The following is a 144179-nucleotide window of genomic DNA, read 5'->3' on the forward strand; positions in this document are numbered from 1 at the left end:
TTGTTTAAAGCAACAGTAAGGTATTAATACCAACAGCAGCAGCCAAATGAGTTAAAGCTACTCGTAAGTTCATAAGTTCATAAGTGATAGGAGCAGAATTAGGCCACTCGGCCCATCAAGTCTATTCCATCATTCAATCAATCATGGCTGATCTATCTTTCCCTCAACCCCATTCTCCTGCCATCTCCCCATAACCCCTGACACCCGTACTGATCAAATATCAAATATATCAACAATATATTCCTACAATATCCTTTGCCTTCATTCTGTCATTGAGTGTACATGTCTACCCCTTTGTCCCTGTCACTGTTTGTGTATGTGTGCATGCTCACACACACGTCTGCCCATCTGCTCCAATGTATGATGTTTGTGCCTATGTGCCTATCTCTCTGCCCCTTCCATTGTGAGCCTGCTTGTCTGGTGCCCTTAATAATTGTAAGCGTGCATGTATCGGCCTACCTGCCGGTGTCACTGTGAGTTTGTTAGCTGTAGGCCCTGACAGGAGATGTACATCTATCCATCTTTGTCATTGATTCATGTGTTCCTTGCCAATCAGTGCCTGTCCCTCTTCACAGATTATGGTCAATGCCAACATTTTCAGACTCCCCCCCGCCCTAATTTGCCCTAAAGTCACATTAATCATTAGTGAGTCTGGAGTTATGTGTGGGTTAGATTGGGAAAGGAAGGCAGATTTCCTGTGCTGATGAAAATGTTTAAAATATGGATTTTCTTTTAATAACAATCTAATTGTTTCATGTTTTTCAGTAACCAGCTATGTTTTTAAAATTTCAGTTTTAGTTTCCTTGAATTTACTTTCTACAGCTGCCAGGAGATGTATGTCAAAAAGTGCTGGAGGAGCTCAGCGCATCTGTGGATGGAATGGACAGACGACATTGGGGCCTGGTCTGTAAAAGGCTCCCGGTCCAAAACATCACATCCATTCTGCCACAGTTGCTGTCTGACCCACTGATTTCCTGCAGCACTCTGCGTTTTGCCCAAGATTCCAGGATCTGCAGTTCCTTGTGTCTCCAGGGTACGTATGTCTATGTGTATACATGTTTCTATCTTTTTGTCCTTGTCATTGATTTTGTGTCCTGTCCTGGCAATGTGCTTATCCGCTTGTCTGCCTTGTCATCTGGTCATTCTTTGTTCTTGTGTACGTGTGTGTTTACCTTCTTTCCAGTGTCTAACTGTATGTGTGCCTGTCTAATCCTCCATAGCGAATAGTGTGCCTGTGTCTCTGTCACTGATGGTTTGTGCCTCTCGATCCCTTGTGTACACTGTTGTGTGTCTTTCATTGTGTGTCTGCCTATCAAAACCTCCCTATATATGGACAATGTTGCCGCTTTCTGCTTAAATTCATGTTCGGTCTGACCAGTTTGAGTTGACCTCCTGGGACAGCGCCAACTTCAAGAGATCTGAGGCCATGTTGTGTTTGGCATTTGGCCTGATTCATCCACCATCTCTGTCAACAACTCTCACCAACTTCTACTGATGCGCCGTAGAAAGCATTTTATCAGGATGCATTGGGTTGATTTGGGATCAGCTCCATCCAAGACCGCAAGAAATTGCAGAGAGTTGTGGACGTAGCCCAGACCTTCACACTAACCAACCTCCCTTCCATTAACTCTATTTATACCTCACGCTGCCTCGGCAAGGCCAGCAACATAATCAAGGATGAGTCGCACCCTGGCCACTTCCTCTTCTCCCCTCTCCCATCGGGCAGGAGGTACAGAAGTGTGTAAAAGCACGCCTCCAGATTCAGGGACAGATTCTTCCCAGCTGTTATCAGGCAACTGAACCATCCTATCACAACTAGAGAGCAGTGCTGAACTACTATCTACCTCATTGGAGACCCTCGGACTATCTTTGATTGGACTTCACTGGCTTTATCTTGCACTAAATACTATTCATGTTATTCCCTTTATTATGTATCTGTGAATGGTTCGATTGTAATCATGTATGGTCTTTCCGCTGGCTGGTAGGCATGCAACAAAAGCTTTTCACTGTACCTCGGTACACATGACAATAAACTAAACTCAAACACACTGTCAAGGCTGACCACCTGACGTTGCTCTGAATCTGGCTTGGAGGGGCCAAGGCCTGTTACAAAATTCGGCTGGAGTGGAGTGGGTAGGAAGGGGTTAACAAAATTCGCCACAGTGGGAGTGGACTTCCCTCTCGGTTATTGTTAGGAATTTGGTCATCAGGTGTGAGGTGGTCTTGGGGCTGCTGTCCTAGCATGTATATCTGTGACTGCGCATTTGCATACCTGTATGTATGGTTCATTATTATGTCCACCTGTGTCTGTTCATTGTTTAGTGCTTGTATGTCTTTATTGGCTATTCTCCGATTGTCTCGTCATTGTTAATTGCATGCCTGCCTGTCCCTGCCATTGAAAGTGTAAGTCATAGAGTCATAGAGTGATCCAGTGTGGAAACAGGCCCTTCGGCCCAACTTGCCTACACCCGTCAACATGTCCCAGCTATACCAGTCCCACCTGCCTGCGCTTGGTCCATATCCCTCCAAACTTGTCCTATCCATGCACCGAACTGTTTCTTAAAGGTTGGGATGGTCCCAGCCTCAACTACCTCCTCTGGCGGCTTGTTCCACACACCCACCACCCTTTATGTGAAAAGGTTACCCCTCAGATTCCTATTAAATATTTTCCCCTTCACCTTGAACCCACCGCAGCACGGTGGTGCAGCGGTAGAGTTGCTGCCTTACAGCGAATGCAGCGCCGGAGACTCAGGTTCGATCCCGACTATGGGCGCTGTCTGTATGAAGTTTGTACGTTCTCCCCTTGACCTGCGTGGGTTTTCTCCGAGATCTTTGGTTTCCTCCCACACTCCAAAGACGTACAGGTACGTAGGTTAATTGGCTTGGTAAATGTAAAAATTGTCCGTAGTGGGTATAGGATAGTGTTAATATGCGGGGATCGCTGGGCGGCATGGACCCGGTGTGCCGAAGGGCCTGTTTCTGCGCTGTATCTCTAAATCTAAAAAATCTAAAATCATGCCCTCTGGTCCTCGATTCCCCTACTCTGGACAAGAGATTCTGTGCATCTACCCGATCTATTCCTCTCATGATTTTCTACACAAGTGTGTATAAAGTAAGTGTGAATGCTCACTTGTTATTTGCTCTGTGTGTGTGTGTGTGTGTGTGTGTGTGTGTATGTGTACAGTTGTGTGTATGAGCCTGTCTTTCAGCCCATGTACCTGTTGTTAATCAGTGTCTGCCCGTTCTTATCGGCCTTTTAGTTGGCAACCCATGCACCAGCGCCTCTGAATTAGCAAGTGCTTTCAATAGAGCAAGGGAAGCAGTTGAGGGTGATTTAAAAAACCCTGGACCACAATTGACACTCAAGGGATTGTGTTTCTCTCTTCCTCAACTGAAATGTAAGGAGCACATGGAAACATTTCCACCAGTGCCATTTGCAGTCTGATATCCCCCTGAATGGTCATCCATCATCCAGGAGTTTAGGGAGTGAGGGCTGGTAGTTAATTAGATCAATGGCAAGGTCAAACATCAATGAGCCAAATAAAGGTTTCACCTGCCTTCCTTAAATATGTGCTTTCCAGCAGCGGTCAAAGAACGTGCTCAAAGGTAAAAAATCTTTTTATTCTACTCCCCCCCCCTACCCCGAATGTGGAGATCAACAGCAGCAGAGCATAGAAACATAGAAAATAGATGCAGGAGTAGGCCATTCAGCCCTTCGAGCCAGCACCACCATTCAATATGATCATGGCTGATCATCCAAAATCGGTACCCCGTTCCTGCTTTCTCCCCATATCCCTTGATTCCGTTAGCCCTTAGAGCTATATCTAACTCTCCCTTGAATACAGTAGCCGAGCAGTGATTTTGCAAAGATCCTTTCATTTAATTATACATATTATGTTTAGATCTCATATAAGGAAATAACTGCAGATGCTGGTACAAATCGATTTATTCACAAAATGCTGGAGTAACTCAGCAGGTCAGGCAGCATCTCGGGAGAGAAGGAATGGGTGACGTTTCGGTGCACCTCATATTTCATATATGAGGTGCACCTCATATTTCGCCTGGGCAGTTTGCAGCCCAGCGGTATGAACATCGACTTCTCCAACTTTAGATAGTTCCTCTGTCCCTCCCTTCCCCTCCTCCTTCCCAGATCTCCCTCTATCTTCCTGTCTCCACCTATATCCTTCCTTTCCACCTATATCGCCCCCCTGACATCAGTCTGAAGAAGGGTCTCGACCCGAAACGTCACCCATTCCTTCTCTCCCGAGATGCTGCCTGACCTGCTGAGTTACTCCAGAATTTTGTGAATAAATGTTTAGATCTCAGCTGCTTAATACAATTACAGCCGCAAAACGTAGATCAACATAGTCAATGAAAACCAAACATCATACATATTTTATAATACCCCATTGTCCATAGCTCAGTGATAACACCATAGCTCCATGATAAACGTAATCAGCTATTAACATTAAAACACCATACGCACGTGCGAATATTAAACTAATTTGTACAAAATTTTGCATAACAGGTTTTGTCTGGAATATTTACATGACATTTTGTTATGCATTTCAAATTATGAGATCTGTGGAAATGCCAAACTGCTTGTGATAAGTGAATTATCTACATTTTGGACAGGTTGGTTCGGTAACGTTTATAGTTATAGTACAAACTGACTTAATGGATAGGACTTTGGCCTTCGAGGTAAACACACAGCACTTGCTGTTCATTGCTCTCTCATTTGCTCATAGATTTTCCAAGGAGTTTTGTACTGAAAATTACTGTGATTAAAAAACCATTCTGGAGCAGCACCAGTTAAGAAAAGCGATGGAATTGAGAGATTTGAGAGACAGAGAGGAATTAAACTCCACATCCATAAAAGTTAATGTTCTGTCCCAAAGAAGTTGTATGGCAGCAATGAAGACCATTATAAACAGGGGGATGAGCCCGGACCTCTTTCAGTGAGTTTACTGTGTTTCTATCACTTTGTACAGCAGCTTTGTGGACTTGAATGCTGCCACTTTATAGGACATTACAATGCCAGTCCTTCTGGAAGAGTATTTTGGATAACATTTTTTTTTTTTTGCTTCTGTGTCGAACCCTGATGGTTTCCGTTCAATTTAAACTCTGGTATCAGTGAGCGTGATGATCATCACACAGCAAAATCCAGCCCAATGAAATTTTGCAATTAATTTGGGCAATCAAAAATATTTTACATTCACTGTGTATGAGATTCACCTCTTAAAAGTCAAAAAGCCTGTAATGTGATCAGCATAATTATCTTGCCTTCCTCTGCACAACTCATATGGGAAATATTGTTTGGGCCCCATAGCTAGAGACGATACAATGATTCCACCCACTTTCCCTTGCGATTGTACCGTCTGTGATGTGAGATTTATAGAATTATGCCAAAGCACGTAGTAGTTATGAATAAACTGATCATGGCAACCCTGGGTTACAGGCCGATTATTTCAGAAATAATCTGTAATAGTGTGTGACACATGTTTCTGGTTTATAGGCCTATCCACTGGTCCTAACTAAATCCAGAGAGGGTGTCAGGCAGCATCTAGGAGAGAGGGAATGGGTGACGTTTCGGGTCGAGACCCTTCTTCAGACGTCTCGACCCGAAACGTCACCAATTCCCTCTCTCCAGAGATGCTGCCTGTCCTGCTGAATTACTCCAGCATTTTGTGTAAGAAAATAACTGCAGGTGCTGGTACAAATCGAAGGTATTTGTTCACAAAATGCTGGAGTAACTCAGCAGGTCAGGCAGCATCTCGGGAGAGAAGGTCTGAAGAAGGGTCTCAACCCGAAACGTCGCCCATTCCTTCTCTCCCGAGATGCTGCCTGACCTGCTGAGTTACTCCAGCATTTTGTGAATAAATACCTTCGATTTGTACCAGCATCTGCAGTTATTTTCCTACAAATCCAGAGAGGGAACGCTTATTTATAGAGTCAGAATCTTACAGCATGGAAACAGGCCCTTCGGCCCAACTTGCCCACACCAGCCAGTATGTCCCATCTACACCAGTCCCACCTGCCTGCATTTGACTCATATCCCCTCTGAACTTGTCCTATCCATGCACCTGTCTAAACGTTTCTTAAATGTTGCACAAGCTAGTTCAGGACGTAGATGGACTAGAACCTGGATTTCACCCACTTTTGGGGAGGTAACTATTTGTGGACACATGAAACAACTGCAATTATTAATGGAATTGGACAGAAGTGCTAGGTCATAAATGGTTGCTTAGCATTTTGCTGCACCCTGAAGCAAGCAGTAAAGTGGAATCTGACGCATCCCCGTCATGCTGATTACTGGGGAGTACATCACAGCTGACACCATCCTTCCCACGATAAGCCACCATCCCACAGAGCAGCTGCAGAAAGGGCTGCCATGGAAGCAAGGGAAATATGCGGGAGGGGAAAAACACAGTGGCGCAGTAGTATAGTTGCCTTACAGTGCCAGAGACCCGGGTTTGATCCCGACTACAGGTGCTGTCTGTATGGAGTTTGTACGCTCCCCATGTGAGGGTGTGGGCTTTCTAGGGGCTTCCGTAACTTGTCCCTAGTGTGTAGGATGTCTGAAGAAGGGTCTCGACCCGAAACATCACCTATTCCTTTTCTCTGGAGATGTCTGACCTGCTGAGTTACTCCAGCTTTTTGTGTCTATTAATATCACAGGAAATTTTTCCTGAGTTTTTCCTGGCTTGAGATTCCCTTGTGCTACCATCTCATAGTCAAATGTGCAGGATGCTGTTAATCTGCTTGCAATGTATCTTACAGAGAAACATAGAAAATAGGTGCAGGAGGAGGCCATTTGGCCCTTCGAGCCAGCACCGCCATTCATTGTGATCATGGCTGATCATCTACAATCAGTAACCTGTGCCTGCCTTCTCCCCATATCCGATTCCACCAGCCCCTAGAGCTCGATCTAACTCTCTTTTAAATTCATCCAATGAATTGGCCTCCACTGCCTTCTGCTGCAGAGAATTCCACAAGTTCACAACTCTCTGGGTGAAAAAGTTTCTTCTCACCTGTTTTAAATAGCCTCCCCTTTATTCTTAGACTGTGGCCCCTGGTTCTGGACGCCCCCAACATTAGGTACATTTTTCCTGCATCTAGCTTGTCTAGTCCTTTTATGGTTTTATACGTCTCGATAAGATCCCCTCTCATCCTTCTAAACTCCAGTGAGTACAAGCCCAGTCCTTCCAACCTTTCCTCATATCACAGTCCCTCCATCCCAGGGATTAACCTCGTGAACCTACGCTGCACTGCCTCTTTGCAGCATTGCAAAAGAACCCAAGCCATCTTGTGGTAGGGAAACCTGAATTTGTTCATTTCTGGGTCAATGTGGTCTAACTCAAACATGTGTAGGATGCAAAACTGCGATAACATAGAATTAGTGTACAGATGATCATTGGTCCGCACGGACTCGATGGGCTGAAGGGTCTGTTTCGACACTGGATCTCTAAACTAAACAAAGGGAGAAACAAGGCAGCCTCCATGTGATGGGGTCTGCCTCGAATCCCCCCCTGTGGTGTAACTATCCACAAGCTACTGTGAAGTTCAGAATGATCAAGGGATCAGTGATGGCAGCACAAAGATCAGATTTGATTTGTATGGAAGGGCTATGAATGGAAGGAATCGCTAATATATTTTCTACAATGCTGACCATCTTAAAGAGAGGCAGGCAGATTGCTGTGTGCAAGAGAGCAGGGACCCTTCCAGTGATATTTCAATGTTGCTCCTTATTTATGGGAGTGATCAATAATGGTTAAAACGCGCACCCAGAAGCGTCATTTCACGTCACAGCACTGTAGGCCTGCAACTGAAGCTGGGAAAATGTCAGCCATAACAAAGTGAATCGGACATAACAGATATTCAGGCCAACCACTCAAATCTGTGACTTGTGAATGAAATTTACGTACAAGTGGATCCAAATTTCTAGACTAGAATGGTGGCAAACAGAGAGCAAGAAAACAATTCAGAACTACCTATTGCTGCTGTAATATTTTTATTTTTGTCATCTTATTATGAAACGTTAGCACTGGAAATGTAAATTTCAAATGAGGATCCTTAACAGAGCAAAACAACGCTCTAATTATCCTGTGCATTATCAAAAAGTATGTGTGTCTAATTTCTACCACTTTGGTCAATGCATCACATTTAAACCATTGTTTTTTTACTAACCAGGCTAGGTGATCTCTAACCAAGTGATAAAAGTTGTCCATAATGAATGCTCTTGTATTCATGTAAAAGGTACATTGATTTATGTAAGTGCATAAGCACACACACAATATAAAATAGGATACTTCACTAATGACACATGGAGGTTATCCGTTTAAACAAAGGGAGCCGTGTTGACAGTTTTTTTATGCTGTATTATACTGGTATGTATACATTACTACTGAATCCAAATAAACAGCACTGCCATTATAGTATAATGGAGGTTTCAAAGCTCAATGGCCTTCATAACAAGCGAGTAAAAAATTAAGGTCGAACCTCTGCTCTTTAACTCATAGCTTCCCTAATTTTCAATGAACAACTTCATAGATCCTCATTTTCTCTAGTTAACAAAGGCAAAACCTGACCGGACAATACAAATTGCTTGCTTTTTAAAAAAAAATCAATAGCACATTTCATCTTTAAAAAATTAAGAAACATCACCGAAGTATTTATTTTTCATTAGTCCAGCTTTATAGTACTTCATGTGCAAACTAAATCAAGTGATATAAATTGTTAACCATTTATTTATTTATTACAGAAAAAACACATCAAGACATTATATACTATTTGAAATATATCCAGACATAATCAAATATAACTGTAGTATATGTATTCATTGGTGTAGTATAACACAAATGCAAGGCAACATGTGTTGTTCCATTTTGTATGATAATCAATAGTCCGAGCTTTGTGTAATTACTTTTGCAGCTGTACAATCATGCTTGCTTTAAATTAATCTCGTTGATGCTCTTGTCGTGTTGTCAGAACTGTAGTGTGTCGCATTTTGCTTCTGTCTTTGAATTCTGTTGCCCCGAGGACATTTTCTGCAGATAAAAATAAAAAATATCACTAATTCATGGGGCAGGAGAATTATCTTTAACTTCGCAGCGGTTTGTACATTTTCATAACATTTCCAATTGAGAATAAATGACAAAGAGACATTGTACATTGTCGAGACAACTTGAGCATTTTTAACCCACACCTTATGCTCAGTGCTTTTTGGCCTCTAATCTTTCATCCAAAGTGCGTGATATGAACAATCCAAGGGACATATCAAGGGATATGGGGGAAAAAGCCAGAACGAGGTACTGATTTTAGATGATCAGATTGAAAGGTGGTGCTGGCTTGAAGGGCCGAATGGCCTACTCCTACACCAATTTTTTCTATGTTTCTATCTGTTTAGATAAATCCATAAATTGAATAATTGAAATCTAAGTGAAGAATCGATAGCCATATCAAGCTCTGCGGATATCTGTAATCCTCTGGGATAGCATACAAATGTTGATCCTTTACACGTGAGCATCTATGACGGGTGTTAGACATGCTAATCAACACCTCCAACGCCAATTCTTTTATTATTGTCTGTAACAAAAAGGAGATTTTTCAGCAGGACATCACAGAATGATGATCATAGCTACAAATCTCGTGAAACTCTTTTTATCTTGTTGAGAGTGTTATAAAAAAACTGGCAAGTACATATCCACGTTAAACAATGGCTCTTTTCAGTGCAAGACAGAAGCAGAAGATAGAAAAGCCCGTTCCTGTCACTTGCTTGTTGGACTGGATCAGCAACAGTGGAGACACAAAAGACTGCGGGTGCTGGAATCTTCAACGACAAACAAATTGCTGGAGGTACTCAATGGGCCAGGTGGGAAGTGCAGAAGGAAACAGACCGATGATATTTAAGACTGAAGTGCCCTGACTTAAAACATCGTCTGTCCATTTCCTTCCACAGATTCTGCCTTACCCAATGAGTTTCTTTGGGTAGTATTGTTTTTCAAGATTCCACCAACTGCAGTCTCTTGTGACTCTTCAATTAAGGAACCAACATGCCAAACCCATCTCTCTCAAATGAAGTAGGAAAATAACTGCAGATGCTGGTACAAATCGAAGGTATCACAAAATGCTGGAGTAACTCAGCAGGTCATGCAGCATCTAGGAGAGAGGGAATGGGTGACGTTTCGGGTCGAGACACTTCTTCAGACTGAAGAAATGGGTGATGTTTCGGGCCGAGACCCTTCTTCAGTCTATAGAAGGGTCTCGACCCGAAACGTCACCCATTCCCTCTCTCCTAGATGCTGCCTGACCTGCTGAGTTACTCCAGCATTTTGTGATACCCTCTCTCAAATTAAGATCATCACTGCAGAGTAGTTACTCTCCCTGCAGCCCAGGGCTGTGAGAGTGTTGTTCCCAGTTGCCTAAAGTGTGGCAGTTTCATTCAAAGACTGATATTTCCCACTTAGTTAGTCCAAGATGGCGCAATGGAAGTCAAAGAAATGCCTATCGTTGCTTGATTAACGTTACCTTGTTATGCAAAGAACTACAATCAAAATGATGGCCACCTGCACAGCTCCAATGATGGATGCTATTAAGACATACTGAAGTTTCCCAGCTCCAGGTACAACATACAAAACATTAAACTCCTTTTGTTCACAGCGTGGTCCTTTAAAACCTGCATCGCAACTGTAGAGAGAAATTGGACAGAGAAATTAATTGATACACTGGGTGTTTACGACGAGATTGAAATTTTTTTCTTAATAATAATAATACATTTAATTTATATCGCGCTTTTCTGGAAACTCAAAGACGCTTTACAGAGCAAACAAACAAACAACAAACAAACAAACAAAAGATTTATCCAGACGGAGAAGCGGCGAACAAACAGCGCCAGCGTCCTCTCACGTCAGGGTCCGGCGTAAATGGTTGACAATAAACAATAAATGGTTGACAGTAAACAATAAAGAACACAAGACACACAATTACAATTTAACACAGACAACCATCACAGTGATTGCTCCAGCCACACCCTCACTGTGATGGAAGGCAAAGAAAAGTCTGATCTCCTCCTCATTCTTCTCCTGCGGTCAGGCAGTCAAACTGCCGCCTCGAGGCGATCGAGGCTCCCGACTTTAGAAACCCCCGCCGGGCGATGGAAGGTCTCAGGGCCGAGCCGAGCAGGCCGATGAAGGTCCTAAGCCCCCACCGGACGATGGAAAGTGCCGCGGCCAAGCCACGCAGGGCGATGAAGGTCCTGCGAGCGGGTCGATCGAGCCTCGCGATTCGGGGCGGTCGAAGCTACTACGGCTGGAGCTCCTGAACGCCGGTTGCCAGCCAGGGACCTGCGAGCTCCCGAAGTTGCGGTCCACAGGGCCCGCGGTAAGTCCAGGTAAGATGGTGAGTCCAGGCCCTGCGACCGGAGCCTTCAAGGTCGATCCCAGCTGGAGGCCGCCAACTCCACGGTGTTAGGCCGTAGCGCGAACGGAGATACGACATGGAAAAAGGTCACATCTCCGTTGAGGAGAAGATTTAGAAAAAAGGTTTCCCCCACCCCTCCCCACATATACACAGCTAAAAATAGGTCAATACATACATTTAAACGGTAACAATAGACAAAGACAGAAAAAAGACAGACAGACTGCCGGTGAGCCACAGCCGCAAGGCGCAGCCACGCCCCTTTTTCTGTTTCAGGTGTTACCTGCAAGATGGTTCCTGTTTGTTAATCAAGTATTCACATTTTCCATGTAGACAATGGTCATCAAAGAGATTGGGACATGGAACAAATAATCCTTGGGCTGGATTTTCTAATTTATTGGCATTTTCTGAAAAACAAAATTAAAAGAAAAAAGTGAGTCCAATTTAAAAATAAATGTATTTATATCTATATAGACCAGGGATGGATGATTTTGTAAGAGTTCTGACTGTTAAATGGATAGGATCAAGACTAGATTAATCAAGAGCACAAATTGAAAAAAAATGCAGTGAAAGCTGCATAGTAAGACATTATGCTAAAAAAAACAGGATCATAAAGGCAATGCAGTTTTGTTGTTTATACATTTCTGCAGAAGGAATGACTGAATAATTTGTTTAGTTTGTATTGATGTGTGCAGTTGCTATAATATCCACCATGAAAATGTTCTCCTTTCTTCAGATTCCCTTTAGTGCCACTAAACCATCTTCCTTCTTCCTGAACCATAGTGGAGAGAGTCCTCTGATGTGGGGGGGGGGGGGGGGGAGACCTCTGCTCTCACCCCCTTTCCTCCTAGACCGAGCAGGAACAGAGTCCCCCTTCACCTAGTTTCACTTTCCACTCCACGATCCACCACATTTATTGGACCATTCTTCACAACTTCCACCAGCAGGCTCATCTACCATTGCCTTTGAAGGTACTGTTCATTTTGAAGCTCCCTGGTCCCCGCCTATGTCCCCATTACCTTGGCTTTAGAACTTTTCAGTGTAACTACAGAAGATCCAACATCTGCCTTGTCACCGCTTCCCTTTCTATCAGCCGGGGACCAAAGCAATCCTTTCACGTGAAGCATCAATTCACTTGCACTTGTGCCAGTCTATTGTACAGCATGCAATGTTCCCAATGCAGTCTCTTCAATCGTGGAGGAAGCAAATGCAAATTGAAAGACCAGCTTGTGGTGCACCTTGTGGGAAAAGGTGATCTCCTGCATCCTAGTGCCTACTACTTTAAATCCTGGCTACTTTAGTGCCTGCCACTTTAATCCTGAAATAGCTGCTTTATCTTTCAAGTAAACAATACTCGCACTCTGACCTGTCTGCAGTTTGTTGCAGTGTTATAACGAAACCTAATACAGCTTGAGGAACATGGCCACATCTTCCATCTGGGCCTGTCGATAACTCATCTTCTCTGTCTATACAACTTTCACAAAAAGAGTTCTCCACTGTGAAACACATCCTGGTTAATTATGATGCCCCAGTTACCATGTTGATCAAGCAGAGCAACTTAGCATTAAGAAATTCTTAACTTTACTTTTAAAAACTGTCACTTGCAGACTGTAAAGAAAAGAAAAATCACTTGCAAAATGCTGAGCCGTGAAAAATAGCAATAAATATCACAACCTGTAATATCTTTCATGCTCGAGACTATGAGTTGATGAAATGTAGAGGATTTGTTCTTATATATACAGGAATAAAATCTCTCAAACTTAAAACTTTCTTTAAAAAAAATGTGTTGCTGGGAAAAGTATGCAGAGCTCTCAAAGATGTTAAAAATAAATACTATACCTGTATAATCAGTTCTTGCAAAAAGTCCATCTTCTGCTTTTGTACCTACGGTCACATTCTCTGTTCAAAGAAAGTTAGAAATCTGACTTAGCACTGGACATTACTCGTGATGAAGAAATGTCACCTGCATTATGACATATTAAATTTCAGTGCTGCACTTTTCCATTAGTTATTTCTAAAAATAAACTGGAAAACATCTAAATATTTGACCTGTGTAAATCAACAGGGGCTGATCAGCATTTCATTTAGCTCCATATATTAGTTAAATATTCGCGCAAAGGCATTTCATTTAATGCCTTATTCTTAAATTAATTATCCTGACATGCAATGCACTGCCCTCTGGGTGATGTGAGTATCAGTAAGGATAGAGTTGCTAGTTTATGGTCGGTAATTTTCCAGAACATTCTTCCTTGATAATGAGGTGTCATTAACTGCAAATAAAAGATATTGTGGAAGATTGGAGGCTTGCGGTGCTCAATGAGATAAGCTTTTTTTTTTGAAGTGCTGGTTAGTTTGACATTAATCTTTCCCGCTGGATAAAAATATCAGGACTAGGGGCATCCCCATTGACATGGTCAATGACAGACCTGCCAGGCAGCCAGGCTTTCCTCTTTATTTCAAGCAACAACTTCAAGCAAGAGCTGTGAATCTGTGGAATTCTCTGCCACAGATGGCAGTGGAGGCCAATTCACTGGATGTTTTCAAGAGAGTTAGATTTAGCTCTTAGGACTAATGGAATCAAGGGATATGGGAAAAAAACAGGAATGGGGTACTGATTTTAGATGATCAGCCATGATCACATTGAATGGCGGTGCTGACTCGAAGGGCTTACTCCTGCACCTATTTTTCTATGTTTCTAACATCACAAAGATAAATGATGCTAAATGATGCCCCTTGTGTCGATTGCATTTTCTCAGAAATAGATATTTTTGTCTTTTCAGTAAATACAGATAATGTTGGTAGTCTCCACTTGTTTAAAATGCCACACATTGAAATGCATGGTAGTGTGAGTTGAGAAGGCTTCACTGAGCTACAATATGTACATTTTGACTGAATATCTTCTAGGATTCACTCAAGAAAATATATTGTACTGTGAAGAACGTATAATTCTGATATTTTAAATAAAAACGATGAAACAATTAAAACATTGGTTATCATCACCTAATTTCATATAATCAATTTAAATTTTCAATAATTGTAACAATGCTGAATATTGCCAGAATTGATTATTTTGAAACTGTCATGATGATATTGTTTAATTCTTCAGTCAAAATCAGTCTCTGGAATCCTTAGCACCCTTGTTGGTTGGAAGATAACATTGCAAAACATTTTATCAATATTTTCCCCAATTTAGTTATTAGAAAGCTACCTGAAAGAAAAAATATCCTGTAGTCTAAGCAGGGAGTAATTTACAGGCTAAACCCAGTGAGATACATGGAACTTCCAACCAGCAGTGGCAAAGTCATAGCTCCGCAATAACAAAATAATCCTGCTGCATAAATATTTTCCATTTCCTGTGTGCACTTTAACTCAATCAATTATCTCAAAACACCCAGTCTCTGAAATGGGACTTGAACTCATTGCCTTCCAACTCAGAAAAGAGAGTTACTAACTGAGCATGCAGGAAGGAACTGCCGATGCTGGTTTAAACCGAAGATAGACACAAAAAGCTGGAGTAACTCAACGGGACAGGCAGCATCTCTGGAGAGAAGAAATGGGTGACGTTTTGGGTCTCGAAACTGAAGAAGATGTCCCGACCCGAAACGACACCCGTCCCTTCTCTCCAGAGATGTTGCTTGTCCCAATGAGTTACTCCAGCATTTTGTGTCGAACTTCGGTTACTAACTCAGCCATAGCTGACGACATACACATTCAATAATTGTCCTCCCGCTGTGGGACATAGAGGGGCAGAGTCCTGTGGGGACACCCCTCAAACAAGGGAAGGGATACAACCCACGAGAGTGGCAAGTGGTTAAAGGACATTTGCGAATACTACCAAATATGACTCTAATGAATATATAGACATTTAGAATGTCACTGCAGAGTTTTTGCACTGTTCTTTGTTTTGTTTATGTTTTGAATAAAGTTTATTTTTGGAACAAAAATACTGCACATATTTTCCATGTCTGACATTATAGTGTTCACCATTGTTATTTACATTGCGTTAAGCCATTAAACAGTGAGTGAACCCAGAATCTTACACATAAATTGAAGTTACATTTACAAAGATGGTAACTTTTGTTTATGTTAACATGCTACAAGAATGATGAAAAACTGTAACCTTTTCAGTTGTTCCATCATTAAACAAACGGATTGCATTATATCTTCCTGTTATACGAGATGACCACACAGTATATTTTCAGCTTTCGAAAAAACATAAACAGAACTGACTGCCTTACTCATGTCAGTTTATAAACTTCCTATCGCAATGTGGAAAAGCATTGCAGAGCCAAGCAAATGGTGGGGCTGGGCAAGAATGGTATGTAACCAACAATGAAGTTGAACTGATTTATTTAAGCTACTGGGAAATTACAGTAACAAACTCAGAGCTTGTGTAACATAATTTCAGGATACAGATCAATTTTTAAAGCACCCAGTGTCATTGCCGTTTATGAGGTTCATTGATCCTTGCATTTCAGTTTTTTTAATGGATCCATATCCATCTTTTCAGAACAATCTATGACTTCTAAAAAGCCACACAGCTCCTCCAGTTTACGATGGTACAGAGTCCAAGATTTTGTTCTGTTCATTGAATATGCTGCTCATGTTGGAATCACCTGACAGTTAATTACATTACAGAATAACCATGTTATAAGGCTGTGTTACTAGTCTTTGGATGAACTTAGCAGCTGATGTAGAAGAGAAGGCTTGTACTCGATGGAATTTAGAAGATTGAGGGGGGATCTTATAGAAACGTACAAAATTCTTAAGGGGTTGGACAGGCTAGATGCAGGAAGATTTTTCCCGATGTTGGGGAAGTCCAGAACCAGGGGTCACAGTTTAAGGATAAGGGGGAAGTCTTTTAGGACCGAGATGAGAAAGTTTTTTTTCACACAGAGAGTGGTGAATCTGTGGAATTCTCTGCCACAGAGGGTAGTTGAGGCCAGTTCATTGGCTATATTTAAGAGGGAGTTAGATGTGGCCCTTGTGGCTAAAGGGATCAGGGGGTATGGAGAGAAGGCAGGTACGGGATACTGAGTTGGATGATCAGCCATGATCATATTGAATGGCGGTGCAGGCTCGAAGGGCCGAATGGCCTACTCCTGCACCTATTTTCTATGTTTCTAAATCATGGATGGTCAACTTTTTAAAGAGGCAATTAAAATAAATTCTGTTGATAAGGACCTACACCGTTTAAATCGTCTTGATAACTATGTACACCAATGCTGACGTGGAAAAGTGGCATTTGCAGGTATCACACAGTGGGAAATTTGTGCATCTAACCCGTTATTTTTCATCCATTAAGATGAATGAATGGAAAATCACAAGCTGTGCCTTTCCAATTTCACTCCCTTCATTCTCTGTCAGCATCGGCCCCTGCTGGGAGTGTGGAATCAATCCAATCGTGTATGACACTAAGCGTGGTAATATTCTCACTGTCACTAAAGTAAATAACAGAAGATATTGTGACACGTAATCCATCATCGTACTGCTATTGGCGTTGGTCTATTATTGCCACCTGTACCGAGATAGATGAACAACATTGTTTTACGTGCTATGCAGGCAAGTCGTATCTTACGTGAGTACTATAAGTAATGCAAAAGGGAAAATAATGCTACAACTACAGAGAAAGTGCAGATGTAAAAAAGTGCATGGGCTGCAACGAGGCAGAGTGGGAGATCCGGAATGAATTCTTAGCATGTGAGAGTCAGATCAAGAACCAGTTAATAGCGGAGAAGAAGCTGTCTTTGAATCTGTAGGAAAGTGCTTTCAAGTTTTTGTATCATCAGCCCATCAGGAGTGGAGAAGAGTGAATGACTGTCGTGTGAGTGGTCCTTGATTAGTTTAGTTGCTTTCCTGAGGCAGCACCAAGCAAGGATTGACGGGATGGATGGGGGTGGGGGGGAGGGGACGCCTGGAGGAGGGAGGCTCGTTTGCACGACGGACTGGGCTGCATTTACAACTCTCTGCCATTTCTTGTGGCATTGGCCAGTGTAGTTTGGCATTCGATGCTGTGATGCATCCAGATAGGATGCTTTCTACGGTGCATTTGTAGAAATTGGTAAGGCATTGGAGACATGCCAAATTCCCGTAGCTATCTGAGGAAGTAGAGATTTTGGAATGCTTTCTCGGCCGTAGTATTAACATGGCTATTAAAATATGCATAGATAGATATCAACTATTTACTTTGTACAATTTATATTGTGTTTTATTTTACCTCTCCACTCTCATTCCATCGTTTCCCTGATATCCTCTCATTCACTTATTCTGCTCTCCATTTCTGAAGTACTTTGCTCTCAAACTCATCCCTTTCATTACCTCTTTCCTGGTTTCTCACATTCCTTCCTTTTGTTTTTAATATTGCGCATTCTTCTTGCTCATTGTTTCTCATCCTGTTTCCCATCCATTGTCTCCCGAACACTATTCAGCTTCTTTCTCAACTTCCATTTCTTATCTCTTTACACCATGTGCGCTATTTTCCGCTCAACGTATTAGATCCTATTGAATTTTGGATGATTAATTAACTCATTCTCTGGTATCATTGTGGTTCCGTGCGGCAGAAGAGTAATTGCAGGGAAGGGTTTTCACCCTTGCTTGTTAAGAAGAAGCTATGTTGTCTGTTCCTCGGTTTTATCTTTGTCTGTACCTTGTATGTTATTCGCCGTATTCAGGGACCCATCACATTATAACACTTCATTGGTTGCAAGATTCATTTAATCTAAAATCAGCAATGGCAATTTCTCTCTGTTTTATTTGCTGGATCGTTGATAGTGTGCCGAATATCTGTGAGTCGGTGTGATGTCTAAGATAACATGCATGAACACAACACAAATGAATACAGAAAAACCATATGCCAAGTTAACTAGATAGACACAAAAAGCTGGAGTAACTCAGCGGGACAGAACAGCATCTCTGGATAGAAGGAATGGGTGACGTTTTGGGTCAAGACCCTTCAGACAGGAATGGGTGACGTTTCTTCATACAAGTTACCTACTTCTGATTTAGGTGGTCTCGCATTGATTAATTTTGATTTGGAAAGATCTATGAATAAAAAATCAAAGTACTTCTTGACTGCTGAGTAGATACATATTTTAGATACAGATGAAAAAATGATTATGGAGCAACACCACAAGGATTAAACGCCAGGTTCACTGGAAATAAACTGAAGTGTTGCATAGGCAAATGTCAACCAATTAGCATGTAAATGTACTGAACTTACAATTTAAGTAAGCGCGAATTATAGATAAAATATGACACTGCAACCCCAATCCTTCAACACACATGCTGCTCACATAATTTAGTGTAGGATCAGTAAATATGCCCTCATGAGCCATTAAAACAACATAAATTTTGACAAGAATATTTATAGTGCCGTAGAAAAAAAAATCATGACCAAAATTACACATTTTCAATTCATGGAGGAGTAGTGAATCTGTTCAAGTTACCTGGACATCTCCCCAAATGTTTTACTTCTATGAAATTTTGATCCTGGCAGGAAGCCTCCTTAACTTGGCAAGGGTTATCATAGGATTTACCATCAGAAGCACAGACAGGGTTGAAACTGATGCCAGAACAGTCAATGTTGCATACACACCTGGACAAGACAAAAATGGGTATTATTCAACATCAAGTCAAGTTCAAGTTCAAGTTAAGTTTATTTGTCACATACACATACACGATGTGCAGTGAAATGAAAGTGGCAATGCCTGCACATATCATCATCCTCAGTTAATTGAACAGGGAAGACCCATAGAAGAATGGACATTAAGCTGGTTTGGGCCACATTCTGGCCTACATTGTTTACGAGCATGATTGCACAATGGAGTTCAGAATCAGAAAATTATCCTTTACCAATGAAGCCAAGTACAAAGCACCCAACAGTAAATTAACACACACAAAAAAAAACAATGATGGCAAATGCAGCTATCTTGCACTGAAAGTATTCTGGTAAGAAAATCACAAGAAGTTTTCACGAAATACGAAAGCTTTTATTTGGAATAGTATGTTTTTAGTGGTGTTATCTGCACAATCAACCTCACAGTAGTTTGTGGCTAGTTACACCATTCCAGCAGACCCCATCACATGGAGGCTGCCTTGTTTCCCTCTTTGTTTAGTTTAGAAATGCAATGCCGAAACAGGCCCTTCAGCCCACCGAGTCCATGCTGACCAATGATCACCTGTACACTAGTTCTATGTTATCCCAGTTTTGCATCCGACATAGTTAAGGGCCTGTCTCACTTAGGCGATTTTAAGGTGACTGCCAGCGACTAGGCTGTCGCCGACAGTTCGCCGGGTGTCGCGGGCATGATCGTGAGGAGCCTTCCAAAAATTGTAGTGGATCTTGGCGCGTCGCTGAGAAATCATCCGGAGTGAAATTTCTCGGCGACAGCTGGCTTGTCGCCAGGTATCGTTGCTTATTGCAGGCGCTGTCGCATGCTGTCCCCAGGTTTGATAGGTTCTCTTAGATGCATTTAGAAGCACATAATATTAAAATAAGTAAAGTCATTTCAAAATACCATAAAATGCTTGTGTTTAACCAATTTATTTACCGTCAGGCCATTTGACAGGTAGATTGGAGGCGACAGTTTGACGGTCAGGTAAGCGTGGGAATTTTCGCGATGTTTATGGCCATCAGCCATTACATTTAAAGTGGGCTCCCAATCCAGATATGCAACCCAGAAATCAGATATGCATCTCCCTTACATTTTCAAAGAATGCCCACACACTTTTCACAAAAATCCACTTAACCACTTAAAATTAAAAAAATATATATATAGCTATTAGTAAACTGGAAGTAAATCCAGTTTATGCCTTGTTACCGTGAAGTTTGGTTTTCAAGTAACCTGGACAAGATGTTATATTTCAAAACTCTCAAGTACTTACCGACTTGTCAGTGATTTCAGCGAAAATCAGGACGCCAGAGAAGCATTGACAGCGTGGGAATTTTCGCGATGTTTCAGAAGACGGTGTAATCTCGACCTGACTTGGCATTGTCGTGGTCATTGTCGTCAGGTAAAAGAAAATGTTGGCTATCTGCTACTGCTTTGACAGTCGCCGGCAGTCGCCAAAACAATCGCCTAAGTGGGACAGGTCCTTTAGACACAAAAAGCTGGAGTAACTCAGCGGGTCAGACAGCAAATGTGGAGAAAAGGAATAAGTGATGTTTTGGGTCGAGACCCTTCGTCAGACTGACCTTTCTTCCTTCCTACTCAATTATCATAGGACTGACAATAGACAATAGGTGCAAGAGTCAGCCATTCGGCCCTTCAAGCCAGCACCGCCATTCAGTGTGATCATGGCTGATCATCCACAATCAGTACCCCGTTCCTGCCTTCTCCCCGTACCCCTTGACTCCACTATCATTAAGAGCTCTATCTAACTCTCTCTTGAAAGCATCCAGAGAATTTGCCTCCACTGCGTTCTGAGGCAGTGAATTCCACAAATTTACAACTCTCTGAGTGAAAAACGTTTTCCTCATCTCCGTTCTAAATGGCCTACCCTTTATTCTTAAACTGTGGCCTCCCCCAACATTGGGAACATATTTCCTGTCTCTAGCGTGTCCAATCCCTTAATAATCTTATATGTTTCAATAAGATCCCCTCTCATCCTTCTGAATTCTGGTGTATACAAGCCCAGTCGCTCCAGCCTTTCAACATTTTGACTGATTTTAAATTCGGATGAAACTCCCATGCAGGTTCCTGATAGACTTTAATGATGAACTTCAGTTGATTCTCACCGGCAAGCATTTTCTAAAGGCTACTAGCAGCAGGGCAAGCCTGGAAATCAGGGATATTTGCCAAGTCTTAAGAAGGCAGAGGGGGTAATGGTAGGGAATTGAAGTTACAGCTCTCCTAGTCATGGAGAGCAGAATATGTTTTGCACTGATTACATTACTCCCGGGCTAATAACTCATTTCCCTTTCTGTATGGAACCCAAAAGCAATGTGTAGGAAGGAACTGCAGATTTTGGTTTAAACCGAAGATAGACACGAAATGCTGGAGTAACTCGTCAGGACACGCAGCATCCCTGGAGAGAAGGAATGGGTGACTCTTCTTCGTCAGTCTGAAGAAGGGTCCCGGCCCGAAACGTCACCCAAAAGCAATGGCTTGATATTCTGTTGCCTTCCTCTTCTTTAGAACAAAACAGTACAGGATTGCAGGATCAAAATCTGAAAGGCAGGTAGGCTTCTGATAGAAACCGTAAAACATGAAGATCACAAATATATACTGACCCTGCAGGTGAAGAAGAAGCAGTAAAGCCCACGTCACACAATTGCTGGAGTGCAAAACCTGCAGAGAGCAACACCTTGGAAATTGGACTGCACTGCGCGACACATTTGTGTGCTATGTGAATCAATTTCAATAAGTAAAGATCAATCAAGGAAAGAAATTTGTGGTCTTAATGCATGTTCCACAAAGTGTGGGTCGCCCATTTGTCTGGCATGTTAACTCAGGGAGAAGTGGTGTCCAAAGGCTTGCAGAACATGCCTGGATGCTAACTCAATGATTTTGATCCACTCATGAACAGGTCTTTACAGTGCTTGTGAAGCACGCTTCTGCGACTGAAACGTGACTCACTGAGCTCACAGGTCATGGAATTTGCTGCTGGGAACAAGTCTTTGGTCGGAGTTATGCAAAATCAACTTAGCCACTACAGAGGCGGATACTGACCCTCTATCCTGTTCCTAGACTGACCTTTATCTGATAGGAAGAAGGGTCTCGACCCGAAACGTCATCCATTCCTTCTCTCCAGAGGTGCTGCCTGTCCCGCTGAGATACTCCAGCATTTTGTGCCTATCTTTTCTCTGACCCACTACTCCTTCAGGCCAATCCCATCCATGAACTCCAGCTACTGGCTCACCTGATTCCCCCGCATCAATCTGTAGGCTAATCTCCTCTGGTCTGTAGACTGCACACCCCTTGTACAATACCCTCACTATTCTCTAGGATGGCACACACTAATCTGCAAGCTGTCCCCTGTGTACGAGTTGTCAGCCTGACTCATCCACTCTTGAGCAATCGATTGCAACCTCCCAGCCTGATGCTTAGCACTGGACATCCCAGCCACTCAAACCCGCTGCTACTCAGCTTGTCTCTTTCTTCATCTTGGCTTACCAGGCACTACATGTCTTTGCTGTTACCATGCAACGTCTAACCAAAGAGTTTATGTATTTCAAATCTTCACCTCAACTTACTCAGAGTCACTCGGGCAGGCTGGCTAACAGAATAACTTTCCACTTTCAGCCACATATATCAACGGAAAACAAAAGCAAGGTCACTTTACCATACCTCTGTATATTTATGCAATGAGAGCATGGAATCTTTAAAATGTAGATAACAGCTTGATGACCCTGAACATGGGTTTCAACATACCATGAATAATACCAATGATTCTTGAAGTAAATGTGAATTTAGGAAATTTGCATTACATCAGATTTTAAAGAGCCATGACGTTATTAGTTAGTTTACCTAGGAGAACCACATTTCCACGAGAGATGAGGTAGTCCAAGAACACTCCGGACTGCAGACGTATAAACTGCAGACGTGTAAACATTATATAACAAATTATATAATGCAGGGGTATCAAACTCATTTTAGGTCACGGGCCGGAATGGGTAAAATGCGACTTCATGCGAGCTGGATCTGTTGTGCACGCACGAACACACGCGTGCTGCTCCCACGGCTTTCGTTGCCTTCGTTTAATCAACCTGCTCTCGTGTGTCTCAGTCTCTGCTATAACTACAAAATGTTTCACTTTACGAATTTCGTTTCTTATGAAGAAGACTGCCTAGCGAGCATTACTTTTATGATTGGTATCTAGGCCCTAGATGGAGTGGATATGGAAATAATGTTTCCAGTAATAGGAGAGTCGAGGACCAGAGGTCACAGCATCAGAATAAAAGGGTCATACATTCAAAATGGAGATGAGGAGGAATGGGTGGTGAATCTGTGGAATTCATTGCTACAGACAGCGGTGGAGGCCAAGACATTGGGTATTTTTGAGGCAGAGATTGATAGGTCTTGATTAGGTTATAGGGAGAAAGAAGACAATAAAATGCGGTTGAGAGAGAAAATAGATCAGCCATGCTTGAATGGCAAAGTAGACTTGATGGGCTAAATGGCCTAATTCTGTTCCCCTGTCTTATAGTCTTCCTACAGTGTTTATGTTTTGCCCACAATGGGCTGGCTGGGTGGCGAACAGCCAAACAGCAGCTACCTGGCATGGTGAAAGATGGTCTGTCCATCATCTCACCTAAAGGCCCCGCTCCCCATCCTTCTCCTTATGTCTTTCTTCCTTCCCCTCACATCCTCTACCCTCACCTCTCATGTCTTTCTCTACCCTCACCTTCTCCCTCACCTGCCCTCTCCCTTTCCTTAGCCTATCCCTTCTCTCATCCCTACTTCCTTCCTTCCAACTACTCCCCCACACCCCTCCCTTACTTCATCCTCACTCTTTCCTTTCTTCGTCTGTAAATCCCCTCCCTTCCCTCATCCCTGAACACCATTCCTTCTCTCATCTGCTCCCTTCCTCACCCCCTCCCTCCCTACTTCCTTTCTTTACCACCTACTCCTCCACTCCCCTCCCTCCACACCCTCTCTTCCCTTCCTCATCCCTAAAATCCCTCCCTTCCCTCATCTGCTCCCCCTCCCCTTCCTTTACCACCACCTTCTCCCTTCTCTTCCCTATTCCCGCACAACTACCAGCACGTCTTCACATCCCACCTAACCTTAACCCAACCCAGAGTCCCCACCCTGGAGACCAGCCCAGATTTTGGATCACTGGCTGTGGCCCCATTCACAGTGAGGCGACTTCCCACCAGCCTCTATCCACGCACTCACTGGGTACACTGGGTACATGGTAGGGAAAAAAACTGCAGATGCTGGTCTAAATCGAAGGTAGACACAAAATGCTGGAGTAACTCAGCGGGTCAGGCAGCATCTCTGGAGAAGGAATGGGTGGCATTTCGGGTCGAGACTGAAGAAGGGTCTCGACCCGAGACGTCGCCCATTCCTTCTCTCCAGAGATGCTGCCTGACCCGCTGAGTTACTCCAGCGTTTTGTGTCTACCTCAGGTACATGGTGGTGGTCTCTGTGGCGGCAGCCCAGGCACTTCCCGGTGTCAACAACGCTGAGACTCCCCACCTTCCCCAGCGCCGGCCCCTTCCCGCCAGCGTCACCGCAAGGCCGGGTATGGGCGTAGCTTCCACTCACCCCCTGGGAGCTGGGGAGTGGGGAGGTGACAGCTGCAGATCCGACTTGCATTTTCCTCCTTAAGCGGTCATGCAGGGGGGGGGGGGGGGGGAGAGGGGAAGAGTAGGAAGTTGGAAGAGAGGAGAGGCATGACAAACCCTGGCAAATAATAGTTGGATACAGGAGTGCAAGGTTTCTAATATGCAGACGGTTGGACAAAGGCCAGAGATGAAAAGACACAAGATTTGAGACTAAAGGATTGAATAGTTGCAAATTGTGAAGATAGAGGAAGGAATGTAGATGGAAGGGGAGGAATAGGTATGAGTCCGGGTGGGGTACAGGGGATGAAGGGTGAACTCCCCCACCACTTCATTTCACGCTCCCCTTCCCGTGACCTACTCATACCTATTTCTCCCCTCACCCTATATCTACATTCCTTCCTCTAGCTTCACAATTCTTCAATCCTTTTGTCTCACACCTTCTGTCTTTGCATCTCTGGCTTTTGTCCAACCGTCTGCCTAAAAAAAACACCCTTCACCCGTATCCGCCTATGTCTGAAGAAGGGTCTCGACCAGAAACGTCACCCATTCCTTCTCTCCAGAGATGTTGCCTGACCCGCTGAGTTACTCCAGCTTTTTGTGTCGATCCACCTATTTCTTGGCAGGCTTTGTCCAGCCCCTCCTCTCAACCAACATCCCTCCTCTCCACCACACTCAGTCAGAAGAAGAGTCCCAACCTGAAACGTCACTTATACCATGTTCTCCAGAGACGCTGCCTGACCCACCGAGTTACTCCAGCATTTTGTATCAGATTGATGTACATGGATATGATATTTGTATTATCAAATTATTATTACTGTTAGTAGAGGAAAACTGTTGACTAAAGAAAGGTTTGGTGGGGTCAGTTATTTTAAATATGATTCTGGGAAAGATGAGTCAAATAAATATGCTCAGCTGTATGTTTTCAAATTTGAGGTCTTATTTATAAATGCAGTAAACAATACCAAGCGTATTTTGATGCACTCTACAAATTGTATTATGGAGAATATTTATGTGATTGAGGAGTCATGTGTTGAAATGGAATAATTGATTTGCATTCTTAGAAAAAGAAAATGCTATTAAGTATTGAACTACTTAAACCCAGCTTTGTAGAGAACAGAGTACTTGTACATCTTCCAAAATTAACTTCCAATGGATCCATAGATATTTTTAAAGCAGAGATAGATTCTTGATTAGTACAAGTGTCAGAGGTTATGGGGAGAAGGCAGGAGAATGGGGTTGAGAGGCAGAGATGGATCAGCCATGAGTGAATGGCGGAGGAGACTTGATGGGCCGAATGGCCTAATTCTGCTCCTATCACTTATGACTTTCCATTTCTGATGTCGCCAATCACAAATAACACAAAGGTGTTGACAAAATTATGCATGTTGGTCACTGAAATCCCACATAGTCGGGATGGAAAAGGGGGGGGGGGGAATTCATGGAGGGAAAACACTGAGGCACACAATCTTCCTGCTCTGACCCACAAGCAGTGAAGTGAAGCATTCACTCATCCTTTATCTACCTTCATCTTGTGCCTTTCCCAAGTTCTGGAATCCAAGAACTACAACCTTTAATGAAGTAAATTACTTCAAAATGGAGGAGCCTGCCTCTTTAGTTTTGTGCAACACGGTCGGTCCCTGATACTCGATTAGTCTTTACCTGGAGACCTACATCTGCTGAAACTGGAGTTGGGCGGGAGGGAAGTAAATCCCCCACTATAAAGAATCATTTCATCCTGGTTGCCCTGGAGAATGGACGATTGATGAGTGTGGGGAGGACGGAGTTAAAATTACTCTCACTGATGCTGCTTTGCAGGTTGCATTTACCATCCATTGTGTGAAGCTACATGCTTTGTTAAATGCTGTAATCTTGATCAGTTTTGTAATTGTGTAGAACAGGCAGTGGTGTGTGCGCGATGCACAGTCGTAATTATTTATAGTTACAGACTGGTTGGATCAAGTCAGGGCAGATTAAGATGTTTCCAAATGCACATAATTTTGGTCAGATAGGCTAATCATATTACCCGTTTCAAATGCTTTGAGGGTAAATCCTGAATGAAAATATTGGATGTCAATACTCATGCAGATTATATACGTCTGTGATGTAGTAATTAGTTTTACTGTGTGATTTTGCAGTTACGAAAATTCCTTTGTCCACTGCCTTGAAGGAAATATGTTTTCACATCCTAATGTTTAAATAATTTCCCTTCAGATGGATTTTTAAATGCTGAGATTTAAAACCATTAAGTTTAAAACATTTTACAATATTGGACATCCTGCAACTGTAGTGAGACATATTATTTTCCTCTCACTAACTGCTGCGGTTCACTTTGACCTTACAAGCTATTGCTGTTACAGCTTTGTGTGGTGACCGGGACGTAACATCAAACGAGCAGGAGAAAGCACCCGCCAGCTAGCTTTATGCAAATATTCAATAAGATTAAAGTGCTCACACTAATCAGCTTCCATATTAAACACCACCTTGCATTGGTAAAAACCTGCTATAAGAACACACAAGGATTTAATTCTTGTTCAATGTGTTACTGCTGATCAAGGCAAGAGATGTTGATATTCAGTAGAAAAAAAAAAACTATATTACATTTCTGCAATCAATACGCTTTTGTGCAGGAAGGAACCGCAGATGCTGGTTTACACTGAAGATAAGATACAAAATGCTGGAGTAACTCAGCGGGTCAATCGGCATCTCTGGAGAGAAGGAATGGGCGACATTTTGGGAGGAGACCCTTTTGTCAGGCTAGAAGCAGAAGCAGAGTGCAATCTCCACGATGCCATGCCATGAGTTTGGGGGAGCATTGTTATGTGTCATAACAATATTTTCATTTGTTACAGCTATTCTTTCAAATTACAGTTAAATGTACTATGAAGCAGGATAAGACTCACTGGAAGCTGACGAAAAGCTCCGATTAAGAACCTGCCCAATATGTGCCACAGTGACTCAGCTAATTAATAGAGGCACTACCTCATCATCAGGGACATTTGCCACTTCAAATTGCACCCAGTTTGTAGGTGAGAGCTGAAATCTGGGGGGGGGGATGGGGATGGGGATGATGGGGGGGGGGGGGTGAGGGGGCAGGGGGGATGATGAGAATATTGGAGAATTAAAAAATGGGATTATTGCAAATGGGTGGCTAATGCTAATCAAGGACTCAATGGACAGAAGGTTCTGTTTCTGTGCTGTATGGCTCAATGGTAGGTGTTTTGAGACAAAAAGGATATGTACCCTTTTGACAAATGGGACAACTGGAGCATCCATGTTCCTAGTTGTCATTCAGGTGCCAATCTTGCTATCACCATTAATCTAGTAAATCATTACAACTGTGCCCACCAAACAAAGGAATTTGTGAATTTGGTGGAAGCACACAAGGAGAAAATACCCAATAGATTGGGCTGGATTTAAATTGGCTTAAAGTTACAGGTTTCCATTATTTTTTAATAAATGGCGAGCCAGGATGACAACAGATACATCTAAAAACAAGGTACCAAACTGGTGAAGCATCGCCACAGATTTATATGCACATAGCAATAACATAATGCGATAGCCAAAGCAATGATCTCACAAATGGATCCAATCAAAGATCTGCACTCTTGTCATGTCTAGTCAAGTGTGGGCGATAGCTAACTACAATCGATTATTTATGAGGCAGTAGCTCCACAAATGTCCTCATTCTCAGTGATAACAAAATCCAGCTATCGAATGCCAAAGCCAGATCATGTACAACTGCACTCAGCCAAAAGTGTCCAAAGGTTAATTCATCTCCATTTCCTCCCAAGATCTCTATCATCTCAGAAATTTGATTTCATCCAATTTTATGTCAAGCAACATCTGAGAGCAATCAATAGAGCCAAATCAAAGAGACCAGACACAATTCAAGGTATGGCATGAGTACTCGCACTCCACAAAAAGCTGCAGCTAAGTTGTTCCAGTGCAGTTGCAGCACTGGCATCGACCCAACTAAGAGGAAAATTGCTCCAGTATTATCCCCATGCCAAAAACAGCAGTACAAATCCAATCCAGTTAAAACCAACCCAATCAATCTGCTCTCACTCTTCAGAAAAGCAATGGAGAGCATTGTTGACTTGCCAAATAGAATTGACTCACCAAAAGCATAATCACTGGTGCTTAGTTTAAGTCTCAGCAGGATTATTTGCTTCCAGAGCTCCTAACAATTTCTTTGCAAACATGGACCAAAGAGCTGAATTCCAGGAATGAACTAGGAGCAACGCTCTTGAGGTCACTCAAAGATTCTGGGAAAACTGAAGACGGTGGATATCAACATTGTGGTAGGGGGTGTTATACCTCACACAGGAATGCACGCGGAGATCAATCACCCCAACTCTAGTGTGTTGCTGCAGGATTCCACAGGGCAATGCCCTACACCCAAATATATTCAGCTGGTTCATGAGTGATCTCACTTCCATAATATCAGGATGTTTACTCATGATTGCATAGTGTTCAAATCCATGGGCAATTCTGCAGAAAATGAATCAGGCCATGCATGCATCATGACCTGGACAAGGTTCACTAGGTGTTGATGAGTGCCAAACAACAATTGTGCCATGTAAATGCCAGGCAATGACCATCAACAATGACCACCAACAAGAGAGCTTCATCATCTATGCGATGGTATTATTATTGTTAAGTCCCCTGACATTAACCAGAGATCAGTAAACGAGCCACTTAATTACTGTGGCTACAATATTTGATCAGAGGCTGGGATTTGGTGAGCGACCATCTCCTGACGCCCAAAAGCTTTTCTGCTATCTGTACGATATAAATCAAGTGATTGATTACTCTGCAGTTCCCAGGTAATTGTGGCACCAACAGCTCTCAAGAAACTCAACACCCACCTCCCATTCCCATGCTGACCTTTCTGTCCTGGGTCTCCTCCATTGTCAGAGTGAGGCCCAGCGCAAATTGGAGGAACAGCACCTCATATTTCGCTTGAGCAGCTTACACCCCAGCGGTATGAACATTGACTTCTCTAACTTCAAGTAGCCCTTACTTTCCCTCTCTCTCTCTCCATCCACTCCCCTGTCCCAGTTTTCCTACCAGTCTTACTGTCTCCGGCTACATTTTATCTCTGTACCGCCCACTCCCCTGGAGAAGAGTCTCGACCCGAAACGTCACCCATTCCTTCTCTCCAGAGATACTGCCTGAGTTACTGCAGCATTTTGTGTCTATCGTTCAGCACAAAACTGCCCAACTGACTGACAGCTCATTCCCTATCTTAATTCCCCCCCATCACTGGTAGACCAGCTTCTCAATTCACTGAGGTCATTTATTGAGGCTACCCCTAGAACACCTCACAATGCTGCATCCTCGATCTCCAAGAAGCACAAGGGCCTCAGGAGTGGAGAATATTATGAGAATAAAGTGCAGGTTCCATCTAACAAATACTGATATTTGTTATTAGGGTTAGGGTTGATATTATCTCATGGAAATCACTGTCAAACAATGTTACTGGAGTACCATCACCCGAAGGACCACATTGGTTCAAGATGTGCCAGTATCTTATGAAGAACAATTAAGGAAAGACAATAATCGTGGTGTTTCCAGTGATGCTGAAAAAAATGTGCAAGGGCCTCTAATTTAATGTCTTGTTTCAGCAAAGTTGTATTTATTGGTTCAATAGAAAATAAGGAAAAATAATGTTTGTTATTAATTAACACTGAAATATTTACCATACGTCTTCTGCATCTACATCGCACTCTGCTCCAAACTGGCAGATATCACATGAAGATGTTTTCTTCAGAGTAGTTTCTCCAGAACCTTCATTCCCTGCAGGTTACAGAATCAGAAAGAAAAGTCATGCAAAAGACTGCCAGAGACTTTGTATTTCTATTTCCATACACACATCAGAAGCAATTAACAGGGATTTAAGAAACACAGCCATGTCATTCGAACCAACAAGGAATTCCATCCTTTCATACAATTCCAAAATACGATTTTTTTTTTGCAGCTTGAAATTGGGTTAACACAGAGTACATTAATTTTTGCTCATTGCTCGTGTGTTAGCAGCAGTTATGAACCAGGTCGCTTCATTTTCCCTCCACAGGTATTATATTTTACCTAAGCCTTTCTTTCCAGTGTATAACTGCTCCAAATGATATCAATAGTAGCCCACCATGCAAAATTCATCTCCAGTGAGAATTTCAACCTCACTGGCCTGAAAATGACAAATCTTATTTATTTGCAGAAAGAGCAGGCTTTAGTCCCATCATATCCCCTGAGCCCGTCATTTAAACTCTTGGGCTGTGTGTCCTTTTTCCTCACTGAGATCTCTGACTTCCAATGGTTTGCCCTGGCAAGTTAAAGTGACGTTCACTTGACTTCCTGGCTTCAGGATCATTCCAGACTATTGCTGCTTATTATCCTAGCCATTTCTCATAGTTTGCTCCTCGCTGTTACTTTAGGGAGTTCACCCAAACACTATACTGAGGGATACTTCAGCGACTTCTCCTTCAGCCCAGTAGTTCTGTTTAGTTTATTGTCATGTGTACCGAGGTACAGCGAAAAGCTTTTGTTGCGTGCTAACCAGAGCACTGGCAGCAGAAAGACAATACATGATTACAATCGATCCATTTACAGTGTGTAGACACAGGATACATTAGTGCAGCAGAGTTAGCATTGGCACATATCTGCATTGCACTCTTCCCTTAAGTACAAGCATTGACAGACAGCATTCTAGTCCATTCAGAGGCCTCCCTGTCAATCTGCCGCCAATAGTATATAGCTGTGGCTTTGGATGGTCTCAATGTCCCTTGCCCCCATCCTCACAAAAATAATACATCATTTGTGGGTCGTGAACATCGCTTATTTGTCAAGGATGCATTGGTCATGTCCCCCCCTCCCCCAACGCTGAAAGCCCACCCCCACCCATTCTGTACGGAGTTTGTACGTTCTCCTTGTGACCTGCGTGGGTTTTCTCCGAGATCTTCGGTTTCCTCCCACACTCCAAAGACGTACAGGTATGTAGGTTAATTGACTGGGTAAATGCAAAAATTGTCCCTAGTATGTGTAGGATAGTGTTAATGTGCGGGGATCGCTGGGCGGCGCGGACTCGGTGGGCCGAAGGGCCTGTTTCAGCGCTGTATCTCTAAATTTAAATCTAAAAAAAAAAATCTAAATCTACCATAGCAGCGTTCTTCCACTTAGTGGCAACATCTCCTACCATTGGGACAGTGCATCTCTCTTAAAGGTTTTCACAGAAGATTGCACCTTTGGTGTTGCCTTCAAACAGCTGTGAGAACTCGCAGTACACCAACAGAGAACATGCCAGCTTCAGTACAGCATCACACAAGTACAGTATCACCCAACCATGCTGTTCTGTAACCCTTGTTTTCCCTCTCTCTCCGTCGCTCCCGCAGCCTGGTTCCAGAAACATAGAAAATAGGTGCAGGTGTAAGCCATTCGGCCCTTCAAGCCAGCACCGCCATTCAATATGATCATGGCTGATCATCCAGCTCAGTAACCTGTACCTGCCTTCTCTCCATACCCCCTGATCCCTTTAGCCACAAGGGCCACATCTAACTCCCTCTTAAATATAGCCAATGAACTGGCCTCAACTACCTTCTGTGGCAGAGAATTCCACAGACTCACCACTCTGTGTGAAGAAATGTTTTCTCATCTCGGTCCTAAAAGACTTCCCCCTTATCTTTAAGCTGTGACCCCTGGTTCTGGACTTCCCCAACATCGGGAACAATCTTCCCGCATCTAGCCTCTCCAACCCCTTAAGAATTTTATATGTTTCAATAAGATCCCCCCTCAGTCTTCTAAATTCCAGTGAGTATAAGCCTAGTCTCACTGTCCTCCTGATTAAAATTTACCGATTGTACGCCTCATTGTCACCTTCCCCCCAGCTGACAATAAACCATTCTACATTTTTTATTGTTCAGCTTCTTCTTTCGTCTGTGTTTTCACACCTTACCCTTCCATTTCTCTATGTCTCCCTCTCCCCTGATTCTCAGTGTCTGAAGAAGGGTCTCGACCCGAAACGTCACCCACTCCTTCTCTCCAGAGATGCTGCCTGTCCTGCTGAGTTACTCCAGCATTTTGGGTCAATCTTTAATGCTGTTCTGGGAGCCCAGCTTTTGAAGTTCACTCTATCTACGTAACTTTCAGAAATAGTTTAGAATAACCCACACTGCTGCTTTAACATTAAGAAAATATTATGGAACAATTTCCAAGCCTAAAATTTAATTTTAAACCAATTTGTGTGGAACACTAAACAGAAGGTAAACTTCTGAGGTGAAATGTTAGTCCATTTATCAGCGATAAATGTTTCATAGCCATTCATACCTCATTCCCTGGCCTGAGCAGACTCGTACATCATTGTTCCAATAACTGCACAACATAAACATGTAGTTCAAGGCCTCTTTAAACCACCTCCCTTCTGTACGTTATTTTTCTTAAAATAATGAAGATGATTTCAAACAAAGCAGCTTTTGATAATTGCAAAATGTACTAACCATCCTCTGCAGCAATGGAAACTCCTAAATATGTGAGCAAGGAATATTCTGACAAGAATGAGAATCAGCTGAGTAGCAGTCACAGTAATTACCTGGAGACAGAATGAATACACCGCACTGCAGTATATTACTACAATTGAGGAGCCAGGGAGGAATATGTAATTTAAAACTGTGTGAAAGAGAACTTAAAATGGAAATCTTTTAAAATAAGCGGATTATTCAACTCTGAAATGCTGCTCTTGTCCAAAATATGTGTGGTAGAAAAAAGTTAAAACCATGATTTAAATTTGTGATAATCAAATTTTAAAAGGGCGTTGGAGACTTTAACCGTGTAACTGCACCTTGGATGATCCATCGTTGATCTAATATGTTCCAACACATGCCATGACTGTGTGAGTATACTATGTATCATAACATCACTTGTACTTTATATGTAGCAGGGCCAGGTGCTTCTATTCCATGATATCCAAGGTCATGTTATGAATTAGCTGAAATATGCGGAAAAAGAGAGGCACCTTTGATTACTCTATTGTTTTTTGATTACAATGGAAACGAGCAGTTCAAATCTGGAAGTCCACGGTTACATTTTAGCCGAAGATAGACACCTAATGCTGGAGTAACTCAACGGGCCAGACAGCATCTCTGGAGAGAAGGAATGGGTGACATTCCAGGTCGAGACCCTTCTACGGCTTGCTGGCAAATTTAGTTTGATGTGCAACACACATTTGGGCTCAAAAGCAGACATTTAAACCTTTATTTAAGTCAGTATACAAACCATTTATTCTAATATCAATTTATAATACACTTCCACAGGTTGCCCAAAATTCTTCACAGTCCCTTATATTTTTCCCCTGAAATGTTACTGTTTTTTATACAAGAAAAAATGTGATAACTAATTTTAATCTCAGCAAGTGCCAACACATAGCAATAAGTGGCAAATAAATGTGCTTTTCTTTTAGGTGCTGGATGAGGGACAGGTGTTATATAGGACACCGAGACAAATATATTTGTACTCTGAATAGTACCATGAGTTTCTTCATGCCAATTTCACTGTATAACACAGAATGTCAGCTGATCATACACTTTCAATCTGCTGTGGCTTTCAGCTTATGAATCTCTGACTCAGTCAAAAATAACCTTGGCTTGCAGGGCTGGACGGAATAGTTCCATTTGGGGCCCATTCATGTGGTTAATTGCATCTTTGTTTCAATAAAAGACATGGAACACAATATTAATGGGGAGAAGGCAGGAGAATGGGGTTAGGAGGGAGAGATAGATCAGCCATGATTGAATGGCGGCAGTGGACTTGATGGGCCAAATGGCCTAATTCTACTTTGATCACTTACGACCTTATGACATAAACAATTATTTCTTGAAAGTGATAGTTAAGGTCGAGCCTGTGCTGCAGTTTTACCTGCAGTGATGGGAAAGGTTTTAGAAACATTAATCTGGGATAGGATTAATAATTGCCCAGAGGAGATTTGTTTAACGCAAGCCTGCTCAGATTTAAGGGGAAATCATCTTAACTAATTTAAGGTTTTTTTTAATGAGGTATTGAGCTGAGGAGTGTAATATGGTTGATGTGAAATGAATGAACTTCAAGAAGGCTTTTGATAAGGTGCCACATAACTTGCTTATCAGCTAAGGTGAAGCATAGGGCATGAAAAAAGGTATTGGTTCCATAGAACAGTACAGCATAGGAACAGGGCCATCGGCCAACAATGTCCACACTGATGCCAAGTTAAACATATCTCCCATACCTGCACATGATCCATATCATTCCATGTCCATGTGCATAAGCAAAAATGCCTGAGTCACTCATCCGTGGGGAGAATGGGTGACCTTTTGGGTCGAGATCTTTCTTCAGACTGAGAGTCAGGGGGGAGGGAGACATACGGATATGGAAGGGTAAGCTGCGAAAACGACAGATCAATGGAGACGACAAGCAAGGAAAATGTAGAATGGATCATTGTTAGCTGAGGGAAAGGTGACAACGAGGGTTATAATTGTGGAGATGAGGAGCGCAGAGCCAGATCTGTAATAAACTAACAGTTAAAGTCTGTGCCATCTCTGATTATTGTCATCCAACTGACCGCAAACGCGAACTCGACATAATCAGTAAAATTTAATCAGGACAGTGAAACTAGCCGGAGAACTAGGATGGGGGAGGGACACAGAAAGATGGAAAGCAAGTGTTACTTGAAGTTAGAGAAGTCAATATTCATACCACTGGGTTGTAAGCTGCCCGGAATTGATTTTTGTGATTCTCTACAAAAAAACAAATGTTTTGATTGCAAAACATTGGGGGGAAAAAGTGCACCATCAGCAGAATGACCAGAAGCTTGGGATAACTATAATCATGAAGAGAAATTTACTTTATTGAAGCTATTTCCCATGGAATAAAGGTTAACATGATAAAGGTCTTTTTTTGTAAAGTGATATTTATGAAGGGATTTAACAGTGAATAGAGAAATGCTATTTTTTATTGGTTGGGGAATTAGAAAAAGAACGAGTAAGCGCTTAGGTGAAATTTCTGTTGAAGGCAAGTTGTCAGAGCATCGCATTATTGCCACAGGGAATGGTTGAGACATAAATCCATTGCATCAGTGAATGGATTAACAGTTAGACACATGAAATAGAGGGGATAAATGGAAATTGGTGAATGGGCAATTTGGATTATTTTTGGATTGTTCCAACAGGAGTGGTACTGATGATGAGTCAAATTTCATCTTTTAGTGAAGGAGAGCCCTTTAACTGGACTGGCAGGATAAGAAATAGGAAAAAAAAAGAGTAAAAATATAAAATAGCCACTCTTGATTACTATCCAGGGAAGGATGTTACAGAACTTTCGTCAGAGAACTTCTTCAAAGTAGACATACCTTGAGAAGATTTCGCAGTGGAGCAGACAAAATGTGTAGGTAGGAACTGCAGATGCTGGTTTACACCGGAGATAGACACAAAAAGCTGGAGTAACTCAGCGGGACATGCAGCATCTCTGGAGAAAAGGAATGGGTGACGTTGCGGGTCGAGACCCTACTTCAGACTGATTAGGGATAAGGGAAACGAGAGATATAGACGATAATGTAGAGAGATAAAGAACAATGAATGATATATGCAAAAAAGTGACGATGATAAAGGGAACAGGCCATTGTTTGCTGTGTGTTGGGTGAAAACAAGAAGCTAATGCGACTTGGGTGGGGGAGGGATAGAGAGAGAGGGAATGCCGGGGCTACCTGAAGTGAGAGAAATCAATATTCATACCACTGGGCTGTAAGGATGTGATACAAAATCACTCACTGTCTTGAATTATGCTCAAAAAATTCCTGACTGATGATGGTTGGAATTATTTTCCCTTTCAGGTAGTCCCTTGCTTCCACTCTGAATTTGTGGGTTCTGAGGTGGCAAAAGAGACCAATGTCGGAACTGCAGATTTTATCACAGGTAGGTCAGGTAGTGACTGACGAGGAGAGAAGTGGAAAACTGATGAGATGGTCTGCTTTTCATGCGAGATTTCTGTGTGCTCTTAATGCTTGGCCTCAAGGTTCTCAAAACCATCTATAGACTAAAACCCTCGTTTTTTTGTTTGTTGGTTCCAGAACTACAGCCAAAATGGTACACGATAACCCGACAATGTTAGGCCCACCTGACTCACCGTCGTCCCTTTGGTGCTAATGGAAGGAGTTTCATTGAAATCAGTGTTATATTTTTTAAGTTATTCACATTTTAAAGTTTAAATCTATCTCCTAGGGAGGGAGGTGGGTGGAGGGATGGAGGGAGGGAGGGAGGGAAGGGGGAGGATAAGGGGGGGTTGAGGGGGGATGGAGTGGGGGGGAGGGGAAGGGGAGGGGGAGGGGGGAAAGGGGGGAGAGAAGAGAGTGCTGCACCAATGCAGGAGAGGTTTGGGCCCAACGGGTCCACTTGGTCTAGTCTTGTTTGTTCCTCTCCACTTCAAGCTGTCGAGGGATAAATATTCCCAGGAATATAAATATCCTCAAATCATGCTTCATCTTTTGATCACAACATGTAAACCAGAGAAAACAGAAGTGGAAGCAGGAGTCACACCTGATTTGATATCATGTACTAACTTATATTCCTTGATTCCCTTAATCCAAAAAAATCTATCAATTTGTGCCTTGAATAAATGTCTTAACAGAGCTGCATCGAATTCTCAATCTTCTGGGTGAAGAATCTGTTCTGAGGTGCTTATCCCTGATTTTGTTACTATAACTTTTTGTTGTAGACACTCCAGCCCGGGGAGATATCACCAATGAGTCTGCCCTGTCAACCCACATGAGAACTACATCTTTCAATGTGAGCCTTAAGATACAACTCGAGGAGGATGGAGCACCGGGCTAGAAATTATCCTGTGCTGAGAAGAGATGTGCTGATCAGCTGAAGCACCTTTGGCTCAATGGCAAAATTCTGCACAAAGTCAAAGCCGATAAGGGGAGAAAGGGGTCACAACTGGTTGCTGCAATTTGCTTGGTATCATTATTGAGTAGCACATGTGGGGGATAGGAGAGGTGAAACCAGGCTGTGAATGCAGCGATGCTGAGGTTGGTGTGAGCAGCAGATACTGTGGTGATATGGCAGTGAATCTGAAGAGGAAGGAGGTCCATAGAAAGGTGTAATTTATTTAAAAAGGCTGCAACAGCTCCAAGAGCTGGGTTCCAGGCCCAGGATGTGCTCAAGAAGGTCCTCGGTCTAACACAAAACATATTGAACATTCACTTCAATGCGGGTTGCATTGTTCGTAGGTCAAGCATTGAATTTCCTAATGTAACTGTGAAGAATGCGCCAAAACCCATTGGACATCATTGTATGTGTCTGGTTGCCTTCATAGGTTAGTATAGACAATAGACAATAGGTGCAGGAGTAGGCCATTCAGCCTTTCAAGCCAGCACCGCCATTCAATGTGATCATGGCTGATCATTCTCAATCAGTATCCCGTTCCTGCCATCTCCCCATAACCCCTGACTCCGCTATCCTTAAGAGCTCTATCTAGCTCTCTCTTGAATGCATTCAGAGAATTAGCCTCCACTGCCTTCTGAGGCAGAGAATTCCACAGATTCACAATTCTCTGACTGAAAAAGTTTTTCCTCATCTCCGTTCTAAATGGCCTACCACTTAGTATGGACTATACGTGGAGAACACAGAGAGAATTTTGTACGTTTTGTTAAAGACCGATTTTGTTAAAGACTCGATTACTAAGCTAACAAATGTTTCAATGCTTATTTATCTGGTCATGATTTTTCTATTAGTGCTTGTGTAGGTTGACATGAACTTCTTGAGTTTACCCTTTTCAGTGCTTTAGAAAACATCTTGAATACTGGAAACTGATTGTGAATGTACAACCATCTTGTGCTTAATGCTAAATAAAAATGCTCTATATAGGAATTCAAATTATAATTTGAATTCCTGGAGTATTGTGTGCAGTTTTGGTCCCCAAATTTGAGGTAGGACATTCTTGCTATCGAGGGAGTGCAGCGTAGGTTCACACGTTAATTCCCGGGATGGTGGGACTGTCATATGTTAAAAGAATGGAGCGACTGGGTTTGTACACTGGAATTTAGATGGATGAGAGGGGATCTTATCATATCATATCATATATATATAGCGCGGAAACAGGCCTTTTCGGCCCACCAAGTCCGCGCCGCCCAGCGATCCCCACACACTAACACTATTAACACTATCCTACACACACTAAGGACAATTTTTTTAAAACATTTAACCAGTCAATTAACCTACATACCTCTACGTCTTTGGAGTGTGGGAGGAAACCGAAGATCTCGGAGAAAACCCACGCAGGTCACGGGGAGAACGTACAAACTCCTTACAGTGCAGCACCCATAGTCAGGATCGAACCTGAGTCTCCGGCGTTGCATTCGCTGTAAAGCAGCAACTCTACCGCTGCGCCACCGTGCCGCCCGTTATTGAAACATATAAGATTATTAAGGGATTGGACACGCTAGAGGCAGGAAACATGTTCCCGATGTTGGGGGAGACCAGAAACAGGGGCCACAGTTTAAGAATAAGGAGTAGGCCATTTAGAATGGAGATGAGGAAAAACTTTTTCACTCAGAGAGTTGGGAATCTGTGGAATTCTCTGCCTCAGAAGGCAGTGGAGGCCGATTCTCTGGATGCTTTCAAGAGTTAGATATAGCATCTGGCTATTGATGACAATATACATAGGGTATATAAATGATCACAAATTTAATGTGTATGAAGGAACTGCAGATGCTGGTTTAAACCATAGACACAAAATGCTGGAGTAACTCAGCAGGACAGGCAGCATCTCTGGAGAGAAGGAATGGGTTTTGACACAAAATGCTGGAGTAACTCAGGCAGCATCTCTGGAGAGTTTGGAGAGTCCCAGCTGAGTTACTCCAGCATTTTGTGTCTATCTATCACAAATTTAATGTTGAGTAATATGAATTTGAAGTGCCAGCCCCAACTAACGCTGTAGACCAACAAGGCTAATTGACCAGCGAGGAGGGCTCTTTCAGGACTCAAGATTTCGAAAATGTCAACCAATACATTTTTTCAGATAAGGATTTGTGCTAGGCCAGATTTTGTCATAACACTAAAGTGTCAAGGATTATGAATCCCAGCAATATTGCAAAGTAAGACTGACAGTTATTTCTGACATAAGTGAGCAGATAAACACAAAAACCTGGCGTTATTTGTCGGGATATCTTGCTTTTCCAAAGTGTTCACTGTTACATTTCTTAATAATGGATCTGGACACTGAAATGGCAGCAATGCAGTGATCTTATTACACTTATCACCTTGTTTGAAGCTAAAAACACAAGGCTCTTGCATTCTGGAAAAACACAAGGCTCGCATTCTGGAGTAAGCAAGCTTTTAGTAGGGTGGAATAAATGATAATTACTGAATTACTGATTTCGAAAATGTCAACCAATACATTTTTTCAGATAAGGATTTGTGCTAGGCCAGATTTTGTCATAACACTAAAGTGTCAAGGATTATGAATCCCAGCAATATTGTAAAGTAAGACTGACAGTTATTTCTGACATAAGTGAGCAGATAAACACAAAAATCTTGGCGTTATTTGTAGGGATATCTTGCTTTTCCAAAGTGCAAGACCCATAATTATTCACTTTGAAGATGTGGAGTCTCCTTCATTCCAATTAGAACAATATATTTTAGATTTAATAAAGAAAGTACAATCTTCTAATATAATTCTTCCATTACAATTCATTACAAAAGGAGGCAAAAACAGCATTTGGAGTGGCTCAGCACTTAATAATAATTGTAGTTGTGAACAGTAGTCCACAGACACCAAGAAGTCTGCCAGCTTCAATCTACACCTGTATTAGGTTATACAATATAAGGCACACCAACCAGCCTGAACATGTACAGCTTCAAACTCAAGCAGCTCAACATCATTGAGGACACAGCAGCCCGCTTGATATGCACCTCATCCACAACCACTCTCTCACTCCAATACCGACAGATGCATAGCGGTAGCACTTTGTACCATTTGAAGGATGCACTGCAGCGATTCACCGAGACCTCTTGCAGAGGATCTTCCAAACCCACCACCTTTATCGGCGAGAAAAACAAGTGAATCAAATGCACGGGAACACCACAACCTGGAAATTGCTCCCCAAGTCACACCATCATCCTGACTTGGAATTATATTGCGTAGGAAGAAACTGAGGTTGCTGATTTGAACCGAAGATGGACACAACGAGCTGGAGTAAATCAGGGTCAAGGCTTCGGGTCTGAAGAAGGGTCTCGACCCGAAACGTCACCTATTCCTTTTCACCAGAGATGCTGCCAGACCCGCTGCATTCCTCCAGTTATTTGTGTCTTTCTTTGGAAATATATTGCTGTTACTTCAAGGACACTGGGTCAAAATCCTGGAAACACCTCCCAAACAGTATTGTTGGTTTACACACAATGGGTATACATACCTCGAGAAGGTATCTCACCACCACCTTCTCAAGGGCAAATAGGGAGGGGTAATTAAATGCTGGCCCAAAGTGCAAATTCCACATCCGTTGAATGAATTTTTAAAAATATGTACGTAATTCACTTGAAAAGCTAGAATCAGCGAGGATTCACATTTTATGGCTGGTGATCCATATTTCAAATGCATACATTAAAATCAACCGAGGACAGGTTTGATTTCAGTCACTGACAATCCTCTGATTAAACTGGCCTGTTAACATCTATACTAGGAATCACAGTTGAAAGACAGTTACTTGCATGGCCTACGCCCATGGGACTACCAGGGAATCAAGACTTTCTCAGAAGCAAAGGGTGTGAGGATTGCCAAAAAAGGTTGAATTTTTAAAAAAGCAATATGAAACATGAAGCACTTATCATATCATATATATACAGCGCGGAAACAGGCCTTTTCGGCCCACCAAGTCCGCGCCACCCAGCGATCCCCGCACATTAACACTATTAACACTATCCTACACACACTAGGGACAATTTTTACATTTACCCAGCCAATTAACCTACATACCTGTACGTCTTTGGATACCTGTGTACATACCTGTACACTTATCCGCTTGTAACATTAAACTCCACCACATGTTATACAGTGCCCTCCATAATGTTTGGGACAAAGACCCATCATTTATTTATTTGCCTCTGTACTCCACAATTTGAGATTTGTAATAGAAAAAAATCACATGTGGTTAAAGTGCACATTGTCAGATTTTATTAAAGGCCACTTATATATACTGTTTAACATGAGGACCAAAGTTGTGCCAATGAAAGTCGAAGAAGTCATTATGAGACTGAGAAACAAGAATAAAACTGTTAGAGACATCAGCCAAACCTTAGGCTCACCAAAATCAACTGCTTGGAACATCATTAAGAAGAAAGAGAGGACTGGTGAGCTTACTAATTGCAAAGAGACTGGCAGGTCAAGGAAGACCTCCACAGCTGATGACAGAAGAATTCTCTCTATAATAAAGAAAAATCCCCAAACACCTGTCCGACAGATCAGAAACATTCTTCAGGAGTCAGGTGTGGGTTTGTCAATGACCACTGTCCACAGAAGACTTCATGAACAGAAATACGGAGGCTACACTGCAAGATGCAAACCTCAAAAATAGGATGGCCAGGTTACAGTTTGCCAAGAAGTACTTAAAAGAGCAAACACAGTTCTGGAAAAAGGTCTTGTGGACAGATGAGACGAAGATTAGCTTATATCAGAGTGATGGCAAGAGCAAATTATGGAGGAGAGAAGGAACTGCCCAAGATCCAAAGCCTACCATCTCATCTGTGAAACACAGTGGTGCGAGTGTTATGGCCTGGGCATGTATGGCTGCTGAAGGTACTGGCTCACTTATCTTCATTGATGATACAACTGCTGCTGGTAGTAGCATAATGAATTCTGAAGTGTGTAGACACATCCTATCTGTTCAAGGTCAAACAAATGCCTCAAACCTCAATGGCCAGCGGTTCATTCTACAGCAAGACAATGATCCCAAACCTACTGCTAAAGCACCAAAGGAGATTTTCAAAGCTACAAAATGGTCAATTCAATCACCTGATCTGAACCCAATTGAGCATGACTTTTATATGCTGAAGAGAAAACTGAAGGGGACTAACCATCAAAACAAGCATAAGCTAAAGATAGCTGCAATACAGGCCTGGCAGAGCATCACCACAGAAGACACCCATCAACTGGTGATATCCATGAATCGCAGACTTCAGGCAGTCATTGCATGCAAAGGATATGCAACAAAATACTAAACATGACTACTTTCATTTACATGACATTGCTGTGTCCCAAACATTATGGTGCCCTGAAATGGGGGGACTATGTATAAACTTTGCTGTAATTTCTACATGGTGAAACCAGAATGTATAAAAATTGGCTTTATTAAAATCTGACAATGTGCACTTTAACCACATGTGATTTTTTCTATTACAAATCTCAAATTGTGGAGTACAGAGGCAAATAAATAAATGATGGGTCTTTGTCCCAAACATTATGGAGGGCACTGCAGAGTTACATGTAATGGAGGTCAGGGTCCTACAAGGTGAAGCCAGATACATATGGTAATTGGGTAGTCCATAGAGCTCAGAGGACCATCGGAACACAGCTATCAGCCTTGGAGGGCATCTACAACACACGATGCCTCAGTAAAGCCACCAGCATCCACAAAGACTCTTCACACCCTTGCAACAGTCTGTTCGAACTCCTTCCATCGGGCAGACGATACAAGGCCTTCTACGCCCGCACCTCCAGACTCAGGAACAGCTTCATCCCCAGGGCCATAGCTGCTATGAACCGGTCCTGCTGAGCCGGATGGTCACATCGCACAGTGATCCGGCACAGATCTACTTGCACTTTATTCTGTTTTAAAACTGTTACAATTTGTTTCATTGGGTTGTTTAAATTAATACTGACTAGCTAATTAATTTATTGCATCGTATGGGAGGCGCATTCCCAATCTCGTTGTACCCCTGTACAATGACAATAAAGATATATTGTATTGTATTGTATATGCATCTGGTTACTACCAACTGCCTGACAATTGTCCAACTCTGACTGCAACGGTGTGGTCCAGTGAGTTTCTGAATGCATTTTGTGAAAATCGTAGGATGTTTTTTTGCTTTGCTTGCCTGCATCTCCATTCAACAATAACCCAATTCTACTATCTTTTGGGTGATCCATTCAGAAAACAGATCCCACTCTGCATTTAGCCAAAACTCACACCTCCAATAAGAATACAGACCACCCTCTTGACATAACATATAGCTCCCATATTTATATTAAAAATTAATCAAGTTGAAAAAAAGATGAGAGCAAGGCCCAGGAACAGATGCCGAGTTGGTCCAGTCCATCAAACGTGGCTTGAATTACACTCAAGGCTGTCAAGGATTGAAATATTAATTTTGAGTTAATCACAGTTTTAATCAACTGAATATCTATTAAACAACAGAATGCCAATATTTCTCAATGAATTAATTTCAGGTAAATGATTTTAATTGACTTTTTTTTTTTAGATGCTTTTAATGAACTTGCTTTTTGAGTGTTTCTCAATCTGAGCTGTCAAATCTGGCGGTTTTTGTATTATGACCTCTGAATCTCCAGAGAAATTCCATCACATCATCTTGACATATTTTTTTTAAAAAAACTAAACCTATTTTTAATGATCAGTTATCAAAGAACTTTATACAGATGGCTCACCAATGACCAGAATATCTGGACCATTTAAAAAAAAACCTGCTTTAATTTGACTTTTACATTAGCCATGCACATTGACTGTGGTTAAGTTACAGCTCATGTTGCAACAAAAGGTGACATCCTGAAGGAAAGATAGTGACACACTGAACTGCCTCAACAGATTATGAACTATAATGTAAGGCACAAAATATTGGTGAATAGAAAATAAGAAATGTAGTACCTTAGGTCATCAACTACATGTAATCTCTTCAACATCCCTTTCAGGAGCTTCTTAAGCAATTAGCAGTCTTATGGAATACTTGTCACTGTTTTAATTTAGAAAATGGAGTACCTGATTTGCGCGCAGCGAGATCAAATAAGTAAGAATAAAACAAGGACCAAATCATCTGAATTGGAAAAAATTATAATGACTGACTACTTTTGATTATGTGAGCTGAATATGCTGGACTTGCATTTCAGGGGTTGATGGCATAGTGGTATTATAAAAATGCTTTAAGATTGCTCCAGAGTTGAACCAGTAAGTGAGATTGTGATTTCAACTGGGTAGATTAAATCAGATCATTCACATCTTCAAGTTCAATAACTTATCAAAGCCATGTTATTTGATAAGGACTCATTAAAATGCATCTTGATTTACTTTGATTACTATAAATGTTACTTAAAATATTACGAAATGGAATAGCATTTCCTTATGGATTCTGCCATCCCCTGAATTTGTGCCAGACAGCTTTAGAACCCCTTATAGAAGTTCTAAAGACCATCTGAAAGAAAATAGGCTTTATTTTGCTCTCATAATTCAAGTAGAAAGATAAAAACAGACAAAGGAATTAGAATTTAAATGTTATTCATAACCGTTCATGACAGCTATAGGAAGGAAAACAAATAGGTCTTTGAGGTTTTGGAGTCCGAACCTCAATTTAATTGCACCAAACACCCTACTCACCAACTGTGCTTCTGTGTCCATTGCTATTGCTAACAAAGAGCTAAGTTTTGGTTTGACACTTTCATTTGGCCTTACCTCGACAGATTTTAATGGAGATTAATTCAGCTTTCATCCAACATATGTTTTCTCCAGGGAATAACACTCCAGGAGAGTCCAGCTCTAATTTAAATGTATGCCCTTTGGTTTTATATTCTATATATTCCAATTCCTCTAATTACCTCAGATACCACGTCTTTATTTTGCTACATTCCTGGAAATCCGTCCTAATTACTTACTCCTTTAGTGTCAGCATCTTTTGGTATTGCACTGCCATTGTCCAAGGCCAGTATATCCTTGCTGCCTTGTAGTGCCCAGACCCGAATGCAGCAACTACAGATCATATCTAAATACGATAGGCACAAAAGGCTGGAGTAGCACAGGCAGCATCTCTGGATAGAAGGAATGGGCGACGTTTCGGGTCGAGACTCTTCTGAACTCAGGGTTCTCGACCCGAAATGTCATTCATTCCTTCTCTCCAGAGATGCTGCCTGTCCTGCTGAGTTACCCCAGCATTTTCTATCTATCTTTAGTTTAAACCAGCATCTGCAGTTCCTTCCTACACAGATATCACAATAGATGTACCACAACCTCCACCCCTTTGTAGATCTTGGAACCAAGACCAAGATATCATTAGCATTTTAATTGTTGCATTTCAACTGAAAGATCTCACTTTTAACAACAATAACCTGCCTTTAAAAAACATCTTTATCGGAGCAAAAGATCCATTCTGAGGAGTGTAATCAGCCAAAATAGAATTGATACGGAGCCAAAATGATAATAACATCGATGATCGATAATTTGAAATAGTTCATCATTTAAGGCATTTGCCAGCAATTGGACCTTGTGTGGTGAACAGTGCTGCACCCCATCCGAAACATACAAAAACCATGAGATATAGACGGTCTCACTATATAAAACCTCTGCGGGTTTCTCTTGTGCAGCAGCTTTACATACAGGTAAATAGCGGCTAAATGGTGCAGATCGATCATAAGTGATAGGAGTATAATTAGGCCATTCCGCCCATCAAGGCTACTCCGCCATTCAATCATTGCTGCTTTATCTCTTCCTCCTAACCCCATTCTCCCGCCTTCTCCCCAGAACCCCCGACACCCGTACTAATCAAGAATCTATCTCTGCCTTAAAAATATCTATTGACTTGGCCTCCACAGCCGTCTGTGCAAAGAATTCCACAGATTCACCACCCTCTGACTAAAGAAATTCCTCGTCATCTCCTTCCTAAAGGAACGTCCTTTAATTCTGAGGCTATGACCTCCTCAGATAGATGGTAGAACTGCTGCCTTATAGCACCCAGGTTTGATCCTGACATCAGGTGCTAACTGTGTGCAGTTTGCATGTTCTCTCTGTGACTGCATGGATTTCCTCTAGTTTCCTCCCACATCCCAAAGATGGGTGGGTTTGCAGGTTAATTGGCCTCTGTAAATTGTCACCAATGTATCCGGGATTGGATGCAAAAGTGGGATAACAGAACTAGCGTGAACGGGTGATCAACGTTTGGTGTGGACATGTTTGAAGGGCATGTTTCTATGCTGTATCTTTCAATCAATCGGCTTCAACAGATGTAGATCAAAAAAGGATGAATGTTCCGTATTTTGCAGATTATTAGCTAATTAAATCAGTTATTGCTTTTCTCAATGTGCTACAAAATAGATATCTATTTTGGTTAGAAATTAGGTTAGGTTAGAAATACATAGATCTGTTAGAATACGAAGAGGTATAATGTACATTCAGCAGAGGATTGGACTGAAGGGTGCAATGAACCCTCAACGCACTGAAACAACAAACAATATCAATTGCAAAAACACAGTCTAATGATTTCAATCCTTCTTGCTGATTACAGTTCTAGCCTTTGTTCTAAGTGTCTATGCTGCCTTTGTGTTTCACTGTCCTCGTCAACAATACACAGCTTGCATACACCAGCTGCAAACCACTTATTTCCTTGCAGAGCTGGTAAACAGTATCAACACTGAGATGGGATTCGTGTTCTTCCCATGCCCTAAAGACTTCAAAATGCCTTTAAAAAGGGTCACCCAAAAATAATGATCATTTGCCTTCAAGTGACACATTCTAAAGTCACATTAGATATTAGAATTGGTTCTCTCCCCATCTCTTTCGTTCATGATGAGAAACAAAACATTTTATTTTTCACGAAACAGTGATAATTTATGTGCAAAGATTTGGATGATCACTGACAAGCTCATAACTCTTATGAAATGGTTCTAGTCATTATGATGTTGAAATGCTATAACTGTGTGCAACTTTTCCATCCTGTGCAACAATATTATTATGTCGTTAATTATGACTGGAAATGATCAGTGCAGCTGATGTTTAATTTATTGGGTTTTTTCTACAATGCTACATCTCAACTTGTTTTTTTTGTCTTAGAAGAAAATTTAATGCTCTGTGACATGTGGCATTTCGTGACTGAAAACATCCAGAAAAGCTTGATGGTTTCTCTTTAATCCAGAGTTCTCCATAGAAGAGCGATAGAGCCGCTCTTGTACATGTCTGCAGACCGCCTGGTGGAAAAGGTCACCACGGTGGCGCACCGGTAGAGTTGCTGCCTTACAGAGTCGGAGACTCAGGTTCGATCCCGACTGCGGGTGCCGTCTGTACGGAGGTTGTATGTTCTCCCCGTGACCTGTGTGGGTTTTCTCCGAGATCTTCAGTTTCCTCCCACACTCCAAAGACGTACAGGTATGTAGGTTAATTGGATTGGTATAATTGTAAATTGTCCCTCGTGTGTGTAGGATAGTGTTAATGTGCGGGGTTCACTGATCGGCGTGGACTCGGTGGGCCGAAGAGCCTGTTTCCGCGCTGTATCTCTAAACTAAAATCTAAAAAAAACTAACCAGCCCAGCCGTAGGCAGAGCTTACAGCAACACTTTGCACCGACCGATGAGATTATTTTAATTAAATGTGCAAGCCAGTTCTTTGTTTTTCTATGAAAATCCACCACATCTTAATTCTTTTAATCCATGCCATGGAAAGGGTAGCACTGTTAGCTGAACAGAGTTGTAAGTGTTCCTGTTTTACACTGAATCATCCAAGCACAAATGAGTGAAAATTGTTTGGCTAGCTATTGATAAATGGAATGAGTAGAGGAGAAGAATTCTAGATTATAAATATTTAATATCCTCTGCTACCATGTAAAGTTTCATGACTCCACTGTCACAATAACAATGAGGCTTGTATTTTTTCCTTAAGGCACTTTCCTTACATTCCCTAGATAATGTTGCTCATTAAAATGATATACAACATTGTCTCAATATAGTCAAGTCGTTGAAACTAGTTGCAATATTGTATGCATTTTCAGTGGTCTTTCGTGGTTGTACTATTTGTAATATTTGTACAAAAAAAATTTACAAATATTGATTATAAAATTTTGAAGCTTGTTTGAATTCTGACGCTGGGAATTTGTTGGTCTCATGGATGGTGTGAAGGTAACTATTAAAAATGAAAATACGAGCTCATCAGATATGCTGAAATCAAGCAATCGTATTCTGTTTGGGAAGAAAATGTTCTAGATTTATATGCAGCTTGACAAATTAATATGTTGCAACGTACAAAATATGGTATTTTATACCAATTGACATTTAAAGTTCCACTCTTTATTTTTCCTTCAAGCCTTTCTTCAAACTGTTGTCAGCTGAAACCTGCTTGCCCGATGCCCTCCCTCTGAATACGATTGTGAATCCTGACTAAGAAAAGATGGCGCAGCGGTAGAGTTGCCGCCTTACAGCGCTTGCAGCGCCAGAGACCTGGGTTTGATCCCGTCCACGGGTGCTGTTTTGTACGGAGTTTGTACGTTTTCTCCAGGATCTTCGGTTTCCTCCCACACTCCAAAGACGTACAGTTATGTAGGTTAATTGGCTTGGGGTATGTTTAAATTGTCCCTAATGTGTGTAGGATAGTGTAAATGTGCGGGGATCGCTGGTCACCATGGACTCGGTGGGCCGAAGGGCTTGTTTCCTCGCTGTATCTCTCAACAAAACTAACTAAAACGAAATATATGCAAAATAGGCTCGGCTTATAAGGCAATAATAAGGAGGTGCTGCAAGTGAATGTTTTTTAGATGAGGTAGACTTCATCTGCACTCTTGAAGTGAATGTTAAAAAAAAAATCTCCTTTCAAATGAGGAGCAGGGAAGTTATCTCTGGTTTCTTGCTCATTATTCAACTTTAAGCCAACATTTCTCAAACTATCACACTGTTGCCTATGGGAAGTTGCAAATTGACTGCCATGATTTTACATTACAACAGCTACTGCCTCATTGGCAATAAAGTGCTTTGGGGATATCTGAGAGGAGCTATATAAATGAAAGTGCTTTTCTTTATTTCCGTGGGTGATATTGAGGTATAGTTTCACAGGCAATTTCCCTAAATCAGTATTCTTCCTGAGGTTTGACAGTTGGCAAGTTATTTAATCACAGAATACCTCACATTGGCGGAAGTGGCGGCGCCTAACGGCTGCGGCTCGCAAGCAGTCTGTTCGTCTTTTTTCCTTTTTTTTGTTGTTGTGTGTCGGTGTTGGGATGGTTTTTGTATTTTTTTGGTTGTGTATGTGTGGGGGGTGGTGGTGGGTGTGGGTGGGGAGGTGGTGGTGTGGGTGGTGTGGGTGGGGGGGGGTGGGGGAAACTTTTCTCTTCCTCACGGTGCGGGGTGCGGCTCAGCCGCGGGGCCTAACATCGCCCGGTGCGGCTCGGCCGCTGGACTTTACATCGCCCGGTGCGGCTTGGCCGCGGGACTTAACAGTGCCCGGTGCGGCTCGGCCGCGGGACTTTTCATCGCCCGGTGCGGCTTGGCCGTGGGACTTTACATCGCTGGTGCGGCTCGGCCGCTGGACTTAACAGTGCCCGGTGAAGCTCGGCTGCGGGGCCTAACATCGCCCGGTGCGGCTCGGCCGTGGGACTTTACATCGCCCGGTGCAGCTCGGCCGCGGGACTTTTCATCGCTGGTGCGGCTCGGCCGCGGGACTTAACATCGCCCGGTGCGGCTCGGCCGCGGGGCTTTACATCGCTGGTGCGGCTCGGCCGCGGGACTTTTCATCGCTGGTGCGGCTCGGCCGCGGGACTTAACATCGCCCGGTGCGGCTCGGCCATGGGACTTAGTTGCGCCCGGCTCGGCTGCGAGACGTTTCAGCGCCCGGTGCGACTCGGCCGCGGGGACTTCCATCCCCTTGCGGGGACTGTGCGGGTCGGTCGGGGACGAGCTGTCTGTCCGTGGGCGTGGGGAAGAGAGTGGAAGTTTTGTTGCCTCCATCACAGTGAGGGGGTGTTTGGAGTCACTGTGATGGACGTTTGTGTTGCGGTCATGTGTCTTGTGTTCTTTTTTGTGTGACTGCTATGTAGTTTCGTTCGGTACCTTGGTACCGAATGACAAATAAAGCTCTGTTCTGTTATAGCTAATACTATTTCACTTCATCCTCAACATTGATGGTCTCCCAGTATCCACCTCACCTCACATCCGGAATCTTGGAATCATCCTTGATCAAACCCTCTCCTTCGACAAACACATCACAAAGACAGCCTTCTTCCACCTCAAAAACATTGCCCGTCTCCGTCCATCCCTCTCCTCCACAGCTGCAGAAACCCTCATCCACGCCTTCATCATCTCCCGTCTGGACTACTGCAACAGCCTCCTCTATGGCGCACCCTCAAAAATCATCAATAAACTTCAATACATTCAAAACTCTGCTGCCCGTCTACTCACACACACCTCGATCCGTGACCATATCACCCCCGTCCTTTATAAACTCCACTGGCTCCCCATCCCCCAGAGAATCCAGTACAAAATCCTCCTCATAACCTACAAAGCCCTCCATAACCTGGCCCCATCCTACCTGACCGACCTCCTCCACAGGCACACTCCCACCTGCACCCTCCGCTCTGCCGCTGCCAATCTCCTATCCCCCCACATCCGGACTAAACTCAGATCCTGGGGGGACAGGGCTTTCTCCATCGCTGCTCCCACCCTATGGAACTCACTACCCCAAACCGTTAGAGACTCCCCCACACTCACCACATTCAAAACATCGCTGAAGTCTCACCTGTTCAGTACTGCCTTCAACCACTGAAGGTCACCTCACCTACTGTCTCCTTTCTCTGTTCATTTATTTATTTACTTATTTATCTATTTATTAATTTCCCTATGTTCTCAAAATCTCTGTAAAGCGTCTTTGAGTATATGAAAAGCGCTATATAAATAAAATGTATTATTATTATTATTATTACATGTCATCTAACACGCACAGCAATATTCAATGGTGATCAGTAGATTCCAATCAGGAATAGAACTATCCTTGATTTTTTTCACTCGTTACCAATTCTGCTGAGTTACTGAGTAACTCAGTTAGTAAGTCACTGGTTAACCTCTCTTTTCAATTACTAATCTTCCTGGTAATCTCCTCGATGAGTTGAGGTTGTTCAATGCTGACAGCAAATCAAACGAAGAACTTTCTTACCCTCAATATCTCATTTTTCAATGTGCAACAAGCCTTTGACATCTGCTATATTAGGTTTTCCGAAACAAATAAGGAAAGGGTAATCATTTTGCTGGTTGTAAACATGATGCATTGGTTAAAGCTGGGCTGCCCAAATGGTACAAAGAGCAGGAATATTGCTCTGGTCAATCAGGTGAACCTAATAGAATCTACAAATTCCACGTTGCAATCTTCAGACATTTCAAAACCTTTCGGACAGGAGGGGACACAAGTCATCCTTGATCCCACTTGACAGCTCCTAGGTTCCTCTCTGGTGGAGGAGTCCAACAGCCAGGCAAGTTTGGAGCAAAGCCAGAAAATCGCTTTATGGAGATCTAGAGCTATTGAAGATCTAGAGCTATTCTCTGAAAAGCCCGATCTCGTCCTAAAGGGTCTGAGAGATGACTAATCTACTTTTGTCCTCAGTAGAATGCTCAAAACTAAGTTCTCTTTTGACTCTGTGAAGAGAAAAGATGAATAGGTCCAGTTACTAAATCTGTCCAATCCACAATGCTATCAAGCAATTTTCCTCCACAATTATGAACTCATCATTCATCTACTGAATGAGGGCTTGTGAGAAAGGCCACCACTTCTATCCATTCCCATGTCTCGACTAGAGACATCGCCAGTTCTGGAACACAAGTCTTCTGCATTACAGCTGCAAAGTTGTCTAATCCGTTAGCCTTTGCTTGGTTCAGTGCTGTCAGCCTTTCTTGGAGTTGCATGGAGTGAATTGACTTGGCTGCAAACTGGTGTTTATGATCCCTGGAGGAAGCAGAGATGGACTGTCCATTTGGCACGTCTGGCTGAAGATGATTGCAAATGATTTGACGTAGTCTTCATTGGAAGGATAAGTGTGCCATCATTCCCAGTACCATGGCCCTCTTTACTTTCAATTAGGTTGCATGCCTAACACCAGATTCCTGAAAAATACATTATATTCTGAGCTCTGCCCAGAGGGCAGATCACCAAGTGGACAGAGAAAAGGATTGAAACATGCGGCGTACGAGAAATCAGGATGGAATTAAGAATTTTGTGGTCCCGAATAATTGACAGTAGGAGCTCACAATCTACACATCTGCCGGCCCGTCAGCCATCTCCTGCCCCATCTCTCGGGTGTTTGCAATTCTGACATGATTTCATTAACCACCTCAGAATCCACAAATCCCCAGTAGAAACAAGTCATCCTCAATCTAGAGGGACTGCAAAAGAAATAATTTTGACTTTAGCCCTCATCTGCTGCATCCCAGCATCGTAGAGGGCGGCACGGTGGCGCAGCAGTAGAGTTGCTGCCTTACAGCGAATGCAGCGCCGGAGACTCGGGTTCGATCCTGACTACGGGCGCTGTCTGTACTGAGTTTGTACGTTCTTCCCGTGACCTGCGTGGGTTTTCTCCGAGATCTTCGGTTTCCTCCCACACTCCAAAGACGTGCAGTTATGTAGGTTAATTGACTGGGTAAATGTAAAAATTGTCCCTAGTGTGTGTAGGATGGTGTTAATGTGCGGGGATCGCTGGGCGGCGCGGACTCGGTGGGCCGAAGGGCCTGTTTCCGCGCTGTATCTCTAAAAAAAAATCTAAATATCCTTGCATCAACTTTCTCGTAATAGTTGTTTAATTTCCTCCAAAATCACGAATCGGTGTGGTGGAACTTTGGTCAAGGGCTGTTTTGTAATCCTGTCTATTTTTTGCACTTCAACATGCAGGGTGCCCTGTGTTGCAAACTTGCCAGGTTGGTATCTCCTTTTGAGTTATGCCTGGTGCTGCTCCTGTCATGCTTTTCTGTACTCGTTGAACCAGGATTAATGACTTTGCTTGAGAGTAATGATATGCTGGGCCATTATGTTGCAGATTACGATGGTGTATATTTCTGCTGCTGATGGTCCCCCACAGCGTGTCACTTTTGAGTTGCCAGATCAGTTCTGTGTCTTTCACATTTTGCATGATTGTAGAGCCACGCACAGAGGAGGGTATTCTCAATATGAAGTCAAGGTTTAACCTCCACAAGGACAATATTCTGGCTTCTTCTACCAACGATAATGCGTATATATGCATCTCTGACAATTATATTCTTATGGACAAGGTCAAGTTGGTTTATCCCTTGCATTTGCTCAATACCACTAACTAAACCAATCTGGTAGCTGTAACTTTCAGGGTAATGTACATTGGTCCTCCATTCAGGATATATTCTGCCGTCTTGTAACGTCCACAGCTTCATCCAAGTGCTATTCAACATGAACGAACATTGGTTTAACAGCCGATGGTGGATGAATGAACCTTCTGTCATTTGTGCTTTTTCCATCTACTTGTAAAATTCCAAACTGTTATTACAGGAGTTGTAGTAATGTTCAGAGTCACAGGTTGACATGAGACAGAAGGAAATCGTCAGCCCACCATGCCTGTTGGATCTCCTTGGTAGATCTATATAATGTATCCCTGCTTTCCCCTCCCAAAGACATTGGTACTGTATTTCCTTATTGCTAAGAGGAAGCATTCATTTCATAATTGTTTTATATTTTTCACATTGAAAATATCATTTTGGATATAAAATAACTTTCTCTATGATGCCATATTCATTGTACTTCTGCAAAATGTTTGTGTCAATATTTGTAAAATGCAAATATAGTCATCCAACCAAACAGAATTTATCAATTCCCCCCCTCCCCCTCCCCACCCAAATGATTGTTTCTCAAATATCCCCAGTGATTTTTTAATCTCCACCGATCAAGCTATAATTGGATCACACTTTCTGGAAAGAATTTCCTCCAATCTATATACTAAAACTCTTGTTTGTTGTTCCTGAACTACAGACAAAACAGTACATGATAGCACGACAAATTTTAGGCCCACCTTACTCACCATTGTCCTTTTGGTGCAAATGGAAGAAGTTTCATTAAAATCGGTGTTATATTTTTAAAGTTATTCACATTTTAAAGTTTAAATTTATCTCCTAGGGAGGGAGGGAGAGGATAAGGGGGGTTGAGGGGGATGGAGTGGGGGGGAGGCGAAGGGAGAGGGGAGGAGGAGGGTGAGGGGAAGGGGGTAAAGGGGGGAGGGATGGGGAGGGGGAGGGGGTGGTGGGAGGGGAGGAGGGAGGGGGGAGGGGTAGGGGGGGAGGGGGAGGCGAGGGTGCTGCACCAATGCAGGAGAGGTTTGAGTCCGCGTGGTCCAGTATATTTTACATATTTCATCTCCCAAGATGTATGTGACCCAAACCTGACTTCCAGCCAAAATCAACGGAAGTAGTGTCTCAGAGAATCAGTAGTAGCATCTTAACGAATAAAAAATTGACTCAATTTAAATTTTTTATCAATTTTAAATGGAGTAAAAATGTCCTCTTTTTTTTTTACTGCAGTAGTTACTAAGGACCAAGTTGGGTGGTCAGCAAATTCAGAGGCCAGAAGTAGAGACAAAGCTGGAAATTATTCATCCTAAAGATATAAAAGAAAACCACCTTACATATTTATTCAATTTTGCAGATTCTCACAAGTAGGTTGGAGAACATTCAGGTTTCAGTCGTTCACTGTTGGATGATGTGAGAAATTATCACAATATGACTTTCCCATTGAAATTAGGTCTCAGCTCCTCTGGGGTAGCAGCCTGTGCAAGCTCCAATTTGGGCAAGTTAAAATAGTGGGTCAGGATTGCAGTGGGATTAGCATTCTGTCCTATGTTTCGCTCTCTGGAAGCACATCTAACCTGGAGCTAAATTACTTTGTTTATCCCTCCCAAAGATGATATTTCACTCTTTTTAAAAAAATGTTCTGCTTGTGGCATAATCCAAGGTTTTGCTTGTTTATTTCTGTATGATTACAAATTTGCTCATATATTACTCATTTGCTATAATACCTCGAAGGTATTTATTTCACAAAATGCTGGAGTAACTCAGCAGGTCAGGCAGCATCTCAGGAGAGAAGGAATGGGTGACGTTTCGGGCCGAGACCCTTCTTCGGACTGTAATACCTCATGAGTTCTGATAAACGTTCCTCAAGCTGAAACATTAACCATGTCCAGTCCTGTTTTGAGAAATGTCAGGAGTTTTGTAATGGAATTGACTTCCTCTCCCTCTGGAAGAATAAGATTTGAGCAGAAATGTGCCCATTGAGGGGCATGTACTGGTAATTTCCTAGAAGACCACAAACTACCTGCAATCCCCCACCAATTACACTGAGAAATTGACTGCTGAATTGACACTGGCTAAGGATGAGCATCTGCATTCTTATCAATGGGAAAGAATCGTCACAAGCAAGTTAGTCAAGTTCCATATAGTTTACATTTTAAAAATTAATTGAAGTAACTTAAAATGTCATTAAAAATTTTAATTGTTTAACTTTTAATTTTGTGATGAAATACAATAAATTCACCATTATCGGCATTCAATTAATTGTTATTGACTCTTCTGTTAATGACAATAGACAATACGTGCAGGAGGAGGCCATTTGGCCCTTTGAGCCAGCACCGCCATTCAATGTGATCATGGCTGATCATTCTCAATCAGTACCCCGTTCCTGCCTTCTCCCCATACTCCCTGACTCCGCTATCCTTAAGAGCTCTATCTAGCTCTCTCTTGAATGCATTCAGAGAATTGGCCTCCACTGCCTTCTGAGGCAGAGAATTCCACAGATTCACAACTCTCTGACTGAAAAAGTTTTTCCTCATCTCAGTTCTAAATGGCCTACCCCTTATTCTTAGGCAGAGGCATTCAAATGTACAAATTATTAGGGAGTTATGAGAACTGATCATTTCGAGGGCAATGGCTTAGCTGAACATCAATTCAATTCTATGCCGAACTTGATAAGATGGATGCTGCTTATTTTGGAGGGTCCTGCACTACAGTGGGTTTTGTCAAAGATGGAGGCAGGAAATAAAAACAGAGAATGCTGGACACACTCAGCAGGTCAGTTAGCATCAGTGGAAAGGGAAATAGAGTTAATGTATAAGAAAATAACTGCAGATGCTGGTACAAATCGATTTATTCACAAAATGCTGGAGTAACTCAGCAGGTCAGGCAGCATCTCGGGAGAGAAGGAATGGGTGATGTTTCGGGTCGAGACCCTTCATCAGACTGAAGAAGGGTCTCGACCCGAAATGTCACCCATTCCTTCTCTCCCGAGATGCTGCCTGACCTGCTGAGTTACTCCAGCATTTTGTGAATAAATAGAGTTAATGTTCCTGGTCAAGGACCCGTCATCGAAATAATCTCGATGAAGAGTTTTGGACTCTATTTCTCTTTCCACAGATGCTGCCTGGCCTCCTGAACATCTCCGGCATTTTGCTTTGCTTACAATCGGTTCAGGAGAATGATTGAAAGAGCCACTCATCTACTTTATCCACCAACATTAAGCAGAAGGGAAGATATATCCCAATAAAATCAATGGTGATGGGAAAATGGCAACTGTTTTAGCTGCTCTGCCTCAAGGTACAGATGTGTATTTCCCCTTCCTTGCACGTATTTTGATCAAAATATTTTCATTCAAGATTAGAATTCTATCAGGCCCCAGAACAGGGACTGATAGAGATGGGACATGTTGGTTGGTGTGGGCAAGTTGGGCTGAAGGGCCTGTTTCCACACTGTATAACTCTATGACTCTATCTCCATCAGAATACCTCGCAGAAATATTTTAGGCCCAACATCTTCAGCTGAATAATCAATGACCTTCTGTCCTACACAAGGACTGAAGTAGGGATGTTCACCGATAATAGCTCAAGGTACAATTCCATTTGCAGATCCTCAATAATAAAGTGACCCATATCTGTATGCAGCAAGACCCAGTCACAGGCTGATATGTGGCAAATAATGAGAGGCAATGATGCAGAAGATAAAATCCAGCCATGTACCCTCAACATTCAACGGCATTACCATCGTCATGGCTGTTTAGAAACTCAACTGTGACATTCACTTCAATATAGAACTACAATCGGTCAGAAAGTCGGGGTTGTGGTAATCTGCCATTCCCCAAGAGCACTTTCACCACCTGCAAGCACAAGTTAGGAGTGTAATTGGACAATCCCCACTTGCCTGCAAGTTTGGATTTAAAATAATATTCGAGGAGCTTGTACTATCTAGATCAAAACAGTCCTCTGGGTTGGCGTTCCATCCACCACTTCTAACCATTCATTCCCTGCACAGTGTAACATCTACAGAATGGACAGGTTACTCTCCTGAGCTACACTGACAGCACATCCACTGCTAGGAAGGACAGGAACTCCAAGCACATGGGAACTCCATCACTTGCAGGTTCACCATTATTCCTATTCATTTATCATGACTGAATGCAAATCATGAAACTCCAACTCCTGCAGCACTGAGGAAGTACCTGAACCACAAGGATTGCAGCAGCTTACGTAGGTGGCTCATCACCAACTTTTTGAAAAACATTTTAGAATGGGCAATAAATTCTGGCACGTCCAAAATTTACCAGATCCAAAAAAATGAATACATTAAAGAAATTAGCCGTCTTTTATAGTTTTTTTTAATATAACCTGCAGTATTAAGAGAGATTTTTGCCATTGATTTGACTTCATGAAATAACAGTCATGTAGATAACACCTTTTGTCTAATTCTGTACATAAAATTTGTCTGTTAAAATTAGATTAATTGTCCTTAAAAAAAATAGATTCATTGTCCTAAAACAAAAATCACTGGAATTAAAGGTACAATCAGATATTGCTCTGCATTTGTGGATTATACTCAATAATCTTATAATTAATCCATTAAAAATGTTTAAATTTGTAACTGGTACAGTTACAATTCCACTATATGATATGGCATTTTTGGTTCATAAAATAAGAAATTACTTATCTATGAAAAATTATTAGTGCGTTACAGTAATTGAATGTCTATAAAGAACGGTTTTAAGTTCTCAGAGTTACCCAATGAGCCACTTCTTGACGATTTCAATAGCCCAGTACACAATCAAGTCTAATATCTGCTCACAAGCCAATTCCTCCTGGAAGACTGAATCAGGTCTATGACAATGCTGCTGGTCCATAAAGTACAGATTCCACAACATTAACTGCGGCGTGGTGGCGCAGCGGTAGAGTTGCTGCCTTACAGCGAATGCAGCGCCGGAGACTTAGGTTCGATCCTGACTATGGGTGCCGTCTGTACGGAGTTTGTACGTTCTCCCCGTGACCTGCGTGGGTTTTCTCCGAGATCTTCGGTTTCCTCCCACACTCCAAAGACGTACAGGTATGTAGGGTAATTGGCTGGGCAAATGTAAAAAAATTGTCCCTAGTGTGTGTAGGATAGTGTTAATGTGCGGGGATCACTGGGAGGCGCGGACCCGGTGGGCCGAAGGGCCTGTTTCCGCGCTGTATCTCTAAATCTAAACAAAAAATCTAAAATTAACACCTGGTGCCAAATTTCAACCATTCACTTCCATGAATGAATTCAGAAGACACATTTTAAAGGACCAAGTGTTGACAGCTGAAACCAAACATTGGGTAACTGTTTCTTTCATGTCATCCCTTTTTGTGGCTTTGAAAATGAAGCAATCTTACGGTGGACTAATGTGTTAAAAAAAAAACAATTAGCAATTCCTCTTGAAATTCTATCAAAAATAGTCTAATGTAGGAGATTATGGTTTATGGGAAAACTGGTGTTATCAATTAAAATGATAACTCAGATAAGTCAAAGTCAAAGTCAAAGTCAAAGTCAATTTTATTGTCAATCCTCAGCCAGTTTACACAGACAGAAAATCGAAATACCGTTTCCCACAATCCCGAGGAACAAAGTGCATAAAACTAAGTTAAAATTAAAAAGGCACAGCAAACAACAATCAACATAAAATATAAAATATAGTCACTTCAAATGCGTTAAAAAAATTTTTTTAAAGTGTCTGGTGCTGGATGTGCATGTGTGTGGGGTGTTAAAGTCCAGGTCCAATAGGGGCAGGGGAGAGAGGAGGAAGGGAGGGGAGAGAGTTCAGCATCCTGACAGCCTGGTGGAAAAAACTGTTCTTTAGTCGGGTGGTGCTTGACCTCAGGCTGCGAAACCTTCTCTCTGAAGGCAGGAGGGTGAAGAGGCTGTTGGAGGGGTGGGAGGGGTCACCCACAATGCTCAATGCTTTGCGGGTGAGGCGGGTGGTGTAAAGGACCAGGAGTGTTGGGAGTGAGGCGCCAGTGATCCTCTCAGCAGTGTTCACTATGCGCTGCAGGGTCTTGCGGCTGGAGGCTGTGCAGCTGCCGAACCACACAATGATGCAGCTGCTGAGGATGCTCTCGATGGCGTCTCGGTAAAAAGTGTACATGATGGGTGTGGGGGCTCCCGCTCTCTTCAGTTTGCGGAGGAAGTAGAGGCGCTGCTGGGTTTTCTTGGCGATGGACGTGATGTTGTTGCTCCAGGAGAGATCCTCGGTGATGTTCGCCCCCAGGAATTTGGTGCTGCTCACCTGCTCCACAGCAGCACCATTGATGGTCAGTGGGTGGGGGTGTTGGGTGTGCGTTCTCCTGAAGTCGACAACAATCTCCTTTGTTTTCTCCACATTCAGGAAGAGATTGTTGTCTGTGCACCACGCGGCCAGCTGGTCCACCTCCTTCCTGTAGTGGGTCTCGTCGTTGTTGCTGATGAGACCCACCACTGTTGTGTCATCCGCAAACTTGACGAAGTGGTTGGAGCTGTAGGTGGGTGTGCAGTCGTGGGTCAGCAAGGTGAAGAGCAGGGGGCTTAGCACACATCCTTGTGGGGCACCCGTACTCAGCGTGATGGTGTCCGATGTGTTGCTGCCGACCCGTACGGACTGGGGTCTGGCAGTGAGGAAGTCCAGCAGCCAGTTGCAGAGAAGGGGGCTGAGGCCCAGATTTGTTAGTTTACAAACCAGCTGCTGGGGGATGATGGTGTTGAATGCTGAGCTAAAGTCTATGAACAGCATCCTAACATATGAGTTTTTAGTGTCCAAGTGGGTGAGGGCTGGGTGTAGAGCAGAGGAGATGGCATCCTCAGTGGACCGCTTAGCTCGATATGCAAACTGAAACGGGTCCAGGGAGGGGGGGAGGTTGGATCTGATCTGCTTCATGACCAGCCTCTCGAAGCACTTCATGATGGTTGAAGTCAGCGCTACAGGGCGGTAGTCGTTGAAGCAGGATGGAGAAGACTTCTTGGGCACAGGTATGATGGTGGTTTCTTTGAAGCACAAGGGAACAACAGCCTGGCTCAGGGAGATGTTGAAGATGTCTGTGAGGACATCTGTGAGCTCAGCTGCGCAGTCTTTTAGCACACGACCAGGAATGTTGTCAGGTCCAGAAGCTTTCCGGGTGTTAATCCTTAACAGTGTGCTCCTCACACTGCCTGGAGACAGACAAATAGCCTGGTCGTTGGGGGGGGGAGTTGTTTTCTGCGCAGGTGTGTTGCTCTGTGCTTCAAAGCGTGCGAAGAAGCCGTTGAGGTCGTTCAAGAGAGAGGTGTCACTGTCACAGGTCTGTGGTAAGGGTTTGTAGTCCGTGATAGTCCTAATACCCTTCCACAGGCTCCGTGTGTCTCTGCTGTCACTGAAGTGGGCTGTGATGCGCCGGGTGTAGTGTTGTTTGGCTTTCCTGATGCCACTGGAAAGGTTGGCCCTGGCTGCTCTGAGACCGGCTGGATTGCCCTCTCTGAAGGCAGCGTTGCGGACCCTCAGCAGCCCATGGACCTCCCCTGTCAGCCATGGCTTCTGGTTAGCCCGGATGGTGATGGCTCTGGTGTGGGTCACATCGTCAATGCATTTGGTGATGTAGCCTGTAACTGTCTCTGTGTATTCCTGAATGTTGGTTGTGTTGTTGTATGTTGCTGCCTGCTTGAACATGTCCCAGTCTGTAGTCTCAAAGCAGTTTTGGAGTGCAGCTGTGCTGTCCTCTGACCACACACGTACCTCTTTTGAAACCGGTTTGGTGACTTTCACCCGGGGTCTGTATGCCGGTTTCAGCAGAACGGTGAGGTGATCAGAGAGGCCGATGTGGGGGAGGGGGGAAGCCTTGTATGCTCCTTTGATGGTCGTGTAGACAAGGTCCAAGGTGTTGTTTTCTCGTGTTGGGAAATCAACATGCTGGTATACTTTGGGCATGACAGTTTTTAGGTTAGCATGGTTGAAGTCCCCAGCTACGATGAGAAAGCCATCTGGGTGTGCTGTCTGCTGCTCAGAGATGGCCCGGTACAGTTCGCAGAGTGCCTCCTCTCTGTCCTTGTTGTTGGAACTGGGAGGGATGTAAACAGCGACTAACAGGATAGCTGTTAGCTCCCTCGGGAGGTAGAAAGGTCGGCACTTCACAACCATAAACTCCGCCAGCGGTGAACAGTGTTTGTAGACCAACACAGCGTCCCGACACCAAGCATCACTGATGTAAACAATCACACCGCCGCCGCGAGTCTTCCCCCCGCTAACCGTAGCTCTGTCCGATCGGTAGCATGTTAGCCGGTCGAGCTGAACAGCGGAGTCCGGGATGTTGTCATTAAGCCATGTTTCCGTAAAAACGTAAACACAGCATTCCCTCACCTCACGCTGGGTCGACCGGAGAAGTCTTACAGTGTCCATTTTATTGTCCAGTGAGCGTACATTAGCCATTAGCATGCTCGGAATAGCCAGTCTGTGTGGGCTAGCCGCTAGCCTAGCCCGGATGCCTCCGCGCTTACCCCTCTTCTGCTTCCTCTCACACCGCCTGCGGCGTCTCCTTTCCAGCCGGGGGGCAGCACTCGAGGCCGAGGTCGAGGTCAGGCAGAGTATTCTGAGGCCGCTAAGTTCCTCTGCAAGCGTAGCGTCCAGTGTTGATGATGTTGTTTTCTTGTCCAGCAAGAACTCACCACTATACTGTCTACTGCTGACTGTCCAGAGTTGTTGAAGTGACAAACATGACGAACTTGAAAAAACATTAAAAACACTCGAAAAATCGGGAGAGTGTGGGGCCGCTGCGTCTGCACGCGCTGCCATTTTGTCCTTACCCCTTTCAACGTATCTTGACCACAAAATGTGACAATGATGAAATAGGACTCTTATAAATATAGTTTAGACTGTACTTGGTATGGAAAATATTGAGTAGAACTGCTGTCAAATGTGCATTCAGAGTAAATTGATCTAATCCAATGTCATTAAATAACTGGGTAGATAATTCTCATGATCAATGCTAGTGCATCTGGCTAGTTGTTGTTTGCAGGGTCGAGTCACAAACAACTTGGTTGCCAGTTTCAATTCATTGCAAACTATACGATTCCAACTGGTAATTAAATCGAATTGAGTTATAATCTCACACCTAATCTTTAATACATCACTTTTTATTAACACTGTTATATGAGATTTTAAGGTAACACACAATCTTGCGCATGAAAATTATTTCAATTCACACTTACAATTAAAACAAAATCTACTGTGAGTTGACAGGAACTAATACAAAGGAGGCAAAGGAACAATAAATCCAATTATAATGCTGCACCAAAATGTAATTCTTAGATTGTAAACTGGTGATAAATTTTCCCTCTTAAATTGATTCTTATTCCATTATCAATTGATCTGAGTTGATAAACATCTGTGTTTGGTACACTTCTCATTAAAATGTCTCATGTCTATCAGAAGTAAGTGACAACGAAGTACGTTTTTGCTTAACTACACTTTAATATTCCAAACAAATTCAATCTTTACATTGCATCTAGTGAGTTCATGTACTGCCAGGTTTATTGTTAAATTGGATTATTGTCTTTTGGAGTATACATTATTCTGTTTACATACAAAAAATATATTTGTTTAATGTTTGATGATATTTGACAATCCATTTACCGTCTTATCCATTCCCTGTCTGCTATTGTTATTCTTCAAAGTGCGTACTATTCGGCTCATGAATGCTAAAATTTATAGCATTTCAAAAATTGACAATCGTCAAGAGTGCAATCATTTCAGAATAACTACTCTGTGCATAACCAAATTATAAGACCAGTGAATGAGAGATCCAATCTTAGTCTCCTTTTGCCAGTGTCACTGGTTTGGTGAGAACAAGCATTTCTGCTCCATTCAGTGCTTGATTTAAAGGGGGGGTGTGAAAACTCAAGACGAGAACAAGCTCAAGGTCAGCTAGAAGAGCACATATGGTTGGTAAAGGCAGCAAACATTAAGGAATAATAATACAATGAGCAAAATGCTTGAGGGATGCCTGTGCTTGGGCAACTGTGTACGTAAAAGAATCACGAGGAAAATCTAAACAAAACCACGCACCCACAAATTCTATTTCTCACCACCCACCACTTTGCTGCTTAATACTGACAAACGATAAAGAACCTCGCCTTCATGTGCTAATACTCGTGACAATTTTATTCTTCCAAAAGAGATGTCACATTTTCCACAAACTGTAAACAGAAATATCATATTTCCAGTTTCGTGGGCTTTCTAATATGTCTGACTGTTCTTCATCATCTCTGAGAAATTGGAATTACAAATCTCCAGTCCAATTGAGTCGGTTCAAAATGAAAGTTGCAAATGAACATTTGCAGAAATGAATTTTACCTAGCCTGTTGCAAATGCTGCTGAGCACTCCATTCCATTCCCCATATAGATCCAGCATGAAATACTTATGTTTGACTGGCAAGATGAGAAAATGGTAATGATAAATGGACATGAATGAACATTTCATATACAAAATGATTATACTCAAGGATCAATACTAACAAATCTGACAGCTATAAAATCAAAGGGTTTATTCCAATTGCAGCAATATCATCCATTTACATGGAGTCCTTAACATAACAAATACCCCAACTCACAATGCAGTCATGTTATGAAACAAGAAATTGATAGTGAGATGCCTAAAGAAATAATCTGGCTAGTACATGACTCAAAGATTGGTAATAATATAGGTTTTAAAGAATAATTTAAAAGGAGAAAAGCTTGGAGGGATAGGTTAGCATTTGAGGATAGACTTCAAATTAATAATAAAGTGGGATCTGGTTAAAATAACAGCAAATAAAATCCACTGCTTACATCTTTAATATGTCCATTTTATTTAGATGTAATTGTTTACTAACATTAAAAAAATTCTCAGACCAAGTTTAAAGTATAACAGGAGCTTTAAAGTTGTGATTTTGTTCCTTTCAGTGAAGCTAATTATAATCCTGATGTTGAATGCACCAGATTCTAATTACATTCAGAGATTGTGGAAAATTAATAATTGCACGGGTAGTTAACTCCGCTAGGTAAATATGGACAAATAATTGTATAGCAAGTCAATCAATAAGTTGTGAAAGGTCTGAATTTTTTTATTAGTCACTGTGTAAATTAGCCGATATATTTTGAAGCATACAGATGACTGTGCTAAAAGCATTAAATTTTCACTATATTTTCAAAAGTGTTTCTGAATCTATTTTGATTATAAACATTACATTAAATCAAGTTGAAGTACTTTACTGCAATGAAACTGCAAAACTGCACAGTGTGAGATTGGCAGATAAATGTGACACCTTCACCAGAGTCATAGATAATTGATTTTTTATACGTTAATATGCACAATCTACTCTGTACATTAGTAGCCCGAGGCAGCACTCCAACAAGTACAATTCAAGAATTTTCTAGAAGACCTCCGTTTCTCAACATGAATTCCAAACCATTTTCTTTAAATTCTCTAAAGCATTTTTAAATGTGGAAAATATCTAGAGTGTCTCCTTACAAGTAAACCATTATACTGTATAATTACTTCCCATTTATGTGCAAATTTCCTGCTTGCTAATGATTTGAATTGTTTTCTTCTTAATAGTTAGAATGATGTGCTTCCTGAACATTTTCTATTGGCAATGTTTATTTGTTTCCTTTAGGGACTCCATAGTTCAAATATTTAATTCTTCACCAATTTTCCTTGTCATACCACATTAAATGAATATTAAAATTATTAATAAGCTGCTTAAGTATATTCACCAGAAAACCTGTATAAGTACCACAAACAAAATCTCCGCAGAATCAGTTTGCTCACACAATAAGGTGACATGCAACTAAAAAGAGCAGCCATAAGGAACTGCAGATGCTGGTTTATGGGAAAGAAAAGTGCTGGAGTAACTCACCAGGTCAGGCAGCATCTCTGGAGGAGAGGGATAGGCAACGTTTCCGGTCAGGACCCTGCATCAGGCTGACGGTATTGGGGGGAGGGGATGTGTGGAGAAAGCTGGTAGAGAGGAAGAGATGTTGGTGGAATTTAGAAGGATGAGAGGAGATCTTATCGAAACGTATAAGATTATTAAGGGGTTGGACACATTAGAGGCAGGAAACATGTTCCCAATGTTGGGGGAGTCCAGAACAAGGGGCCAAAGTTTAAGAATAAGGGGTAGGCCATTTAGAACTGAGATGAGGAAAAACTTTTTCAGTCAGAGAGTTGTGAATCTGTGGAATTCTCTGCCTCAGAAGGCAGTGGAGGCCAATTCTCTGAATGTATTCAAGAGAGAGCTAGATGGAGCTCTTAAGGATAGCGGAGTCAGGGGGTATGGGGAGAAGGCAGGAACGGGGTACTGATTGAGAATGATCAGCCATGATCACATTGAATGGCGGTGCTGGCTCGAAGGGCCGAATGGCCTCCTCCTGCACCTATTGTCTATTGGAAGGAGACAGGGTAAAAGGAAAGTGGGGTGAGATTGTGTGAGAAATGGGTACATTCAGATAGGGCACAAAAAGAGAGGAAGGACAGAGCAGGGGGTGGTTATTTACCTAAAATTGGAGAATTCAGTGTTCATATTGTTGGGCTGTAAGCTACCCAAGCGGAATACGAGTTGCTGTTCTTCCAGTTTGCGTGTGGCCTCATTCCAGCAATGGAGGCTCAGGACAGAATGGTTAGCAATTGGGAAGTCCAGCTGACCACGGCCTCATGTATCGCTTGGGAAACTTAGAAACATTGAATTCTCCAATTTTACATAATTAATCGTCTCGTCTCCTCTCTCTCTCTCTCTCTCTCTCTCTCTCCTCTGCCCCGCCTGAATGCGTGCCCATTTCTCCCACTCCCCCACCCCTCTCTTTGCCTTTCACCGCATCCCCTTCTACCTATACCACTCCACATTTCATGCCTCTTCTCTCCTTAGCACACAGCCTTTTGTTATCTTATCATCTCTTCCCTTTGTCCCACCCATCCACCAATCAAAGTCCCCTCACCTGTATCCACCTCTTACCTTTGTCCCACCCTCACCTCTCTTCCAGCTTTCTTCCCCCTACTACAATCAGTCTGAATAAGGGTCTCAAGCCAAATTGTCACCTATCCACATCCTACAGAGATGATGCAACTACAAAGGTCAGTTTAGGGTTTTGCCATTGAGATCAACATGCACAGATGAAGTTGCCATTTACTGTTCCCCATGTCACTTGCATACAAAGGACCTATGGCATGTCAGTACATCCGACCATGAGTTACTTCAACTGTTTGTCCTGGAAAATACCACTCAACCTTTCCAACAAAAAAATAGTGTCGGTGCTGGAAATCTGAAAATGCTGAACGTGCGCAGGTCAGGCAGAAATTGTGGCTAGAGAAAAAGAGTTAATGATTCAGATTGAAAGCCTTGAATCAAGTCAGTTCCTCATTCCATAGCTGAGTACTTCCAGCATTTTCTGTTTTTATTGTTTCATGACTTTGTAGCAGGAAAGGTGAAAATGCGTGCAGAACATGTAGATTTTTATAAGCCCACGTAAATACATGACATAGCTTTTTATATACGAATTTTCACTCATTCAGTGCAGCTGCACAAAGAAATTGATTGCTTTTACCAAAAAAGGAAAGTAATTGAGGTAATCTTGACATGTAATTGAAATTGTTGGAAATGGTACTTTGAATGTCTGCCTTGTACAAGTTCTTCATTTCAATACATCCCAGTTAATTTTGCAGTAGCAGTGGGTGGTCTACGTCACAGCAATTGTCTATGAGTGGCCATTCATTGTAAATTTTAAACAGTCACCAATTATTTTTTAACTGTCTTGCTGTCACTTTTATGGATAACTAGACCAAGTGGACCCGTTGGACCCAAACCTCTCCTGCATTGGTGCAGCACTCCCTCCTCCCCCCTCTTCCCCCCCCTCCCCTCCCTCGCCCCCCTCTCCATCCCCCTCAACCCCCCTTATCCTCCCCCCTCCCTCCACCCCCTTCTCTCCCCCCCTCCTTCCCCCCATCCCTCCCTAGGAGATAGATTTAAATCTTAAAATGTGAACTTTAAAAACATAACACCGATTTCAATGAAACTTCTTCCATTGGCACCAAAGGGACGACGGTGAGTAAGGTGGGCCTAAAATTGTTGTGCTATCGTGTACCGTTTTGGCCGTAGTTCAGGAACAAACAAACAAACAAACGAGAGTTTTAGTATGTAGATGCACAATGTATATTAATGACTAGACACAAAATGCAGGAGTAACTCAGCAGGACAGGCAGCATCTCTGGAGAGAAGGAATAGGTGATGTTTCGGGTTGAGACCCTTCTTCAGACAGAGTCTGGGGAAAGGGAGACACAGAGATAAGGAACTGTAAGGTGTGACAACAGGATATCAAAGGAGATGAGTGTTCAAAGAAATAACAGAAAGATCATTGTTGGCTAGGAGAAGATGAAAGCGAGGAAGCATACAGAGATAAAATTTAATCAGGGAGACAGTCAGACTGATTAGTATTTATTTTTCCCTACTGTTCTGACAGTGCTCAATGCACTCTCTTGATAACAGTCACACTTTCCATCATCCCGGTCTTTGCCTCTAGCAAGGGGCACACCTTTGGAAGACTGCCATCTCAAAAGCCATCTCAGTATCAATGCTGTTATCTCCACGATTCCATCTTCTAACTTCATTTCCCTACAAGTTCTGGAATGAGTTGTTGAGGGCAACAATTTAATCACCGTTCTTTATTAGAAACTCTAAGTTAACGTCCATCCAGGGATGGATTAACACGCAGGGCGTCTGGGAACATGGCAGCATTCGAAAAATGACCAAACCTCTGGAATAGATAACTGGTAGATCATGTATTATATTTCCACCCCTCTCCCCCAGTCTCATGCTGCGCATTCAACACCATAATCCCAAACTCATCTCCAAACTCGGGCGGCACGGTGGCGCAGCGGGAGAGTTACTGCCTTACAGCGAGTGCAGCACCGGAGACCCGGGTTCGATCCCGACTACGGGTGCTGTCTGTACGGAGTTTGTACGTTCTCCCCGTGACCTGCGTGGGTTTTCTCCGAGATCTTCATTTTCCTCCCACACTCCAAAGACGTACAGGTATGTAGATTAGTTTGCTTGGTAAATGTAAAATAAAATTGCCCCTAGTGGGTATAGGACAGTGTTAATGTGCGGGGATCGCTGGTCGGCGCGGACCCGGTGGGCCGAAAGGGCCTGTTTCCGTGCTGTGTCTGTATCTCTAAACTAAACTCCTGGAGCTTGGGATTTGCCATTGGATCCTCAACTTTCTCACCCACAGCCCACAATCAGTGAGGATAGGTGACGGCACCTCCTCCCCAATAATTCTGAACACCAGTGCCCTGCAAGGATGCGTTCTCCATCCCCTACTATACGCCTTGTATACTTACTATCATACGGACAAATTCAGCTCTAACTAATTTTGCAGATGACACCAAGGTGGGAGGACATGGAAAATTTAGTAACATGGTGTCAGGAAAATAATCTCATCTTCAATATCAGCACGATAAAGGAGCTAGTTATCAACTTCAGGAAGCATGGTAGAGAGTACATGCCCCAATCAGCATCAATGGTGCCGCAGTAAGAATGATTCCTTGGCATTCCCAATAATCTGTCATGGACCAACCACATAGATGCGACAGCCAGGTCTTCCTGAGACTGAGGTAATTCGGCATGTCTCCAATGACTCTTACAAACACCTACAGGGCAAGCATACTGCTGCGATGCTTCACAGCTTGATTGGGGAACAGCTATGCTCAAGACTGCAAGAAGTTGCGAAGAATTGTAGACGTAGCCCAGTACATCACACACACCAGACATATAGAGCCATACAGCATGGAAACAGGTCCTTCGGCCCAACTTACCCATCTACACTACCCAACTTACCCAAAATACCTCATCTCCACTACTGCCTGCGTATGGCCCATATTCCTCTAAACCTTTCCTATTCATGTACCTGTTCGAATGTCTTTTAAATGTTGTTACAATAACTGCCTCATCTAACTCCTCTGGCATTCATTCACAAAATGCTGGAGTAACTCAGCAGGTCAGGCAGCATCTCAGGAGAGAAGGAATGGGTGACGTTTTGGGTCGAGACCCTTCTTCAGACTGAAGGGTCTCGACCCGAAACGTCTTCAGAAGGGTCTCGACCTGAAACGTCACCCATTCCTTCTCTCCTGAGATGCTGCCTGACCTGCTGAGTTACTCCAGCAGTTTGTGAATAAATACTTTCGATTTGTACCAGCATCTGCAGTTATTTTCTTACAATAACTCATCTGGCAGCTCATTCAATACACCCACCACCCTCTGTGTGACTAGGGTACCCCTCGGATACTTATTAAATCTTTCCCCTCTCACTTTAAACTTATGTCATCTGGTTCTTGGTTCCCCTACTCTGGCTAATAGACTCTGTGTATCTGCCCTACGTATTCCCCTCATAATCTTACCCACCATTGACCACCATCCGAACACCATGCTGCCTTAGAAAACCAGCCTACATAATCAAAGACGTCCCACCCCATTCTTTTTTCTCCCTGCCCCTGTCTGGCAGAAGGTACTGAGGTTTTAAAGCAAGTACAACCAAACTCAGGAACAGCTTTTCCCCCTCTTGTTATCAGGCTTCTGAATAGTCTTTCCATAAACTAGGTCACTGTCCGATTCACCTCTACCCCATTCTGGACATTGGACTTTGTCTATGAAACTGATGTGCTTCAATGCTGAAGCCTATACTCTGTACACTGTATGGTCTCCTTTATAGTCCATCGTACTCGAGTTTGACTTCATTGTATATATGTATCGTATTATCTGAAGATAGACACAAAGTACTGGAGTAACTCAGCAAGTCAGGCAGCATCTCTGTAGAAAATGGATCATCTGATCTGGTTTGATAGTATGCAAAACAAAGTTTTTCACTGTACCTCGGTACGCGTGACGATAATAAACCTAAGCCTGAACCTAAACATTTCCCAAGCGACAGTTTACACCGAATGCTCGGAACCTGCCCTGTCCTGCCTACAGCAAGCTGCCTTTCTCTGTTTGCCCCTGGCCCTGCTATATCTTAATGCAGCACCGTTTCTGCTCTGCCATCTGCAACAAGGTTAAATTGTCAAAAATTTCAAAGCCTCCAGTTAAAGAAATGAACTGGCCTTTGTCTCATTTTCACTGTTAGATTGGATAATAGTTCCATTCTCCTCCAACATCTTCTCCCACATCCACTTTTTTAAAAGTTGCTAACCAAAAATAACATTTCACATTATTCTCCAGTGGCATTCTTCATATGCCCTTCTGCATCAGTGAACGTCAGTGGCTCATCCATGCTCCCCTCCTTTCCCATCTACCTGAATGAGTTTAAACACTCTAAACTGTGGTATGCAACATCACGCTCGGCCCATGTGATGATTCCCTCTGGCTCCCTTCAGGAAAATGAATAATGAATGAAGAAGTGAAACAGGTTAAATGGAAAATACTGGCAGATGTGGAAAGCCCTGTATTTTGTTAGCATTTGCAAGAAGTTCTCATTTTAGACACCCACAAGTTTCTGCTAAAAGATAAAAATACATGCGTTTTTCAATGATGTGTTGTATCCCAGGTTTGATTTGCTGCAAGAAGCATCAAAGTAGTTGGGTACAGAATGTACCTGAGCTTTTGAGAAAGCAATGAAGTTGATTTTAGGAAATCCGTCCATTTTCAATTTGCTGGAATATGACGTTGCTTCCTACTTAACAGTTTGCATCCTATAAGAAGTTTATTCGTAACACGCTCCCAAAGCCACTTTTACAAAAAAATAACATCGAGATATGGCAATTAAAAGATGTGCGGAGACTCGAATAGAAATCGCTGGCGTTAATCTGGATAAAACATTTTTATAACAAGAGATATGTCGAGGCTCGTAGCTGATTTTAATCACTAATGGGAAATTCTAAGTGGACTGTAAATAAAGGAAGGCTGTCCGGATCTGACAACAGTGTGCAAAGACATGCATTTACTGAGCACTTCATTGCAACTCTTTGAATCAAAAACTTGTGCGCAACAACTTACTTTGTATTCGGTGGGGAGTTGCGATTTTACTTTGAAATGCACTAATGTCATTTTGACAATTCATGATGGAAACATTTGAAGTTAGTTACTCAGTGGTAGAACTACTAAGCAACTACATCCTCAGATATCTTCCAAGCCTTATTGACTCTTATCCGAGAATTTTGGTCTACTCTCGGGATCCCACATAGAACTATACATTTTTCCTTCATATTCATATTTCAAAAGTAAAGCAAGTTAACTTACTAATGTGAAAAATTATCTTTTGTGCATTTCTTTTTGCCTACATTTAAAAGATGCCCATAGCTGAAGTACCTATTGTTTAAGTTAACACAAGAACAATGATACCGTATATAAGCAGATGCTACCTTATTCCAGGCACAGATATTGTTTTCTGCCCTGTAAAAAAGGCTGCGGAAGTAGAGTATTTTTGTACGCACTGGTAATGATCCTGGATATTTTGTATAGAATTTGGAATATTTCAACACTTCATTGGAAAGCGCTAGTCTGGTGATAAGTTTTTACTCAGGGCCATTTCTGAGCCTCAGAGATATGGGAGGGGGGTGATGAAGAATACACGACCAGCAATGAGCAGGGCAGAGTCTGAATGTAATAAAAGCTAGATGGCACCTCTGCCATATCTCAGCGAGCCCAATTTTTTTCTTATTCACAGGGTTCTTACTCTACAGAGACTAAAAGGTCTAAGGAATTGAAGACACTGTCTATTTCCAGCAAAACCGTCTTCGTTATGAAGAGCTAAGCTCAGGTGTGAATTAAAGAAGGAGGCAATGCTGTGAGGTTTCAGGTTCAGTTTGAGACAGTGATCACAGAGAATGGAACCTGGGGCAAGGTTACAAGCAGACAAAGATAACTGCAGCTTAGCCAAGAAGCCTCCAGTCAGAAAATCTGTACAAAACTAGACTTAACAAACAGCATTTGTATCTTCATGTGGTTCTATCACAAAATTATTATCTGCTCATCTATATACTAAAACTCTCGTTTGTTTGTTTATTTGTGATTGAACTACAGCCAAAACGGTACACGATAGCGTGACAATTTTAGGCCCACCTTACTCACCGTCATCACTTTAATGGTAAAGCAAGTAGTTTTATTGAAATCGGTGTTATATATTTAAAGTTATTCACATTTAAAAGTTTAAATCGATCTCCTAGGGAGGGAGGAGGGAGGGAGGGAGGGGGAGGAAGGGAGGGGGGAGGAAGGTGGATAAGGGGGGTTGAGGGGGATGGAGAGGGGGAAGGGGAAATGGGGAGGGGGTAGGAGAGGGTGCTGCACCAATACAGGAGAGGTTTGGGCCCAACGGGTCCACTTGGCCTAGTGTATGACTAAAATTAAATGCTGGTGCATGCCCTTGGAAGTAATTCAGATTGTCAATTTGCTCCTTCCCCACAAAAAGACCACAGAGGAGATTTACTAGAATGTTGCCTGGGTTTCAGCCCTTAAGCTACAGAGAGAGGTTGAACAGGTTGGGTCTTTATTCTTTGGCGCGTAGAAGGTTGAGGGGGGACTTGATAGAGGTTTTAAAAATTTTAAGAGGGACGGACAGAGTTGACGTGGGTAGGCTTTTCCCCTTGAGAGTGGGGAAGATTCCAACAAGGGGACATAACTTTAGACAATAGACAATAGACAATAGACAATAGGTGCAGGAGTAGGCCATTCAGCCCTTCGAGCCAGCACCGCCACTCAATGCGATCATGACTGATCACTCTCAATCAGTACCCCGTTCCTGCCTTCTCCCCATACCCCCTCACTCCGCTATCCTTAAGAGCTCTATCCAGTTCTCTCTTGAAAGCATCCAACGAACTGGCCTCCACTGCCTTCTGAGGCAGAGAATTTAGAATTGAGGGACAAAAGTTTAGGGGTAACATGAGGGGTAACTTCTTTACTCAGAGGGTGGTGGCTGTATGGAATGGGCTTCCGGTGGAAGTGGTGGAGGCAGGCTCGATTTTATTATTTAAGAGTAAATTGGATAGGTATATGGATGAGAGGGGATTGGAGGGTTATGGTCTGAGAGCAGGTAGATGAGACTAGGTCAGAGAGAGTGGTCGGCGTGGACTGTGGGGCCGAACGGGCCTGTTTCCGTGCTGTAGTTGTTATATGGTTATATGCCACAGCTCTAAAATCACCACCAGGTTAAGAAAAATCACAATGATCTACTGTGGCTCTTGGCAGCGGCAATGAAATGTCACCCCTCGATTGAACTACTTTCAAAGGAGCAAATAGGGAAATGTTCAGCTTTGACATTATGTTCAAATTGTGGAACTCTTTGCTTTTCATGGACTTCTGACCGTGCGCCTTGCTTTTAAAACTGTCAATACATGTCTAGAAGCATTTTTTTTTTTAAACATAAATTTTCTCATTGATTGGCCTAGAAATGAAACTGCCATGCTTTACAAGCAGAATCATGAATGATACAATACTAGATTAACTTGTTTAGTAACTGTAAAATAATTATGCAATCAAAGGAGAAATTAGTCATTATTATTTTCCCAAGCAGTAAGCCAGACATTTTCTAAGTGGCCATAATGATGCAGATCATGCCTCTCACAGAACCCAAACTGATGAGCTTCCTGACTACTTACCATCTAATGAATACAATTATGGGAATAACTAATCAGGAGTATAATCATTTGGCATCACGATACTGATTATGTGTTTCTTGTTTTACATCTTTGCTTTACTTTGAGTGACCTGACAAACATTTACTTACAGTATATTTATTCATAATTCAAGATACATTGACCCAAAAACTCTGTCACATAGAATGTTTCAATCAGAGCCACATGAAGGGAAGTAATTTGCAGCTGTATCCAATTTCAGACTGAATTGCGCCAGTCCACGAATTCAACTAGCCACAACTGGTCATGAATCACTTTTATCAATGACACGAGCTACATATCAGCCATGTCTAGAATGATGTCATTTCCTGGGCAAATCTCCTCCAGAGTGTTGTTTGAAAAACCAGGTCACATCGTTCCAAGTGCACCTACTGCAGCTCAAACTCCCTCTCACCCCTAAATGTCTACGAATGTAACACTTTATCCCAACCCCCCCTCCCAAGAACGACAAACCTCCACTCCTTGATCAGACTTCTCATCTTTCTCACGTGACCTCTCTCCCATCCCCTTACTTCATCTCTAAGGCTTACCCGACTTTCCTTCATATCCTTGCAATGAAGGGAATGTGCAAGAGTTTTTCAGCAGTTCCTGAGTCCTTGGGCTCCATGCTCAACTTAACTTCACTGTAATGGGCGCATGCACGACTAAAGCGGCACGGTGGCGCAGCGGTAGAGTTACTGCCTTACAGCGAATGCAGCGCCGGAGACTCAGGTTCGATCCTGACTACGGGCGCTGTACTGTACGGAGTTTGTACGTTCTCCCCGTGACCTGCGTGGGTTTTCTCCGAGAACTTCGGTTTCCTCCCACACTCCAAAGACGTACAGGTTTGTAGGTTAATTGGCTGGGCAAATGTTTTTTTTTTAAATTGTCCCTAGTGGGTGTAGGATAGTGTTCATGTGCGGGGATCGCTGGGCGGCGCGGACCCGGAGGGCCGAAGGGCCTGTTTCTGCGCTGTATCTCTAAATCTAAATCTAAAAACAGTCATAGGTGAGTATGTAGCAATTCTTTCAGAGTGCATCAGAGCGAATTAATTACACTTGCATGGTTGATACGTTCTATGTATCAGCTATGCATAGATTAGTGTATTGCCCTTTTGGGCTATATTTATGTCCATCCCACTCATCTTTATAAAAGATGTACACATTTAAACTGTGCCGCAATACCAGAATGTATCATTGTTTACGAATGATCACAATGTCATTACGTTTAGAGTGCTTGTGGAAAGAGACAAGAGACAAAAGTGAAGGCACTCAAAATGGTAGAGGCTTATATGTCTGTGAATGAGTGAGAAGTCAAACAGTAATGGGAGACGTTTAAGAAGGTAGATCAGGTGCACACTGCAAACATTTCATGAGGAAGAAATAAAAGCCGTCCAAAGCAACAGGTCCTTGTATGAGGAAAGAAATTGATGTTCAAATTAAACATTTAAAAAAGCTCAGGGTAAATATGGGATTCACACATAGTTGAGTATTGAGGGAAGCAGAGCTGCCGAAGCAAACTGTAAAGAAAATTAGGAGCACGGGGAATGAATGAGGTTAAATTGGCGGATAACAAGAGGGAACACTGGAACTCGTTTAAACACATACCAGTGGCAATTTTAATTTCAGCAAGTGGCGGCAGATCAAGTACATCAACAGTGACAGCAGATTGGAAAACTAAAGTCTATGAGGCTACATTTAAGAAACCTGCATGGGAGAGGTGGGCAGGTACTTTCAAATCAGTCATCGCTCATTACAAGCATATTTATACGAGCGAGTATGGGAAGTGTACACGTTGCCAAAGCTCCCTGCAACTCGCTGGTAGAATAAAGCCATTCCCGGAATGGCGGGACTGTCATATGTTGAAAGACTGGAGCGACTAGGCTTGTATACACTGGAATTTAGAAGGATAAGAGGAGATCTTATCGAAACGTATAAGATTATTAAGGGGTTGGACATGTTAGAGGCATGAAACATGTTCCCAATGTTGGGGGAGTCCAGAACAAGGGGCCACAGTTTAAGAATAAGGGGTAGGCCATTTAGAACTGAGATGAGGAAAAACTTTTTCAGTCAGAGAGTTGTGAATCTGTGGAATTCTCTGCCTCAGAAGGCAGTGGAGGCCAATTCTCTGAATGCATTCAAGAGAGAGCTAGATAGAGCTCTTAAGGATAGCGGAGTCAGGGGGTATGGGGAGAAGGCAGGAACGGGGTACTGATTGAGAATGATCAGCCATGATCACATTGAATGGTGGTGCTGGCTCGAAGGGCCGAATGGCCTCCTCCTGCACCTATTGTCTATTGTCTATTGTCTATAAAGGTGAAAGTAGTCAGGTTGGGTTAGGGCTGGAAAGGATAGAAAAGCTGTCACAGATACTCCGGCCTCAAGAACTGCCACTTGGATGAATCTTGGATGAATCTGTGAAATGCATTATTTACAGAATTTGTGTCGGGATATTGTGCAGCCAGCCTGAAAAATAGTTACTTCATTTGTAAGCAAGTTTGTAAACTTTGCTGACCTTGAAGGTGCTCTCGTGTCTATTGGATTTTTGAGTTCTTAGTCGCCACACCACCTCAGGTGCTCTGAGGATTGCCCACAGGCCAACAATCTACAACACCAAGAGCCTCCGAAACAGCAACAAGCTGCTCCTCATATAAATTCATCTGCACAGGGGGAGAGGACATCAGTAGCGAGATGGAGCACGTCAGAGGCCATGTAAGCAGGTGATAACCACCTTGATAAAATCTATCTTCAAAGTATCCCCTCTCTCCCTGTCCGTCCCCCACCCTAGTCCTATTAGCTTCACTGTTGCCCTGCTGAGTTTCACCATTTGTATCACTCGTTAACACCTTCCTCACAGCCAACAATGGACCATTGTGGGCTCCTCCTTTCCTTGATCGTCATTGCTTTTTGCATATCTTTCATTCAATTGTTCTATCTACCTTCTATATCTCTTGGTTCCCTTTCCCCTGACTCTCAGTCTGAAGAAGGTTCTCGACCCAAAACGTTACCTATTCCTTCTCTCCAGAGATGATGCCTGACCCGTTGAGTTACTCCAGCTTTTTTGTGGCTAACCACTTTGGTGAATCTGAATGCCAGCCTCAGGATATCATATCAAGTGATATTTGCAGAACATTAGAACATGACACTGGTTCATGTGGCCACACCTCACAGATTGCTGTCAAAACGCCAACCATCCTTAACTGATTTGCCTCAGCAGCCTACCAGGGCTTTGCTAGGGACAGATGTAGAATATTGGTGTCAGACTTGCACCAATGCACATGGCAGGTAACAGATGGACCATCTGCAACTGTTGATGGATCTACTGTCAGCTATTATATCTCCCATGTGTCTATTGTGGACAAGCAAACAAAGTGCTGGAGGACGGCACGGTGGCGCAGCGGTAGAGTTGCTGCCTTACAGCGCTTACAGCACCAGAGGCCCTGGTTTGATCCTGACTTTCTGTCAGTGCTTTCTGTATGGAGTTTTATTTTCTCCCTCTGACCGCGTGGATTTTCTCAGAGATCTTCGGTTTCCTCCCACACTCCAAAGACGTACAGGTTTGTAGGTTAATTAGCTTGGCATAAATGTTTAAAAATTGTCCCTAGTGTAGGATAGTGTAAACGTGCGTGGATCGCTGGTCGGTGCAGATTTGGTGGGCCGAAGGGCCTGATTTCGGGCTGGGACCCTTACTCAGATTGGATGACTGAGTGAGACTGACTGGATATACTTCAACATATCTTGCTCTGTGTTGCCAACTGGGGTAGGGTGTCATCAATGTGTGACAATCGAGCCTCCCCCCCCACACAATGACCCGTGAGTGATCACCATTTGCAAGGGATCCCACCCACACTTCCTAGCAGAAGTGCCACTGGCTGATTGGAGACAAGTGATGCACTCTACTTCAATCAAAGATAGCTGTCAGTAGCCCAACCAATAAACAGTACAACCAAACCTGCATGACAGATCATAGTCTTGTCGTGTAATCTACTGACATGCCAGGGTGGTGCTACAGATTCTTTTACAGATTTGCAGGTGCCTTCATCTGGAACCATCAGGGGCTCCAACACACCACCAGTGTGCAGCATTCTGCATAACAATGGGCTATAGTGGGGGTTAGACACTGAGGAGACATAAATTGGGGAGGACAGGCCATCACCGGATGAGGAGGAAGGTAAGCAAAGTGATGTGCGCATTGCAAGAGGAGCAGAACCCATTACAGACTGGGATGCCCATTATGTCCTTACTGATGCATGACTTACGAAAACCTCCTACCACAAACCTGTCCTGGAAACATCCACTGATACCTTGTTCCCCTTACAATGTTCAGCATCATTCTATATCCTCCATTATACACAAGTTAAAATTTATAAGACCAGAAACAAAATATAGAAACATAGAAAAATAGGGTAGATACAAAATGCTGGTATTTATTTACAAAATGCTGGAGTCACTCAGCAGGTCAGGCAGCATCTCGGGAGAGAAGGAATGGGTGACGTTTCGGGTCGAGACCCTTCTTCAGACCTTCTCTCCAGAGATGCTGCCTGACCTGCTGAGTTACTCCAGCATTTTGTGAATAAATACCTTCGATTTGTACCAGCATCTGCAGTTATTTTCTTACACAAAATGCTGGAGTAATTCAGCAGGGCAGGCAGCATCTCTGGAGAGAAGGAATGGGTGCAGGAGTTGGCTATTCGGCCCTTCGAGCCAGCACCACCATTCAATATGATCATGGCTGATCATCTAAAATCGGTACCTCATTCCTGATTTTTCCCCATATCACCTTGATTCCTTTCGCCCTAAGATCTAAATCTAACTCACTCTTGAGTTAGTAATATATATCCTTTTTCTCAGGTTTCTTGATTAGTACGGGTGTCAGGAGAATGGGATTAGGAGGGAGAGATAGATCAGCCATGATTGAATAGCGTAGACTTAATGGGCCGAATAGCCTATTTCTGATCATATCACTTATGATCTTATGAGAAAGTGGCGTCAAAAATGTTATTGCGAGGCTCAAGAATAAACTTAATCCTCTTGAGATTTCTAACATTATATAAAACACCCATTACACATGAAATACGCTGGAGACACAATGAACTGCAGTTGCTGGAATTTTGAGCAAAACATAAAACGCTGGAGCAACTCAGCGGGTCAGGCAACATCTGTGGAAGGGTCCTGACCCAAAACATCATCTGTTCATTTTCTCCACCGAAGTTGCCGAACCCACCGAGTTCCTCAAGCACTTTGTGTTTTTCATAAAACGTCCTTACGCAAGAACAAATCTTTACTTTTCATCCTGCCTCGTCTGTGCAGCCTCTGGTGAGGTGGAAGCTGGCTGGTCAGGTCATTGTCCTGATGGAAGAGAGGCAATTGAGCAAATTCCTCAGTGTTGATTCTGTGGGCCTGACCTAGATTTTTCTTCTTGAGACAAGGCTCTCATATTTTCCTGCAAGAAATGTGCTCTGAATATTATGCTGCAAATCAGTGGGGCCTTTGAAGGGCCAAGGGAAGGGCAGCATGTATTATATTCAAGATCGCATTCGTAGGGTGTAAATCCTCATTGAAGATCTGCACACGCTTGCTGGCCTCATTAAAGTACTTCCCATTCTGGTGTCACTCTGTGGATGAAGAGCCATTGCGAAAGCCAGTGACATGACATGACCCACATTGGGAGAAACTGTATAACTCGAAGCAGCATGGACGCACACCACCCTGGCCACGCACACTTATTTTTACCCCTGCCATCGGGAAGAAGGTACAGGAACCTGACAACTGTACGGTCCAGGTTCAGGAACAGCTTCTTCCCTGCAGCGATCAGGCTGTTAAACACTACAACCTCCAAATAAGCTCTGAACTACATAGACTTGGGGGCATTGATTTTGTCTTTTTGCACTATTATTGTTTGTTTTTATGTGCATGCATGTGTGTGTATATATACATACACACACACACACACATATATATATGTATGTGTGTGTATATGTAGATATACATGTATATATATATATATATATATATATATATACATACATACATGTATATATTATATATACATGTGTGTGTGTGTGTGTGTGTGTGTGTGTGTATATATGTGTGTGTATGTAGGCGGCATGGTAGCGCAGCGGTAGAGTTGCTGCTTTACAGCGAATGCAGCGCCGGAGACTCAGGTTCGATCCTGACTACGGGTGCTGCAGTAAGGAGTTTGTACGTTCTCCCCGTGACCTGCGTGGGTTTTCTCCGAGATCTTCGGTTTCCTCCCACACTCCAAAGACGTACAGGTATGTAGGTTGATTGGCTGGGTAAATGTAAAAATTGTCCCTAGTGGGTGTAGGATAGTGTTAATGTACGGGGATCACTGGGCGGCACGGACTTGGAGGGCCGAAAAGGCCTGTTTCCGGCTGTATATATATATGATATATATGATATGATATGTATATATATATATATATGTGTGTGTGTGTGTATGTATATATATATATATGTGTGTGTGTGTGTATGTATATATATGTGTGTGTGTGTGTGTGTGTGTGTGTGTGTGTATGTATGTAAGTATGTATATATATATATATATACACACACACTGAACTCTTTTGACTAATTTATTATATTGTTTACAGTGTACTATGTTTACATATTCTGTTGTACTGCTTCAAGTTGCTCAACAATTTCGTTGTTCTCTCTGAGGCAGATGACAATAAAACACTCTTGATTCTTGATCCACAGTGCATCTGTAACACCTGCAGCCGCACACATTCCTTCCTGGTGGTACAGAAGTTTCCTGTTTTATCAATACTGCCATCCCCAACCAGGATGAGCATCAATACCTACTTAAGGAAAGCTTGCACTGTTTCGCCCTGCAGAGCACACTAACTACAAATGCCCTGCCTTCGCCAACTGCCTTCGCTCATTAGTACTATGCAAGGAACCAAATGTCCTGAAAGTGAAACCACAATCACCAAGTTCAAGTATGTGAGTGAGAACAAGGGAGGCACGCCTTCTCAAAGAACCTTCAAAATGAGTGAATTCTTCCTCTGTAGAGGGGTCAAACTGTCCAGCTCCGTGCCTTTTGTGAAGACCCTGTATGATATTATCGACATGAACTAACACTGTCCTGGTGATAACGTTTCTGTACCATATTGTATTTAAGTGCATGTTCTGCCTTCTTAGCATTGTGCAGACACCTCCAAAACCTATTAAATGTTATGCTTCCACATTGAACAGTGAAGTCAAAATTGAGATGTATGCACTGTTATTGTACCTGATTTGGTTGTTTTGTTAGGAAATACAGAAATATGATACTGGTTTAATTGAAAGAGGAAAAGGACATACAAATGTAAAACACCTTTATAGTTCTTTTTGGACTTTTGAAGAGGAGTCACTTTAGTCATATACGAAATGTAACACTCAGTAAGCTTTGACAAATAGCAAAGTGATAATGACCAGAAGATCTGTTTATGTGATATTGAGTGAGAGGTAAATATTGGCCAGCAAACCTCCTCTGCTCTGCATCGTATTTTAAGCCCACATGCTGCCGGAGACATGGACTTAGTTTGATGCAGCCCTCATTCGGTATTGGATTGGAGAGCTAACCTCAATATTTGTGCTTAAGTTGCTGAAGTGTGACTTGAACCATCAACCTTCTGATTCAGGGGCAAGAGTGCCCGGAAATGAGTCACAATCGACTGGAATAAAGTGGTTCTGATAAGCACATTGCTGAAAGCTTCACCTAGTTTAGTTTAGTTTATCTTAGAGACAAAACGCGGAAACAGGCCCTTCGGCCCACCGAGTCCGTGCTGATGAGTGATCCCCGCACACTAACACTATCCTACACACACGAGGGACAATTTACAATTTTACCAAGCCAATTAACCTGAAAACCTGTACGTCTTTGCAGTGTGGGAGGAAACCGAAGCACCAGGAGAAAACCCACGCAAGTCACGGGGAGAACATACAAACTCCATACAGACAGCACCCGTTGTCAGCATCGAACCTGGGTCTCTGGCACTGCAAGGCAGCAACTCCACCACTGCACCACCATGCCGTATATTGTTCTCTGACTAATTCACAACACACTTCATCCTCTCTTCAACATAGTCTGTGGACCAGGAAGTTACAACACAATCCAAAAGGTAAAAATGTTTGCCAAAGGATGGAAAGCAATGTTTTTGTGGAAGGCATGGGTCAGGGAGCGAATGAATACTTGAGGGTCTGATTTTACAAACAATGTGAGCAAATGAAAATGAAGGAGGTTGAAAAAAAGTGGGATAGGTTATAAATGAGTTTAAAAGTTGGCAGTGCTTAAAAGTTGAAAGATCACCTGGTCCAGATGGTGTGCATCCTCGGATTTTGAGGTAAGCATGGGTGGATCTGACCACAATCCTTCAATCCTACTTGGATGGACATGGGAGTGATGTGAGAAGGCTGGAGGGTTGCACATGTTACACTCCTGTTTGAGAAAGGGGAGAGGGATGAACTAGAGCTCAGTTTGCCTTCCACTAGTGTAAGAAAAAAAAAGAAAGCAAAACCAAAAATCATTTGTGTTAATCAATAGCAGCCAGCATGGTTGCGTTAAAAAATCTTTGATGTGCTAATTGAAAGGGGTTGTTGGTGGTACTTGTGCATATATATGTTCAAAAGGTTCTGATATCAAAATTGAAATCTATGGGATTAAAGAGGCAAAGCACCATGGATATTAAAATGGTTCAGCGAAAAAAAAACGGTTGTGGTGAACCCTTTTGTTTCATCCTAGAGGGAAACAAAAAGATTCCATATAGTATTAGGCTTGTCACCCTTTTTGATTTATATTTAAAACATTTTGGATTGTCACAGTACCTAAGATAATTATAACAATGATTTTAAGGATTGTGGTATCATTGAAAGCTTGGAAACAGTGAGCAAACTTTTTCAGTCAGAGGGTGGTGAAGGTGTGGAATTCTCTGCCTCAGAAGGCAGTGGAGGCCAGTTCGTTGGATGCTTTCAAGAGAGAGCTGGATAGAGCTCTTAAGGATAGCGGAGTGAGGGGGTATGGGGAGAAGGCAGGAACGGGGTACTGATTGATAGTGATCAGCCATGATCGCATTGAATGGCAGTGCTGGCTCGAAGGGCTGAATGGCCTACTCCTGCACCTATTGTCTATTGTCTATTGTCTATTGTCAAACAAGTGACAGATCTGAGGAAGACACATTCAGCTGGTGAAATGGGCAGACATATGTAGATGAAATTTAATGCAGAGACGTGTGAAGTGATGCACTTTTGGGAGGAAGAACTACACAGTTTAACTTAAAGGGCCAGGAACAAAGACCTAAGTAATCACATAGGCAAGTATTAATGTGTCAGGACCTTAATAATGCCATTATAGTTTTCAGCACAGGGAAACATCTTTTTGCTTGTTAAGTATTTATAAAATGACTGGCAAGGCCTTGACTAGAGAATTGTGTTATATTTTGGGCAACACACACGAAGAAGGGCAAGAATCTGGGAAGAGTTCAGAGGGGAATCCAAGACTGAAGGATTGCAGTCATACAAAAAAAAAACTAAAGACAAACTAAAGCAGTCAAGAATAGGCGACAGTTTCAAGATTATGAAAACAGGAGAATTAGCTTGCATTGCCAGGAGGGAACCAAAGGATCTAAGATAATCCACAGAAGAAGCAGTGGTGTGAGGGAATATTCTGGGAGCGATAAATTACACCAGTAAAGCACGGCCTAAGAGAGCAGATCCAAAGGCAACTTACAAACGTGATATTGTATGCATTTAATTTTAAAGGAGAATAATGCTGAATTATGGGAAAAATGCAAGAGCTGGACAAATTAGACAGCTCATTTAGAGCAGACATGATGGGCCAACCGACCCTTCTCTGCTTCGCAAGATTCCACGATCATCTTAAATGGTCACAAGAAAATCCCAGAAAAAAGGGGGGGGAAAAAGGTGGATGAAAACAAAATATGGGTAGTGAAAATCAAGATTGATCTAGGTGAATTTGCCGTGCTTTGGTATCAATAGACAATAGGTGCAGGAGGAGGTCATTCGGCCCTTTGAGCCAGCACTGCCATTCAATGTGATCATGGCTGATCATTCTCAATCAGTACCTCGTTCCTGCCTTCTCCCCATACCCCCTATCCTTAAGAGCTCTATCTAGCTCTCTCTTGAATGCATTCAGAGAATTGGCCTCCACTGCCTTCTGAGGCAGAGAATTCCACATCTCAGTACTAAATGGCCTACCCCTTATTCTTAAACTGTGGCCTCTTGTTCTGGACTCCCCCAACATTGGGAACATGTTTCCTGCCTCTAACATGTCCAACCCCTTAATAATCTTATACGTTTCGATAAGATCTCCTCTCATCCTTCTAAATTCCAGTGTAATAATCTTATACGTTTCGATAAGATCTCCTCTCATCCTTCTAAATTCCAGTGTAATCGCTCCAGTCTTTCAACTCAGTATTCTAATTTCTTATAAATAAAGAAATTATACATTGCTGGACATTTAATTTGTTTTATTTTGGTGTTACAATACAGCAAATTTGTGCGGTGAATTTGCTCCTTTTCTGAGAGTGTACATGGCAACTCAAATCTTCCAGCATGATGTAATGTAGTATTTTCATATTAATCCCGAATATCCCTATATTAGTATATTCCTAACACCGCTCCACTCCTTTGTTTGCAAGTTACTTTGAATCGCAGAACCATTAAGGTCTGAGGGAGAAGGTCATTTGGCCCACCGTAACCACATTGGTACTCTGAAATGGCTGCCCAATCATCCACTCTTTTGTCTGCCTTACCTTTAGAGTCTTCTAATTTTCACATTTCCATTCGAGCCCCCCATGAAAGTTAGTACTAAATTTACTTGCACCATTACTGCAGGAAAGCATAGATAATAACTTACTAAACAAAATACCCCACCCCCCTCCTTGCCAGGTTTTTAATTTAACCTTCCAAAAATGTTTATTTAGTTTTTAGTCTCAATAAAACTAAATACCACGGAACTAACACAAATATCAATGTTGCTGCCTCACCTCATACTGTGGACACTTGTCTGATTTCACAGAGTCAGAGCCATATAACATAGGAACAAGCTCTTAAGTCACCATATCTTTGCCGACCATCAAATACCTATCTATACTAATCACATTTACTAGCACTTGGTCTATGGCCTTCAATCCTTTAGCAATTCATTTGCTCATCCAAATGCTTTTTAAAAGTGTAAAGGTACCAAGTAAATTGAAGCAGGCCACGACCTATATCTCTCATTTCCCTCTCCCCTGACTCTCAGCCTGAAGAGGGGTCACGACCCGAAACGGCACCTATTCCTTTTCTCCAGAGATGCTGTTTGACCCGCTGAGTTACTCCAGCTTTTTGTGTCGATCTTCGCTTTAAACCAGCATCGGCAGTTCCTTCCTCCACACTACTTCTGGGTCAAAAGGCATTTTACCACCGTTCAAAACAGGATGGGTGAAGCAAGTGACTGATCAGTATCATTGATCCTTTAAAAACTCAGCACTGGCAGCAGAGTCACTAAACTCTGGGTACCAATACAGCTGGAAGGCAACATTTAGAGATTTCTGCCTTTGTCACTACTTGTCAACCTTTATACTCAATCAACATTTTGATGGGGCAAGGAGGTGGAAGTGTAGGTCGGGATAATAACAAGGCAATATCGACTAAAGCCGGTGAAAATAGACAATAGACAATAGGTGCAGGAGTAGGCCATTCGGCCCTTCGAGCCAGCACCGCCATTCAATGTGATCATGGCTGATCATTCTCAATCAGTACCCCGTTCCTGCCTTCTCCCCATACCCCCTGACTCCGCTGTCCTTAAGAGCTCTATCTAGCTATCTCTTGAATGCATTCAGAGAATTGTCCTCCACTGCCTTCTGAGGCAGAGAATTCCACAGATTCACAACTCTGACCTTTTACCAAAAAAAAAAATCTGATGTAAAAAAATGGTGGATACTTGGCTGTTTTCTGGGTACATTAGCCTGCACAAGACTGGTGGTAGATTTCGAAAGATGCAAGTGGAAATGCTGCAGAATAGAGCAGGCCAGAAACCATGGTACAAACCAAAGATACTAGACGAGCAAGATGAACCACTCCGTCAAAATCGCCTGTACTGAAGTGTAGTACGCAAAGGAGTGTAACGTCCACCATTTTAGTACGCAAATGTGTAAAGCCGATCGCTATGCCTCTCGCAGTGTAATCAGTGCTTTCGGGGAACAGTATGTGTGATGATATCAGTAAAATGCAGAATATATCTCATCTATCAGTTCACAGATTTTTGTTATTTTTCTTTTTAAATGTTTCTGCAAGTTTCTGCCTACTAAAATGGCGCCAATGACATACTACGGTTTTTAGGGCCAAGTGGTCTATCTTGCTCATATGCGTTAGAAATCAATTAATGTAACCACAATTTTATATGTTTCAAGGGGTTATCCACCAAACCCTTTTGTTTTTCTATTATGCAAACCATGAGGCTTGCACCCAGAAAAAGACTTTGTCACCTAAGTTATTTCACAGCCGAGTTATTAACCGTTTTACACACTTAATGACAGCTGTGGTTCAACAGCTGCTTTGAAGACTGTTAATCTTATCCGATTATGCCAATTGCTTCTGCAGTTTTTTTGTAATTTTATCGTTCCACAAATGAAATAAAGTTGTAGGAAACTTACTTAAAATTAAAACTAAATATTCATTTTAACATAGTATTCATCACACTGAAACAGACTACTTGACTGGTCTCTGCCAATGCCTGTATTCTAGATAAACAAACCCAACTCTCCATCTTTCATATAACTATTTAATCCTTTCCCCATTAGATACCTTATTAATTAACTCTCCATACAGACAAAGTACCTAAAGGCTCTATACAACACCATGATCCACATTTTCCATTCTTTGTACAAAGATGTTTCTAGCGAATCCATTATTGGGATTATTATTTTATATTTCTAACCATAGTTATGGTGTTAAATGTCTACCATATCACATGCAAACTTTTAGATTACCCTCCCAACTGTATCCGAGAAGAAATAATTAAACATCACTTGAAACCTTTAACATTATTAGCTCTTTGTACAAGGAGAATAGAGCACAACCAATGTAAGTCATCAGAAGGCAAATAATTAAGCTTGTGCTGTAACTGAAACGCTTGTACAAAGGCTGGAGTCAATCTTCACTGACCTTTAATATGAATGCGTTAAGCTGAATTTGTTTGTAGATGTTTTCTAGTCTGTATCTCTATAATTGAGCTTGGAGGTTCATTTCTCATTTGTCCTATCAGCTTCAAATGCTTGTATATCTGCTCCTAATCAGATGCTCAAAGTTCACATGCATGAAAAACAAAGATTCCCATCAATATTTAAGCCAGCAAAATGTCATGATTTTAAATGTCTTTTAGTGTGTGTAGCTCAGCATAGTTGTGTTATGGGTGATGCTTCCGGTCAAGACAATAGACAATAGACAATAGGTGCAGGAGTAGGCCAATCGGCCCTTCGAGCCAGCACCGCCATTCAATGTGATCATGGCTGATCATTCTCAATCAGTACCCCGTTCCTGCCTTCTCCCCATACCCCCTGACTCCACTATCCTTAAGAGCTCTATCTAGCTCTCTCTTGAATGCATTCAGAGAATTGGCCTCCACTGCCTTGTGAGACAGAGACTTCCGCAGATTCACAACTCTCTGACTCTCTCCCTGATTCTTCAGACGAAGAAGGGTCTCAGCCTGAAACGTCACCCATTCCTTCTCTCCAGAGATGCTGCCTGTCCCGCTGAGTTACTCCAGCATTTTGTCTACCTTTCGGTGTATAGCCAGTATCTGCAGTTCCTTCCTGCACATAGTTGTGTTATGCTCCATTTAAAAAAATGAAACATTACGTGTGTCCAATGCAAGATAGTGCCCGAACTAAATATTCCCTGTCGTCAAAATATTGGATACTATGATCATTCTTTCGTGAAGGTAGAATTCATTGAATCGCTAAAAAGCAGCAGAGGAACAATAGATCAAACGGCTTGTTTCTTGCTGTCTAGTTCCATGACAGCACTCTCGTATCATCATAGTGATATTGCCAAATAATAGGAAGTAGAGCAAATATGTTCCAGTGACCAAACAACTCCAGTTAAATCTAAAATTCTACAATTCACCGTGTTCAGCAAGAGCAGTTTTACTTGCGATTTTGTCCGCTTGCTTAATGAAAGGAATTTACTGGACAGCGACTGACTGGTAGAATGGCTTCCTCTCAACTGGAACGCCAAGGGTTAAATCCCAAGTGTTGAGCACATCATTAGGAATCATCCTAACTGTGCAAGCATCCTTCCTCCACTTTGATCTTGGGTGCTCGACACCCGAGCATTAAGGGGAAGGAAAGCAGAACCCTGACGTTCGAGTCCATTTCTCTCCACACATTTACACAGCACTACCGTTGCAGGGTAAAAACCTGCAGTACAAAATGTTAATGCCCAGCCGCAAAAGGAGGCTGCCAAAGAACAAATAGAATCTGCAGGAAAATAAAGAGAAGATTGTGTAGGAGGAGAAACAACCCGAGATGCCTATATCATGGAATGCATCATTTGCAGATGTCACAGCAGCTTCCATAACCACAGTACTATGATTAGATTAAAAATACATTTGCAAAAAGCACTTACCTCCATCCCCAGAACCTGATCCCATATCTGTAGAGAGACAAGATCTCATTAGAAAGCACAATAGTATAAAGAATGATTTATATATTTTTTTTAACTTGTCATCTTCGCAACACAGGTTGTGGTCTATTGCTAAAATCTATCGATGCCGTCTGTATTAAGTCCTGAGGGAGACCCAAGCTGATGGACAGATGTGCAAGTCGGACCATGACACTAAGGAACACGAACGCATTTTCATTGCGGCTGGGATGGCGATTAAGTGTCCAGTCTCGGGTGCTCCTCGTTCCCATTTCCGTTTTGATACGCGATAACGAGCAGTCCCCGGTGTCTGAGGCTGATTAGGTTATAAACCCCTTGCACACAGACACCCAACTGACAGTCTCAGCTTTATTTTAATGATGTGACAGGCAAGAAAGAGGTTGAGGGCGCTTTCTCTCTCGCTCGCTGTGTGTGTGTGTCTCTCTCTCATTCATTCATTCACACACTCACACACACACACACACACACACTCAACCACTCACACACTCACAGCACTCAGATGCGGTTCCTACCGTTGGAACAAGATCCTTCTCCCAGCGTCTTGATTTCGCTCTGCTGCTTACAGGCAGCCTGCCGCAGGTAACACTCGTTCTGGTAGGTGTTGCCATTGGATCCGCACACTGGCATGTAGTCGGTGCTGCACTAAAAAGAAACGGAATCGTCGTTAAGACCCGGGGCGGACACGCCGGGACTTCTCTGCAAGATCCACCCAGTGTATCCCGACCACCGGCAGCCAGCAGCCTGGCCCGGACCGGACCGGGACGATAGGAAGAGCAGAGGGGTGCATTGGTCTTACCTTCAGCTGGCAGTCGCAGGTGATGGTCTCCCCGATCCGCAAGCACTCTCCGCCGAACTGACAGGTATTCACGTCGCAGAGGAACAGGTCGTGCTCCCTGTCGTCGAATCCTTGACAGAAGAGAAGAGGGGAAGGCAGGTGAGAGAGGAGGACTGGAGGGGGGGACTTCAGACCGGGCGCGAGTGGCGTCCGGGAACCCCGCTCGATCGCAGCCACCTAGTGCAGCTCCCTCCCTGCCCGAGGACAAGGCTTGCAAGAAGAAAATCACAGGGAGCCCTTTGCAAAATACAGCTCACACCCGCTTCAGTGGGAAGCCCACGCTCTCCTCTTGCATGGCACCTCCCCTGCTGCACATCTGCTCTGCATCTTCCCCTAGTCCGGCTAACAATTTAAAACATGCAGGAATATATATTTATGTAGAGTGCACGTCCTCTGCATGCGCGGAGGTGCACACGCGCTTATGCATATTTATAGGTAAATAAAATATAGAAAACAGATTCACGGGTCGGCAACTTGAGCAATAACATGAAGTTGCAAACAAATGTGAAAGGAGCTGCATTTTAGGTGCCAGGTTGTCTGTCTTCTTGTTGCCAAGATTGATGTCCTGTGTCTCTCTTCGTCGCAAGTCTAAACCCGCAGACTGAAATTGCAGGCAGCCCCGAGCTTTGTTTTGCTTTTTCTTTAAGGCTGTAGTTTTCCCCGGGATTGCACCATTGGAAAAGCAAAGGACGGAAGAGGGATGGGGTACTGGGCAGAGGGGTGCATTTGTCTTGGGTGTTGCAATGACTCCACCCCGCCCTCTGCCCAGGTCCCCGACTCCTCCAGTGCCCGCGGCAGATCGGATACTTTCGATGGCAATGCCGAGGCGTGCTTTTAAAAAGAAAAATATATATATATAGCACCCTCTCCAACTCCGGGATCTCGGTCAGTAAAGGGGAGAGGAGCGCGCAAGGCTGCGGCAGACATTTCCTACCGCCGCCCCATCTCATGCCCAGAAGAAATCAAATTGAGTCTGAGCACAAAATGCAAACACAAAAAGAAAAATGTTGAATGCAAACACACAAAACAAAATGCTGCAAACAGCTCAAGCAGCCGAGATGGTGGAATTCCATGTACTTTTCTCAATTCGGGCAGAAACCTGTCCTCTGATTTTTTAATTTTTTTAAAGTGCCCATCTGTAACATCTTTGCAACGCTATACATGGAACCATCATCGCCAACTTTCAGCACGAGTGTCAATATTCAATTGCAACTGCGAGTTAAACAGAAGACCCTGCCCGCATGAGTTAAACAGAATACCCCCATTCCTTCTCTCCTGAGATGCTGCCTGACCTGCTGAGTTACTCCAGCATTTTGTGAATAAATACCCTGTCCGTACGCAATGCAAGCCCCCGCCCCCGTCCTCACCATACACCCCTCTCCCTCTCTCTCTCTCTCTCTCTCTCTCTCTCTCGCAGTTAGGACTCTTGCCTTACCCGAACAGTTCCAGCCGGTGGGAGTCTGGCAGTCACTCAGGGAGGTAGGGTAGGCTGATGAATGAACAGGTAGCGTTGTGCATAGAGTCAGCATCGCCAGCAGAAAGTGCGGAGGAATAGCAAGTGTCCAGCCCGGCGGGTGGGACTCCACCATGACGATAGGCGGCGGATCGTGGACCTCGGCTCAATCGCAGGTTCTCCGACCCCACCATCTTACACAAGGCACATCACGCATCGTGCGCGCAGCAACGCCGCCACATGTGTCCTCCGTGAGCTCCCTATAGCCCAGCAGCAACAGCAACAGCAGCAGCAGTGACAGCTCTCTCTACCTCTGGACCAGACGCTTTTGCAGCTCCCTCTCTCTCTCACACACACACACTGGCAGTGGGGCTGGGCAACACACTGGCAGTGGGGCTGGGCAAGAACACACTGGCAGTGGGGCTGGGCAACACACTGACAGTGGGGCTGGGCAAGAACACACTGGCAGTGGGGCTGGGCAACACACTGGCAGTGGGACTGGGCAAGGCAGCTCTCGCTGACCGGGGCTGGGCAGCTCCTTGCCTGCAGCTCTCAAGCGCGCCGCACTGGCAGTGGGGCTGCCTCGCTCTTTGCTTGTGTGCTCTCTCTCTCTCTCTCTCCCTCCCTCCCTCCTTCTCTCTCTCTCTCCCGCTGGCCGCTCGCTCTTCTACGAGCTGGGGATCGCGCTGACAGCTTGGCGCGGAGGGAGCTCCTCTGGGCACCGGCTGCACTGGGGCAGGTCTGTCCGCTCGCGCTGGTCCGGGGTCCGTGCACCGGGCACTGGGTCGCTGGTCCGGGCTCCGTGCACCGGGCTGCAGGACCGCTCGCGCTGCTCCGGGCTCCGTGCACTGTCTACAGGACCGCTCGCGCTGCTCCGGGCTTCGGGCACTGGCTGCACTGGGTCGCTGGTCCGGGGTCCGTGCACCGGGCTGCAAGACCGCTCGCGCTGCTCCGGGCTCCGTGCACTGGGGCAGGTCTGTCCGCTCGCGCTGCTCCGGGCTGTGCGAGCCTGGGCTCCGTGCACCAGGCTGCAGGGTGAGTGGCGCTGGTCCGGGTTGCGGGCTCCGTGCACCGGGATGCACTGGATAGCTGCTCCGGGCTCCGTGCACCGGGCTGCAGGGTGAGTCGCGCTGGTCCGGGGTGTGCACCGGGATGCACTGGGTTGCTGCTCCGTGCACCGGCTGCAACGTGGAGCTGCAGGACCGCTCGCTCTCTCGCCCACTCCCGGGGAAACTTGTTATTGATGGGGCGCCCGGCGCGCCCCGGCTTTTTCTGACACATCCCTCGGCTGCGATTGGAGCGGCGGGAGGGGGTCGTGCAGCATCACGTGGGGGGTGGGGAGGCCGGGACCCGCCCCTGACTCCCTCCCTCCCTCCCTCTCTCCCCCCCCCCCCCCCCCCCCTCGCCGTGGCACCAGTACCGGCGGCTGGCAGCGCACAGCCCGGCCACCAAGAGCAGCACACGCTCCAGCACCAGCACCAGCACCGGGCCGGGGTAAGCTCGGCGTGGCCGGGCTGGGCTCTACTGGGCTGGGCCGGGGCGGGGTGAGCTGGGCTGGGCTGAGCTGGGCTCTGCTGGGCCGGGCTGGGCTGGGGTGGGGTGGGCTGGGCTGGGCTGGGCTGGGCTCTGCTGGGCTGGGCCGGGGTGGGCTGGGCTGGGCTCTGCTGGGCTGGGCTGGGCAAGGGCGGGGTGAGCCGGGCTGGGCTGGGCCGGGCTGGGCTCTGCTGGGGTGGGCTGGGCTGGGCTCTGCTGGGCTGGGCCGGGGCGGGGTGAGCTGGGCTCTACTGGGCTGGGCTCTGCTGGGCTGGGCAGGGCAGGGCTGGGCTCTGCTGGGCAGAGCTGGGCAGGGGCGAGCTGGGCTGGGCTGGGGTGTGCTGGGCTGGGCTCTGCTGGGGTGGGCTGGGCTCTGCTTAGCTCGGGGTCCGGCAGCAGCACAGAGACAGCACGCCCCGGCAGCAGCAGCAGCATTGATCATGTTTCGGGCTCGGATGGACACTGGTGTACAACTCGGTTTAGGCGTCAGGGACGGGACATGAACAACAGCAGCAACAATCCAGGCTCGACTCGACTCGGGCTTCGGAACGGGACAGGGCGAGATCATTATGTGCACAGCCCGGGCTCGTCTCGGCTCCAAGCTTGGGGGGATAGATCCGATGGCCAGCTGGGATCAGGGCTCGGCTCGGGGGGTTGGTTTGCAACAGGGCACAGGGTTTCAGCATCAGTTTGCATCTCTGGGTCTGGGGAGGGATCCAGCTTCGGCATCGCACCAGGCGCCGAGAGAGGGGAGGGGAGGGGGAGGGTAGGGCCGTGGTGCCGAGAGGAATGGGATCGGATCTCAGCGGCACCAGCTTCATTTTAACCCGCTGCCGAAAGGAGTGCCAGCAGCCCCGAGCCCCCCCCCCCCCCCCCCCCCCCCTCTCCGCCGGCCATGGTCTGGGGAAACTCCACCGAATGGGCACATCTTTACACCGGACTAAATTAAGTCTCCCTGCCCAAACTCAAACACCGTCTCCCTGCCATTCTCATTAGCAGAAGTTACGCCAAATATTGCCCCTTCTCTCCATTACCACGGCGAGGAGACCAAATAATGATTTAAAAAAGAAAACACACATCGGATCTCGCTCCTACCGAGGGATCGAGTTAAAATTATGTTCCTCGTGTCAGCACTGGTACAGACCAAATGTGCAGAAAGGAACTGCATATGCTGGACTAAACCGAAGATAGACGCAGCTTTTCGTGTCTATCTTCAGCACTGGTACAGTTACAGTCCTCCAGCAAATGACGCATGAAATCTCACTGCCTTTTAAACCCCAGCCGCCCAGGAAAGTGGATGAAATAAGTGCTTATTGACCGCTGAATGCGGGGGGAAATTGTATTAGATGACCAGGGAAACTGCCGTCGGAGTAGCCACCGGTCACAAAAAAAGATGCTGAAGATGTAAAACTGAAAAAGGGGGGGGAAACGTCTCCTAATTGTTCCGTGCAAAGGTTGTAAGATCATAAAGGTCTCCAACAATAATGGATTAGAAACAGGGGGGGGCAGTAAATTCTTAGAATGCGCTTTGGACACCCGGAACTGTAAATTTCGAGGACATCGGATCAGATAGCAGCCAACAGTAAATTCTGAGGACATGGAACGGGATAACGGGGGATTGTAAATCCCGAAGACGCGGTATTATAAAGCAAAGGAGAGCAAGTTCTTTGGGGACGTGGGATCAGATACCAGTGAATAGTAAATTCTCAGGAAATGAATCTGAACGCCAGCGGACAGTAAATTCTAAGTACATGGGATCAGATACCAGTGAGCAGTAAATTCTGGGGAAATAGAGCCAGATACTAAGGACAATGCATTCCGAGAACATAGGATTAGATATAGGGAGGACGAATTCACAATTCTTAGGGCGATTGTGAAGTTCGCTATAAAATAGCCGACTACATTATCAAATGTAAAGATACGGGGAATTAAAAGAACATCCGATTGGATACGGTACAATAAACTCTGAGGGCGAAGAATTTGGATTACATGAAATAATTACCTTTAAAAATAAGGAGCGGGGTACCCGGGATAGAAATTTCATAAACATGTATTTATATATATCAGCAGATAATTCATTCTGGAATCAGCTAAACACAGAAACCGTGGGCCAAAGAACAATTTTTAAGTCATCATCCATTGACCCGCATAATCTGTTTCTGCTCAACTAACCTTATTCCTTGATGAAAAGTTTTGAAATCCTTTGCTTTCTGTAGAAACATAAATCAATAAAACTTTAGCAAATTTAGCCTCTGTTAACAATTTATACAAGTTTTCAGGATTTAAATGACATACTGCGATTTAGAATTTAATTTCCCATTTAAATGCCTACCCTTGACACATTTTTAAATATTTATTTTATTGAGGCAGCTGCGTAATTCTCTATTACCTGCCAGTATATCTCACTTGCAGCTTTGTGAAAGTCCTTATATGCCACATCAACCGACTTGCCCTTTAAAACGCGTCCTTATTTTTTTTCTGTTTGGCCCAGCAATTAGTAACTCGCGCTATTTATTTTTAAATTCATCTTTAGAAGCTCCGTTTTTTAAAAATCATTCAGTAATAATTCTAGTATCATTCTCATTGAACAATTACCTTTGAGACACTACTTGGACAACGGTTAATTTAAACAACACATAAAGCCAATGAGATGAATTACCCTATTTTGGCGCTTTTTTCCCGGTAGAAACATAGAAAATAGGTGCAGGAGCAGGCCATTCGGCCCTTCGAGCCTGCACCGCCATTCAATATGATCATGGCTGATCATCCAACTCAGTATCCCTTGACCTCCAGTGACAACCTTGATTTAATGCCACATCTCACCACTAAAGATGCAACACTCACTATGGCCTGCACTGAAACAGGTAACCAAAGTATCTAGACACAAGAGACCGCAGATACTGGAACCTTGAGCAAAAAGCAAAGTGCTGGAAAATTTAACAGATTACCCACTGAGTTCCTCTAATCTATATCTATGTAGTTTGGTCCTGGTGAGAAATTTGAACCTTGAACTTCTAATTAAAAGCTAAGTGTGCAACCGAATGTGGTGAAAAAGCCTCTATGCAACTTCATAAAACCAAATTCACTTTCTAATGGGAGTCATTCTGGACCTCTGAAGATATGCACGATCCATATTGCACATAATGAAACACTATCAAGTACCCAGATGCACAATCTTTTCATGTGCACTGGTTCTAAGAATTTATTCAGCTTTAAAGTGGAGTTTTCTTCTTTAATTGCCTTATCACATCACTATGTGGTCAGTATGGATTCAAGGCCTGTTTCCACACTGTATCTCTAAACTAAACTACTTAGTGCTATAATATCCCAATTCAATATTCATGTAATATCAAACTCCTCAAAAGGACTGTACACTTTTACTTGCAGGTATTTTGCATCAGAGAAATGGCCATGTTTTTTTCCCTGATACAGGAGAATGTTTTCAATGACAATAGACAATAGACAATAGGTGCAGGAGTAGGCCATTCAGCCCTTCGAGCCAGCACCGCCATTCAATGCGATCATGGCTGATCACTCTCAATCAGTACCCCGTTCCTGCCTTCTCCCCATACCCCCTCACTCCGCTATCCTTAAGAGCTCTATCCAGCTCTCTCTTGAAAGCATCCAACGAACTGGCCTCCACTGCCTTCTGAGGCAGAGAATTCCACACCTTCACCACTCTCTGACTGAAAAAGTTCTTCCTCATCTCTGTTCTAAATGGCCTACCCCTTATTCTTAAACTGTGGCCCCTTGTTCTGGACTCCCCCAACATTGGGAATATGTTTCCTGCCTCTAATGTGTCCAATCCCCTAATTATCTTATATGTTTCAATAAGATCCCCCCTCATCCTTCTAAATTCCAGTGTATACAAGCCTAATTGCTCCAGCCTTTCAACATACGACAGTCCCGCCATTCCGGGAATTAACCTAGTGAACCTACGCTGCATGCCCTCAATAGCAAGAATATCCTTCCTCAAATTTGGAGACCAAAACTGCACACAGTACTCCAGGTGCGGTCTCACCAGGGCCCGGTACAACTGTAGAAGGACCTCTTTGCTCCTATACTCAACTCCTCTTGTTATGAAGGCCAACATTCCATTGGCTTTCTTCACTGCCTGCTGTACCTGCATGCTTCCTTTCAGTGACTGATGCACTAGGACACCCAGATCTCATTGAACATCCCCTCTTCCTAACTTGACACCATTCAGATAATAATCTGCCTTTCTATTCTTACTTCCAAAGTGAATAACCTCACACTTATCTACATTAAACTGCATCTGCCATGTATTCGCCCACTCACACAACCTGTCCAAGTCACCCTGCAGCCTTATTGCATCTTCCTCACAATTCACACTACCCCCCAGCTTAGTATCATCTGCAAATTTGCTAATGGTACTTTTAACCCCTTCATCTAAGTCATTAATGTATATCGTAAATAGCTGGGGTCTCAGCACCGAACCTTGCGGTACCCCACTGGTCACTGCCTGCCATTCCGAAAGGGACCCATTTATCCCCACTCTTTGCTTTCTGTCTGTCAACCAATTTTCTATCCATGTCAGTACCCTACCCCCAATACCATGTGCTCTAATTTTGCCCACTAATCTCCTATGTGGGACCTTGTCGAAGGCTTTCTGAAAGTCGAGGTACACCACATCCACGGACTCTCCCCTGTCAATTTTCCTAGTTACATCCTCAAAAAATTCCAGTAGATTTGTCAAGCATGATTTCCTCTTCGTAAATCCATGCTGACTCGGAATGATCCTGTTACTGCTATCCAAATGCTCAGCAATTTCGTCTTTTATAATTGACTCCAGCATCTTCCCCACCACTGATGTCAGACTAACTGGTCTATAATTGTGGCTGGAGTGTCACAAACCAAGAGTCACCACTTCAGGATATGAAGTATACCATCTATAAACCAGATTAAGAGAAATCTCTTCATCACAGGGTTATGAATTTGTGGAATTATCTACCAAAAAAAGTAGTAGAGACCAAGGCATTACATATATTCAAGGAGGTAGATATATATCTTAATACCAAAGGAATCAAGGCATTTAGGGAGAAGAAGACTGGAGTTACTCAGTGGGTCAGGCAGCATCTCTGTTCTGTTCCGTGAACAGGCCTGAAGGGCCCAATGACCTGCTCTTATCTTCTTCGTACCCATATTATTCAAATATTTAAACTCCATAGTACATCATATTTGTCGATGTTGAGAAACGGTTGTCACAGAAGGCCGTGGAGGCCAAGTCAATAGATATTTTTTAAAGCAGAGATAGTTTCTTGATTAGTACGGGTGTCAGGGGTTATGGCGAGAAGGCAGGAGAATGGGGTTAGGAGGGAGAGATAGATCAGCCATGATTGAATGGTGGAGTAGACTTGATGGGCCGAATGGCCTAATTCTGTTCCATTTACTTATGACCTTATGACGAACATATCCCTCGCATGTACCAGCCCTAACCTCATTTCACCCACTGTACCCAGTACCACTATCTATCTTCTAACTTGGTACCAGTGCATTAAATTATCCCGACTCAGCTCAAACCTCATCCATAGCTTCTGTTTCTCAGATTTAGTTCTTCCTTTTTAAATCATATACTGTACAAAGTCTGCTTTCAATCCCTCAATTACTGCTCCATCTAACTTTTTTCTCTTGCTATGGTCCTGAAATGTCACAACACTACACAACCCATGTCTCTGCAACTGTTTTGTTTTCAAATCCCTTTCCTCTGGCTTTTTCATTGTTCACTTTATTGAGACCTGGCGTTTATGCCAGTTTGACATGGATATAGTTTATAACATGGTTCTAGTTCTATCTTAAAAATGCAGTACATTTTATACAAAGGGTTTTTCTCCATTGCTCATGTGGTTAGCTCAATCGCTGAACACATTCGTTCATTCTATATCTTGATTTCTGTGACTTTAGCTACAAGAATTGTGTCACTATTCATTTGTGCATGCACAATGCTTAGATCCTTCATTGGGCTTCACTCCATTATTACTGCCATGCAGCATTAACCTGAGATCAAGAACACATAATGAACACCTTAACAAAGTTAATACTGCGGCTTTGTTCATAAATTGTAATTTATGTCCTCATCCTATCCTATTTTGTTGATGCTTTCTCAAGCTCAATTATACCAACTAACTTTCAGCTCTGGCCTTTGTCGCTCCCTCCATCCATCTACCAATCTACCAATCTACGCCCCTCCCCCTCCAACTGTGTCCACCTATCACTTGCTAGGCTTTGCCCCATGCCAGTATCTCTTTTTCCAACTTTCTCTCCCCTACTCCATCAGTCTGAAGATCATCGGCCCAAAACATTGTCTGTCTATTCCCTCCACAGATGTTGCCTGACCTGTTGAATTAGTCCAGCATTTTGTTTTTTTGGTCAATCTTCCAGCACCTGCAGTCTCCTGTGTCACAATTTTAGTATATTGCTTAACCTTAGTTGAACTATAAATCTTTCATTCAATCCATCTGAAAAAATGACAATCGCTGCTTCCAAAGTATTACCCACCATTCCTCCTTCCCAGCTTTAGTGACAACTAGACAAAGTGGACCCGTTGGGCCCAAACCTCTCCTACATTGGTGCAGCACCCTGTCCTCCCCCCCTCCCCTCTCTCCTCAACCCCCCTCCCCTCTCCCTTCTCCCCCCTTCCCCCCTCCCTCCTCCCCACCCTCCCCTCCTTTTAAACTTAAAAATGTTAATAACTTTAAATATATAACAGCGATTTCAATAAAACTACTTGCATTATCACTAAAGTGACAATGGTGAGTAAGGTGGGCCTAAAATTGTCGTGCTATCATGTACCGTTTTGGCTGAAGTTCAGTCACAAACAAGATAACAAACGAGAGTTTTAGTATATAGATGAATCCGTAATTCACCTATTCAGAATTATAGAACATTTCTGTAATTGTGCTTCTTAATCACGTAATAAATTCTCTTCCAAACACCACCCTTTATTTATACAGTATTTCAACAAACATTATCAGTTATATATTTAAAAACTTAGGGCTCTGGATGTGGAGTGCTGGAACTTATTTGGAGATTTAATACAATTCTATTAAAGATATAAGGGTTTACATCCAATGACTAGGAATAAAATCTAGGGAGTTAATGGCAAAATGTCATAAACAAAATTATTATTACAAGAATAAACAGAAAGTATAAAAGCCTTTGCAAAAAGTTTGTTATAATATGGAATTCTTTAGAAAACAGAAATATTTTAAGGAAAACCATGTAAATATTTTGAACAGAGAAAAGCTTAAGGCTTTAAACAGAAAGATGTGTTTTGATTGTTTTAGTGACAGGCAGGCACAGATAAAATAGGTTGAGGAGCCTCTTCCTGTGCTTTGATGCATTGTTAAGTATTTCTAAAATAATCCTACTCTCCACTATGCTACAGATATCATCCTAAAAATGACATATTTTTCCTCATTGCAATGATGTCAAAATTCTCATTCCTCTTCGGATCTTTCCAGGGCTTTGTTCACCATTACATAAGCAACACCCTCAAAGTGAACATTGCTACTTGTACCTTTCAAGCACAGGTGTCTACAGGATGTTCCTGCATTAATTTATTGGTGCAGAAACACTGCAATTCTTTCTTCCAAATCCTTATTTTGTTTGCATTCACACTCTCTTCAAAACCTATTGATTTAACAATGCTTTTCTGCATCCTTTCTTACCTCTTTACTTTGATGTGAGTCTTAATGTTTGCTAATGTATTTTTGACCGTTTCTGAATGGATATTCCAGGCTGAATAATCTGCTTGCATATATATTATCCTTTAGCACATAGCATTCATAAACCTAAATCAAGCCTGTTCACAGATCTTGTCGACTCTAACTATAAATAACATAGCTCAATTTAACTTCGAGTTCAAACACATATGGAATTGTTGCACTACAAGTGTCGGTTCAAGATTGCTTCAAATGAAATAAATGGGAGATCTAAGTCATGCCAAGAGTTCAGCATTATAACCTCGGACAGCTGACTCCTTGTTAACATGAAACAGTATGAAATGTAAAATGCTTCTAGCTAGAACCTTTGACTAACTGCAAACTTCACATCAAATCCATTGCCATAATATTACACTGGCATATGTAAAGCTAAAGCAATGGCACATTATCTGATCGAGATGATCTCAGCCATCTTTACAAAATTCAATGGGATTTCCTTCACTTCAAAGGAATTTAATGCAACTAAAATTGCACACAACATTTTAGATATGGCTTGCAAGATTGCTGCAAAATTGTAAATTGCTTTGAAGTATAGGTTGATCCTAGCACAATTAATTGTGTTGGCAACATCTTTACATTGACTTCAAAATGAATTATATTTAAACAACAAAGACAGGCCTGCATTTTTCATGGCATCTTTCACATCCTGTGTCATGATGCCGCACAGCCAAAGAAGCATGGTGGGGGGAGGGGGGGGGGGGGGGGGGGGGGGGGGGGAGCTGCTAAATTGGTAGATTAGCAATCTAGAGGCCAACATTAACACTCTAGAGTTCTGAGTTCAAACCCACCATATTAGCTGTGGAAATTACATACAGTTAATAATGTGCAATTTAACACGAAGTTACTCATTGGTAATAATGCCCACAAAACGACTGGGTTATCATGAAAACCCTTTTGGGGACAGACTCTACCATCTTTAGAAAGACACAAAAAGCTGGAATAACTCTGCAGGTCAGGCAGTATCCCTGGAGAAAAGGAATAGGTGACAATTCGGGATGAGACCCGAAATGTCACCTATTCATTTTCTCCAGAGATGCTGTCTGACCTGCTGAGTTACTCCAGCTTTTTTGTGTCTATCTTCGGTTTAAACCAGCATCTGCAGTTCCTCCCTACACACCCTTCCATCTTTACCTGATCTGCCTGTATGTGATAAGAAAATAACTGCAGATGCTGGTACAAATCGAAGGTATTTATTCACAAAATGCTGGAGTAACTCAGCAGGTCAGGCAGCATCTCAGGAGAGAAGGAATGGGCGACGTTTCGGGTCGAGAAGGGTTCGAGTCTGAAGAAGGGTCTCGACCCTAAACGTCACCCATTCCTTCTCTCCTGAGATGCTGCCTGACCCGCTGAGTTACTCCAGCATTTTGTGAATAAATGCCTGTATGTGATACACACCCACCTCAGTGGTTGGCTTTTAAATGACTGAAGCCACTCATTTCCTTTGAATTTAAGGATGAGCATCAAATGCTGGCCTTTCCGATTAAACTCAGATTTAAAAAAAAGAAATACATTAAAATATTAGTCACAATTCCAATGAGAAATCACAGCAGCCAGGCACCCGACTTCTCCTTTCTCCTGTTTTCACTGCTCTAAAATAGTCTATTTTAGGGTCCATCACAGGTACTCACCTCCCCACCATTCTATCGGGATCAATGAGAGGCACTGCCTCAAAAGTTACCCACATCATCCTGACCACACTCTCATTCCCCTCCTACCATCAGGAAGGAGGTCCAGGAGTCTGAACACCCTGACCACCAAATTCAAGAATAGCTTCTTCCCACCAACCATCAGGCTCTTGACCACGATACAACACTGACCTAAACTATGAACTTCGAAGGACTATCCTTGGTTGCTCCAGGAACTTTGCACGAAGGACTTTGAACTTTTTTGCATTAGTATTGTGGTTTGTAATTTATTGAATTTTCCTGCATTATCAATTATCCATGTTTATTGTGTTTACAGGCTTTAAGCTGATGCAAGTAAGAATTTCATTTGATCCATTGTCGGTACAGGTCTCCTTACAAAGAGAGACTGATTAATCCCCCCTATTATCCCCACATAATCTGGGACTGGGATTTATTTCATCCCACCACAGCTACAGAATGGAACTGCTTCTTGCTGTATTGCGGAAGTAAGATACAAAGGAAAACGTTAACCCCTTCGATAACTGGTCGCTATTGATATACCCACATGCACGTGTATCATAGCTCTTCCCACGATAAAACGTACAATGCAGTATAGGAATTAAACACTGGAAGATGGGCCGCTGGCACCATTCCCTCGGACTCTGAGGGCATGTGTCCAGGTCCACGCCAAGGCGAGAGAATACGTATGGATTGTAAGGCGTGCAATGTAAATGGGGAGTAAAGGGAGAACGAGAAGTCACGCCAGCGTTAACCCATTACCAAAAAAAAACCCCGAACTGCTGGAAAAGCTCAGCGGGTCAGTCATCCTCTGCGGAAGGAAATGAAGAGACGAGGTTTCGGGTCATCTCAGATTCTTCTTCTTCTTTCGTCTGTCAACTACAACAGTCAAAAGTGGCAATTGGTGTTTCAGAATACCGTAGTTGATTGATGCTTTGCTGCAAATGTTGCCAGTTCCGTAGAACTGCCCAGGGTGGACAACGAGGACGTAAAACGAATCCCACCCTATTTCAGATTGAAGGGTCCCGACCTGAAACGTATAAGAAAATAACTGCAGATGTTGGTACAAATCGAAGGTATTTATTCACAAAATGCTGGAGTAACTCAACAGGTCAGGCAGCATCTCAGGAGATAAGGAATGGGTGACGTTTCGGGTCGAAACCCTTCTTCAGACTGATGGGACCTGAAACGTTGCTTGTCCATTTCCCTCCACAGATGCTGCCTGGCCCACCGGGTTCATCCAGCATTTTTTAAAAATGTTTAAAGGTTCCAGCCTCTGCACCTCCCCTGTCTCCTTAGTTAAGCCCTTGTCGTCACATTGGTGTGGGCACCGAGCGAAAGAGAGCAAAGGGAATCTCATCTGTTCATTTCATTGAAAGGTGATATCGGGCAGCAGACAATTGATATCATTCAGACCCTGCAGTTGTTTGTATAAAGACCACACAGTGTTTGGTCTCATTGTTGAAGAAAAGGGAATTGTGGAAGAAAACGTCGAATCGGAATTAAAACACCAAGTGAAGGAACTGGAGATGCTGCTTTACACGGAAGATGGACACAAGGTGCTAGAGCAACTCAGCGGGTCAGGCAGCATCTCTGAAGAAAAAGACTGTCGTTTCGGGTCGAAACCCTTCTTCAAATCCTAAGTGCTGGAGTAACTCAGCAGAAGAAGTGCTGGGGAACTCATCATCTGCGGAAGGAATGGAGAGGCGACCTTTCGGTTCGGGACTCTTCTGAGTCCGACCAAGGGTCCCGAGGCGAAAGGTCGCCGATCCATTCCTTCCACAGATGCTGTCTGACTAGTTGAGCTATTACAGCAATAACTCTATGTTGCACCCAACATTTCAGCTTCTGCAGTTCATTGAGTCATCATCAAACCATGATTATCAGGTATGATTTTCTTGCCACTCTGTGCCAAGTGCATTTGAGGCACATGAGGGAACAAAAAAAAGGACAAACAGTGTTGGAAGTAGTCATCCGTAGAAACTTAAATATTCATCGTCAAATAAAAACCCCATCTTCTTTGCTGTAGAGTCATACAGAACAAACTTTAAACATTCAGGTCAAATGGAGTATTTTAGACCATGTGATGGTGTTTGGAGAGAAAGAAAAATATTGCTGCTCTGAAGCTATTTATGAAAGTCAGTGTTTCAGCAAAGTGCGGCGGTACACGGCATCAGCCATAAAAGTTATCAAGGAGAGCCAGTTAACTTTTAGCAAACACCAAATACACACGTGGCTAATAAATGAGTATTGTATTTATATTACGCCTTTAACATTTCAGGACGTCGCTCAGCGTTTTACATTTTTCTTATTTTTAAGTACAATGCGGAAACCAATGGAGAACTGTGCAGATAAGGCACTAGGCGGCAACGCTTGATAGGGGCAGGAATACAATGTCTGGATACAGGTCCCGACCCGAAACATCGCTTGTTCATTCCTTCCACAGATGCTGCCTGACCCGCTGAGTTACTCCAGCACTTTCTGTTTTACATATGAAGCATCAGACGTGTTTGGAGGCTCTTGGACCCCCCCCCCCCCCCCCCCCCCCCCAACCTCTGTTCTTCCATTATTAGGGCAGAATCAGCAATATTGATGCGTTGAATCAGCAACAAGGAGCCCCCGCTGACAAGTTTATCCTCTGGCAGTAGAGCGCCAACTCAATGCTGCACCGAAGTTCACAAGCAGAGATGTTGTTTCAGTCTTTGAAGTGCCAATTGAACCCAAGATCTTATCACAGAGGCGACAGTACAACCACTCAACCGAAATTCGGAAATACTACCAGGTAGCATCTGTGGAGGGAACTGGGGCGACGTTTCGGGTCGGGTCCCTTCTCCTGGGGCGTGGAGAGAGGTGCCGATCCAAAACCTCGCCTATCCATATCACCATTGGATGCCGCCTGAGCTGCTGAGTTCACAAGTTCATAAGAAAATAACCGCAGATGCTGGTACAAATCGAAGGTATTTATTTACAAAAATGCTGGAGTAACTCAGCAGGTCAGGCAGCATCTCAGGAGAGAAGGAATGGGTGACGTTATGGAAACAGAAGTTATGGAAACGTAAGTTATGGAAACAGAATCATGCTATTCGGCCCATCGATTTACCTCGCCATTCAATCATGGTCGATCTATCTTTCAATCTCAACCCAATTCTCCAATCTTCTCCTCAGAACACCCTTACTAGTCAATAATCTATCAATGTCCACCATAAAAATATCTATGGACCATCTATGAATTCCATAGATTCACCAGCCTCTGACTAAATAAATTCCTCTCATCTCCTTTATAAAGGTACGTCCTTTTATTCTGAGGCTGTGACCTCTAGTCCTAGACTCTCCCACTAGTGGAAACATCCTCTCCACATCCACTCAATCCAGGCCTTTTACTATTCGGTGAGTTTCTTTCAGTTGCTCCAGCATTTTGTATTTTGCTCAATATTCCAGTATCTAGAGTTCCATGTATTTATTTTTTGTTTGGAGATACAGGCCGTGGAAACAGGCCATTTGGCCCACCGAGTCCACGCCGACCATCGATCGTCCATTCACACTAGTTCCGTGTTAACCCACTTTCGCGATCGCTGGCGGCAATTTACATTTGAGGCCAATTAAGCTGTAAACCTGCACGTCTTTATGATGGGGGGTAACTGGATTACCCGGAGGAAACCCACGCGGTCACAGGGAGAAAAATGTGGAAACTCCCATGGTCGGGATCGAACTCGGGTCCGTGTCACCGTGTGTCTTCTTAAAGTCTATTACTTTGGTTTAACAAGTGTTTCAAACTATTGATCGAAATCCGAGGTGCCAAAGAGGTCAAAATAAGTGATATAAGAAAATAACTGCAGATGCTGGTACAAATCGAAGGTATTTATTCCCAAAGTGCTGGAGTAACTCAGCAGATCGGGCAGCATCTCGGGAGAGAAGGAATGGGTGACGTTTCGGGTCGAGACCCTTCAAGGTCTTATTGGTCTGATTCGAACGACCCAGTGAACGAAAGGGACGAGTCGCAGGCATTCATTTCGAAGGACATAATTGCATACAGGCAGCCACTCGGGAAAAGATCGCGGCTATTTTTTGCCAGGTGTGCAGGAAAGAACTGCAGATGCTGGTTTAAACCGAAGATGGACACAAGATGCTGGAGTAACTCAGCGGGACAGGCAGCATCTCTGGAGAGAAGGCATGGGTGACGTTTCGGGTCGAGACCCGAAAAGGGATCTGAAGAAGTTGTCTCGACCCGAAACGCCACTCCATTCCTTCTCTCCAGAGATGCTGCCTGTCCCGCTGAGTTACTCCAGCTTTTTGTGTCTACTGTCGGCTATATTTGCCAGTCTGAGGCATAGGCTGCTCGTTGAAAGGTCTCAGCCGCCAGAGCCACATCTAAACTCGCATCCTCTGAGAAAATCACCGACTTCCTTAAAGAGTCCGTTTCAATGCTCCAAGGCATTCAGTGGCCACATGTGTGCCAAATGAGATCGCCGGGGATTTCCTTGTTAGTACTTTGACACATTGAAACATATACAACACCAGAAAAAAATCGACCGGCACCAATAAAGAGATACAGATGTGTTTAATTTTTATGAAGTAATTAGCTTTTTCCTGTAGCTGCCTTTGAAGTCCCACACGCGTTATTTCGAGGCACAGCGCCTCTCTCAACTGATTCACTGGAACAGGGGACTTTGTTTCTCATTTTATTCACAAAATGCTGGAGTAACTCAGCAGGTCAGGCAGCATCTCGGGAGAGAAGGAATGGGTGACGTTTCGGCTCATGCCACTTTTGTCCGGTGTCCCAACTCTTCTTTGGAAATTGTGAATCGGAGCATTTTATTGGCAGGAACTATATATTGTGAACCTTAAATCCGCCGAGGTCCACGCGCCGAGTTTTGATGTGTTTGCTTGTGACATTGTATGACTGCAGACCGTCAGCTAAGACCGCTGCTCAACTTTAAGCTGCGATGCAAATGTCTAAATGTCTGAAGAAGGGTCTCGACCCGAAACGTCACCCATTCCCTCTCTCCTGAGATGCTGCCTGACCCGCTGAGTTACTCCAGCATTTTGTGAATGAATACCTTCCAAATGTCTAACAAGATTAACGTGGCTTAGCGTCAAAATTAAACGAGCACAAAGTGATTTAAACTTGCTGTGAACGCACATCACACTCATTAAACTGTAAACGGTATTGTTAATCGGCAATCTAGGGGGGGGGGGGGGGGGTCCAATTTCGCATAGTAGCATCCATTGGGCAGCGTGGTTAACATGTACGCATATACCAAATTATGACCAAAATCATATCAATATTTCTGATGTATGCATGCATAGGTGGTGCTGTTGCCTCACAGCGCCAGATCCTAGTGTATCCTGACCTCGGGCGCTGTCTGTGTGGCGTTTGCACACTCTCCCATTGACTGCATGGGTTTCCTCCGAGCGCTCCGGTGTCCTCCCACATGCCAAAGACGTGCGGGTTTGCAGGTTATTTGCCCTCTGTAATCTGCCCCCTATAGTGTGTGGGAAGTGAGTAGACCTAGTGTATGAACGGGTGACCGACGGTCGGTATGGAGTCGCTGGGCCGAAGGTCCTGCATCTCTAAACTGAATTAAAACCATATAAAAGGAAATGGAGGACAGACACAAAACGCTGGAGGAACTCAGCGGGACAATTCCTCCAGCATTTTGTGTCTATCTTCGGTTTCAACCAGCATCTCAATTTCTTTCCTACATACGAAGAGATGGAGTTATTTACCGCCCGTTTGGATCTGTTAAGTAACACTGTTCAGTTGTTCGGGTTGGATTAGAGGTGGTGCGATAAATGAACCAGGTCCATTCCACTCATTACAAGGTGTAGGATGGAACTGCAGATGCTGGTTTAAACCAAAGACAGACCCAGCTGTTCGTTTTCACCCAACAAACCGCTAACAATGGCCTGTTTCTTTTGTCATCCTTACTTTTTTTTTGCATATCTTTCATTCATTCTTCTTTATCTCTCTACATGGTACTGATTGAGAATGATCAGCCATGATCACATTGAATGGCGGTGCTGGCTCTAAGGGCCGAATGGCCTCCTCCTGCACCTATTGTCCCTTGTCTGTTGTCTGTTGTCTGTTGTCTGTTGTCTGTTGTCTCTTGTCTATTGTCTCTTGTTTATTGTCTCTTGTCTATTGTCTATTGTCTAGTGTCTAGTGTCTAGTGTCTAGTGTCTATTGTCTCTTGTCTATTGTCTCTTGTCTATTGTCTATTGTCCCCTGCCCCTATGGGACCTGGACTTTAACACCCCACACACACGCACATCCAGCACCAGACACTTTTTTTAAAAAAAAATTTGAAGTGACTATATTTTATATTTTATATTTTATGTTGATTGTTGGTTGCTGTGCCTTTTGTTTTATGCACTTTGTTCCTCGGGATTGTGGGAAACGGTATTTCGATTTTCTGTCTGTGTAAACTGGCTGAGGATTGACAATAAAATTGACTTTGACTTGACTTTGACTTGACTATTGTCTATTGTCTCTTGTTTATTGTCTCTTGTCTATTGTCTATTGTCTATTGTCTATTGTCTCTTGTCCATTGTCTCTTGTCTATTGTCTATTGTCTCTTGTCTCTTGTCTATTGTCTATTGTCTATTGTCTATTGTCTCTTGTCTATTGTCTAGTGTCTATTGTCTATTGTCTCTTGTCTATCGTCTATTGTCTATCGTCGTCTCTATCTCTCGTTTCCCTGATCCCTAACTTGTCTGAAGAGGGGTCTCGACCCGAAATATCACCCATCTCTTCTCTCCAGAGATGCTGCCTGTCCCGCTGAGTTACTCCAGCATTGTGTCTATCTTCGGTGTATAACCAGCCTCTGCAGTTCCTTCCTAGAACACAGTTGTGTTATGCTCCATTTTAAAAAAAATCTTCACTCATTGCAAGTCTGTACTGATCATCCCAGTTATCCCGCGGTGAAGCGCTAACTGGCTCGCAGTCTCCTGTTCGCTGAGATCAAGGGAGAAGGAGCGATGAAGCACGAGGAAGGATCTTTGAAGCGACGAGGTCTGTCTTTGATTTGGACCACTGGTTGCTGAGAAGTATTATACGATTACACACCGAGCGGCAGAAACGCTGTCGGACAACTTTGGTTTGAAAGAGGATTCTAATCATCTCCCGGATATCGAGCTTCCAGTCGGCGACAAAAAGGACATCGGATGCTTCATTTTAAAATTTCCATTACGCACTTCACACTGATCATTAAAAATGCAATTAAGTTTTATTGCCGTGATCTATATTTTCATGGCACAGCTTCAGTAATCGGCGGCGCAGGCGGACGGAATGAAAGCTAAGCTAAGAAATTGCCAGGGAGATCTCGGCATCTTTGCAATGGGTACTATGTACAACTATGTACTGTGACTCGTTTTCACCGAGGCCACAGTTAACAATGGCCTGTCTCCTTTATCGTCGTTACTTTTTTTTTGCATATATTTAAACTTCCATTTAGAACTGAGATGAGGAAAAACTTTTTCAGTCAGAGAGTTGTGAATCTGTGGAATTCTCTGCCTCAGAAGGCAGTGGAGGCCAATTCTCTGAATGCATTCAAGAGAGAGCTAGATAGAGCTCTTAAGGATAGCGGAGTCAGGGGGTATGGGGAGAAGGCTGGAATGGGGTACTGATTGAGAATGATCAGCCATGAACACATTGAATGGCGGTGCTGGCTCGAAGGGCCGAATGGCCTCCTCCTGCACCTATTAAAAAAACAACTTATTCTATACCTCTCTACATCACCATCTATATCTCTCGTTTCCCTTTCTCCCGACTCTCAGTCTGACGAAGGGTCTCGACCCGAAACGTCACCCATTCATTTTGGCCAGAGATGCTGCCTGACCCGCTGAGTTGCTGCAGTTTTTCGTGTCTATCTTCGGTTTAAACTGGCACCTGCAGTTCCTTCCTACACATTATGTACTCTGCCCAGTGGGCTATATTGTGCACAGAAGTTAGACGCAAAATGCTGGAGTTACTCAGCGAGGCAGGCAGCATCTCTGGAGAGAAGGGATGGGTGACGTTTCGGGTCGAGACCCTTCTTCAGACAATGTATGCAGTTTGAAATGCCCCCCCGACATGTCACATCAGTGGGCTTGTGATGTGGTTTATTTTTTTTAAACGAGGTGAAAATCCATAAACCAATGCGAAAGTCACACTCAAAGAGAGAACTTACACTTTTACACGACACCGAGCAGTCTCAAGACGCTTCACAAGCAACCGTCGAGGAGCAGTGGCGGCCAAACTGTGCACAGCAAGATCGCACTGTGAGACTACTCTGCAACTTCAAGGTTAAGTGGTGCCCAGGACGACCGGGAGAATGTTCCACGTTTCTCTTTAAGATGGGCTGGACGTCGCCCATTGTCACCGCTTTGTGGTCTGCACCGAAATGCCAGCCTAGATTGACAAATTCAGAAAGAGGTGTTCGCTGTGATTAATGAAATATGTCGTTTCTTTCATCCCGCGGATATCTAAATCACTCTGCTTGCCTATATTGCCTATATTGCCCCCCTGGGCAAATACATTTCAGTCATTCTTGAATAATTGCTCCTTGCGGTTTTTTTTTCCTCCCCCTTTCCTACTTTACAACTTCAAATGTATTTCATCGGCTCCAAATCACGTTGGGGCGTCGAGATTGAGGTCATGAAAGGTGCAATGTAAATACAAGTCTTTTGATTAATTTTTCACGTAATATATGCAACAAAATTCAGGAGCAAGAGCGTGGGGAATCATTTAAGGTAGTTCATTATAAGTCCCTGCTTCGGAACGAATAGTTTCCTGGATTACTTGTGTCCCTGTCCAGTTCCTACTGAATCGAGTAGGCCAAAATCAAACCGTATTAATACAGAATTACCAATAAAGATTCAAAGCCTTATCCTCGGGATATTTTCATATCACAGTCAAAGAGGGATAGATGAAGCTGTCAGGAAGGTTGAATAAAAGCTAGTTTAAAGAATGGCGTTAAAAGAAGAAATGGAGAGGGAGGGAGGTTCCCTGAGGAAGCCAGCTGGGAAAGTAGGGGGAGGAAAGCACAAAGTTGGAAATATGTTAATATCTGGGCGATGTCAGTTTTTGTTTCGCTTGAGTCGACCAGACAGACAGTGGGTCAGATTATGTGTTTTGCCATGACGGTGAAGCTGCCAGTACTAAATGCAGTGAAACTGGCAGCACTTTCCGGAAAAGGCACAGGAAGTTATTAACCAGCATCTGCAGTTCCTTGTGTCTACTAGTTATTTCCGCGTTTCCCCACGGGATGCGCCGTTTTGCAACCTTCTCTTACACAACGGGATGGACGAATTGATGACAGCACCGGGTATTTGCAAAGTTTTGACAAATTTGCCTCAAACATCACCTCAGAAACCTACATATAGCAGCATGAGGCGTGTGCATTTTTAAAAAGAAAACGAAGTCATAAATTCCTGATTAGTACGGGTGTTAGAGGTTATGGGGAGAAGGCAGGAGAATGGGGTTAGGAGGGAGAGATAGACCAGCCATGATTGAATGGCGGATTAGACTTGATGGGCCGAGTAGCTCAATTCTGCTCCTATCAATAGACAATAGACAATAGGTGCAGGAGGAGGCCATTCGGCCCTTCGAGCCAGCACCGCCATTCAATGTGATCATGGCTGATCATTCTCAATCAGTACCCCGTTCCTGCCTTCTCCCCATACCTCCTGACTCCACTATCCTTAAGCGCTCTATCCAGCTCTCTCTTGAATGCATTCAGAGAATTGGCCTCCACTGCCTACTGAGGCAGAGAATTCCAGATTCACAACTCTCTGACTGAAAAAGTTTTTCCTCATCTCAGTTCTAAATGGCCTACCCCTTATTCTTAAACTGTGGCCCCTTGTTCTGGACTCCCCCAACATTGGGAACATGTTTCCTGCCTCTAACATGTCCCACCCCTTAATAATCTTATACGTTTCGATAAGATCTCCTCTCATCCTTCTAAATTCCAGTGTATACAAGCCTAGTCGCTCCAGTCTTTCAACATATGACTATCACTTATGATCTTATGATAAATATTGCCTAATAAACTTTCTGAACCTCAACAATTATTTTATACGAGCTAAAGTGATCTATTTTTCAAATACATATTTCAATAGAAACTTTTCTTCAATAGAAAAAAAAGAAAAGTCAGAGGAAGGGTCTCGACCAAAAAAGTTAAATATCCATGTTCTCCAGAGATGTTGCCAGGTCTGTTGAATTACTTCAGCACTTTGTGACCTTTTTTAATAGATAGATGAGGAACAAATATGCTAAGGGGGTTAACTCTTAGATTGTGCAAATACAGTAACATTAGTGGTGTTGCTAACCATCTTCCAGGTTAGAGGAGTACTAAAGGCACATTGTGACTCCAAGGGTTATGGTGTTAGTGCAGGATTGCGATGCTGAGGGTAAAAGATCAACCATGATTTACTGAGTGTCAAAGCTGGCTCAGAGAGCCAAATGGCCTACTCCTGCTCCAATTTCTTATGTTCTTATATTTATAGGCAGACTGGTTGGCTTCCTGTGTTGGTGCACCTAAAGGTCTCCATATGCACTGGATAATGCACTGCCTATGGTGAAAGCTTGTGATCCTGCTAATGTCAAAATCCCCACCCAACTCTTCCACATACTAACTCCCAAAGGAGTTGGCCAAAATGCATCGTCTTTGACGAGAAGCATGTTCAGCACCTTCTTGGTGTAAAGATGTACCACAGTTTGACTGTTTAGTTTAGTTTAAAGATACTGAATGGATACAAGCCCTTTGGCCCACCGAGTCCACGCATGAATTGATCACCCTTTTCACACCAGTTCCATGTTATCCCACTTTCTCTGCAAATTAAAGGGAATTTTACAGGGGCCAATTAACCTAAAAACCTGTGCTTCTTTGGGGCGTGGGAGGAAACCGGAGTAACCAGACAAACCAGAGATTGTGTAAACGCCAAGCAAACATCAGCCGCGATCAGGATCAAACCCAGGGCTCTGTTTCCGTGAAGCAGCAGCTTTACCAGCAGTGCCACGCGGCCGCCTTATGAGTCTGACAAAGTTAATTCTGTGTACCACTGTCCAAAATGACTCAAAGTGCAAATTCCCATGGTCACGGGCAGACACCAGTGTAACCTGGCACTGGGCCACAACTGCTGTAGTAACAGACGATGGCATTTTCTGACACCTCACTGTAATATCTACCTCCTCACGTATGGCTCCTTACCAGACTGCAGGTGATATTCAAGTGGGTGGCACACTTAATGCAAGTTCTTCTCTTTGTGCCAGAGTTTGTGGGAGAGTTGCGTGGGATAATAAAAAAAGTGCAAATGTTCTATTTAGTCTAATAAAAAATTCTAACATATCCATGAAACCCATGATCACGTTTAGTTCAGTTTAGTTTAGAGTTTAGAGATTCAGCGTGGAAACAGGCCCTTTGGCCCCCTGAGTCTGTGCCAGCCAGCGATCACCCATACACTAGTTCTATGTCTTACACCCTCGGGACAATACAAGAGGCTAATTAACCTACAAACCTGTAGGTCTTTGGAACATGGGAGGAAACCGGAGCATCCAGAGAAAACCCACGTGGTCACAGGGAGAATGTGCAAATTCTGTACAGACACCACCCATAGTGAGGATCGAATCCGGGTCTTCGATGCTGTAAGGCAGCAACTCTACCGCTGCACCAGTGTGCCGTCCTACAATGCCAATATCGAAAATTATAAACTGATAGGCCTCGTGTTAACTTTTAAATATCTAAGCTATCTATAAATATATCATAATGTTTTCTCAGAAAGTTGATCTTAATGCAACTGCACATTTAAAATCATGCAATATATTGTTGCATGCACCAATATCTGAATATTTTAATAGTAAATCTTCCACTCCCTTGCTATGAATCATTTAAAAACACATTTAGCCACCTAAAGTGCCTTTCCAGCAGACAGCTATCACCAAACAATAAATGACACCACAAAGACGTTAAATAAGATGTTAGGTGACTTTGAACACCTGCCACATCGCTGTAAGAACAAACAAATATATTTTCTTCATGATGCAAAGACATAGCGAACATTCATAATTTTGAGAATTCAAATAATAATGGTGGCATCTAGGCTTTCAGCATTTTATATGCTAAATATCTTGGGGACTCCTTTAACCTAAGGTAAATTGTGTTTATTTATCAATTCTCAGGATCATCCAGTCCAATTTCTAAAAATCAAGACTCAGCAGGACAATGAGAAACACGTCCTATGTACCAGAGGATAGATATTTCAATTAGTGGGCTTCACTGTAAGACAGTTACAAAATGATTCAAAAATCAGGTGTGATGCTGCTGAAATCCAGAGTCCAGTGCTGAGGTTAGCTGGGCGTCAATCTGTAGTGAGATATTCAACTCTAAAGTCAAAGTTGCATTCTTGGTTTTGGGGAGGTAACTGAATCGGCATCAGCTGCAAGTTCTCAGGATCTCTGAGTCAATCCTGTCAGCTCATTGTGGACTAACCCCAACATTGTTATCAAACCTGCTGACAAGGGCAGTGTTGAGAATCATGATGGTGGAGAGGGCAGAGTGAGGAGAGAGGTTAACTTTTGCAAACCTGAAAAAAGCAGGTATACAAGGCATGGAGTGGGATTGCTGAGTTTGCCTGCATCAGGACCACTGACCACTTCTCTTTGCCTGTAAGATGTAGAGCCAGCTGGAAAAAATGGTGTGGGATTCCACTGGAGGAGGGATGTAACAAAAGACCATGCACTCCCATCCCAACTAAGGTCAAGACATACAAAATAAAAAGCAAGAATTTAACCATTCAGCACTATGCTTTAAGGACAGTGTTGCAAGATTATTTTTTTCACCCAGTGTTGAAGTGTGTTACGGCTGTTTTGTAACGCAGTAGTGCAGAGATGGAAGTCGCAGGTTCCAGTAGAGCAGAGGGCACTGGAGACCAGCTAATTGCAAACTAAACCATTGAAGAATTCGATCGACCTCACTGGAATTTTCTAATCAGTTCTGATGGAAAGTCAATGACCAATGAAACTTTGTCTTAGTGGGGATGATTGACAAAGATGTACTGCCTGGCTCATTCACAAAGATCTACATTGTGATGTCGGGGTGTCAGGGGTTATGGGGAGAAGAGGTCCTTCTGCAGTTGTACAGGGCCCTAGTGAGACCGCACCTGGAGTACTGTGTGCAGTTTTGGTCTCCAAATTTGACGAAGGATATTCTTGCTATTGAGGGCGTGCAGCGTAGGTTCACTAGGTTAATTCCCGGAATGGCAGGACTGTCGTATGTTGAAAGACTAGAGCGATTAGGCTTGTATACAATGGAATTTAGAAGGATGAGAGGGGATCTTATTGAAACATAGAAGATTATTAAGGGATTGGACACGTTAGAGGCAGGAAACATGTTCCCAATGTTGGGGGAGTCCAGAACAAGGGGCCGCAGTTTAAGAATAAGGGGTAGGCCATTTAGAACTGAGATGAGGAAAAACTTTTTCAGTCAGAGAGTTGTGAATCTGTGCAATTCTCTGCCTCAGAAGGCAGTGGAGGCCAATTCTCTGGATGCTTTCAAGAGAGAGGTAGATAGAGCTCTTAAGGATAGCGGAATCAGGGGGTATGGGGCGAAGGCAGGAATGGGGTACTGATTGAGAACGATCAGCCATGATCACATTGAATGGTGGTGCTGGCTCGAAGGGCCGAATGGCCTACTCATGCACCTATTGTCTATTGTCTATTGCCAGGAGAATGGGGTTAGGAGGGAGAGATAGATCAGCCATGATTGAATGGCAGAATGGTCTTGACGGGCCGAATGGCCTAATTCTGCTCCTATCACTAATGACTTAATGATCTTACATTCACTGCCCGTGAACAGTACCATCACCCACAACCTTTTTTATCCTTGGGCCCCCACGTATATTTTGAAAAGGTATTTAATGAATCCACACCGTTGTTAAAAATAATCGGTTTCCCTGAATTGGTGACTTCAAGAAGCTAAGTGTCAATGATTTAGGAATATAACTTTCTCTTACTTATAACATTTGTCTTTGAGAAACCTAGAATATATTTGAATATTTATATGGACAAAACAGCCTCACATTTCTTCAACATACAGATTGTATTCAGCATCCACCAGAAAGATAATACGCATTAACACCTGCTTCCCAGGTAATAGAGTTTGAAGTAATCAAACATGACATAATTCTTTGAAGGAGAAAGAAAGACAGATGGCAGATCCTCTGGAGATAAGGGCTACGTGGTGTAACCACTGTAGATGACAAATCTTCACAACCGCATGCCTCAACTAAAAGCATCTATGCCCAAGAATTGCACTGGAAGAAAGTAAAAGGATATTCATTATCTTACTCCACCATCTCAATGAATCCCGATGCTGACATGATGTTTAGCTCTCTTTTTGCTGCCTTGACCCTCTTGTCAAATTCTTTGGCTGGGAGTCTTCACCCCCAACTTTGGCCCCTTTCTCTCATCTTCAGCAATCCTGGTCCATTTGGATCTCTCCTGGTCTCCTACCCTCTCGGGAGGTGAGTAAGCCTTCTCCATTTTCACCGTCATTTCCTCATTATGATTTATCTTGTTCTGAACACGTGGAAGTCTAACCCCAACATTGTAAGAAAACCTACTCATAAGGATGGTGTCATGGAGTCATAGAGTCATGCAGCATGGAAACCAGTCCTTTGGCCCAACCAGTCCATGGCAAATAAAATCCCCATGTAGGCTAGTCTCATTTGTCTGTGTATGACTCACATCCCTCTAAAGTGTTGCATCCTTCTCCAGTGCTGTTGTTATACAGCCTACTATGAGCTCTACTTTTGCAGGGGATATCTAACACCTCCTTGTACCTCTCTCTGGATTATTACCCTACCACTGAACATTGACCTATATTTTTTCAGACGGTTGCTGACCTCATTTTCTTTGAGCAGAAGGCCAACTGTGCAGTGATACCTGGCCCTTCAAACTCCAGTGTGCCCTTCCCCAGCGCTCTTTCACACCAGTGATGTCTAGTCCCTCTGTATCTCACATTAGGATAGCCTATGTTTTTTGCTTCTTCCTTCAACAGAGTCACAACCATGCCCTTCCACCACACTCCTTCCCATAGCTAAACTTGTTCACATGTTGAAAAATCTCTTCCTTAATTCCCTGATTGTCACAGTATAGATGTAGCTTTCGGAACTTGTTTGCATCGATGCTATGTCTCTCTCTCTCTTTATGAGATATGTGAAGCATTCCTTATCTCAGGGTAGAAACAAAGAATTGCAGATACTGGTTAAGACACAAAGGACACAACGTGCTGGAGTAACTCAGCAAGTCAGGCAGCATCTCTGGAGAAAGTGGATAGGTGATGTTTTGTGTCTCGACCTGAAACGTCACCTATCCATGTTCTCCAGAGATGCTGCATTACTCCAGCACCTTATGTCCTTTTGATTCCTTGTCTCAGTCCTACTTAGACCTTCTCCTGAATCCCTTTTTACGAACAATTTTAGGAACAGTTCCAATAAAAAGTCTTTGACATGAAGCATTTGTTCTTTTCCCCTTTCTCAGGAGGCAGCCTGGCCCCTGAGTATTTCCTGTATTTTCTGCTTTATTTCGGAATCACATCATCAGCAGTCTTTTGCCTGCAGAAATCACTATTGCCTTTAGTGGCATAGCAGTAGAGTTACTGCCTTACAGCGCCAGAGACCCGGGTTCAATCCTGACTATGGGTGCTTCTCTGTACGGAGTTTGTACATTCTCCCCGTGACTTCCGTGGGTTTGCTCTGAGATCTTCAGTTTCCTCCCACACTCCAAAGACGTGGAGGTTTGTAGGTTGATTGGCTTGGCTGTGAATGTAAAATTGTCTCGAGTGTGTGTAGCGTAGTGTTAATGTGCGTAGATTACTGGTTGGTGCGGACTTGGTGGGCCGAAGGGATTGTTTCTGCCCAGTAGTTCAAAAATAAACTAAACTGATCTAAATAAGGAAGAAAAACATTGTACCTTTTACCACCTCAAGTTTTCAAACAGGACATTTTGTCCAAAATTGGCCACGTTATTACAAAAGATCAACCAATTAGTGTAAACAGAACTGAAGTGGCTGTTGATGACATGAATCACAATGCCACATTTTAGCAAACTATTCCTTTGAAGACTTTTACTGAAAATCTTTAAAATATTCCTGTATAGATGTAAGGACTCTAACTGGTACCCTTTGAAGTGTCAAAGACCATTTAATCTAACAAGAAACTGAATATATGCATCAATAAATATTTCTGAATAGTTCGAAAGATAATTTTCTGTTCATCAATATTAGATTAATAAAGAGAGCTAGGCTCGGCACTTTTAATAAAAAGGCTTTCCCTTTTGTATTAACCAAATAGCTCCAGCATTAAGTATAATAAGAAAGATTTCAAATGCAATTTTAATAAGAATTCCATTTAAAAATGCTGCCTGATTTTGCGAAGTCATGGTGATTTTACATATGGGCATTTTCAAATGGAGGCACAGAAACTCGAGGAAATGATTTCACATTGGATAATGTGCAATTTTGTGCACAATTTACATCCTGATTACCAACTGAAATCAAAGCGGGAACTCTATTCCAAATTAATACATTCCAGCCATTTATAATTACATTTTTATCCAGCTAAATTTTAAATTGCACCTGATCTAGTGGTTGACTTGGACTCAAGCGAATTTGAACTGGGAATCTTAACATATAACATATATAACATATAACAACTAAAGCATGGAAACAGGCCTGTCCGGCCCTACCAGTCCACGCCGACCATTCTCCCTGACCTAGTCTCATCTACCTGCACTCAGACCATAACCCTCCAATCCCCTCCTATCCATATACCTATCCAATTTACTCTTAAATAATAAAATCGAGCCAGCCTCCACCACTTCCACCGGAAGCCCATTCCATACAGCCACAACCCTCTGAGTAAAGAAGTTCCCCCTCATGTTACCCCTAAACCTTTGTCCCTCAATTCTGAAGCTATGTCCCCTTGTTGGAATCTTCCCCACTCTCAAAGGGAAAAGCCTACCCACGTCAACTCTGTCCGTCCCTCTCAAAATTTTAAAAACCTCTATCAAGTCCCCACTCAACCTTCTACGCTCCAAAGAATAAAGACCCAACCTGTTCAACCTCTCTCTGTAGCCTAAGTGCTGAAACCCAGGCAACATTCTAGTAAATCTCCTCTGTACCCTCTCCATTTTGTCGACATCCTTCCTATAATTTGGTGACCAGAACTGCACACCATACTCCAGACTCGGCCTCACCAATGCCCTGTACAATTTCAACATTACATCCCAACTTCTATACTCGATGCTCTGATTTATAAAGGCAAGCATACCAAACGCCTTCTTCACCACCCTATCCACATGAGATTCCACCTTCAGGGAACAATGCACAGTTATTCCCAGATCCCTCTGTTCCACTGCATTCCTCAATTCCCTACCATTTACCCTGTACGTCCTATTTTGATTTGTCCTACCAAAATGCAGCACCTCACACTTATCAGCATTAAACTCCATCTGCCATCTTTCAGCCCACCCTTCCAAAAGGCCCAAGTCTCTCTGTAGACTTTGAAAATCTACCTCACTATCAACTACTCCACCTATCTTAGTATCATCTGCATATTTACTAATCCAATTTGCCACACCATCATCCAGATCATTAATGTAAATGACAAACAACAGTGGACCCAACACAGATCCTTGGGGCACTCCACTAGACACTGGCCTCCAACCTGACATACAATTTTCAACCGTTACCCTCTGGTATCTCCCATTCAACCATTGTTGAATCCATCTTGCAACCTCACTATTAATACCCAACGATTTAACCTTCTTAATCAACCTTCCATGTGGAACCTTGTCAAATGCCTTACTGAAGTCCATATAGACAACATCCACAGCCTTGCCCTTATCAATTTCCCTGGTAACCTCTTCAAAAAATTCAAGAAGATTAGTCAAACATGACCTTCCAGGCACAAATCCATGTTGACTGTTTCTAATCAGGCCTTGATTATCCAAATAATTATATATATTGTCCCTAAGTATCTTTTCCATTAATTTTCCCACCACAGACGTCAAACTAATAGGTCTATAATTGCTAGGTTTACTTTTAGAACCTTTTTTAAACAAAGGCACAACATGCGCAATGCGCCAATCTTCCGGCACCATCCCTGTTTCTAATGACGTTTGAAATATATCCGTCATAGCCCCTGCTATTTCTGCACTAAGTTCCCTCAATGTCCTAGGGAATATCCTATCAGGACCTGGAGACTTATCCACTTTTATATTCTTCAAAAGTGTCCGTACCTCCTCTTCTTTAATCCTCCTAATTTCCATCACTACTCTACTTGTTTCGCTTACCTCACATAATTCAATATCCTTCTCCTCGGTAAATACCGAAGAAAAGAAATTGTTTAATATCTCCCCCATTTCTTCCGGCTCAGCACATAGCTGTCCACTCTGACTCTCTAATGGACCAATTTTATCCCTCACTATCCTTTTGCTATTGACATATCTGTAGAACCCCTTGGGGTTTACTTTTACATTACTTGCCAAAGCAGCCTCATATCTTTTTTTCGCTTTTCTAATTTCCTTTTTAAGATTCCTTTTACATTCTTTATATTCCTCAAGAACCTCATTTACTCCCTGCCGCTTATATTTATTGTATATCTCCCTCTTTTTCCGAACCAAGTGTCCAATTTCCCTGGAAAACCACGGCTCTTTCAAATTATTATTCTTTCCTTTCCACCGAACAGGGACATAAAGACTCTGTACTCTCAAAATTTCACCTTTAAATATCCTCCATTTCTCTATTATATCCTTTTCATAAAACAACAATTTCCATTTCACTCCTTTTAAATCCTTTCTCATCTCCTCAAAATTAGCCTTTCTCCAATCCAAAATCTCAACCCTTGGTCCAGATTTGACCTTCTCCATAATGATATTGAAACTAATGGCATTATGATCACTAGACCCAAAGTGCTCCTCAACACATACCTCCGTCACCTGACCCATCTCATTTCCTAACAGGAGGTCCAACACTGCCCCTTCTCTGGTAGGCACCTCTACATATTGCTGCAAAAAACTATCCTGCACACATTTTACAAACTCCAAACCATCCAGCCCTTTAACAGAATGTGATTCCCAGTCTATATACGGAAAATTGAAATCACCCACAATCACCACTCTGTGCTTACTACTAATATCTGCTATCTCCTTACATATTTGCTCTTCCAATTCTCGTTCCCTATTTGGCGGTCTATAATACACCCCTATAAGTGTTGCTAAACCTTTCTAATTTCTGAGTTCCACCCAAACAGCCTCCTTAATCGAGCCTTCTAGTCTGTCCTGCCAAAGCAGTGCTGTGATATCCTCCCTGACAAGCAATGCAACACCCCCACCTCTTGCCCCTCCGATTCTATCACATCTGAAACAATGAAATCCTGGAATATTTAATTGCCAATCGCAACCCTCCTGCAACCATGTTTCACTGATCGCCACAACATCATACTTCCAGATGTCAATCCAGGCTCTAAGCTCATCCACCTTTCTTACAATGCTCCTAGCATTAAAATATACACATTTAAGGGACCCATCATTTCTTATTCTCAGTTTATTTCTTTTCCCTTCTTTCTCTCCTACATATTGGGTCTGAGTGTTTCCCTTTTCTGCCTCCTGCCTCACACACTGCCTATTAGCTATCTGTGTTTGAGTCCCTCCCCCCAACCGTACTAGTTTAAAGTCTCCGCAGTTATTTTAGCAAATCTCCCCGCCAATCTTGAATAAGATTTTACATAATACTTTGTGGAGAATAGACATGGGTGACAGAACAAGTTAAGATATACACAAAATGCTGGAGTAACCTAGCAGGGACAGGCAGCATCTCTGGGGAGAAGGATTGGGTGACGTTTCTTCAGACTGAGAGTCAGGGGAGAGGGAGACACAAAGGGAGGGAGGAGGAGAACTTCTTCAAAGTAGGCATACCTTGAGGAGATTGCGCAGTGGAGCAGACAAAATGTGCAGGAAGGAACTGCAGATGCTGATTTACACCGAAGAGAGACACAAAATGCTGGAGTACCTCAGTGGGACAGGCAGCATCTCTGGAGAGAAGGAATGGGTGACGTTTCGGGTCGAAATCCTTCTTTAGACTGAGAGTCAAGTTTAGGTTTATTATTGTCAAATGTACCGAGGTGCAATGAATAGTTTTGTTTTGCATGCTATCCAATCAAATCAGGTATTACCATATGTAAATACACTCAGACCAACCTCATGTACCTTGATTAGTTCCTGGATGCAGATGTGGCAGCTAAATTTGTATATGGTCTAAATACCAAAAAGTTCTTGTTCTGTTCGTATATAACTCCAGAAAATTACAATAATTGTTACCCGTCGGATTTTGGTAGTGCTATGTAGACTACATTTTCTGCATCATTGGATGTTACTCCCACAATGTCCCTTTCTATTTAACATTTCATTTCTACATATTGTACAGAAGTTTAAAGGAGACTAGAGCAAGTGGACCTGTTGGGCCCAAACCTCTCTTGCATTGGTGCAGTACCCTCTCCTCCCCCACTCCCCCTCCCCTCTCCCCCTCCCTCCATCCTCCCCCCTCCCCTCTCCATCCTCCCCCCTTTCCCCTCCCCCCTCCCCCTCCCCTCCCCCTCCCCTTCCCCCTCCACCCTCCCCCTCCCCCATCCCCTCCCCCCCTCCCCCCACTCCATCCCCCTCAACCCCCCTTATCCTCCCCCCTCCCTCCCTCTCCCCTTCCCCCCCCCTCCCTCGCTAGGAGATAGATTTAAACTTTAAAATGTGAATAACCTAAAAAATATAACACCGATTTCAATGAAACCTCTTCCATTAGCATCAAAGGGATGACGGTGAGTAAGGTGGGCCTAAAATTGCCGCGCTATCGTGTACCGTTTTGGCTATAGTTCAGGAACAAACAAACAAACAAACGAGAGTTTTAGTGTATAGATGTGTTGGACAGTTTTTTTACACAGAGGATACCTGGAATGCATTGTAGGGATGGAGGCAGATATAATAGTGGCATTTAAGAGGCTTCTAGATAGGCAAATGGATAATATAGGGAATAGAGGGATATGAATCATATGCAAGGAGATGAGATTACTTTATCTCGTCATCATGTTCAGCATGGACATTGTTGGCCAAAGAGCCTGTTCCTGCTGTACCTTTTGATATTATTTGTTCTATATTGACACATTTTACAGGGAACCCAGTTCACAGCGTGTAATTATAAAGGGAGCAAGAAATATACAAGTATTCAAAAACCAACTCTGGCCACAAACTTATTCATGGGGCTTGATATTCCAGGCTCTATTGCTGGTCCCTCTACATTCCACTCCTCCAGCACTGGCAGTACATGTTTACCTGTACACTGGAATTTAGAAGGATGAGAGAGGATCTTATCGAAACTTATAAGATTATTAAGGGGTTGGACACGTTAGAGGCAGGAAACATGCTCCCAATGTTGGGGGAGTCCAGAACAAGGGTCCTCGGTTTAAGAATAAGGGATAGGCCATTTAGAACGGAGATGAGGAAAAACCTTTTCAGTCAGAGAGTTGTGAATCTGTGGAATTCTCTGCCTCAGAAGGCAGTGGATGCCAATTCTCTGAATACATTCAAGAGAGAGCTAGATAGAGCTCTTAAAGATAGCGGAGTCAGGGGGTATGGGGAGAAGGCAGGAACGGGGTACTGATTGAGAATGATCAGCTATGATCACATTGAATGGCGGTGCTGGCTCGAGGGGCCGAATGGCCTACTCCTGTACCTATTGTCTATTGTCTATTGACCCCCCTCTCACATTCTCACATTCCAGACCCAGATTATCCATGTTTACTCTTTGAGATAGCATTACCACCCATACAACCATGAGACCCTCTTGTGATTTGAACTGAAGTCTTAACAAACCATCTTTTTACATCATAACTAATTTTTCTATCTATTGACACTCATTGAAAACAAAGTTCTCTGTTGTCTGACACAAGTTGCTGCTTTACTGTGAGTCAGAACTATACTGTCAACTAGGATTTTCTGGCCCCTCACACGTCACCAATTATTTAAATTGCGCCTTCTATCCAGAGGTGCTGCCTGAACCGCTGAGTTACTCCAGCTTTTAGTGTCCATCTTCAGTTTGAACCAGCATCTGCAGTTCCTCCCTACACCAATAAAGGCAGACTGAAACATCTGAATCAGAACCGTTAACATTACCTGACCCCTCTTGTAGTGCTGCTTTGCATCCTTACTACACAAACAATAGTTGTCCTATATTGACCACATTTTTAAAAACACTTCATTGATTACAAATATTTCTGAGCATCTCAGTGTAGTGTAAAGAACAGATAAATTGTTGAAGATGCAGACTTCAAACCCAACATTAAATTCGTGGCCAACTGGGCAACAATAATCTCTGCCCTCTTGTGTGTTTCAGAATCATGGACTACCAACAACAGATAGCTCAAAACACAAGAGTCATAGAGTCCTAGTCATAGAGTGATACAGTGAGTAAACAGGCCCTTCAGACCAACTTGCCCACACCGGCCAACATGTTCCAGCTACACTAGTCCCACCTGCCTGCGCTTGGTCCATATCCCTCCAAACTTGTCCTATCCATGTACCTGTCTAACTGTTTTTTAAATGTTAGGATAGTCCCAGCCTCAACTATCTCCTCTGGCAGCTTGTTCCATGCACCCACCACCCTTTGTGTGAAATAGTTACCCCTCAGATTCCTATTAGATCTTTTCCCCTTCACCTTGATCCTATGTCCTCTGGTCTTCGATTGCCCAATTCTGGGCATGACATTCTGTGCATCTACCCGATCTATTCTTCTCATGATAGGATGTCAGAAGAGATACAATTGACACCATGTCCACGAAATCCTCCAAATCCACTGGCAGGATAACTGAAGTCCTGTCAGCATCTTCTCCAAGGTCAAGATCCCAGGCAGATAGGCTCTAATTACACTCAACTGGCTAAATTGGTCAGCCCGCATCATTCACATGCCCAAACACCACGCTCCCAAAACAGACAATCGACCCTGAGTTCTGTCATGGCAAAGTTTATTTGAAATACAAGAAAAAAAAATCAAGGATGTTCTCAAAGCCTCCTTGAAAAAGCATAACATCCTCATCCACACAGGAGAATCCCAGGCCTATGAGAGTTCAAAATGGAGAAGGAGCAACTTGGAAGATACCAAGAACATGGTTCCTTGTTGTGAGCACACTGGGGAGCCCAATGGTTTGAATGTTGAACTATGGAAGCAGCAAATCAGCTCCCATTCCACCCACTATTTACCTCACCAAACACCTCCTGCCCCAACCTGTGGCAGAGTCTGAAGAACCAATGTTGGCTTCATCAGCCATCACAGAATTGGTGAGGAAGCAAGTCAACAGCAACCTCGCATGACTGTCCAAACATGAATGAGAATTCTTTTGAAGGTATGTTTTTGTCTTGCAATGGAAATACATGGAGACCGACGCTAATTCCAAACAAGTTCCAATGAGCCTCGCCACTTTGCCCTCTCTGTTAAAATGAGTGGACAGGTAATAAACCTCATTATCTACACGTCTCATGGGCTGAATAATATGTTTCTATATGCATAATATGCATTAACATTCTAAAACTCATGTTCATGTTGTTCTATTTGCTACATTCCTACTTTGACCACATTTTAAAAACACTTTATTGATTACAAGTACCTTTGAGCATCTCGGTGTTGAGTAAAGCACAAATAAATGGTTGGAGATCTAGACTTCGAACCCAGCCTCAAATTCATGTTAGCTTTGTACCCACAGTCCTCAGGCCCTCGACCCAAAACGTCACCGTTCCTTCTCTCCAGAGATGCTGCCTGTCCCACTGAGTCACTCCAGCATTTTGTGTCTGGCTTCGGTTTAAACCAGTACCTGCAGTTCCTTCCTACACATTCCGTCCACTCTTGCTCTCCGGGTTTTCCTTGTCTCCTTGACCCAGTCAGCACAAGGTCTATGTCATTAACTTCCACTCGCATGTGATTTGGCAATATAAAATCAGCGACCTTTCATCAATCCCAAAAGGAGTGTAGGTTTAAAAACAAAATGTTACCACTGTCAAAGTGAATGGGGTCATCTTTGTTAATTGGTTTTGATAAGACCATTGACTCTTATTGAATCAGGTTGAAATGGATAGCCAGCTATGACAAACTGACCCGTCTAGTTTCATTACACTTTTTCCATGCCTGAAGCTTGTGTTTTCATTTAAGGCTCTGAGAGGATCGTTTGTTTTTAAACATGACAAAATAACCCAATTTCAAAATCAATATGCAAAGAAAAACATAGATCAAGAAATCCTGAACGTCGATGCCCAGTGTGGAGTAAACAAGCAGCTAACCTGCACGCAGGTTGTGCAGGACGGAACTGCAGATGCTGGTTTACACCTAAAATAGACACAACATGCTGGATTAACTCAGCGGGACAGGCAGCATCTCTGGAGAGAAGGAATGGGTGACGTTTCGGGTCGAGACCCTTCTCCAAACTGAGAGTCAGGGGAAAGGGAAACGAGGGATATAGATGGTGACACAGAGAGATATAGAACAAAGAAATGAAAGATATGCTAAAAAGTAACGATGATCAAGGAAGCAGTCCATTGTTAGTTGTGGGCTCGGTGTAAACCAGTTATACAGACAAAATGAAACTCACCAGGACACCAGTGAAACTAGTACAATGACTGGGGTAGGGGAGGGATGGCGAGAGAGGGGATACAAGGGTTACTTGAAGTGAGAGACATCAATATTCATACGCTGGGCTAAACATAGAAACACAGAAACATAGAAAATAGGTGCAGGAGGAGGCCATTTGGCCCTTCGAGCCAGCACCACCATTCATTATGATCATGGCTGATCATCCACAACCAGTAACCTGTGCCTGTAAGCTGTGTGCTGTTTTCCCCATTGTCACCTCTCTTGGTCCTATCCTTTAACATACAGAAGTGTGCAATGTAGATCAGCACTTGGGCAGAATCGTCATTCTGAGCAGAATTGGTTACATAAAAGCCTTCTTCGGGCATTTGCTGCCGTTCATTCTGTTCTTGGTTATGCCGTCTACTTTCAGCATATTTATATTAACACGAGAGACCAGTGATGCCGAGTGTCAGAGCTGTTTAATTTCAAAAGTACTCTTCACATTGGCAGCAGTTGTCTCACCAACTTCACTTTCACTTATATCGTTGAAATTACAGAGTAACCATAGGGCTTTAGTTCAGTTTAGTTTATTGTCACGTGTTCCGAGGTACAGCAAAAAGCTTTTTGTTGCGTGCTAACCAGTCAGCGGAAGAGTCTGAAGAAGGGCCTGGACCCGAAAAGCCACCCATTCCTCCTCTCCAGAGATGCTCCCTGTCCCGCTGAGTTACTCCAACTTTTTGTAAATCTCATCGATTTAAACCAGCATCTGCAATTCCTTCCTACACAGCTGAAAGTCTATACGTGATTACAATCGCTTAATATTGGACATGAATTTCAGGTAATCATCAGCCTCTGTCTCTCCTCTCTCTGTCTGCCTAACATTTTTGTACCAGCATCTGCAGTTATTTTCTTATATAATTTTTTTTCCTGATTTGTTTCTGCCTATCACTCCAGCCTCCAGCTTCAAACTTCCCCCTCCTTCCCTCTCCTCCATTAGCCCGTCACCTCCCACTTCGCCATTTGTTTCTGCCTATCACCTACCAGCCCGTACCTTACCCCTTCTCCTGCCCTGCATCTCTTTACGCTGGCTATCTCCCCTCTACACTCTCAGGGTCTCAACCTAAAGCATTGACCATTCCTTTGCCTCCAGAGATGATGCCTGACGCTTTGATTTCCTCCAGCAGTTACTTCTTTGCTCCAGATTCCAGCATTGGCAGTCTCTTGTGTAACCATCATTTGTCCACTTTCCACAGGTTCAACTACACTTTTCTATTTGTATTTGATTCTTTCTTTTTCACTTCTGCCTCTTCCATTTTTTAATGCAATTGTTACCTTGACAATTTAGACTGCATCCTATCACTGATGTTCCATCTGTTCTCATCAACCCTCTCTACAACTTAATCCAGGCTAATTTTCTCTCATTTCCAGTTCAGCTGCAGGCTTCTCGGACTGATACCTGGCCTCTTTCTTTGCTGCCCGACCTGCTTACTGTATCCCACACTTTATATTTCTGTTTTGAATTTACAGCATTTGTAGTCTTTGCTTTGTTCCAGCAAAGTTGCTAGCTTTGTATTCGCAACATAACACTTGTTTTCCACAAGAACTACTTGTGCAAAATACACCAGTCTTCCTAGGTTTAGTGGGAAAACGAAACTAAAGCCCTCTGGTTATTCCGTCACTTCAACGATACAAGTGAAAGTGAAGTTGGTGGGATAACTGCTGCCAATGAGAAGAGTACATTCAGGGCTGTTTAAGATGTTGCTGGAGGCAGGTGCTCAGAATAGGACCCTGGAGGACCGTGAATGCAATGGAAATGGGTGTCCATAGCCATCTGATGGGAAGTCTTGAACTGTTAGCTGCACGGTGGCGCAGCGGTAGAGTTGCTGCCTTACAGCGAATGCAGCGCCGGAGACTCAGGTTCGATCCTGACTACGGGCGCCGTCTGTACGGAGTTTGTACGTTCTCCCCGTGACCTGCGTGTGTTTTCTCCGAGATCTTCGGTTTCCTCCAACACTCCAAAGACGTACAGGTATGTAGGTTAATTGACTGGGTAAATGTAAAAATTGTCCCTAGTGTGTGTAGGATAGTGTTAATGTGCGGGGATCGCTGGGCGGCACGGACTCGGTGGGCTGTTTCCGCGCTGTATCTCTAAATCTAAAAAATCTTAACATGGTGGGGCAAAAAGCTGGAGAGGACTGAGAGACTTTCTAATTCATTAACATTAATCCCTATCAACTGAGAAATTAATGTTAAATTTGCGCATCATTTATGCCATGAAGCCATTATTCTGTTGACCATGTAAAACTGCTCCAACTTCATTATATCGAGAGATGAATATTTGGATTCTGAATGAAAGAAGTCTGTGGCTTCGCATCATTGGTCAGAAAAGTGCTTGTTGGATTCTGGTAACAACATAAACCTGTGACGCAATGACATTATGTAAGAAATATAAAAACAATATAGGCCCGGAAATTCAATATCATGAAGCCAACTTTCTGTGTGTAAACATGGTAAGTGCACATGCACATTCTGATCTGTAAGTGCCCCACTTGATAGGGTCATGGAGGTAATAATAGAGGTTTACAAGCCTGAATCTGGAATGGGTGTTCATAAGTTCAAAGTTCATAAGTGATAGGAGCTGAATTAGGCCATTCGGCCCATCAAGTCTACTCCACCATTCAATCATGGCTGATCTATCATTCCATCTTAACCCCATTCTTCTGCCTCCTCCCCGTAACCCCTGACATCTATACTTATCAAGAATCTATAAATCTGAAGAAGGGTCTCGACGTGAAACATCACCCATTCCTTCTCTCCAGAGATGCTGCCTGTCATAGAAACATAGAAACATAGAAAATAGGTGCAAAAGTAGGTCATTCGGCCCTTCGAGTCAGCACAATCATTCAATCCGATCATGGCTTATCATCCAAAATCAGTACCCCGTTCTGGATTTTTCCACATCTCCCATTATTCCCTTAGCCCTAAGAGCTAAATCTAACTCTCTCTTGATAACATCTAATGAATTTCCAATGTCCCGATGAGTTACTTTAGCTTTTTGTTTCTATCTATCTCTGCCTTAAAAATATAAATTGCCACAGCCTTCTGTGGCAATGCATTGCACAGATTCACCATCCTTTGACAAAATAAATTCCTCCTCATCTCCTTCCTAAAGGAACATTCTTTCATTCTGAGGCTATGACCTCTGGTCCTAGACTCTCCCACTAGTGGAAACATCCTCTCCACATCCACTCTATCCAACCCTTTCACTATTTGGTAAGTTTCAATGAGGTCCCCCCTCATCCTTCTAAACTCCAGCGAGTACAGGCCCAGTGCAGTCAAACGCTCAAACAGCATGATTCCATTGCAACTGGCAACAGGGAGCCTCTTTGTGCCAGTTTATGTTGGTCAGAATGGAATCCACAGATGGATTGTTTAGGCAATATGATATGTTTAGGCAAACTGAGGTCTATCTCCTTTCAATGGGCCACTGCAGGCTGCTAATGTAAAATGCTTATCCTCACTCCAGTCAGTTCTCGTACATTCCTTGTATCTGCTCACACTGACAATCCACCTGCCAATCAATTTCTAAGCCATACACCACTGGCACAGACACTTAATATATGATGGAACAAATATTTATTAGCAACTTATGCAAATACATTGAAGAGATATATAATGTGAAATTTGGCTATTTGTCCCGCTGGAACCCATTTTGCCAACTGCCATGTCCCATTAATCTCTGAGAGGACATTTCCTGCATGTGTGTGAATGTTTAATTTGTGTTTTATGATTTGTTTGATCTTGATAGAATTAAACACCTGGTGTGTAATGAAATTCTGCAGACCACATGAATTCCATCTCTTGCAAGCCTGGGCTGGATGTTTGCATTACCTTTTTTTTAAAGATTAGCTGAATGACTTACAATGAAATGAGGTTGAGGAAACAGGGCTGAGAATCAATTCCCTAACCACCACCGCCACTCTGGAGACCCAGCGGCAATTAAAGCAATAAGGTGAACAGAGACGATAAACTGCCTCATGACAAAGGTATTTATTCACAAAATGCTGGAGTAACTCAGCAGGTCAGGCAGCATCTCGGGAGAGAGGGAATGGCCGACGTTTTGGGTCGAGACCCTTCTTCAGACTGATGTCAGGGGGGGGCGGGACAAAGGAAGGATATAGGTGGAGACAGGAAGATAGAGGGAGAACTGGGAAGTGGGAGGGGAAGAGAGGGACAGAGGAACTATCTAAAGTTGGAGAAGTCAATGTTCATACCGCTGGGCTGCAAGCTGCCCTGGCGAAATATGAGGTGCTGTTCCTCCAATTTCCGGTGACCATTTGAGAGTATGATTGTTTTAAAGTCAAGACCCCAGTTTGAAGAATTATTGTGATATAGCAATGTTTTCTTGTCCAACAATATAGAGATGTTAATCAGGAAACATAAGCGTCTACTTGATAACATAAATTTAAATTGTCACTTATTTCACCATTATTCACTTATTTCTGAAGAAGGGTCTCGACCCAAAACGCCACCTATTCCTATTCTCCAGTTCTTCTTCTTCTTCTTCTTCTTCTTCTTCTTCTTCTTCTTCTTCTTCTTCTTCTTCTTCTTCTTCTTCTTCTTCTTCTTCTTCTTCTTCTTCTTCTTCTTCTTCTTCTTCTTCTTCTTCTTCTTCTTCTTCTTCTTCTTCTTCTTCTTCTTCTTCTTCTTCTTCTTCTTCTTCTTCTTCTTCTTCTTCTTCTTCTTCTTCTTCTTCTTCTTCTTCTTCTTCTTCTTCTTCTTCTTCTTCTTCTTCTTCTTCTTCTTCTTCTTCTTCTTCTTCTTCTTCTTCTTCTTCTTCTTCTTCTTCTTCTTCTTCTTCTTCTTCTTCTTCTTCTTCTTCTTCTTCTTCTTCTTCTTCTTCTTCTTCTTCTTCTTCTTCTTCTTCTTCTTCTTCTTCTCCTTCTCCTTCTTCTTCTCCTTCTTCTTCTCCTCCTCCTCCTCCTCCTCCTTCTCCTCCTCCTCCTCCTCCTCCTTCTCCTCCTCCTCCTCCTCCTCCTCCTCCTCCTCCTCCTCCTCCTCCTCCTCCTCCTCCTCCTCCTCCTCCTCCTCCTCCTCCTCCTCCTCCTCCTCCTCCTCCTCCTCCTCCTCCTACTAAAGTTGTAGGCCAAGGGTAGAAATCCAGGCCAGGGCAGCATCAGTTGCTGGGTGGATGGCCTTGATGCCACCAGGGAAAAGCCTCAGTGAGCAGTCATTCACAATGTGTGGGGTGGTCTGGTCTTGATATCCGCAGTCGCAAGCAGGGCTGTCTGTCTGTCATCCCCCACTTGTGCAGGTGATGGGCTGTTCTTGCATGGAGGGTGTGGATCCTGTTCAGGGTTAGCCATTGCTTGTGATGGAGGTCAAATCCCGGTGGTTTCACTGTGGGGTCTGTGATCACCTCTCCGTTGTTGGCGTTGGCATCTTTCCAGGCTCTGCGCCACTCAGTCTTGGGGTCAAAGTCTTCCAGGGATTTGGCTGAAGAGACCAGAAGGGTTTGCGGGACTTCAGGTGCATGTTGGGATGATTGTTCTCCAGAGATGCTGCTGCCTGACCCGCTGAGTTACTCCAGTATTTTGTGTCTATCCTCACCATTTCTGATGTTGCATTCATAATTTTATTGTGCTCTAACTGCAACCTTCAGATTTTCCTTTGTATGGAAAACTGTTAACACAATTTCTTCTGCTTTTATGAGAGACATAACTTCCTGATCTATTTAGGTCATCCATGTCCTCAAGATATCCAAAGACATTTCACTGAAGTTTATTACTTTTGAAATACACATTCAAATTGTAATCAAACATGGTACCCAGTTTGTGGATGAACATATCTAAGTGGGATGAAAGGTAGAAGAGCAGGAAGCAGAGTTCTTGACTAGGGGCTGAGCTATTGGGAGAGATGGAGCAGGCTAGGTGTGTGGGAAGGAACTGCCGATGCTGGTTTAAACCGAAGATAGACACAAAAAGCTGGAGTAACTCAGCGGGCCAGGCAGCATCTCTGGAGAGAAGGAATGGGTGACATTTCGGGTCGAGACCCTTCTTCAGACTGGTTAGGGATAAGGGAAACGAGAGATATAGGCAATGATGTGGAGAGATAAAGAACAATGAATGAAAGATATGCAAAAAAGTAACAATGATAAAGGAAACAGGCCATTGTAAGCTGTTTGTAGGGTGAAATTTAAAAGCTAGTGTGACTTGGGTGGGGGAGGGATAGAGAGAGAGGGAATGCCAGGATTACTTGAAGTTAGAGAGATCAATATTCATACCACTGCACGGTAGCGCAGCGGTAGAGTTGCTGCTTTACAGCGAATGCAGCGCCGGAGACTCAGGTTCGATCCTGACTACGGGTGCTGCACTGTAAGGAGTTTGTACGTTCTCCCCGTGACCTGCGTGGGTTTTCTCCGAGATCTTCGGTTTCCTCCCACACTCCAAAGACGTACAGGTATGTAGGTTAATTGGCTGGGTAAATGTAAAAATTGTCCCTAGTGGGTGTAGGATAGTGTTAATGTACGGGGATCGCTGGGCGGCACGGACTTGGAGGGCCGAAAAGGCCTGTTTCCGGCTGTATATATATGATATGATATGAGATGCTGTTCCTCCAATTTGCGTTTAGCATCACTCTGACAATGGAGGAGACTGAGGACAGAAAGGTCTGTGGAGGAATGGGAAGGAGAATTAAAGTGTCCAGCAACCGGGAGATCGGGTTGGTTCACGTGGGCTGAGCGAAGGTGTTCTGCGAAACGATCTGTGTTTGGTCTCGCCGATGTTTAAGAGTTCACATCTTGAACAACGGATACAGTAGATGAGGTTGGAGGAGGTGCAAGTGAACCTCTGTGTAACCTGAAAGGACTGTCGGTGTCCCTGGACAGAGTCGAGGGCGGAGGTATAGCGACAGGTGTTGCATCTTCTGCAGTTGCAGGGGAAGGTACCTGGGGAGGGGGTGGTTTGGGTGGGAAGGGACGAGTTAACCAGGGAGTTGCAGAGGGAACGGTCTCTGCGAAACGTGGAAAGGGGTGGTGATGGGAAAATGTGGCTCATGGTGGGATCCCGTTGGAGGTGGCGGAAATTTCGGAGGATTATGTATTGTATACGACGGCTGATAGGATGGAAGGTGAGGACTAGGGGGACTCTGTCTGTTGCGACTAGGGGGATGGGGAGCAAGGGCGGAGTTGCGGGGTACTGAGGAGACACGCTTGAGGACCTCATCGATGATGGGAGAGGGGAACCCCCCATTCCCTAAAGATTGAGGACATCTCGGATGTTCTAGAATGGAACACCGCATCTTGGGCGCAGATGTGGCGTAGACAGAGGAATTGGGAGTAGGGGATAGAGACTTTGCAGGAATCAGGGTGGGAAGAAGTGTAGTCAAGATAGCTGTGGGAGTCAGTGGGTTTGTAAGACATCAGTCAATAATCCATTTCTTGTGATGGAGACAGTGAGATCAAGAAAGGGGAGGGAGGTGTCGGAGATGGTCCAAGTAAATTTGAGTGCAGGATGAAAATTGATGGTGAAATTGGTGATATCCATGAGTTCTGCATGGATGCAGGAGGTAACACCGATGCAGTCATCAATGTAATGGAGATATAGGTCGGGGATAGGGCCATTGTACGCCTGGAACAAGGATTGTTCAACGTACCCTACAAAGAGGCAGGCATAGTTGGGGCCCATGCAGGTGCCCATAGCTATGCCTTGGACTTGGAGGAAGTGGGAGTAGTCAAATAAGTTGTTGAGGGTGAGGACCTACTCCGCTAGGCGGAGTAGAGTTAGTAGAGGGAAATTGAATGGTTCTGCGGTCGAGGAAGAAACGGAGGGCTTTAAGGCTTTCCTGGTGGGGGATGGAGGTGCAGAGTGACTGAACGTCCATAGTAAAGATGAGGGAGTGGGGGCTCGGAAAACGGAAGTAATTGAAGAGACGAAGGGCATGTGAGGTATCTTGGCCATAGGTCGGGAGAGATTGGGCCAGGGGAGATAGGATGGAGGCTAGGACTCTATTCCTTTGAGCACAGGAGGATGAGGGGTGACCTTATTGAGGTGTACAAAATCACAAGAGGAATAGATTGGGTAGACACACAGAGTCTCTTGTCCAGAGCAGGGGAATCGACAACCAGAGGACACAAGTTTAAAGAGAGGGGGGGAAAGATTTAATAGGAATATGTGGGGTAACGTTCTCACACAAAGGTTGGTGGGTGCATGGAACGATCAGAGGAGGTAGTTGGGACAGACACAATTGCAATGTTTAAGAAACATTTAGACAGGTACATGGATAGGACAGGTTTGGAGGATATGGGCCAAACACAGGTAATGGTGACTATTGTAGATGGGACACGTTGGTCGGTGTGGGCAAGTTGGGCCAAAGTGTTTGTTTTCACGCTGTATTACTCTATGACTCTCAGGCTAGAGATACCAAAGGCAAGTATGCTAGATAGAGGAAGGAACTGCAGATGCTGGTTTAAACCGAAAATAGACACAAAATGCTAGAGTAACTTAGTGGCACAGGCAGCATATCTGGAGAGAAGGAATGGGTGACGTTTCGGGTCGAGACCATTCTACCGAAGGGTCCTCCTCTGAAAAAGGGTCTCGACCCGAAACGTCACCCGTTCCTTCTCTTCAGAGATGCTGCATGACAGACTTTTGTTTAATGTCCCAGCTGAAATATACGACATGCCTATCACTGGTGGCTGTGCAGACTAATGCTGAGCAATGCTTCCATTGTTGCCAGCAGTCCTTTTGCTTGCTATTTGACACATCTTAGCTTGGAAGGTGTGTGTCGACAGACAGCCGTTTTGGGACGGGAAAGAGCTTCGATCACAGTGGAATCCAAACTTCTGTTCATCACACCAGAGCAGTTTCCACCAATAGGCCGTGCCATCTGGAACTGCTTCACCATTGGGGAAAGTAGAAGGTGTTACCACAAATGAGCATCGATAAGCAATTAATCATAAGTTGTAGGCTATCAGCTTGCATGAGATCAACCCTGACATAGTGGAATGTGGTTGCGAGCAATTTCGAAATTATTTTGGTTTTTAATTAGTTAATTATTTGCATATGGCTTCACTTTGTTGCTAAGCAGTCAGGGATTCAGATTACAAGCTTTTTATGTTTACAAGCCCCAAACAAATTATACTGGTTTATTTATAGACGAGATGATAGAAGCAACCCAGGGTAGGCTTTTTATCCACTGACATGACTGGCTGACGATCTTTGTGGTTCATTGACGATCAGCTGATGGGAATGAGATGAGTTTAGAGGGAAATACAATGCAGTCACACCTAGTGAGCCAGCAACTGTGAGATGGCGCAAGATAAATTGGTTGGAAGATTTTCACGCGCATAATGTGAGTTCGTGATTACAATCATGGAGAATATTAAGCTTTCCTTTGATGTCCCTGAATGAGCCTTTCCATTACAATCCTCCAAATCCTTTTACTGTTGTTCGCTAGCCTTGAAATAATTGAGGAATGTCCCTGTATAAATATTATCGAGCCAATTGATAATGTTGGAACAATAGTTTACAAAGTGTGCAAGTCTTTCTCCAATTAGATAGAAACATAGAAACATAGAAAATAGGTGCAGGAGGAGGTTATTTGGCCCTTCGAGCCAGCACCGCCATTCATTGTGATCATGGCTGATCATCCACATTCAGTAGCCTGTGCCTGCCTTCTCCCCATACCTCTTGATTCCGCTAGTCCCCAGAACTCTATCCAACTCCCTTTTAAATCCATCCAGTGAATTGGCCTCTACTGCCTTCTATGGCAGAGAATTCCACAAATTCACAACTCTCTGGGTGAAAAAGTTTCTTCTCACCTCAGTTTTAAATGGCCTCCCCTTTATTCTTCGACTGTGTCCCCTGGTTCTGGACTCCCCCAACATTGGGAACATTTTTCCTGCATCTAGCTTGTCTAGTCCTTTTATGATTTTATACGTCTCTATAAGATCCCCTCTCATCCTTCTAAACTCCAGTGAATACAAGCCTAGTCTTTCCAATCTTTCCTCATATGACAGTCTCTCCATCCCAGGGATTAACCTCATGAGCCTACGCTGCACTGCCTCAGTATTAAGGACGCCCTTCCTCAAATTTGGAGACCAAAACTGCACACAATACTCCAGATGTGGTCTCACCAGGGTCCTGTACAACTGCAGAAGGACTTATTTGCCCCTGTACTCAAATCCTCTCGTTATGAAGGCTAACATGCCATTAGCTTTCTTCACGGCCTAATTATTAGGTGATAGGCTGACGAGAGTGACCCCAACATAGGACTGATGAAAAGATTTGGGCCATGACAAAGCGTTCTGAATAAATATGTTCTCTTGCTATGGAAGGCAATGGAGACACAAAGGACTGCAGATGCCGGAATCATGAACAAAATATGCTGGAGGAACTCAATGGCTCAGGCAGTACATGTGGAGGGAATGGACAGGCTACATTTCATGTCGAGATCCTTTTTCAGACTGATTGCAGAAGAGTCTCTATTACAATCCCCCCTACTACAATTAGGCTGAGAAAGGGTCCCGACCTGAAACATTGCCTGTCCATTCCCTCCACAACCCTGCCTGAACCGCTGAGTTCCTCCGGAACTTTGTTTTGCTTCTAAAACAAAATTGATTGCCTTCCTGTGGCACAGAATTGCATATGTATTTTTTGAATTCTGAGGCTTTCCACCAAAGATACTAGAGGAGCAAGATGAACCACTCCGTCGGAATCGCCTATACTGAAGCGTAGTACCCAAAGGAGCGTGACGTCCACCATTTTAGTAGGCAAAACCCCTCGTTCGTTATGCCTCTCGCAGTGTAATCAGTGTTGTGGGAGAACAGTATGTGTGATGATACCATTAAAATGCAGAAAATATCTCATCTGTCAATTCACAGATTTTTGTTATTTTTCTTTTTAAATGTTTCTGCAGGTTTCTGCCTACTAAAATGGCGCCATAACATACTATGGTTTTTTAGGGTCGAGTGGTCTATCTTACTCTGCTCTATTATCTTTGCTTTCCACTAGAGTAGGAATCACAGGAGGTGCATTTACAATCCTGTGCCCGACTTACTGGAGCTGGCAATTCACTGGCAAAAAGCAAAGTTAGACCTGTTATGGGGGGGTCAAAAAGCACATCAATACTGAAGAGCCGTCTTTGCACTTTCTCCCTGAGATTGTGTGGGTTTCCAGGTGCTCTGGTTTGCTCCCACATCCCAAAGACCTGCTGGGTTTGGAGGTTAATTGGCCGCTGTAAATTTCCCTTATTGTGCAGGGAGTGTGTGGAAAAAGTGGGATTAGATGGAACCAGCGTGAAAATGGAGATTGATGGTCGGTGTGTACCTGGTGCGGCCGAAGGGCATGTTTCCATGCAGTATCTTTCAATGGTTCAATAATCCGTGTCAGTGAAAGCTTCACATGAGTATGTCATTCTATTATGGCCTAAAATTTAAACAAGGAGATTGTGTTCAGTGATTAAATAGCAAAGTAATGAGGCTTAGTTCCACCTAAAAATTCAATTGTGAAATTCAAACATAATTAACATTGATGTTTCCCTCAACTAAATAATTGAATTTTCTGCCATCCCGGTGTCATGGTCTCCATGCCCCTTCCAGTTTGGCTGGCTGGAATACAATTGCCATTTCAGCTTTATATTTTCTTAACTTTTTCTTGATTTTGCTCTCCTTCTCTTCACGAGGATATATGGCCTTCATAGCGAGAGGATTTGAATATAGGAGTAAGGAGGTCCACTGCAGTTGTACAGGGTCCTGGTGAGACCACACCTAGAGCATTATGTGCAGTTTTGGTCTCCTAATTTGAGGAAGGACATTCTTGCTATTGAGAGAGTGTAGCATAGGTTCATCAGGTTAATTTCTGGGATGGTGGTACTGACATATGATGAAAGAATGGGTCCACTGGGCTGAGATTCTCTGGAATTTAGAAGGATGAGAGGGGATTTTATAGAAACATATAAAATTCTTAAGGGATTGGACAGGCTAGATGCAGGAAAAATGTTCCCCATGTTGGGGGAGTCCAGAACGAGGGGTCACAGTTTAAGAATAAGGGTTAGGTCATGTAGGACTGAGATGAGGAAAAACATTTTCAGCCAGAGAGTTGTGAATCTGTGGAATTTTCAGCCACAGAAGGCAGTGGAGGCCAATTCATTGGATGTATTCTAGAGAGAGTTAGATATAGCTCTTTGGGCTAATGGAATAAAGGGATATGGGGAGAAAGCATGAACGGGGTGCTGATTCTGAATGATCAGCCATGATTATATTGAATCGGCTCAAAGGGCTGAATGGCCTACTCTTGCACCTATTTTCTATGTTTCTGTAAAGATCGGTCTCTAAGGCAACAGCTTATCTCCAACCCTGACTGTGTGCGTAAGCAGATTCAAGGGTCTGGAAATGTCATAAGCAAGTTTGCTTCTACCCCCTGTGACCAAGTGACCAAGAGAGTTTCCTTTGTAAAGCTTACGGCGGATGATCGGAACATTCCCAGGCCCTGCCTGAAGCACAATCAGGGAATGATCGGACAGTTTGATGGTGTTATTTCGCGGAGGTATTCCTGCCCTTTTTCCAACTTTGTCATGGGACGGTTTGCAGCAGGTGTCAAGGCTTTAGTTCAACATGTTGCCCAAAAGACTGCACTTCTGACATTTCAGCTCCCTCGCAGTCTTGCATCAAAGGTCACATCCCGTCTGAAGAAGGGTCTCGACCCGAAATGTCACCCATTCCTTCGCTCCAGAGATGCTGCCTGTCCCGCTGAGTTACTCCAGCTGTGTCCATCTTCCTAAGTCCCGAAACGTCACCCATCCACGTTCTCCAGAAATGCTGTCTGACCTGCTGAGTTACTCCAGCACTTTGTGCCTTCTTTTGTAAACTGGCATGTGCAGTTCCTTGTTTCTACACTTCTTTATTTAAACCATCCCCTGATTAAAGACTGATTCAGGCACAGCTAATAACCACTGCCACCTCCTGCACTTACAGGAGCATCCGGTTTCTATGCCAAGCAACAGCATCTTAGTTGTTGAATATCAGGTCCATTATTTCCATCCACTCATCTGTAATTTCCTCATTAGTGGTTAATGCTTTGTTGATAGTTTCAAAGTAAATGGTAAGATATTTATAGAAAGAAAGGGATTTTGCCTGTGCTACTCGTTCTTTGATTTTATTGATCTTTGTTATTTAGCCATTACTGTTTGCAAATAAACTACCAGCTCCAGTTTAATGGCTTTCCTTTACTTACATCAGATTAACTCTGTGCTCTATATGATAAGCGGCAGTCCAAGAATCTACACGATTGCTTATGTGTAGATTATGCTATCTAATCAGTGCCTGTAGGCATACGATCAAAGATGTCCCAATAATTTTCCTCAAATTTCTCATCACCACAAAAGCTGGCTTGAAGCAAATGAATTTATTATTGATGGTGCAGTTTGAGTTCCAGAAATGATCACTGTTCCTACTGGACAATAACTTGTGAATTTAGTCACCGAGCCACCGATTCTTAGACAATAACTACCGAATGAAAATTCCCTCGTATATTGTGGAGAAAGTGCAAAGGTTTTCAGCCAGATTTGTGCAACCTGTCCTATTGGGGAGGGACAGAAAATTGCCATTGTTCAGTATATATACTTGATTCTTGTGTTTGGCAGTTTACACATATGAAAAGGGGTGTGAGTGTAATTTGAGGAAGCATGTGCTTTGTTCATGATTTCCCCCACATTGGTCTTGTGCCACTTGGCTCAAATGAGCTCTCTCGCCCTTTTTCTAAAGAGAGCAACTTCGCTTCATCAGCCTTATCTAAACCACTCAAATGTTGCACATCTCCGCAATCTCTCAACAGGATGGCAAAATGGCACAGAGGTAGAGTTGCTGCCTTACAGCACCAGAGACCCAGGTTTGATCCTGAATACGGGTGCTGTCTGTACGAAGTTTATACAGTACGTTCTCCTTGTGACCGCATGGGTTTTCTCTGGGTGCTCCGATTTCCTCCCACATTCCAAACATGTGCTGGTTTTGTAGGTTAATTGGCTTCTGAACGTTGTCCCTTTTGTGTCGGATAGACCTGCGCACGGGTGCTTGCTGGTCGGCGCGGACATGGAGGGCCAAAGGACCTGTTTCCATGATGTATCTCTAAACCAAACTTTCTTTGCTCGAAGGAGTACAATCACAACTTCTCCAGTCTGTTCCTACAGTTGAAATTGTCCTTTGGAATCATTCAACTAACTGTTTCCTACAAGCATCCTCTCTTTCTTCCTATAATGAGGTGGATAGAATTGCATGTAAACACCTGCTGTGTTTTTATTTAAGTAGGATCTGAACATCACAAACAAGCATTTATTACCCATCATGAGTTGTCCTTAAACTGAGTGGCTTGCTTGGCCATTTTGGAGAGCACATCAGAATCGGCCATAGAAGATGTGTCATCATACAGGCCAGATGGGTAAAATCATAAATTCATGTTCACAAGTGATAGGAGCAGAAGTAGGCCATTCAGCCCGTCAAGTCTACTCTGCCATTCAATCATGGCTGATCTATCTTCCCCTCTTAAACCCAGTCTCCTGCCTTCTTCCCATGGCCCCTAACACCCGTACCAATCAAGAATCTATCTACCTCTGGCCTTAAAAATATCCATTGAATTGACCTCCACAGCATTCTGTGGCAATTAATTCCACAAGGATGGGTGATTTACTCCCCATCAGGTCATTTTGTGATCCAGATGGGTTTTTATAGTAATCCTCCAATTCTTTTGCAGTCATCAAAATATCATTTCCAATAGTTGTTGTTTTCCAAACTGTTAACTCAATCAAAATTCCATAGTTGTAGTGATGAGATGGTGAATTTGGGACTCTGGATTGCTAGCCTTGCCTGCTGGGCCACTACATGACTTGAGCATTTCATGGAGACATAAGGAACTGCAGATGCTAGAAGTTGGTGCAAAAGATAAAGTGCAGGAGTATCTTAACGGGTCTGGCAGCATCTCTGGAGGACAGACAGAAAATGGTGGAGTAATTCAGTGGGTCAGGCAGCATCTCTGATGAAAAGGAATAGGTGACTTTTCGGGTCGAAACCCTTCTTCCCAAAGCATCTCTGGAGGACATGGATAGGCGATGTTTCGGGGTCAGGACACTTCGTCAGACTCATACTTATATTTCATACAGGTTGAATATGACCGGCCATCTCCATTGATACAGGCTTCACTTGCCCTGGTCCAACAAGGGCCCAATCTTCATTGGCACTTGAATGTAATGACCTTCAGATACCACCAGCATATCCCAGCTTATGCATGGAATATGGATACATCTTAATCCTCAGCCCAGTGTAGAAGTGACCCTCATATTTTAATGCTACCAATTTAAGTCACACAATTGCTATTAACAATATAATGAAAGGTACATTGCAATAATGTGAATCACTCAGCAGGTATTAACCTATGCAGCTAATATACACTATAACGATAATTATAATAACACTGTCTCATTTATATTGCTTATTTATGCATACTGCATGTAGTCTATGCACTGAAGACAACTACTTAGTCAAAATGTTTTTATCATTCGGGTTTTTTCATGCAATAAAGTCACATTAAAAGGCTTTACATACCATGTAAGATTGTTGGTGCATATTACATGTGGAGATGAAATGTTCCCGTGGAATGCTCAAGCTGACTGCATGCTTATTTACGCAGTTGGTGTTAAACATACGCCAAGTAATAAAGTAGCAGAGCAAATAGCTATAAAATTATTATACATTGAATTAATGAAATCTATTAACAGCACTACTTATTGCTTCCCCCGCACAGCATGGACACTGCACACGAGAAGAAGTAACAAAAGAGCACGTGACTGAGCAATTCATAACATGTTCTGTCTGGTCTTCAGGGAACAGTCTGCCAATCCCAACTATTAAAAAACATCATGATTTACTTCTAAATGCCGTGTTAGCGCTTTGAGACTGAACATTCTGGAAGGTCAGACTCAGTGGGGTTCCTTCTACGAACAATTTCCTGTTCGAGTGTCTGAATGCTTTTGCATTCGAAGATGATTGTGTTTCATTTCTGCAATGGGTTTAATGTTTCCATCGAGGGTTGGCCAAGTTGTGTGGTTCAGCCAGATTTGGAATTGCTTATACGGTTGCAATCTATGGATGGAAACCCAAAGCAAAATAAACTTTAATTGAGCAGAATCATGCATATAAATTAGCATGTGCGCAATTTCCCATCCAAAATGTGGTTATTCTGCGATGCAAATGCCATCTATCAGGATGTGAACGCAATCAGTGGCTGACGAACTCAAATATTAGCACTATAAACCGAGATTGACTCTCTCCCCCATTCCAAGAGCAGAACTTAAGTGTGATAACTGTAAGCGATGAGAGAGCAGTTTGCCTGAATGTGGAAAATTCAATGTTCCTCCCTGAAGGTTGCAAAGTCTCTTGACAGAAGATAAGATGTTGTTCTTCTGGTTTGCTTTGCGCCCCACAATGACAGTGGAGGGGGCTGCAGATGGACAGGTCAGAATGGGAGTGGGATTGAGAATGAAGGTGGCAACAGGAAGCTGAGGAGCACCCGAGTGGACTGAGCACAGATGTTCAGCAAAGCAAATGTCCCATCCACGTTTGATTTCTCCAATGTGGAGGAGACCACATTTCCACTAGGAAAATTGACAGGGGAGAGTCAGTGGATGTGGTGTACCTCGACTTTCCGAAAGCCTTCGACAAGGTCCCACATAGGAGATTAGTGGGCAAAATTAGGGCACATGGTATTGGGGGTAGGGTACTGACATGGATAGAAAATTGGTTGACAGACAGAAAGCAAAGAGTGGGGATAAATGGGTCCCTTTCGGAATGGCAGGCAGTGACCAGTGGGGTACCGCAAGGTTCGGTGCTGGGACCCCAGCTATTTACGATATACATTAATGACTTAGACGAAGGGATTAAAAGTACCATTAGCAAATTTGCAGATGATACTAAACTGGGGGGTAGTGTGAATTGTGAGGAAGATGCAATAAGGCTGCAGGGTGACTTGGACAGGTTGTGTGAGTGGGCGGATACATGGCAGATGCAGTTTAATGTAGATAAGTGTGAGGTTATTCACTTTGGAAGTAAGAATAGAAAGGCAGATTATTATCTGAATGGTGTCAAGTT

At 43.4% G+C, this 144179-nt stretch overlaps 1 protein-coding gene across 2 annotated transcripts; it reads right to left on the reverse strand.

The window, feature by feature from the left end:
- Positions 1-7994: 7994 nt before the first annotated feature.
- Positions 7995-91622, reverse strand: tmeff2a (transmembrane protein with EGF-like and two follistatin-like domains 2a). Of its 2 annotated transcripts, none has more exons than XM_078404129.1 (10): positions 91469-91622; positions 89995-90104; positions 89711-89840; positions 89163-89189; positions 30349-30445; positions 18861-19009; positions 13255-13314; positions 11699-11822; positions 10633-10686; positions 7995-9047 (listed from the first exon to the last, which is right to left on the reverse strand). In XM_078404129.1, the coding sequence occupies exons 1-10, from the start codon at positions 91620-91622 to the stop codon at positions 8951-8953; spliced, it is 1002 nt and encodes a 333-aa protein (XP_078260255.1). In that variant the 3' UTR covers positions 7995-8950. The 2 variants fall into 2 exon arrangements, with proteins under 2 accessions (XP_078260255.1, XP_078260254.1); XM_078404128.1 differs by having other exon boundaries at positions 10528-10686.
- Between the last annotated feature and the right edge of the window lie 52557 nt (positions 91623-144179).

This window comes from Rhinoraja longicauda, chromosome 8, assembly GCF_053455715.1.
Source record: "Rhinoraja longicauda isolate Sanriku21f chromosome 8, sRhiLon1.1, whole genome shotgun sequence".
In the NCBI taxonomy this organism is placed as follows: Eukaryota; Metazoa; Chordata; class Chondrichthyes; order Rajiformes; family Arhynchobatidae; genus Rhinoraja; species Rhinoraja longicauda.

Bases quoted from the DNA above. Each gene is read 5' to 3' on its own strand.
- tmeff2a (XM_078404128.1), bottom strand. From the start codon at position 91,622: ATGGTGGAGTCCCACCCGCCGGGCTGGACACTTGCTATTCCTCCGCAC. The intron at 89,841-89,994 runs GTAAGACCAATG...GTTTCTTTTTAG, and splicing joins CCTGCGACTGCCAGCTGAAG to TGCAGCACCGACTACATGCC. The intron at 11,823-13,254 runs GTATAGTATTTA...TTTGTTTTTCAG, and splicing joins TGCAAGAACTGATTATACAG to AAAATGCCAATAAATTAGAA.